The 125838-nt window shown below is 33.6% G+C and overlaps 6 protein-coding genes and 1 long non-coding RNA gene across 12 annotated transcripts; 4 read left to right on the forward strand and 3 right to left on the reverse strand.

The window, feature by feature from the left end:
* Positions 1–19698: 19698 nt before the first annotated feature.
* LOC109794760 (putative zinc finger A20 and AN1 domain-containing stress-associated protein 8) lies at positions 19699–21165 on the reverse strand. Its single transcript, XM_020354199.2, has one exon. It carries the CDS (start codon positions 20863–20865, stop codon positions 20416–20418), a length of 450 nt encoding a protein of 149 aa, XP_020209788.2. The 5' UTR covers positions 20866–21165; the 3' UTR covers positions 19699–20415.
* Positions 21166–21967: 802 nt separating this feature from the next.
* LOC109790690 (kunitz-type serine protease inhibitor DrTI) lies at positions 21968–23381 on the reverse strand (the record flags this gene model as incomplete). Its single annotated transcript, XM_083067655.1, has 1 exon — positions 21968–23381. A coding segment is annotated over one exon (597 nt), but the record flags the coding sequence as incomplete, so codon positions are not given.
* A 12569-nt stretch (positions 23382–35950) lies between these two features.
* On the forward strand, positions 35951–51275 carry LOC145957503 (uncharacterized). Of its 4 annotated transcripts, XM_083073779.1 has the most exons (5): positions 35952–36447; positions 37361–42507; positions 43421–48567; positions 49481–49583; positions 49777–51275. In XM_083073779.1, exon 5 carries the CDS (start codon positions 49784–49786, stop codon positions 50873–50875), a length of 1092 nt encoding a protein of 363 aa, XP_082929905.1. In that variant the 5' UTR covers positions 35952–36447; positions 37361–42507; positions 43421–48567; positions 49481–49583; positions 49777–49783; the 3' UTR covers positions 50876–51275. The 4 variants fall into 4 exon arrangements, with proteins under 4 accessions (XP_082929902.1, XP_082929899.1, XP_082929905.1 ...); XM_083073776.1 differs by having other exon boundaries at positions 35951–36447; positions 43421–49583; XM_083073773.1 differs by having other exon boundaries at positions 35951–36447; positions 49481–51275.
* A 7522-nt stretch (positions 51276–58797) lies between these two features.
* Positions 58798–61302, forward strand: LOC145953867 (putative zinc finger A20 and AN1 domain-containing stress-associated protein 8). The gene has a single exon (XM_083067656.1). It carries the CDS (start codon positions 58953–58955, stop codon positions 59400–59402), a length of 450 nt encoding a protein of 149 aa, XP_082923782.1. The 5' UTR covers positions 58798–58952; the 3' UTR covers positions 59403–61302.
* Positions 61303–64631: 3329 nt separating this feature from the next.
* On the forward strand, positions 64632–67628 carry LOC109790692 (zinc finger A20 and AN1 domain-containing stress-associated protein 5). Its single transcript, XM_020349888.2, has 3 exons — positions 64632–64838; positions 66645–66715; positions 67511–67628. The coding sequence occupies exons 1-3, from the start codon at positions 64632–64634 to the stop codon at positions 67626–67628; spliced, it is 396 nt and encodes a 131-aa protein (XP_020205477.2).
* Positions 67629–81086: 13458 nt separating this feature from the next.
* On the reverse strand, positions 81087–83326 carry LOC109790698 (uncharacterized). The gene is made up of 2 exons (XR_002238956.3): positions 82355–83326; positions 81087–82183 (listed from the first exon to the last, which is right to left on the reverse strand). It is a non-coding gene; the product is annotated as an uncharacterized LOC109790698 (long non-coding RNA).
* Positions 83327–89918: 6592 nt separating this feature from the next.
* On the forward strand, positions 89919–96607 carry LOC109790694 (uncharacterized). 3 transcript variants are annotated; one of them, XM_083073786.1, is made up of 4 exons: positions 89919–92205; positions 92836–93181; positions 93958–94280; positions 96121–96607. In XM_083073786.1, exon 1 carries the CDS (start codon positions 90058–90060, stop codon positions 91795–91797), a length of 1740 nt encoding a protein of 579 aa, XP_082929912.1. In that variant the 5' UTR covers positions 89919–90057; the 3' UTR covers positions 91798–92205; positions 92836–93181; positions 93958–94280; positions 96121–96607. The 3 variants fall into 3 exon arrangements, with proteins under 3 accessions (XP_082929912.1, XP_029125544.2, XP_020205479.2); XM_029269711.2 differs by lacking the exon at positions 93958–94280; XM_020349890.3 differs by lacking the exon at positions 93958–94280 and having other exon boundaries at positions 89919–92169.
* The last annotated feature ends 29231 nt before the right edge of the window (positions 96608–125838 follow it).

Below are 125838 nucleotides of genomic sequence, written 5' to 3' on the forward strand. Positions count from 1 at the left end.
TCATTCATAGGTTCTTGTGTCCCAACTTGCATTGCTTAGTTGGTACCCATGGGAATTTTTGACTCCTTGGGGTGTAGACACAGATGCTCTCTCTCTGAGTTGAGCGATGCCTTATGTTTGGCTGACGTCCTTTTGACGTGAGTGGAGTATCCCGGTTGTCCTTATTCGGGTAACTCTTTTTAACTCTTGGATTTTGTTGCCTCTGTGTAGGCTGTTATCCGCCAGGGGATTTTGTCATTGGTTGTGATTGGCCTCTTCTGTTAGGCAGATCATCTTGATATTCAATGATAGGCTGAGAGCCGGATTCCGCTTGGGGAATGATTATTGATCTTTTTATGATTTTTCCTTTTGAAGGAGTGCCTCTTATATAGGCGACTGAGGAATTGGAGTTCAGTGTTCGGCTGAGTGCCAAATTCCGCTTGGGGAATATTTATTGATGTTTTTGATTTTTTCTCCTTTTGCAGGGATGCCTCTGAGTAGGCGATTGGGGAATGAGGGATCTTATGTATCCCAGAGTATTATTTAGGAAGCCTCTGCAGGCTTAGCCTCACTCAGCGCTTTGAGTCGGAGAGCTATCTTCCACTGAGGAAGTGTTAAGTCCTTTGACTTGTATATACTGTTTGGATGATCGCACTTCCATTGGGGATTGCGTCGGTTTTGCTTTGATAGCTCTTGCTGGGGATTCGTTCCATGAGCTTGAGTTGAGGTTTTCTCTGGGGAGTATTATTTCTGCGAGCCTCTCCAGGCTCATTTATTCTTTGATGTGGAGTATTATTTTGGCGAGCCTCTCCAGGCTCAATTATTCTGAATGAGTATTGTTTCGGCAAGCCTCTCCAGGCTCAGTTATTTCTGAGAGAGTATTATTTCAGTAAGCCTCTCCAGGCTCAGTTATTCTGATGAGAGTATTATTTCAGCAAGCCTCTCCAGGCTCAATTATTCTGTACAGTTGGGGGAGTATTATTTCTGCAAGCCTCTCCAGGCTTTAGTTATTCTGAGGAAGTATTATTTCGGCGAGCCTCTCCAGGCTCAATTATTCTGTATGATTTGTTGGATTTTCTGTATTTTGCCCTTTTTTCGATTTTGGCTTTTTCTGTGTTTTTGCCTTTTTTGTTGATTTTGGCTTTTTCTGTGTTTTTGCCTTTTTTGTTGAGTTCGGCTTTTTCTGTATTTTTGTTGATTTCTGTATTTTTGCCTTTTTTGTTGGTTTTGGCTTTTTCTGTATAGAAATGTCTCAGTTATTCTGAGAGAGTATTATTTCGGCGAGCCTCTCCAGGCTCAGTTATTTTGAGAGAGTATTCTTTCGGCAAGCCTCTCCAGGCTCAGTTATTCTGAGAGTATTCTTTCGGCAAGCCTCTCCAGGCTCAGTTATTTTGAGAGTATTCTTTCGGCAAGCCTCTCCAGGCTCAGTTATTTTGAGAGTATTCTTTCGGCAAGCCTCTCCAGGCTCAGTTATTTTGTATGACGCTGTTGATTTTCTGAATCTTTGCATTTTGTTTGTTGCTGTCATACACAAGCAATTTTTCCTATTTTTTCTAATTTATGTAGTTGCCTCATGACGAGGTCTTTGAAAATTTCTTTATGGCCAATACGGCCGCATCCATTTCAGTATGCCCGTATTGAATTGAAAATTTGCTCATAACCCTAATTTTGGTACGGGCGTACTGAACATGATACGGGCGTATTGTTTTTTCTGAAGTTTATATATTTCTTGTTTTTTCAATAAACAGAGAATAAGTGATCTTCCAGTACACCTATCATCTGTATGCATGTATGCAGTATGATGCACCTAATTCTATTTGATTCTTTTTTTCAAAAGAATTAACCGATGCGTTTTTGTGTTTGGATTTTGCCATTCCTCCAGACGGACTGTGCTCTGCCGATTTCTGTTACCGAGGAATGATGCATATTTGATTTTGGTGTCATCAACCAAATGATTCTTCCCTTTCTTTAGAAGATGTGTCAACCCTCCTATTGACCACTATATCTCCATGTTTCCACAAGATTATTCAAAAATCGTTTGGGACAAGAGAGAAAAGAAGGAAAGGATATATTTTCAAAAGTTTGTGTTTTAGAGGGGATTATTTTATTTTTGAAAAATTGTTTTTGTAAGCATGGATGGCCAAGGTAGGCTTATTGTGTTTAGGTTTGTTTGTTTAAACACTTATGAGGTTAAGCACATCTTTGTTATTAATGATTGTGCTTTGACAACTTGGATAGCTTTTCTTGAGCCCCTTTGTTGAATTCAATTGATGGTACCATCATGGATTTATTCTGTTTTTTCTTTTTTGATGGCTCTTACTTTTGCCTAAAACACCCATTTGTGGTGTCTTAGCGGGCTTTTGTTTTTATTCATTATTTTGTAACCCTAATTTTTGCCTAGGTCACCCTTTTGTGGGATTCCTAGCGGGTCTTTTGGTCTTATTTTGTAACCCTAACTTTTGCCTAGGTCACCCTTTTGTGGGATTCCTAGCGGGTCTTTTGGTCTTATTTTGTAACCCTAACTTTTGCCTAGGTCACCCTTTTGTGGGATTCCTAGCGGGTCTTTTGCTCTTTAGGATTTCTTTATCCATGATGGCACTTATTGAGGCCAAGAAAAGGTGCTCCAAGTTGACACACACACTTCCACATAAAAATGATGTGGGTTTATTATTATTAAGATGATTTTAACCTCATTCATGTTTATTCAAACAGGGTTAAAATAATGTGGTCTAGAATTTTATTGCAAGCGAGAAAAGAAGCAATAAAGAATTAATGAAGAATGATTTTATTATAATCATAATGGAAACATGTGCCCTATCGAGGCTCGGGGGTCGGGCTGTCCCCGAGGAGTGATCTCTAATAGTCACTGAGTCTATACATCCCTATCGGAAGGAGAAGGACACTTGATGACAACAGCTGGCCTTGAGGTTTGTGAACCAGCCTTCCTAAAGATCTGGCTTAAAGAACGTCGAGAAGGATCTTGGTTCCTCTTCGTCCTTTGATCTTTGTTAGGGTTGTATCTTAACCCTTGTTTCCCCGGATTGTCTTTGATAATGGGTAGCTCCGGGATTCCTTGGGAGTCCTTGCCTAATTCTTGTCTTGGCAAGTATCCGTTCTTTGTGAGCGTATGAGCTACCTTCTTCATTTCTCGGGGAAACGTTTCAACATTGGCGATTTCCAATGCTTGGAAGGCGGTTTCTAAAGCTTCCTCTGCTGCATCCACATAAAGTATGTTGGATGGCTTGCTGATGAGTATGTCATCTTTAGCTTGTTCGGTCACCAGTTTGTCACCCACTATGAACTTGACTTTCTGGTGGAGCGTAGAAGGAATAGCTTTCGCATCATGAATCCAAGGTCGGCCGAGGAGACAGCTGTATGCGGGAGTGATATCCATCACTTGAAATTCGACGTTGAAGATAGTGGGTCCAATTTGGATTGGAAGATTGATTTCTCCCACTACTTCTCTTTTAGAACCGTCGAAAGCTCGAACGATCATGTTGCTCGGGCGCGTTTGGACTCCCTTGATTGCCAATTGCTTGAGCGTTCTTTTTGGCATCACTTTCAAGGAAGATCCATTATCTACCAAGACTTTAACGATGTGATACTCCTTGCACTTTATAGAGATGTGCAAGGGCTTGTTGTGGTTTGATCCCTCGGCGGGGATTTCTTCATCGATGAAGGTGAGGTGATCATTAGCCTTGATGTGACTAACAATCCCCTCAAACTTGTCTTGGGAGATAGTGTGCGACACATATGCCTCGTTCAAGACTTTCGACAGAGCTTGCCGATGCGGTTCGGAGCTTAGGATCAACGACAACAGCGTAATCTTTGCTGGCGTCCTATGAAGTTGATCCATGATGGAGTATTCGCTCTGTCGGATAAACTTTAACAGCTCGTCTGTCTCCTCCTCGGATTCTTTTTCCTCGGTTTTATTTTCTTCTTTTTCTTTATTCTTGGGGGCTTTGTTATGAAGATCATCGGGAGTGTAGATCCTGCCACTCCTAGTCATGCCCCCAAGTCCAGCGATATTAGAGATATCGCTGTCGGCAGAAAGGTGGATGTCGTATATCCACGGCACAGCCTTATTTGATTTGTAAGGGAAAGGCCTTGGGACTGTGATCCTTAATGGTGTCGGACCTTCCCCTTTATTCGTCTTGATTACCAACAACGGAGTTGATGTGCGCTCGCTTGGCGCGGTTGTTGGCTTACACTTAATAACAAATGGCGTGCGATCCATCTTGAACATACGCATCGATTATTTCTTTCTTTTTATTAATGTTTATTAATGAATTACTAGGAGAGATGTATGAATGACTCCTAGATCTCTCCATGATCTATATGCATGATATGAGATGATGAAGTTGAATATGCATGCATAGTGTTTATTCAACTAAACATTATCATGTTTTTAGGATGTTCCTAAGATGATGCATGATATTGCTTGGTTTGGATAAATAACCTTTTTTCTTTTTTGGGTATTTTGTATTTTTTGTATTTATTTTTTGGGTGAAAAGGGAAACTACCTATATGAATGTGATGAAGGTAGATGTTAACACCATGTAATGGAAGATTCTTATTCCCATTTGTTCTTATTTAAAAAAAGGGAATGTTGTATGTTTAAATAATGCAATGTATGCTCATACAATGTCACATAATCAATGCACAAACAATTCACTCATCCACGAACAGTCACGAGCGAATCACGAGGTGGGGGTCTCCTGCAGAAAAGTGCATATTCAAGGAGGATCTAACTGTTCTCACTTGGTCAAAGGCCCCCAAGGTGCCCCCATTATAGGGACCCAATTCCTCTTGTCGTAGGTCGATGGAAAGCTCCAACGCACCGTCGGACTCAAGTTCATGGTTATCACCTTGAGTGATGTTTTCCGACAACGGTCTACGGGCACCTATAGACCCATTCGACAACCGGCCGTACTAACATCCACTCCCTATGGTTAATCACTCATGCCCCCGGGTATAGAGGGAACTGTTGTGTGCAAAGGTTTGTGTGCAGTTTTTATTTCAAACAATTGCGGAATTAAACATACAACAGTTATTAAAGCCAAATAGATAAACATGTTATCATACAAGTGAGGGGTAATAAAGTAATTTTAACTATTATTTGTTAAAAATAATCTGTCACTAAATGGGACTGACTCTCGAGGCTTCCCCAGCAGAGTCGCCATCTGTCGCCACCGGCCCGAACGGGCTTTCGGCATTCGCGAAGGATGGTTGGACTCGTTTAATTGTTAAAAAAATATGGATTGCTAGAATGACGTATTCTCAAACTGAGACCTTGTCAAACGAGCAATTTTATTAAATGATTCACCAATCCATATTAATCCCAAGCGGGACCCTCCATGGATTAGTGGTTTTCGCAAAAGGAGGGTTCTTTGGAGTCGCCACCAATGTTTTACTCAAAACATTGGAAAAAAGGATAAGGCAATCGATTCAAAAATCGACTTCGGCCATTACAACCAGAGTCGGGTAAGGGAGTCGGTTACGCGTGGGGAAGGTGTTAGCACCCCACAGCGCCCCTTTCGGGTTCCCTATGACAGATTATTTCTAAAATAACAGCGTAAAATTACTAAATTACCCCTATTTATTATAAGCGATTATAAATTAACTATCTACATGATGACAGTTAAATATACAAACAGAAAGCAGTAAAAGGAAGGATTTTAAGAAGAAAACCTTTGAAGCGTGCTTTTATATATTTCGTAAAACTGGGAAGCTTTTTGGCGTTCCCTCGCTCTACAAGCCCGCTCGCTCCCTCCTATAAAATTTTGACTACGGAAATCCGGAGGATTTCCCTTCGACTAGGTTCGAATCTCCAAGCTAAGTGCTCGGAATTCCAGAACTTCGTCGGATCGACTCCCAGAGAGATTTCTAGGGCAGAACACTGCTCAAAAACCCCAGAATACTCAAGGAGGGAGTCAAAACTGAGTGAAAAAGTGTGGAATGACGTCCAATTGACGTCATATTTATAGGGAATAGGCGCAATACGGCCTACAGGGGCAATACGGCCGTATTGAAATTTTTGAACTTCAATACGGTCGTATTGAAGTTCAATACGGTCGTATTGAAGTTCAGAAATTTCAATACGCCCGTATTGAGTTCGCTGCGGTTGTATTGAAGTGTCAATACGGTCGTACTGACTTCAGTATGGCCGTATTGAAGCTTCAATACGGCCGTATTAAGTTCAGTACGGCCGTATTGGGCTTTTTCCCTCCACTTCTTTATTTTGAGCTATTCTAAGACCTCTAGACCTACAGAGAACCCTCCTAGGGCCTTCGAGGAGTCCTTCTGGCTGATTATCCTTCAGTCTTCGAGAGTCTTCAAGCTTTATTTCCGACCCGGACAATTTTAGGGGTCTACACTAATTCCCATGTAGCACTTTCTTCAATATTTCCTCCCCAAACGACCTTAACCAAAGAGATTTCCTTTCCTCTTAGTTGTTTTACTCTCGTGTCATCAATCCTTAAAGGAACCGTTTCATAAGTAAGATTATCCTTCAACTGAATGTTGTCAGACTCAATGATATGGGAAGGATCATGGACATACTTTCTGAGTTGAGAAACATGAAAGACACTATGGAGATTTGAAAGAGATGGAGGCAAAGCAATTTGATAGGCTACTTCACCGATCCTTTTAAGAATTTGATAAGGACCGATGAAACGTGGAGTAAGCTTACGGGATTTCAGTGCTCTGCCTACTCCTGTCCAAGGAGTGACTTTAAGGAATACATGATCACCTTCTTTAAACTCAAGGTCTTTTCTCCTCTTGTCATTGTAACTCTTTTGCCTACTCTGGGTTGCTTTCATCCTCTCTTGGATCATCTTAACCTGTTCAGTAGTTTGTTGAACTGTCTCAGGTCCTAACATGGCATTCTCTCTAGGTTCTACCCAACATAAAGGTGTTCTACATCTTCTACCATACAGAGCCTCATAGGGTGCCATCCCAATACTAGAATGGTAGCTGTTATTGTAGGTAAACTCTATCAAAGGTAGGAAACTATCCCAACTACCCCCATGTTCCAAGATGCAAGCCCTCAACAAGTCTTCCAAAGATTGTATTGTTCTCTCAGTTTGGCCATCTGTTTGGGGATGGTAGGCTGAACTCAATCTAAGCTTAGTGCCTAAAGCCTTATGCAAACTCTCCCAAAATCTAGAAGTGAACCTAGGATCTCTATCAGACACTATACTAGTAGGAACTCCATGCAATCTCACAATCTCACTGATGTACAACTTGGTTAACCTCTCCAAAGGATACCTAATATTAATGGGAATAAAATGGGCAGACTTAGTCAATCTATCCACAATGACCCATATAGCATCCAAGTTCTTCACAGTCTTAGGTAATCCAACTACAAAATCCATAGAGATGCTATCCCATTTCCACACAGGCACATCTAAAGGTTGCATCAGACCTGAAGGTTTTTGGTGTTCTACCTTAGCTTTCTGACAAACTAGGCAAACATACACAAATTCTTCCACTTCCCTCTTCATCTTAGGCTACCAAAACATCTTCTTAAGGTCTTGGTACATCTTAGTGGCTCCTGGATGGATACTAAGGACACTCTTATGACCTTCTTCTAGGATTGCTCTCTTAAGTTCTGACACATTAGGAATACACAACCTATCCTTAAATCTCAAAACTCCATCCACTCTAATTCTAAACTTACTCTCCACACCTTGACTCAATTTCTCTACCTGACTCAATAAGAAATGATCTACCTTCTGACCTTCTCTAATCTCATCTATCAAACTATTAGTCACTTTCAAAGCTCCCAATTTAATACTCTTAGAAGTCAACTCACACCCTAAGCTCAAATCCCTAAACTCCTCAATCATTTGCAATTCCCTAATCATCAAAGAAGACACTTTCAAAGATTTTCTACTCAAAGCATCAGCTACAACATTAGCCTTGCCAGGGTGATAGTTCAATTGAAAGTCATAATCCTTAAGAAACTCTAACCATCTTCTCTGCCTCATATTCAATTCCTTTTGGTCAAACAAGTACTTAAGGCTTTTATAGTCACTAAAAACCTCAAATCTAGACCCAAACAAGTAATGTCTCCACAACTTAAGCACAAATACTACTGCGGCTAGCTCAAGGTCATGGGTAGGATAGTTTTGCTCATGAATTTTAAGTTGTCTAGAAGCATAGGCTACTACCTTACCCTCTTGCATAAGCACTCCTCCTAAACCCAATTTAGAAGCATCACAAAATACCTCAAAAGTCTTACTAGGATCAGGTAATACTAACACAGGGGCACTAGTTAATCTCCTCTTAAGCTCTTGAAAACTTTCCTCACACTTAGAATCCCACACAAAAGGTTGGTCCTTCTTCGTCAGCTTAGTCAAAGGAAGAGCTAGCCTAGAGAAATTCTCTATGAACCTTCTGTAATAACCGGCTAGTCCTAGGAAACCCCTAATCTCAAATACTGATTTAGGTGTTCTCCACTCTAACACAGCTTCTACCTTAGCAAGATCTACAGCTATCCCACCCTTGGATATCACATGTCCTAGAAAGTTCACACTATCCAACCAAAATTCACATTTTGACAATTTAGCATACAACTGCTTCTCCTTAAGGGTTTGAAGAACGATCCTAAGGTGCTCAACATGCTCCTCCCTAGTCTTGGAATACACTAGGATATCATCTATGAAAACCACTACAAATCTATCCAAGTAAGGATGGAAGATCCTATTCATGTAGTCCATAAAAACACCAGGTGCATTAGTCACACCAAAAGGCATAACTAAATACTCATAGTGCCCATAGCGGGTCCTAAATGCAGTCTTAGGAACATCCTCAGCTCTCACTCTAATCTGATGGTATCCTGACCTTAAATCTATCTTACTAAACACACAAGCTCCAACTAGTTGATCCATAAGGTCATCTATCCTAGGCAAGGGATACTTATTCTTAATGGTCACTTTATTCAGTTGCCTATAATCTACACACAATCTCATGCTCCCATCTTTCTTCTTAACCAACAAAACAGGTGCTCCCCAAGGTGAAACACTAGGCCTAATGAATTGTTTTCCTTGCAATTCCTCTATTTGTTTCTTAAGCTCAACTAACTCTGTTGGGGACATCCTATAGGGTGCTATAGATATAGGTGAGGTACCTGGTACTAAGTCTATTGTTGAGAATTCCGTTGAAACACTTTTGTTAATATTTGTAAATTTGTTTAATTCTATCAACGGTCTCAAACACGGCAAGTATACCGGCCGTTCAAGTAGTAAAAATATCATATCCACAGGGATTAGAAGGTAATATAAGCATTTATTGACTATTCGTGACTAAAGAATAATTCCAATTTCATAGTTTGTGCAGTGAATGCAAAGTTGTGACTATTGGAATGAAAGCTGTAAATAAATATTGTTTTGTGAGTGGAAAAGGTAAGGAATGGTATTGTGGTATTGTGAGGTTGTGGGGGTCATATTTCACCAAACGTAACACTAATGTATCCTTAATCTCTTGTTGAATTTATTGCTTAGTCAACCCATAAGTTTACTCAAACCTAATCCCTTAGAGCAAGAGCCTAGATGTGGATATTGAATATCAATCCCTTGAGTACCCAATATCTACATCCGCATTACGGGCTAGGGTTTAAGACTACTAATGGGCTAAGCTCCATTCCTAGATACATTTCCCACTAGGCATTTGTTTCAGAGCTAGTTTCAAGGGTTATTTTCCAATACCCAATGGAACCTATATCATGCAATGAGATTAAATCCAAAGCAAGCATTAAGAATAGAAACAAACACAACAACGAATAAAACAACATGTATATATATCATTAAAACCGTAAAGATTACAATAGAGTACGTTGGTTACATCTAACCCCACAAAATGGGTGAAACCACTCAACAAAGAGGGCAAATACAAAATAGAGATGGAAGAGGAAGTGAAGAACCGAAGGAAAGATCCGCACACGGACGATCCCAAGCCCTGGGAATCCCTTCCGCAGCTCCTGGAGGCGCCCAATGTGTGAATGGGGAGAAAGATCCCCGAAAATGGCTTCAAATACGAGCCTGGGAGATCAGATTAGGGTTCCGCGCCCGGCGCACAATTCTTCGCGCCCGGCGCAAGTTCTTCCAGAGAAGTCAAGCACTCTCTGTCTCAACACAAGCCCGGCGCAATTCCTTTTGCGCCCGGCTTAATTCTTTTTGCGCCCGGCTTAATTCCTTTTGCGCCCGGCTTAATATAACTGGCAGAGATGAAATACTCTGTTTTTGTCACGCCCAGCGCAGGTTATATTGAGCCCGGCGCAGAACCTCTTCTCTGCTCCTTAGCTTCTTAGGTTTCCAATCCTAAGAGTCTTCAACTTTCCACTCTTCCTCAATACCTGCACAAAAAATGAGGTGGATTAAGGTATTGTTAGATGAATTTGGGTTAGTTATATCTGCACACAAAATGAACCAAAAAGAGAACAATTATATTGCAATGGTTCAAAGGATGAGTGGAATTTGTTCAATAAGCCTCATCCAAAAAGAGGTAAAATTGAGACTTAACATCTATGCTAAACTCAATCTCTCTCTCAGGTGGTAAACTAGACACATCCTTAGGAAATACTTCTGGAAATTCTCTCACTAAGGGAATCTCATCTAGCTTACTATCAGTCTCAAGTGTTAAAGAAGCTAAGATCATGTACACTCTTTCATTTTCTTTTAAACAAGTTTTAATGTCAGCAGCACTAAGAAATTCCGTACTCTTACATTCACCAAAGGAAATAGATTTCTCAAAGCAGTTTAAAAGGACATGGTGAGAAGATAACCAATCCATACCAAGAATTACATCTAATTGACTAAGAGGCAAACAAATTAAGTCAACTAGAAATTGCTTATCAGAAATTGTCAAAGGACATTTCAAACACACTAGGGATGTAGTTATAGGACCATTAGTAGGGGTTTCAACAACTAAATCAAAATCTAACAAAGACACAGGCAAATTCAATTTTTGGACACAAGAGACAGAAATAAAGGAATGGGTTGCACCAGAATCAAATAGTACAACAAAAGGAATCTCAGCTATGAAACAAGTACCTTGTATCAAATTTTCTGACCGAGAAGCTTTAGCACCACTAAAAGCAAATACTCTCCCTACAGTCTTTGGACGCTCAATTTGCGAACCCAATCCAATAACACGTGTTCTACGTGGTTCAGGACATTGGGTGCTGATGTGACCCTTGCCACTGCAATTGAAGCAGGTAATCTCTTTGTCAAGACACTCGACTGATTATGACCAACACGTCCACACTTCCCACATCTTCCTAAAGGAGTGGACACAGACCCTCCAACACTTCCAGTAGTACTAACAGTGAATCCTCTAGTAAGCAACTTGCTTTTATTAGCAGCAGCTTTACTCCCTTGAAATCTATTAGAAGCGGAGTAAGGCTTACTCCTACCCGAAGTACTAGAACTTACAGCACGGATAGGACCTCCAACTCCTTTGTAGAAAGCAGCACGATCACGGTTGTCCCGATCATAAATACTGCACTTATTGACCAGAGTGGGAAAATGATATATCTCCTGATAGTTAATTGCAGTTTTCACTTCAGGACGCAGACCATTTACAAATTTTATGCATTTAGCTCTTTCACCACCCTCACCATGGTAGTGTGTACAATAACGAACCAAAGCGTCAAATTTGGCAACATACTCTGCTACTGTGTTGTTCCCTTAATTCAGCTCAAGGAATTTCATTTCTTTCCGACTTCTCACATCATCCGGGAAATACTTCTCAAGAAAGACCTTCTTGAAGTTGTCCCAATTCAAGTGCACCCCTCCATCAATCATCCTCCGAAGTGCTCCTTCCCACCAAAAGTGAGCATCAGTAGTCAACATGAAGGTGGCCAACTTCACCTTCTGAGTGATAGGACAATCCATGACGTTGAAAATCTTCTCAATCTCTGTTAGCCAATTCATAGCAGCATCTGGGTCATATCCTCCTTTAAAGGTAGGTGGGTGATTTCGTTGAAATTGCTCCAACCAGTTAGGAGCGACCTCAGCCCTATTGTTATTATTCATAGCTTGTGCTAATGCTTGAAGGGCATCAGCAATCGCACGATCATTTCTACCAGCCATAATCTAAGAAAATAATACAATTAATAAACATAATCAATCATCATACTAGCATACCAACAAATTTCACAATCAATTCAATCCATCATTCATCAAACAAATAAGCATAGTAACTCAAAACTCATGGTCGATTGGATCGACCTGCTCTGATACCATTAAATGTGACACCCTCTACCCCAACATTAATACACAATAAATACAAATATATTTTTTTTTTCTTTTTGAGTAAATAAAATCTTTCATATTTTGATAAAATATTTGCTTAAAATATCATAAGGTAGAAGAATCACCTTCATAATTCATAAATCATAACTCCAATGTAAAAATTACAAAATAAAAGAAGTTAATATTTTCAATACAATTTAGTGAAGACAAGAAATCACATATATATATATATATAAATAATAATAAAGGAAATATAAATTAACTCCAGTAAAGGTGGCAGTGCCTCCTGGTTAGGAATTAATTTATATTTTCCAAATCATGTAATAAAAATAATAAAAATATAACAAAGATGTACATTTTGGTTTTTTATCAAGAACGTTCAAATTACAATTCTTAACATACATTTTTCTTGAATTATAAACTTTATCTACGTTATCTCTTCGTTAGAAATAACAAAAGAAGAGAAATTAAAGTTATTAAAACAATAACATATTAAACTAAGCTACTATGCCCCGATGTCACATCCTATCAGAGCATGCCCAACTGAAGCCTTAAGCCTCATCACCAACATCCTCATGATGCAGATCACCTGCAACATAATTTAAACACATACAGAAGCAACAAGGGAGTGAGAAACATCTCACTCAGTTTCAGGTGCAAAAATAAAGGTTAAATAGCCCACACACACACACAACAAATATAAGTCACATGTAAATAACATACATAAATAATAAATATCACATATATATTCATTTATCATGCTATGATGTCATGGACTCGACTCATAAATGTATGCATGTAGCGCCATAAAGAAGTTTCACATATCATCACTGGTGACCCTAAGGTACACCTTATTAGCATGTTACATCGTGGGTGACCCTAAGGTACACCTTGTTAGTCGTGGGTGACCATAAGGTACACCTTATTAGCATGTTACATCGTGGGTGACCATAAAGTACACCTTGTTAGTCGTGGGTATGCGACCTCAGCGGCACACCTGGAGTAATATATGCATATGATGCATGTCATACATTGATAATCTCATTGACTCAACATTAATTTATTACAAAATTTTATTTAGTACATCATGTCCTCATTTGTCATAGTCTCATAATCATATCATGTCATAAATACTCCTCTTAAGGTCCGCATAGGTATTCACAGAGATCCAGAGAGCATTCTTTTTCATATTAAAACCCATTTATTATTAACATTAATTTCATATTCATTTATTACTTTCAACAAAGAACAAGGTAAAATAAATAGAAAATCGGACAGAACTACGGCACCTTCAACAAAGAACAAAGTAGAATAAATAAAAAATCGGACAGAACAACGACACCTTTAACAAATAACAAAGTAGAATAAATAGAAATTCGGACAGAATAACGGCACCTTCAACAAAAACAAAGTAGAGTAAATAGAAAATTAAACAGAACAACGGCAAAGGATTGGGGGCCAATCCGACAAACAACTATCCAACAATTATCCCCACACCCCTGAGCGAGGTTCTCACTCCCCCCTTACCTGGATAAGCGGAGTTGAAACTTGGGCAGGACCTCCTCCTCTGGATTCCCTCTTTTTCTTTCCTTCTCTTTCTTTCTTTCTTTCTCTCTCTCTCTCTCTCTCTCTCTCTCTCTCCTCTTTCTCTCTCTAAAATTTCACTTTCTTACTCTGTATATAAATTTTCACCCCCCCTGCCCCTATTTATAGGCAATCTGACGCACCCGGAACGGCCTGTACTGATTTCGGAACGACCCGTTCCGGATCCTTCAAATCTGGGCAAAATTTGCAACTGGAACGGCCCGTTCCAAAATCGAAACGGCCCGTTCCCAAAAAAAACCAGAACGGCCCGTTCTCAATCTCAGCAGAACGGCCCGTTCTCTTTCCGGAACGGCCCGTTCTCCATACCGGAACGGCCCGTTCCAAGGCCGTTCTGGGACTACAAAAACCTCACATTTTCAACATTTGGAACGGCCCGTTCCACATTTGGAACGGCCCGTTCCAGAACCCAAAATACCCCTATAACTTTACTAAATTACAAAAATGCCATTCAAATAATAATAAAAAAAATTGAGCCTTCTTGAAGTTGTCCCAATTCAAGTGCACCCCCCATCAATAATACTCCGAAGTGCTCCTTTCCACCAAAAATGAGCATTAGCAGTCAACATGAAGGTGGCCAACTTCACCTTCTGAGCGAGGGGACAATCCATAACATTGAAGATCTTCTCAATCTCCGTTAGCCAAATCATAGCAGCATCTGGGTCATATCCTCCTTTAAAGGTAGGTGGGTGATTTCGTTGAAATTGCTCCAAGCAGTTAGGAGTAACTTCAGTCCTAATATTATTATTCATAGCTTGTGTTAATGCTTGAAGAGCATCAGCAATTGCACGATCATTTCTACCAACCATAGTCTAAGAAAATAATACAATTAATAAACATAATCATTCATCACACTAGCATATCACTCAAGTTTCACAATCAATTCAATTCATCATTCATCTACCAAATAAGCTTAGTAAACTCATAACTCATGGTCGATTGGATCGACCTGCTCTGATACCACTAATTGTGACACCCTCTACCCCATCATTAATATACAATAAATGTAAACAATAATTTTTTTTTCTTTTTGAGTAAATAAAGTCTTTCATAGTTGACAATTTCTTTTATGGATAAAATAATTGTCGCAAATATCATAAGGTAGAAGATTCACATTTGTAACTCATAAGTCATGTAAGTATCCAAATTCAAGAAATCATATAAAAGAAAATATAGATTAATTCTAGCAAAGGTGGCAGTGCCGCCTAGTTAGGAATTAATTTATAACTTTCAAAATCATGTAATAAAAATAATATGACAAAGATACATATTTTGGTCTTTTATCAAGAACGTTCAAAATTACAGAATAAAAGAAAACTAAGGCTTTTAAGACAATAATATCCCAAACTAAGCCTAGCTATGCCCGATGTCACATCTTATCAAAGCACGCCCAACTGAAGTCTTATGCCTCATCACCAACATCCTCATGATGATGATCATCTGCAACATAATTTAAAACATATACAAGAATAACAAGGGAGTGAGAAACATCTCACTCAGTTTCAGGTGTAGAAATAAAGGTTAGATAGCACACACACGCACAACAAATATAGGATACATGTAAATAATACACATAAATAATCAATATCACATATATACTCATTTATCATGCTATGATGTCATGGACTCGACTCATAAATGCATGCATGTGGCGCCATAAGAAAGTTTCACAATTGATCACTGGTGACCCTAAGGCACACCTGGTTACATTATTGGTGACCCTAAAGTACACCTTGTTAGCATGTTACTACTGTGGGTGACCTTAAGGTACACCTTATTAGCATATTACAATTGTCGGTGACCCTAAGGTACACCTTATTAGCATGTTACAACTATCGGTGACCCTAAGGTACACCTTGTTAGCATGTTACAACTGTCGATGACTCTAAGGTACACCTTGTTAGCATGTTACAACTGTCGGTGACTCTAAGATACACCTTGTTAGCATGTTACAACTGTCAGTGACTCTAAGGTACACCTTGTTAGCATCACCGGTATGCGGCCTCAGTGGCACACTTGGAGTAATATCATGTCACACATTCATTATTTCATTAACTCAAAATTTGACTTATTACAAAATTTCATTTAGTACATCATGTCATCATTTTTCATAGTCTCATAATCATAGCTTGTCTCAATAGTCCATTCTTATGTCTCATGTCATTTGTGCATATTTCACATGGTCATGTCATAAATACTCCTCATAAGGTCCGCACAGAAATTCACAAAGAACATTCTTATTCATATTAAAACTTATTCATTTTTAACATTAATTTCATATTTATTATTACTTCCAATAAGGAACAAGGTAGAGCAAACAGAAAGTAAAACAGAACAACAGGCAAGGGATTGGGGGCCAATCCGACAATCAAACTATCCAACAATTATTCCCACACCCCCGAGCGAGGTTTCTCACTCCCCCCTTACCTGGATAAGCAGGAGTTGAAACTTGGGCAGGACCTCCTCCTCTGGATTCCCTCTTTCTTTCCTTCTCTTTCTTTCTCTCTTTCTCTCTTTCTCTCTCTAAGATTTTCACTTCTCACTCAGTATATTTTTTTTTCACCCCCCCTTGCCCCTATTTATAGGCCTTCTGACGTACTCGGAACGGCCCATTCCAGAGCCTTCAAATATACGTAAAATTTTTAACTGGAACAGCCCGTTCTAAAATCGGAACGGCCCGTTTACTGGAACGCCCCTTTTCTAACTAACCTTTTTAGGCATTTTTAGTATTCCGGAACGGCCCGTTTCTCTTTGGGAACGGCCCGTTCTGGAGAAATCAAAATGAGTCATTTTACTACATTGGAACGGCTCGTTCCACATTTGGAACGGCCCGTTCTACCACTTCAACATCAGTATATTTTCATTGTTTGGAACGGCCCGTTCCACTTTTGGAACAGCCCGTTCCAACCTAAAGAAACAAAATTTTATAAAAGAATTTCATAAATAATTTAAATTATTGAAACCTTTACAATATTCTATAAAACCTCCTTTAATAAACTAAAATAACTATATAAAAATATTCTTCATAAATATAAAAATAAACAATAACTAATATTATTTTAGTAGAAAATTCGGGGTGTTACATGAAACACTCAAACAAAAAACTTTCACATTTTGCTTGTTCCTAAAAGCATGCATCAGACAAGAGATTAAGGACCAATTCTGCTATCAAATATATCCAATATCAAAATTAAGCACACATTCATACTTAGAATCATACAAGAAATGCAATAGAACAGTCAAAAAATAAAATAGAAAACATTCATAAAGTACCTATTTCCATAGGCATGATTGGGGTTAATATTCCTACTATCAAACATATCCAATTTCAAAATTAAAGACACATTCATGCTCAGCAGTCAACATTCATTAAGGAACACAACAGAAACATCAAACATTCAAACAAAAATTTTTCACAATTTGCATGTTCCTATAGGCATGCATCAAACAAGGGATTAGGGGTCAACCTGACTACCTAACATATATTCTCACACTCCAGGTAAGGTCTCTCACTCCCCCTTACCTTGATGACCAGAAGTCAAAGTACGAAGGAATCTGGTTGTTCCTCTTCTCTAGGTTCTCCTTATTACATAAAAATGACTCAAACTCCTGGTAACTTCCCTTAACCCCTTTTCTCAATTAATAAATTAAATAATAAAATTACAATTTAGCAAATATTGTCCAAAGTGTCATCCCTTCCCTCTCATAAACAATTAAAAATAATCAAATACACTTCCTCCTTTTTAATTAAAAGAACATATATTTAACTTTAATAAAATACATTTCATAAAAATCTGTCTTATATCAAATAATCAAATATTAATTAAAAATCAAGCTTTATATTAAAATAGAACTCACATAAAATAGATAAATAATATAAAATATATTTCTGCCTTTTAGTAAAAATATCATATGTTTTATATAAAAATAAAGCTCATATCAAATAGCTAAATAATATTAAAAATCCTTCTAAAAATATATTAAAATATTAAAATAAATACTAACATATAATAATATAATTTATAAAAATTGGGGTGTTACAAATAACTTTTAAATACTTTCTTTTTTATATATGAATCAAGAAGTTTAGTCAAAGTTACTTTCATGGTCAAAGTTCTTTAATAATATTATTAGTTTAAATTTAGGTCCCAGGTTTGAGTTTTATACTTTTAAAGATAATTAATTCTTAATATTATTTTTTTCATTTACAAATTTAAAGTTAAAATTATTTAAAAAATATGTATACCAAATAATGTTATCACCTTTGTATATGTTACAGATTACATATTTATTTTGTTATGCAAAAAATTTGATATTTATTATGCGGCAAGTCAAATTAAATCGGTTATAATTTGATATTTATTAGTATTTTAGCAAGTACAATGCAGAGATAAAATATTTATTATATATAATTTTAATAAATTATACAAATAAATATTATTTTTTAATATATAAATTATATTTAAAATTTATATACATAAATATTTTTAAACATATATGAATTATATTTTAAATTTATGATAAATAATTTATATTATAGCTCAATATTATTTTTATTTATTGATAATTTATTTTTAAAATATGAAAATTTAATTCATAAATAATTATAATAAATAAAAAATAAATTAGATAAGAAGCTAAAAAGATATCTAAAAACCCTCTAGTTAAAGAAAAATTCCTAAAAATACTCGTGTAAGATAGAGACTTGTGTTTAATTTTTAGGGATTGATTTTATTATTTAGGTACATTGATTTATGAAAGTTATTTTGATATTGAGAAAAAAAATATTAAAATAATAAATCAAAATAAATATGTAAACTTATTTTCTCGCAAACTTACCTATTGGGTTGTGAACTTATCCTTAGGCCAAATAGACTAAGGCGTCCAACCCATTTTACCTGTTGAGTTGACCCAATACAATTTATTTTTTGTGGGTTAACAACCGGTCAAATTTATTCATTTTGTCATCCCTAATTAATGAAATGTGAAAATTAAGTATATAAATATAAATGTACATGGATTCAATTCATATTTATGATTGTTTAATTTATTGAAGGTTTTCTATTATCCAATCAAATATAAGTTTTCTTTTTATACATTGGAGTGTGTGTATTTCACTTTAAATTGAATTAGTAGAAAGAAATTATACTCTATATTATAATTTTTAAGTATTTTAATTATTGTTAAAATAGTTTCAATATAAAATTATATTTTTCATGTTTCTAACTTAACTTATTCATTAATTTCAAAATAGAAGTATTTGTTAATTTTATATTGAAACTATTTTAAACATGTTATGCAAAATTTCAAAGGTTTTAATCAATTAAATGTAAATTATACTTTAAAAAGTCTTATAAAACATTATTTAAAACAATTCATTCAAATATCTATATTTTTTAATACCAAAAAATTTTTTATAAGTAAAAAATAAAACTCTTATTTGAATATCATTAGATTTTAAAATATTCCTAATAAAATCTTGATTATCTTAATTAAATATTACCAAATTTTAACATACTCTTTAAAAAAATCTCATTTATCTTAATTAAGTACCATATAATTTTTTGATATTAAAAAAGTCTTGATTGAGTACTACAAAACTTTTTATAATAAGAACACCTTTTAAAATTTATTGAAATTTTAATCCAACACACCATAAAATTTTAAATAAAAAAAAGTAAGAAATCAACTCATGTATATTAAGACAAACTTTTATCTTGTATGAGAGTTTTTTTAAAGATTTTTTTTCAATGAGAGAATTTTAAGAGAATTTTTTAACTTTTTATCTAATTAAGACTTTATTTATCATGATTATTTATGAATTAAATTTTAATATTTTAAAATAAATTATCAATAAATAAAAATAATATAATGCTATAATATAAACTATTTATCAAAAATTTAAAATATAATTTATACATTTAAAAATATCTATTTATATAAATTTTAATTATGATTTATATATTCAAACATAATATTTATATATATTTTATTATAAATTTTAATTATATATAATAAATATTTAACTTGTATATTATGCAGACTAAAATATTACTAAAATAAAATTAAAAAAAATAAAAATATTTATAAATACATATTTATTTTTAAAATAATTTTATAAATTAAACCAAATTATTTTATATATAATTTAAAATATTTGAAATATTTTTAAAATGCAAATGCTTGTATATACACGACCTTACTATCTTTCTTTTTCTCATTATTAAGAGAGTACTCATTTAATTATCAATTTAAAATTTATAACAAATTTTATCTACGAATATCTGTTACATAATTTTTATCATCCCTATTTATAATACTATAATTATCACTAACTTAAAAGGATTTTTGAATAAAAAAAAAATCACGCAAAATTTTCCACCAAATATAACGAGCTCACAATACGTGAGTGCATGCACGACGATACCTACTGCTTCAATCCATCGAATTATAAGAATATTTTTCTTTAGTTAGAAAGAAAGCAATGTTAATAACACACAATGAGTAAGAAATTCATAATGAATAGCAACATTTACAATTCATGATATGATTGATATATAATTCCTATATATCTACACTAAATTCTATGTTGTAACTTATCACCCTTACACAGTGGATTTTGTTTAATCAAAGCCTGACGAGCAATTTGCTTGAAATCAACTTTGCATGCATGGTGTTCTGGGTATCTATGTCTTCCACAAAACACATCCCCACAACGACACTCGAACCCTATTAGTCCAACCTTTTTGTTGCAGCTCTTGCACCTCTTTTTCTTCTCACTCATGCTTCCATCTTTCGTTAGACAAACATTACCCATACCCTCACTCATAGATTCTTCTGAACAATCACACGGTTTACGACAACTAGATGAATGATCAAGAACAATAACTTTCTCATTCAACTTCTTGTCATCCTTTGATTTGATTAATTTTCCTTTGAGATAATCTCCGTAACACTTTGAACAAAGGTTCTTGTTGGCAGCAGAACCGTAGAAGCCACAGCCATTAGCACAAAGTGGTGGATCCATGTTGTTTGGCTTAAGGAGAAAACGTAGAAATTAAAGATCTCGATGTCACCTTGAAAATTTGGAGCAATTAAACAAGAAGCGTTCCCTTAGCGAAATACTTGAGGATGAAGGATATTTATAACCCAATTAACGATAATAAAATCGTAGATAAATCTTAATAATTAAGAACAGATATGTATTTATATTATATCCTAGACAAATCCTAATTAGCTATAAAATCTTAATCAAGTACTATAACTCTTATTAAACTAGATATCTTGTTGTCAATATGATCGAAATCCTAAATAATACAATTCATACTTTCAAATAACAATTTATTTTCATTAATTTATCATAATCTATTCTGCACTAAAGAAAATCAAGGCCTTGAACTTGTTAGAAAATGAAATCGACAGATCAACTTATCCTAGACAAATCTTAATTAACGATAAACCACCATAATTGATTTTTTGCATTCATTTTTGGCACGATAATTGATTTGCGCCATAATTGATTTAGCTGCTATATTTGTTTCTGATTTATTATTTTTGGCCGTTATTTTTTCCTTTTCAATTCTATTTTTAATAAATAAAAAGTTTAAATTAAAACAACACATCAATTTTTCCTTTTTTAAATTTAAAACTAAGATATATATATATATTTTATTATTATTTTTTTTTTTTACATTGAATATTTTTAACTCCGTCCTATTTCCTTACGACCATATTTTTCTCTGTATTTAGACACCCTCAACATACATATATATCTGATTTTTCTTTCTCTCTCATCTTCTTCTCTTTCTTGAACCCGTTCACCATCGCCGATCTCAATTCTATCAGTTAGAAACGCCGTCAAGATAAATTATAAATAATTAAAAATAATTTGTTAAAATAAAGTTATATATTATAAACATAAAATAAAATATTTATTTATTATAAGTCATAGCTATGTAAAAGATGTTCTGCCAAATCGGCTCAGTTTTTTTTCTTAGGCGTGCTGAGTTAATAAAATACAAATGGACTCTTCCTTGATAATAATGAAAAGTGAAAACAAAATCTTATATTTGAATTGAAAATGAGTAGAATTTTGGTTATGCATGGTTTTGGACAATGAATTATAAATTGTAACAATGGGGGAGGGAGATTTTATTGAATGAATTAAGCAGAAGGCAAAAAGAGAAATTGAAAGGGAGTATCATTGGTTATGACAAGACGATATCTTTGTGAATATTAGAACAAGTGTCAGCATGGGTGGGGCAGAAGAGAAGCTGATATCCAAGTTGATTTTTGTGAATTTTGTAGTTTCCAGTTATGAGGTTCTTCCCTGGTACCAATAGCCATCGATTTGAAGGGGAAATATATATTGATGAAGAAGCAGGACCCAGTTGGAGGATGTAGCACAGTGAGGGATGTCTTGAAGAAAAGTTTTTGGTAAGCTTACTTTAATTAAAAGTAGAGTTGTCAAATGAGTTAGACATGAAAAAATGGAATAATTAACTAGGCCTGGTCCTAGTTTTGTGTAGGTTATATTTTTCTTTTTCTAGATTTATTGGTCTGTTAGCACATCGAAATTATGCCAGATTGAATCAAATTATTTTTATTAATAATTTTATATGTAATTTAAAAAATATATATATATATATAACCATCAGACAAAGTAGTCACAATACCTTTGCCACATAATTTTACTGCTCTAAGCTAACTTGTTTGATTCCTTGAACAAGGTCAAATTGGCCAGATTTTTTTTCTTAAGCGCGCATAGTGAATAAAATACAATTGGAGTCTTCCTAATTAATAATAAAAGAACAATTTTATTTTTGAATTGAAAAATGAGAACAATTTGTAGGCATGCATGGTTTGAAGATTGAAAACTAATATATAAATTGAAACAGTGGGTGGAGGGAGATTTTATTGAGTGGATCTGCATGTGGCATGAATTAATTAAGCAGTGAAAGGCAAAAAGACAACAGGGAAGGGAAAGTCAGTGTTTGTTACGAGACGATATCTATTCTCATCTTTATACTTGCCAATATTAGAACAATTAGCAGAAGCATTAGTGGGACAGAACACAAGCCTATATCCCACATTATATTTGTGAATTTTGAAGGCTCCATTTATGAGTTTCTTCCCTGGATGGTCTCTGGCAGTGCCAATACCGATCCATTTCATGGGGAAATCATCAGCAACCACGACCCAGTTGGAAGATGTAGCACAACCAGGCTTGGCTTGAAATGCAAATTCTAAAGGCGAGTCTGCGGAGATGAAACCATTGTTCTTTCCTAGCATTGTGAACTTTACTGGCTTGCCATGTTCAGCCTCAGAAAAATCTTGTATGATAGTAACTGGGCATTTAGTGTTTTGAGATGTTATATTGGGACTTACTCCACCACCTGTTGGCCCAAAGAGTGCTGGCAAAATGTAGTATGCACGAGAAGCCAAAACTGGCTTTCCAAATCTGTCTAGAACTTGTTCTGAGAATGCTAATGGAATGGCAAAGAGGAGGAATGAGAGGGTCACAAACTGTGATGGCTTCGTGGCTTATGTTTATGTCCTTTCTTTTCCTCACCCAATTAATCTCTTTTATACTGTTTTTCCTTAGGGTTAGTCTTGCCATGTATGAGAAATAATTAATGTTTTGGTCAAAGTCTTCATGCAATTTTAAACATTTTTTTAGATGTTTGAATCAGTGCAGATTGAATTGAAAAGTCAAATATTCAATTAATATAATATTTTATAGTATTATCAAAGTTAATCATATGTAACATTATATAAAGAAAAACTAACCATTGAGGTTTAGCGGTACGGTACAATATGTATAAGGTCCTGAATGATTTAATTCTGTTGAGATTCTATAAATAATAAATAAATAAATATAAAGAAAAAAATTACTTTGTTTTTAACATTATAAATTTAATATTATAATAAATAAATACTACAAGTAATAATATATGAGAAAAATTCTGCTTATATACATATATTTATAAAATATTTTATTAACAACAAACATGTTTTTATTAATTTTAGTGTCTCTGTGCATTTTACTTTAATAATATAATTTGAATGTTAATAGATTGATATGAAAAAATAACACATTTAATAAATATATATTATAATTATTAAATTAAATAAATATAATATTTTATAATGTTTATCAATCTTAATTAAATATAATTTTTACTAAATAAATGATATAATATTATATAACAAATTTACTTTAATTAAAAATGAGACTTAATTATTAGCCTTATGTTTGGTGATATTTGAACTTTGATAAAATGATATCAGAATTTTAGTTAACATTTCATGTTTTGTCAATTTTCATCATGTTTAAGACTTATATTAATGATTTGATTTTTGGCTAAAAAAACTATTTTGGTCCCTTATAATCTTTTTTTTGTTTCAATTTAGTCTCTCATTAATTTTTGGTCTCAATTTGGTCCCAAACTAATTAATTGGTTTCAATTTAGTCCCAAATTAGTTAATTGGTTTCAATGTGAGACTTTCCGTCCAAATTGTTTTAACGGTGTTAACTTTTGACCACGTGGACGCCATGTAGATACATACGTGGCATATACGTGGATGCCACGTGGATGAGAATTTTTTTGAAAACACCTGGACCTAAAACGGCCCGTTCTGAAACCGGAACGGGCCGTTCTGGGTGAACTTTTGGTGTGTTAATCTTGCATCCGGAATGGCCCGTTCCAGGTGCAAAATTAACACACCCAAAATGCAACCAGAACGGCCCGTTCCGGTTTTAGAACGGGCCGTTCCAATTTTATTTTATTTTATTTATATATAAAATATTAATAATTTTATAAAATATATATTATTAATTATATTTTAATTATGTTATTATATCTAATAAAATAAATATATCTATATGTTTTTTATATTTTATTTTATTATGTTTATCTTATTAATTTTTATCATTTTATTCCTTTAATCTTAAATAAGTTGGAAAAAATTATAAAGTGATATTTAAATATTTCTTCAAACAGAAAGAGAAAAAAAAAATTATTACTCTATTTATAAGATAATTATATTTTATAAAAATAATTAATTTTAAAATTTTTACCATAAAAAAATATTTTTCAAAATTATTATATTTTTTAATAAAATTAATCAAGAATATTGGTTTAATTGCATTTTTTATCCCTCAAGTATTACAATTGTGCAGTTTTGTGATCTCCAAGATTTTAATTGCATAATTTTAGTCCTTAAAAGATTGCAATTGCGCGATTTTAGTCCTTCAATTTTTAATTGAACAATTTTAGTCCCTCGAATATCATAATAGTATGATTTTTGTTTCTCCCATTAAAAATTAATAATTTTAATATATATATATATACAATGTTTTAAAATTAAATAATTATTTATCTATTTAAATTAACGTATATTATTATTTTTGATATTATATCAATAATATTATTAATATATTTATAGATAAAATAATAATTTGATAAATATAACTTGTTATATATTAATATACTTTTACAAAAATATAAGTATATTAATTATAAATATATATCTGATCTTATATATTTATATTTTTGTAAAAGTATATTTTTGTAATAAGTAAAGAATATTTTATTCACAGTTTTGGAACGGGTCGTTCTGAATCCAAAACGGGGCGTTCTAAAACCAGAACGGCCCGTTCTGATTTCAGAATGTCACGTTTTGAAAGCAGAACGGGCCGTTCTGGTTTCAGAACGGCCCGTTCTGCTTCGCTGGTGGTGTTTTAATTTTGCAACCAGAACGGCCCGTTTCGGTTTCAGAACGGGACGTTCCGGGTCCAGGTATTTTAAAAAAAATTCTCATCCACGTGGATGCCACGTATGCATCTACGTGGCATCCACGTGGCCAAAAGTTAACTTCGTTTAAATAATTTGGACGGAAGTCCCACATTGAAACTAATTAATTAATTTGGGACTAAATTGAAACCAATTAATTAGTTTGGGATCAAATTGAGACAAAAAATTAATGAGGGACTAAATTAAAACAAAAAAAGATTATAAGGGACCAAAATAGGTTTATCAATCTTAATTAAATATAATTTTTACTAAATAAATGATATAATATTATATAACAAATTTACTTTAATTAAAAATGAGACTTAATTATTAGCCTTATGTTTGGTGATATTTGAACTTTGATAAAATGATATCAGAATTTTAGTTAAGATTTCATGTTTTGTCAATTTTCATCATGTTTAAGACTTATGTTAATGATTTGATTTTTTTAACAATTTTGCAAATGACTTATTTTTTGTATTTCTTAGTTATAGTTTATATTTTACAAATGTAACATTCTCTATTCGAGAGTTTTTATGACAATTTTTCATTTATTAATGTTATTTCAAACTCTTTTATTGTCTCTTTTATGAGTATATAGCATATGGGGTTGAAGGTTATCCGTGATCTTTTGTAAAATGGGGGTAAAATGTATTTTTATTTAAAATTATATTATATATGTATATAAATATTAATTATATTGAATTTAATTAAGTAAAATATAGAGTTTTATAATTTATTATGTAACGGCTCAACAATTACAGGAGTATTGAATTGGTTATTTAGTTCAATAATTCAACAATCGAATGCGTTACAATTTGAAACCAGTTAACTTTATTTTTATGTGCCATTAATATTGGAGAACACTAATTAAATATAATTTAATGTACTTAATTTTTAATAAAAATACAAATATTTGAATAATATATATTACTAAAAAAACATATATTTAAATATATATTTATACATACGTGTAGTGGTCGTCCCTATCGAGTTTCGTTTTTGAGTGCTTGATGGCATTGGTCTCTCTTCTTGTTGCGCCAATTTTCAGTCCATCACTGTAAAAATTATACATTATACTACTACAAGTAATTATAATAATGTTGTTGTTATTATTATTATTTAAATTACGTCTTTATACATACGCAATTTTTTTTTAATCCTTACTAGTATTTTAGAATAAAAAATAATTAAATAAATTATATTTAAAATTAATATACATAAATATTTTTAAACATATAGATTATATTTTAAGTTTATAATAAATAATTTGTATAGTAATAAAGATTTTATTTTTATTTATTGATTATTTATTTAAAATATTAATATTTAATTATAAATAATTATGGTAAATAAAAATTAAATTATATAAGAAGTTAAAAAATTTCTACAAATTCTTTTATTAAAAAAAATTATAGTCAAAATTATAATCCCACAAAATAAAAATTTATGTTTAATATATAGGAATTGATGAATAAAAATAAGTTATTTTAACTGATCCCCACATATTAACAATATTTCTTTTTTCCATTAGGGGTGTTCGGGTGCAATTTTGTAACTTTTAGTCACACTTAACATTCGTTTCCTAAGATTTTTAATAGGAAAACAATCTAAGATTCACAAGATGAGTAGTTACATGCAATCATATATACATATCAATCAATAACAACAATTAAAATATTAGAGAATAACATAAAGCATAGAATCATAAATTATGATTGGAATTCAGGATCACTATACATAAGAGAAAGAGATTGAGGATCAATTTCAATATCCCAACATATATCACATATTTAAAATAAGACTATTCACTTTTCCTTACCTTAATGAACACTTGATATAGAATTATAGAATGTGAATCTTTGAGATGATCTTCAACAGTTTCTAATTCTCTCACTTCTTCATATCACAAAATGTATAGAAATAAAAGTGAAAAACATAAAAACATGATAATTGAAATAATTAATTTCTATAAAACTCTCTAATCCACATTTAAATGTAAAAACATGAAAACTAAAATAATTAATTTCTCATAAAACTCCCTAGTCCACAATTAACTCAACAACTAAATACTTAACGAATGTTATACTTCCATTCCAAAATATCTACGAGAACTTTCCGTAAATTTTTTTGCAAAAAATATTTATAAATATTTTTTACAATTCTTTTTTTATAAAATATTATAATAATTTTTTACAGATTTTACTACGATTATGATAATCGTAGGACTTTTTTTTGTAAAAATTTGTAAAAATCTTGTAAATTTTTTTCTTATAAAAATAAATTCATAAGTAATATTTAATAGTATTATAATTAATGATTTAGAGTGTTAGAATAGTGGATTAAGCCTAACTCAACCCTACAAAACTGGCTTGTAAAGTGAGGGTTGCTTTCCCACTTATATACTATTCAATTGCCTAATCTCTAGCCGATGTGGGACTTGGGTTTTTCCCAATACACCCCCTCACGTCCAGCACTATTGGGCTTGGTACGTGGATAAATGGTAGGTGGCCCTTTTTAATGATCTAGGATAGGCGGGACATGGGTTTTTCCCAAGTCCCACATCGGCTAGAGATTAGGCAATTGAATAGTATATAAGTGGGAAAGCAACCCTCACCTTACAAGCCGGTTTTGTAGGGTTGAGTTAGGCTTAATCCACTATTCTAACATAGTATCAGAGCCATTTAGATCCACTTTAAAAATGGGCCACCCACCATTGATGTATGTCTCATAGGCGTGAGGGGGTGTATTGGGAAAAACCCAAGTCCCGCCAATCCTAGATCATTAAAAAGGGCCACCCACCATTTATCCACGTACCAAGCCCAATAGTGCTGGACGTGAGGGGGTGTATTGGAAAAAATCCAAGTCCCACATCGACTAGAGATTAGGCAATTGAATAGTATATAAGTGGAAAGCAACCCTCACCTTACAAGCCGGTTTTGTAGGGTTAAGTTAGACTTTAATCCACTATTCTAAGATAGAGTTCTTATATCAATGGAAAATATTGATATAAGAAAAAGTTCTTTGTGTATTCTCAGATAAACCATCCTGCAGAAAAAGAAAAAAAAAAAAAAAAAAAGCTAAATATATACGGATAATATAAAAGTTGAAGGTGACACTCATTCTCACTCATTATTTCCTTTTTGCTGGGTATATCTTCAATATTATTTCTTAATTTTTATTTACAAGTATCTTTTTTGGTGATTGGGATTGCAGGTTTGATTTCTCCCTAGTTGTTCGTTTTTTTTCTCTCATTTCTCGCCCTAATTCCGTTCGGTCCTTCTCACACGTTGTTCAATGTTAGGCTTTTGGTGATTGGGAATTGCAGCAGGTTTGGTTTCGGTGCTTATTTGTCATGCTATTGTTCGTCGCTTTTAGGTTCGTTTTTATTCTATATTAATTCCTCACAATACTCAATGAATTTGAGTTTCCACCGTAAGTTTCAACGAAATTGAGTTTCCACCGTAGAGTTCAATGAATGAGTTTTCACTCAATAAAATGGATACAATTTTTACAACATTATTTATTTTCTTTCACACATTTTATTTGAATGATGTATTTAACAATAGAGGAATTGGAGCGGTGAAGCAATAACGAAGAAAACAATAACGGATATTATTGGTTTATTCTTGTTTATATTCTTTGTTTTTGCTTGATTACAATTCTGAATTCACAATGAATAACTAAATGCTTGTGATTAAAACACCTGAAGTAAAATAAAACTAAATATTGAAATCACTGTCACTCAAATGATGTTTGCTAAGGGCCATAATTTGTTTTAGATGATAAATTGATGACTTTTACTTTTTATATTGAAACATTTATTTAATTGTGAAAAATCCTTTGCTTTTTGAAATTAATCCTCCCTGTGCTTAGAGTTACATTGCAAATGATTGTAGAACGGTTGAGGTCAGCAAATTGATGCTTTGTATGACTAGATTGTAATCTGAGTTATAAAAGAATCATATTATGTTTTCAACTATTTTGCGAGCCATGATCTCTTGACTAAAATTCATTAATTGTTCTAATTTCTAAACATTACCATTTATTTACTATTGTATACTTTTTATAATAGTCATGCTCATGTATGTTATCCTTGCTTGATTCAAATCAATTAGTTGAGGCAGTGAATATAAAAAGAGAATATAAATATACAAGTGCTTATATGTACTAGTTAAATCTCTCATATCAACAATTCCATAATTGTCAAGTATTCTTTTGGACCTGTCACTTAATTCTTCCTCACAAGTTACTCTATTTGAAAGTATAAAATAAAGAATATGATTGGAAATAATATAAGAAGAAATAAAATGAAGAGAGTGGTGAATTTTAAATGCTAGTTGGTTTGATTGACAATTAATAAGAAAGTATAAAGAATAATAAGTATTGTCTTTACTCTATTTATTTAGCTAGATGGAAAAGGAAAAAGAAAGAAAACAAACGATAAGCATATCCTCACTTCAATGTTTTATTAGTTATAATTTATGCAGATCAAGTATTATGTGGCAGCAACTTTTAGAGCTCCAACATTGTCTTGAGAAGGGAGCTATGCACGAAGGTATTAGACCTTCCAACTTGTTAGTAGATAAAAAATAAAAAATAAATAAAAAAAAAGTGCTAAAAAATTTTGATTTTGGACTGGATAATATTCTTTTGCTATTAAACCTAAGCCAAAAGGGCTTTCTTTAAAAAAATTACAGGAAATATATCTGCGAATTTTTTAGTGAAGTCAAATTCACAGAAAAGTTAGTTGTTAATTCAAGAATTCGTAGAAAAATTTTATGCAAAATTTCATACAATTTTATAATAGAATAATTTAAAGAATAAAAATTTGTAGAGTGTGTTTGAATGAAAATTTTAAATAAATTAATTAATTTATTTTTAATAATTTTAAATATTTTGAGATAAAATATTTTGTTTAAATAAAAAATTTATAAAGAATTTAAAATTTACAAGACTTTTTTATGTTATAAAGAATTTCAAATATTATGAGTCATTACATTCTTCTATATAGTATTTTAAAATTCACAAGACTTTTTTATGTTAAGATAATATTTTAAAATCTCAATCAAATAAATATCTTATATTATAATTCAATAAATTTTAAAAAAATAGTAGATGAATAATTAATCATCCATAAAATTAAATGGATGAATTGAATCTAATTCATTATTTATTTTTATTATATAATAGGTGGATTGAATAAATTTATTTGTTAATAGAATAAACGAATAATGGATAAATAATCTGTCACGTTAAATCTTGGCGACTAAATGAGGGGAAAAGTAATGAGGTTGGAAGTTGCAATCTTGGAGAGGTTCGTCGCAGTGAAAGGAAGGTTGAGATCGGAGACGGTGAACGAGTTCAAGAAAGAGAAGATAAGAGACAAAGAAAAATCACATATGTATGTTGATCGAGTGTCTAAATATACAGAGAAAAATATGTTCGTAAGGAAATATGACGGAGTTAAAAATATTCAATGTAAATATATATATGAGTTGTAAATTGAAAAAAAAAATGTTTCTAGGCGTTGTCTTCATTTAAACTTTTTATTTATTTGTAATAGAATTGAAAAGAAAAAATAACCGCCAAAATTTTCTCAAATGTAGCGGCTAAATCAGCCAAAAATGAATCGCAAAAAATCAATTATATGGCGGTTTATCGTTAATTAAGATTTGTCTATGATATAATATAAATATATACCTTTCCTTAATGATTATGATTTATGTTATCGTTAATTGGGTTATAAAAACCTTCATCCTTCAAGTATTTCACAAAGGGAACGCTTCTTGTTTAATTGCTCCAAATTTTCAAGGTGACATCGAGATCTTTAATTTCTACGTTTTCTCCTTAAGCCAAACAACATGGTTCCACCACTTTGTGCTAATGGTTGTGGCTTCTACGGTTCTGCTGCCAACAAGAACCTTTGTTCAAAGTGTTACGGAGATTATCTCAAAGGAAAATTGATCAAATCAAAGGATGACATATCAATGTACCTGAATATGTAAATTCAGAGTGGATTAAGGAGTGTTGGGTGGGTAGACTGAAGGATTTAACTTTATTCGACAAAATACAAGAAGCTAGGATCCTTTGTGGAAGAGAACAAGCAAAAGTTCGGTATATGGGAGATGATATGGTCTTAATTTCTGGGGTGAATGAGGAGGTTTTGAACGATCAACTTGACGTCTGGTCTTTCTTTCACTCTATTCAAAAGTGGGAACCAAACTTACTTCCTGGTAATAGGTTGGTATGGGTGAAGTGTAATGGTGTTCCTATTCATTTATGGAGTTATGAGTGCTTCTCAAAAGTCATAGCGACGATGGGCACCTTAGTTGCGATGGATGATCAGATAAACACCTTTTCTAGACTGGATGCTGCAAGGCTGTTAATCAAAACATCCTCCTTCAATTTGGTGGATTCACATTTCTCGGTGAAGATCAATGACATGGTCACTAAGGTTCGTATTCATGAAGAAAATGCAAGTGTAGCTAGTCAATGCAAATGCAGGTTGTGGTGCAATCAAAGCTCACTCATGTCATCGATAGGTAGTGAAAGAGAGGTAAATAAGATATCATCATCAGCAGAATGTTCAGAAGACAGTGTAACTGAGAAGGATGAGTTATCAGAGAATGAGGAAGACAGTGATGAATTTGTGGTGGAAAAAACATATGGGCCTATTGGGGTGTCGAACTTACGTGAAGAAGTGTTCAATGGTGTGTTTCCTCGTGCTCCATCTACATTTGAGCTTGGAGAATCAAGTTTCAGACAAGTCATAGTGAATAATCAGGATATTTGTGAAGGTGAATCTGGAAAGTCTGATAATGATGATAGGATTAGTCAAGCAGAGGAATATGTTACGGAGACTAATAATGTTGACTCCATCAAAATGTTGAATACACAAGCAGAAACATCAATTATAGGGGGTTCAAAATTCAATCCTTCAATATCAAAAAGTGGAATAAATAAATCACAGAAGGAGAGTGGAGAGGGAGGGATCAAGGATGACATTCTACCACAAAATGAAATACGATCCAAGGAACATCATCGCAACCGGAAAGCGGCAAGGAGTAAAGTGAGGAATGCAGTATCATCACTATGTAATTCTATTTCGGATGGGGATATAAATAATTGCAATAGGCTGTTTTGGATGAAGAATGATTTTGCGGAGGCCAAAAGGATTTGGGAAATGGGGAAACAAATTGGTATCACGTTCAATGGGGAAGAAGAACAGATTATCAAAACATTGATGGATTTAGAGGAGAGAGATAAAAAAGAGAGACAAGAACTAATAAATCAAAATAGGAATGGGAATCTTGACGGTGATCCATGAAGCTGATATCTTTTAATGTCAGGGGGATGGGAGGTAAGGTTAAGTGGAGGGTTATCAGGAAGCTGATAGTAGAAGAAGATGCTCAGATAGTGTGTATACAAGAAACAAAAAAAGAAGACATTGATGAAAGATTGTGTAAATTACTATGGGGGGATGGAAATTGCGAATGGAGAGCTGTGCCAGCGATTAATACTGCGGGTGGATTGTTATGTCTATGGAATGGAGACAAATTCCAGGTATCTCAACACTTTGAAGGTGTATCTTATCTTGGATTGGAAGGGGTGTGGAAAGATAATGGGTTAAGGTTGAATATTGTTAATGTTTACGCGCCATGTCAAAGAGTTCCACGTATGGGAGTTTGGGAAGAGATAAAAGATAAAAGAAGACTTAGTTCAGTCAATCTTTGGTGTGTGGTGGGAGATTTCAACAGTATACGCTGCGAAACAGAGAGAGTGAGTATGGGACGAATGAATTGTAGTCAATCTGATATGCGTGCATTTAATGATTTCATTGAGAAGATGGAAGTTGAGGATCTACCGATTGTAGGGAGACGGTTTTCTTGGTACAAGACAAATGGTACAGTAAGGAGCAGGCTAGACAGGATTTTGGTCTCCAGGGAATGGTTCTTAGCATGGCCAGCTAGTATACAAATGATCATGGATAGATGCATTTCAGATCACTGTCCAATTAAACTACAAGTTTCAAATTCAGACTGGGGACCGAAACCTTTTCGCTCGCTCGATCACTGGTTTCAAGACCCTTCTTTCAAAAAATTTGTTGTTGATACATGGAAGGAATTGTGTGTTCATGGATGGGGGGCCTATGTATTGAAAGAGAAACTTAAACTTCTCAAACAAAAGTTAAGAGAATGGAATTCTTGCAAGTTTGAGGATCCAGTGTCGTCACAGAAAAGGATTGTGAATATTCTTAGTAGTCTGGATAAGAAGGAAGAGGAAACAGGATTGAATGAAACTGAACGGTCGGATCGACTAGAACTTCAAAATAAGTTTTGGGAGGTGGCTATTAGAAATGAATCGATTCTAGCTCAAAAATCAAGGGTTTCGTGGCTCAAGGAGGGAGACATGAATACTAAGTTTTTTCACTTAATGATCAACTGGAGAAGGAGAAAGAATGAACTGAAGGGGTTATTTATAAATGGGGTGTGGTCAGATGAAACCATGGTGGTCAAAGACCATGTAAGACAATTTTTCAAACAAAGATTCCAAGAACAGTACCAACATAGACCTGTACTAGATGGTGTCCGTTTCAAGGTCATATCCTCATAACAAAATAACTTGCTTATTGCTCCTTTCACGGAAGTGGAGATTAAGTCAGCAGTATGGGAATGTGGCAGTTCCAAGTGTCCAGGTCCTGATGGTTTTAGTTTTAGATTCATAAAGGAATTCTGGGATACATTGAGTGGGGATATCTGTCGTTTTATCAGAGAATTTCACAATAATGGAAAATTACCCAGGGGATCAAACTCTACATTCATCACTCTAATCCCAAAGAGAAATGATCCTCAATGCCTCAGTCATTATAGGCCTATTTCTCTTGTAGGTTGTATGTACAAGATATTATCAAAGGTCCTTGCAAATAGATTGAAGTGTGTCTTGCCAAGTGTTATTGATGAGAGGCAAAGTGCCTTTATTGGGGGTAGAAATATTCTTCATAGTGCATTGGTTGTAAATGAAGTTGTGGATGAGGCTAAAAGACTTAATAAACCAACTATATTTTTTAAAGTGGATTATGAAAAGGCATATGATTCAGTGTGTTGGACATATCTTCTGTATATGCTAAGACGTCTTGGTTTCAATACCCTTTGGATTAGTTGGATAAGTGAATGTCTCATGTCATCCAGAGTATCTGTACTTGTGAATGGTAGTCCTTCAGAGGAATTCGGTGTCAAAAAGGGGCTTAAACAAGGTGATCCATTGTCTCCATTCCTTTTCACAATTGTAGCTGAAGGATTAACGGGAATGATGAGGGAAGCAGTTAGTCAAAAGAGATTTTGTGATGTGAAAGTTGGATCTCAACAAGTTCCTATCAGTATTATCCAATATGCTGATGATACCATGTTTATTGGTGAGGCTAAATTAGAGAATGTAATGGCAATTAAAAGTATGATGAGATGCTTTGAGATGGTTTCAGGTTTGAAAGTCAACTTTTGTAAGAGCAAGTTTGGAGCTATGGGAATTGATTCTACTATGGAGGAAGGTTTTGCCCAATTATTGAATTGCTCACTTCTATCCTTTCCTTTTACATATCTTGGGATTCCCATTGGTGCCAATCCAAGAAAGTTTGAGACATGGAGACCTATTGTTATCAAAATTCAAAAAAAGTTATCTTCTTGGAAGTGCAAGGTCTTATCAATGGCAGGTAGACTATGCTTAATTAACTCGGTCTTAACTTCCCTACCATTATTATTTCTTTCCTTCTTCAGAATGCCTGTTAAGGTCAGCAAACAAATCGTTCGTCTACAAAGAAACTTTTTATGGGGTTGTAAGGAAGATCAAAGAAAAATCTGCTGGATAAGCTGGGATAGGATCACTTTACCAAAGAAGATGGGGGGATTGGGAGTTAAAAATATTACTGTAACATCTCAGTTTTCAACATGATTATTACTATTATTATTATTATTATGTGGAATTTGGTCATAATTTGGTGGTTATATTTTACTTCAATTATAGATAATTCACACTCCATTTATGCTTAGAAAGATATGTGTTGTTGGATCTAATTAGATAGTTGTGAAATTTTTTAAGAACCATTTCTCGCTGGGCTGACTGACAAGTATCGGTTTTTGGGGTATAACTTGGGCTGTGAGGGTTCAAATAATGCAAACTTGGATTCAATGGAAATATAAGAGAAAAACGCACAACTTTTACTGAAATAGCTATTTTCAAATTCGGTCGTATAGAAGGTCAAAATTGGAATTTTATTGATACAATTGTTTCTCGCTGGACTGATTGGCAAGTCTCGGTTTTTGGGGTATAACTTGGGCTGTGATTGTCCAAATGATGCAAAGTCGGTGGCTATGGAAAGATAAGAGAAAACCCTACAACTTTCATGAAGTAACCATTCACAAATTCGGCCGTCTAGAAAGTCAAATTCGGTGGTCAAAAATCGGTGCGGAAAAGAATATGGCATCCAACTCATCCCACTAACAACACCAACTCATCCCATTTCGTTTTGTCTAAGATTTTTCCATTATTTTCCATTATTTTAATGTGTTATGGAGGCTATAAATAGGCCTTCACTTCTCCATTGCAAACCATCCCAAGAAACACTTCTCATTCTCATCCTCTCTTCTCTCATACTCTCTTCTTTCCCTCTTCTTCTCTTTGAAGACCAAGGGAAATCTAGAGGAGGAGGTTCTGTCCTAGTTTTAGCTCCGGCCCCTATTTTAGACGGAAGGAGCCTTGGGGAGGCAGCTGTGCTATAGTCTCAGTTTCTGCCCGAGTTTCAATTCAGGTTTATCCAAGTAAGGGTGGCATTTATAAAATTAATCTAGTATGGGTAGTACTTATAAGACTTAATCTAGTATACATGAGCATGATAGGAGTAGTATAACTTTTAATATTCTATTTTGTTTGTATGAAGGTTGTTATTTATTTAAATTGATGGTTGTTATTTATTCAAGTTGGTGGTTGTTTTGGATATTTAATTTGGCATGGTTATGATTATGTTTATATATATAATTATGAAGTATGTGTATGTGGTTTGGAAAAGTAAATAGGACTGAGAGGAGTAAGGTTATGGATGGGAGGTCTCTTGGTGAGATCAGGGATATAATCTTTGGAGAAAATATGGTATTTCGGAATCCCATTGTGAGGATTTCCAATTTGGAAATTTTCCAAGGATTATATAGTAAACCGCTTCAGATGTTAGGTGGATTCTGAAGTACTCCTCTAAGTATCTATTTGCTACCGGTATGGGTCTGGGTCGAGTCATACCGATGGATGAGGTGACCCCACCAGGGTTACGTGACGACGTAATCCAACTGTATACTTTCCATGAGAGGTTAGGCGTGACACATGGGTTGCTGACATGTTTCACCGTATCAACACTTGGTTTGGATAGGTGTTGAGGCCAACATTTGGTTTGGATGTGTTGGTTACATCATGGATTATACGGTGGTGTGACTTTGCTTTGGATGTAGATTATGTATACATATGGTATGGATTGTATACTATGGTTATGGATTTCTTTAATTAATATGTATGCATTGGCATGGAGGTGTATACATTATATTGGTTTATATCTATCTTGGAAATACATGTTGGCTTGAATAAATAATTGTTAAATGATATTTATACTATGGTTGGTTTTATACGTGCTAACCCTTATGTTTCCATGTGGTGGAACTGTGATGATCTCACTATGTGGGGGAGCAGATTAGGTGTGAGGCCATGGGATAGCAAGGAGTCTTCTGGGTAGCTGCTTTGAGAAGTGGCTAGGCTTAGAGCTTGACCAGCACCTAGGGTGTTTCTGTTGATGGTTAATGTTAATATATTTTGGATGACTATATAATTTTACTGAGAATGACTAATATATTTATGTTTGCTATTATGAAAACAATTTTTACACTCTAGCGTAGCTGGCTTTTGCTCTAATATTTTCTTTATTATATATTATTTATTATGATTGATGATTTATGTGATGACCTAAGGTGGGTTGTTACTGTTTTGGTATCAGAGCTGGTCAAGTCTCTTTAGGATTTGTGGGGAATGGTCTTGTTATGTTTCCGTTGTATGGAAACGAATTTTGAAAGGAACTTCATGAGTAACTCATGAGTTTCTTAATCTTGATTAGGAATTTCTTATGAGTTTCGTGTAAACTCATAAAGTTCTTTGACCTTTTTAGGATGACTGGTAGGGGAAATCATTCTAATTCTTCTTCAAGCATGGATGGGCGGCAAATTGCTCGAGCTATGGAGCTAATTGCTGCTACTATTGGATAATAGAATACTTTATGGTGAGCTTAGGTACCAATAGTATGAATAAAGCCTTGATAATCAACTAGAAATTATTGACACCTTAGATTTAGGTGAGACATTGATTTGGCAAGAGTTTACAATTAATGGAATTTAGGAATCTATAGTAGTAGTGATTGAATCCAAAGAGGTTGTATCTGAGAATTGAAGTTTTGATGGGAGATTGGAACGTTCCTTGAGTGTTGGTGCTTGCATGATAACTTTTATGGTTGAGGTAGTATGTGAATTTTATTTTGTGAGCTGTTTTGGTTTAGGATTGTAATGAAAAGCTTGAATATGAGTTTAAGGTGGAAAGGAGTGAGTTTGGAATGATTAAGGTATGTTAGTACACTAATGCTGTATGATATGGGGATTATTTTTGTTGAAATTTTGTTGTGCCAGTATGAGTATCATATTGATAGAATCTGATTTTGTGGTCTTTATGAGAATTATGGCTTTAGATACTATCTTTCTAATGGAACTGGAATCAGGTAAAAAGCAGGTCTAGAACTCTAGTTATGACTGCTTTGGTGATCAGAAGTCTAGTTGTTAGAGCTGAATATACTTGAAGTGATTGTTGAAATTTTAGTTAGGAAGGTGATCTTTTTGAAATCTTAAGAGTTGTAGCTTATTCATTTAGCTTTCATTTAAGACAGGTTTGAAATCATTTGGATGAGTATAACTCTATAGATATATACTGTCATGATAGGCATAACAAGGATAAAATAGATTTGGTGATGTTTTGAGGTTTGGTCATTGAAAGGTTGATTAAAATGATATGCTTGGTTCATGGTGATCAATTCATATATGCTTAGGGATAGTATATGTGAAGGAAGTATTCTAATATGAATTGATATGCAAGTATGTGACCTTATGGATCAATTAGTGGATATTTGTGTGTTAATGAAAGGTTTTGATCTTAGGATGTGATACCATCATATTAGAGTTAAGTGTGAAGATATATCCAAGATAAACTTAGGCTAGATTATCTAAGTATGACTCTGATTGTATTAGGTGCGTGTTTTAGGCCATGTAATTTCTTGTGAAGGTTTAACATAGAGCTACCTAAGGTAGAAGTTGTAGTGAGAGATACCTAATTCAATTAGTAAAATTAAGAGTTTTCTTAGGATAATTTATAGGAGATTTATTAAGTAAATTTCTAAGATAGCAGTTCGAGGTTTAGGCTACTCTCATCTCACTCGCCTCTACTACAGGAATCGCTTTGCTTTCTTTTCCTATAGCTACTAAGATAGATTCGGGAAGAGTGTTGATGCATGAAGGAAAGATAGTAGCTTGTGATTCTAGGCAATTGAAAATTCATGAGAGGAATTACCTTACCCATGACCTTGAGTTAACAATTTTAATTAAGATTTGGAGACACTACATATATGATTCTAAGCTAGAGGTTTTTAGCGATCATAAGAATTTTAAATATCTATTGACAAGAAGAGATAATTGGAATTTTTAAGGACTAGGATTTTGATCTTAATTGTCATTTGGGCAAAGCTAGTATGGTGGTTGATACTTTGAGTAGAAGACCTCTAGATATATCTTCCCTTATGGTTAGAGAGATAGATCTTTTGGTTTGGTCTAAAGATTTAAGTTTGGCTTATGAGGTTACCCTTAGTAGTATGAGACTAGGTATGACTAAAGTAACAAGTGAATTATTGAAGGAAATTGGAGAAGCATAATTAGTTGATTCATTTTGAAAACAAGACAAGAGGATATAGGACAAGGTAGTGGATAAGAGCTGCCTTCGGTATAGATGAGGTGGTAAGACTTGGAGATTGATTCTGTGTAAAACTTACGCTTAGGCACATGATTTTTGGAGAGGGTCGTAGAAATGAAAATATTATTCTGGCAGATACCTTGAGTAGGATGATCTTTCGCCTACCACATTTGATGATTTAAGGGTTGGATTTGACTAAAGAACTTAGAGACTTAAGCGTGATGTGTGAGCTCACCCTTAGGAGCATTGAATTTAGTATGTTGAAAGTAACTAATGAATTAATGGACGAGATTAGAGAAGCCTAGGAGTTAAATTCTTTCTTAGTGAACCAAGTGGAGAGGATTAGTAGGGGTGGGTATAAATAGCCCTTTATGAGTGGAAATTGATGATGTTTTGGGGTTCAATAATAGGATCTATGGCCTAGTAATCTTGAATTTAGGAAGATGATCTTAAAGGGAGGACACAAGTGTTCTCTTAGTATCCATTGAGGAGCTACTAAGGTGTATCAAAGTCGTGCAGTGGAAGCATGGTGGCCTTAAGTGTAGAGAGGAATAGAGGATGGTGTGTACTCATATTTAGTATAGTATAAGTCTGAGACAGAACATTAGGTGCCTTTTAGGACTTTTGTAGCCTTTAGATGTTCCTATTTGGAAATGAGATAATGTGTATAAACTTTGTTGTGGGTTTTCCTAGGAGGTTTAGGAAGAATCTTGAACAAGATATGGATGGGGTTTTAAGGTACAAAGGTAGAATTTGTATTCCACAAGATGGAGAGTTGAAGAAGTTGATACTTGAGGGAGGTCATAAAAGCAAGTTGAGTGTACATCCGGGTATGACAAAAATGTATCAAGATTTGAAGAAAATGTTTTGGTGGAATGGAATGAAAAAGGAGATAGCTGAGTATGTTGCATCTTACATTGTGTGTCAGAAAGCTAAAGTGGAACATCAAAAACCAGGAGGTTTGTTACAAATAATGGAGATCCCTGAATGGAAATGGGATAGTATAACCATGGATTTTGTTGTTGGATTACCAAAGTCTGCTAAGAATTGTGATTCTATTTGGGTGATCATGGATAGATTAACTAAGTGTGCTCATTTCCTTCCGGTGAATATAAAGTGGTCCTTAGAAAGGTTAACTCAAGTGTATATTAAGGAGATTGTTAGATTACATGGTGTGCCCTCCAGTATCATCTCTGATAGGGATCCTCGTTTTACATCTTGATTTTGGCAGAGTTTGCATCAGGCGTTAGGGACTAAGTTGAGACTCAGTTCTGCTTATCACCCACAGACTGATGGGCAGTCTGAGAGGACTATCCAATCTTTGGAGGACTTGTTGAGGGCTTGTATTTTGGATCATCTAGGGAGTTGGGAAGAAATGTTGCCTTTGGTCGAGTTCACTTATAAAAACAATTTTCACGCATGTATAGGAATGGCACCATTTGAGACTCTATATGTGAGGAAATGTAGAACACCTTTGTGTTGGTTTAAAGAGGGAGAACATGTATTTTTGAGGGTGACTCCTACCACAGGTGTGGGAAGAGCTATTAAAACTAAGAAGTTGAATCCTAAGTTTATTGGGACCGTATCAAATTCTCAAGAGGATTGGAGCAGTGGCATATCAGATTGCATTACCTCCATTCCTATATAATTTGCATGATGTGTTTCATGTTTCACAACTGAGAAAGTATATTCACGATCCGAGTCATGTCTTGGAATCAGAGGCAGTGCAAGTGAAGGAGAATTTAACTTTTGAGAAACAACCAGTTTCAGTGGCAGACAAGAGAGTTAAGAAGTTGCGAGGTAAATCTATCAATTTGGTGAAGGTTATTTGGGATGCAGACACTAATGAAGCCACTTAGGAGTTGGAAGACAATATGAAGGATCAATACCCATATCTCTTTTGAGTAAGTGAATTTTCGGGGACGAAAATTTTTATTGTTGGGGAGAATTGTAACATCTCAGTTTTCAACATGATTATTACTATTATTATTATTATTATGTGGTATTTGGTCATAATTTGGTGGTTATATTTTACTTCAATTATAGATAATTCACACTCCATTTATGCTTAGAAAGATATGTGTTGTTGGATCTAATTAGATAGTTGTGAAATTTTTTAAGAACCATTTCTCGCTGGGCTGACTGACAAGTATCGGTTTTTGGGGTATAACTTGGGCTGTGAGGGTTCAAATAATGCAAACTTGGATTCAATGGAAATATAAGAGAAAAACGCACAACTTTTACTGAAATAGCTATTTTCAAATTCGGTCGTATAGAAGGTCAAAATTGGAATTTTATTGATACAATTGTTTCTCGCTGGGCTGATTGGCAAGTCTCGGTTTTTGGGGTATAACTTGGGCTGTGATTGTCCAAATGATGCAAAGTCGGTGGCTATGGAAAGCTAAGAGAAAACCCTACAACTTTCATGAAGTAACCATTCACAAATTCGGCCGTCTAGAAAGTCAAATTCGGTGGTCAAAAATCGGTGCGGAAAAGAATATGGCATCCAACTCATCCCACTAACAACACCAACTCATCCCATTTCGTTTTGTCTAAGATTTTTCCATTATTTTCCATTATTTTAATGTGTTATGGAGGCTATAAATAGGCCTTCACTTCTCCATTGCAAACCATCCCAAGAAACACTTCTCATTCTCATCCTCTCTTCTCTCATACTCTCTTCTTTCCCTCTTCTTCTCTTTGAAGACCAAGGGAAATCTAGAGGAGGAGGTTCTGTCCTAGTTTTAGCTCCGGCCCCTATTTTAGACGGAAGGAGCCTTGGGGAGGCAGCTGTGCTATAGTCTCAGTTTCTGCCCGAGTTTCAATTCAGGTTTATCCAAGTAAGGGTGGCATTTATAAAATTAATCTAGTATGGGTAGTACTTATAAGACTTAATCTAGTATACATGAGCATGATAGGAGTAGTATAACTTTTAATATGCTATTTTGTTTGTATGAAGGTTATTATTTATTTAAATTGATGGTTGTTATTTATTCAAGTTGGTGGTTGTTTTGGATATTTAATTTGGCATGGTTATGATTATGTTTATATATATAATTATGAAGTATGTGTATGTGGTTTGGAAAAGTAAATAGGACTGAGAGGAGTAAGGTTATGGATGGGAGGTCTCTTGGTGAGATCAGGGATATAATCTTTGGAGAAAATATGGTATTTCGGAATCCCATTGTGAGGATTTCCAATTTGGAAATTTTCCAAGGATTATATAGTAAACCGCTTCAGATGTTAGGTGGATTCTGAAGTACTCCTCTAAGTATCTATTTGCTACCGGTATGGGTCTGGGTCGAGTCATACCGATGGATGAGGTGACCCCACCAGGGTTACGTGACGACGTAATCCAACTGTATACTTTCCATGAGAGGTTAGGCGTGACACATGGGTTGCTGACATGTTTCACCGTATCAACACTTGGTTTGGATAGGTGTTGAGGCCAACATTTGGTTTGGATGTGTTGGTTACATCATGGATTATACGGTGGTGTGACTTTGCTTTGGATGTAGATTATGTATACATATGGTATGGATTGTATACTATGGTTATGGATTTCTTTAATTAATATGTATGCATTGGCATGGAGGTGTATACATTATATTGGTTTATATCTATCTTGGAAATACATGTTGGCTTGAATAAATAATTTTTAAATGATATTTATACTATGGTTGGTTTTATACGTGCTAACCCTTATGTTTCCATGTGGTGGAACTGTGATGATCTCACTATGTGGGGGAGCAGATTAGGTGTGAGGCCATGGGATAGCAAGGAGTCTTCTGGGTAGCTGCTTTGAGAAGTGGCTAGGCTTAGAGCTTGACCAGCACCTAGGGTGTTTCTGTTGATGGTTAATGTTAATATATTTTGGATGACTATATAATTTTACTGAGAATGACTAATATATTTATGTTTGCTATTATGAAAACAATTTTTACACTCTAGCGTAGCTGGCTTTTGCTCTAATATTTTCTTTATTATATATTATTTATTATGATTGATGATTTATGTGATGACCTAAGGTGGGTTGTTACAGTTTTGGTATCAGAGCTGGTCAAGTCTCTTTAGGATTTGTGGGGAATGGTCTTGTTATGTTTCCGTTGTATGGAAACGAATTTTGAAAGGAACTTCATGAGTAACTCATGAGTTTCTTAATCTTGATTAGGAATTTCTTATGAGTTTCGTGTAAACTCATAAAGTTCTTTGACCTTTTTAGGATGACTGGTAGGGGAAATCATTCTAATTCTTCTTCAAGCATGGATGGGCGGCAAATTGCTCGAGCTATGGAGCTAATTGCTGCTACTATTGGATAATAGAATACTTTATGGTGAGCTTAGGTACCAATAGTATGAATAAAGCCTTGATAATCAACTAGAAATTATTGACACCTTAGATTTAGGTGAGACATTGATTTGGCAAGAGTTTACAATTAATGGAATTTAGGAATCTATAGTAGTAGTGATTGAATCCAAAGAGGTTGTATCTGAGAATTGAAGTTTTGATGGGAGATTGGAACGTTCCTTGAGTGTTGGTGCTTGCATGATAACTTTTATGGTTGAGGTAGTATGTGAATTTTATTTTGTGAGCTGTTTTGGTTTAGGATTGTAATGAAAAGCTTGAATATGAGTTTAAGGTGGAAAGGAGTGAGTTTGGAATGATTAAGGTATGTTAGTACACTAATGCTGTATGATATGGGGATTATTTTTGTTGAAATTTTGTTGTGCCAGTATGAGTATCATATTGATAGAATCTGATTTTGTGGTCTTTATGAGAATTATGGCTTTAGATACTATCTTTCTAATGGAACTGGAATCAGGTAAAAAGCAGGTCTAGAACTCTAGTTATGACTGCTTTGGTGATCAGAAGTCTAGTTGTTAGAGCTGAATATACTTGAAGTGATTGTTGAAATTTTAGTTAGGAAGGTGATCTTTTTGAAATCTTAAGAGTTGTAGCTTATTCATTTAGCTTTCATTTAAGACAGGTTTGAAATCATTTGGATGAGTATAACTCTATAGATATATACTGTCATGATAGGCATAACAAGGATAAAATAGATTTGGTGATGTTTTGAGGTTTGGTCATTGAAAGGTTGATTAAAATGATATGCTTGGTTCATGGTGATCAATTCATATATGCTTAGGGATAGTATATGTGAAGGAAGTATTCTAATATGAATTGATATGCAAGTATGTGACCTTATGGATCAATTAGTGGATATTTGTGTGTTAATGAAAGGTTTTGATCTTAGGATGTGATACCATCATATTAGAGTTAAGTGTGAAGATATATCCAAGATAAACTTAGGCTAGATTATCTAAGTATGACTCTGATTGTATTAGGTGCGTGTTTTAGGCCATGTAATTTCTTGTGAAGGTTTAACATAGAGCTACCTAAGGTAGAAGTTGTAGTGAGAGATACCTAATTCAATTAGTAAAATTAAGAGTTTTCTTAGGATAATTTATAGGAGATTTATTAAGTAAATTTCTAAGATAGCAGTTCGAGGTTTAGGCTACTCTCATCTCACTCGCCTCTACTACAGGAATCGCTTTGCTTTCTTTTCCTATAGCTACTAAGATAGATTCGGGAAGAGTGTTGATGCATGAAGGAAAGATAGTAGCTTGTGATTCTAGGCAATTGAAAATTCATGAGAGGAATTACCTTACCCATGACCTTGAGTTAACAATTTTAATTAAGATTTGGAGACACTACATATATGATTCTAAGCTAGAGGTTTTTAGCGATCATAAGAATTTTAAATATCTATTGACAAGAAGAGATAATTGGAATTTTTAAGGACTAGGATTTTGATCTTAATTGTCATTTGGGCAAAGCTAGTATGGTGGTTGATACTTTGAGTAGAAGACCTCTAGATATATCTTCCCTTATGGTTAGAGAGATAGATCTTTTGGTTTGGTCTAAAGATTTAAGTTTGGCTTATGAGGTTACCCTTAGTAGTATGAGACTAGGTATGACTAAAGTAACAAGTGAATTATTGAAGGAAATTGGAGAAGCATAATTAGTTGATTCATTTTGAAAACAAGACAAGAGGATATAGGACAAGGTAGTGGATAAGAGCTGCCTTCGGTATAGATGAGGTGGTAAGACTTGGAGATTGATTCTGTGTAAAACTTACGCTTAGGCACATGATTTTTGGAGAGGGTCGTAGAAATGAAAATATTATTCTGGCAGATACCTTGAGTAGGATGATCTTTCGCCTACCACATTTGATGATTTAAGGGTTGGATTTGACTAAAGAACTTAGAGACTTAAGCGTGATGTGTGAGCTCACCCTTAGGAGCATTGAATTTAGTATGTTGAAAGTAACTAATGAATTAATGGACGAGATTAGAGAAGCCTAGGAGTTAAATTCTTTCTTAGTGAACCAAGTGGAGAGGATTAGTAGGGGTGGGTATAAATAGCCCTTTATGAGTGGAAATTGATGATGTTTTGGGGTTCAATAATAGGATCTATGGCCTAGTAATCTTGAATTTAGGAAGATGATCTTAAAGGGAGGACACAAGTGTTCTCTTAGTATCCATTGAGGAGCTACTAAGGTGTATCAAAGTCGTGCAGTGGAAGCATGGTGGCCTTAAGTGTAGAGAGGAATAGAGGATGGTGTGTACTCATATTTAGTATAGTATAAGTCTGAGACAGAACATTAGGTGCCTTTTAGGACTTTTGTAGCCTTTAGATGTTCCTATTTGGAAATGAGATAATGTGTATAAACTTTGTTGTGGGTTTTCCTAGGAGGTTTAGGAAGAATCTTGAACAAGATATGGATGGGGTTTTAAGGTACAAAGGCAGAATTTGTATTCCACAAGATGGAGAGTTGAAGAAGTTGATACTTGAGGGAGGTCATAAAAGCAAGTTGAGTGTACATCCGGGTATGACAAAAATGTATCAAGATTTGAAGAAAATGTTTTGGTGGAATGGAATGAAAAAGGAGATAGCTGAGTATGTTGCATCTTACATTGTGTGTCAGAAAGCTAAAGTGGAACATCAAAAACCAGGAGGTTTGTTACAAATAATGGAGATCCCTGAATGGAAATGGGATAGTATAACCATGGATTTTGTTGTTGGATTACCAAAGTCTGCTAAGAATTGTGATTCTATTTGGGTGATCATGGATAGATTAACTAAGTGTGCTCATTTCCTTCCGGTGAATATAAAGTGGTCCTTAGAAAGGTTAACTCAAGTGTATATTAAGGAGATTGTTAGATTACATGGTGTGCCCTCCAGTATCATCTCTGATAGGGATCCTCGTTTTACATCTTGATTTTGGCAGAGTTTGCATCAGGCGTTAGGGACTAAGTTGAGACTCAGTTCTGCTTATCACCCACAGACTGATGGGCAGTCTGAGAGGACTATCCAATCTTTGGAGGACTTGTTGAGGGCTTGTATTTTGGATCATCTAGGGAGTTGGGAAGAAATGTTGCCTTTGGTCGAGTTCACTTATAAAAACAATTTTCACGCATGTATAGGAATGGCACCATTTGAGACTCTATATGTGAGGAAATGTAGAACACCTTTGTGTTGGTTTAAAGAGGGAGAACATGTATTTTTGAGGGTGACTCCTACCACAGGTGTGGGAAGAGCTATTAAAACTAAGAAGTTGAATCCTAAGTTTATTGGGACCGTATCAAATTCTCAAGAGGATTGGAGCAGTGGCATATCAGATTGCATTACCTCCATTCCTATATAATTTGCATGATGTGTTTCATGTTTCACAACTGAGAAAGTATATTCACGATCCGAGTCATGTCTTGGAATCAGAGGCAGTGCAAGTGAAGGAGAATTTAACTTTTGAGAAACAACCAGTTTCAGTGGCAGACAAGAGAGTTAAGAAGTTGCGAGGTAAATCTATCAATTTGGTGAAGGTTATTTGGGATGCAGACACTAATGAAGCCACTTGGGAGTTGGAAGACAATATGAAGGATCAATACCCATATCTCTTTTGAGTAAGTGAATTTTCGGGGACGAAAATTTTTATTGTTGGGGAGAATTGTAACATCTCAGTTTTCAACATGATTATTACTATTATTATTATTATTATGTGGTATTTGGTCATAATTTGGTGGTTATATTTTACTTCAATTATAGATAATTCACACTCCATTTATGCTTAGAAAGATATGTGTTGTTGGATCTAATTAGATAGTTGTGAAATTTTTTAAGAACCATTTCTCGCTGGGCTGACTGACAAGTATCGGTTTTTGGGGTATAACTTGGGCTGTGAGGGTTCAAATAATGCAAACTTGGATTCAATGGAAATATAAGAGAAAAACGCACAACTTTTACTGAAATAGCTATTTTCAAATTCGGTGGTATAGAAGGTCAAAATTGGAATTTTATTGATACAATTGTTTCTCGCTGGGCTGATTGGCAAGTCTCGGTTTTTGGGGTATAACTTGGGCTGTGATTGTCCAAATGATGCAAAGTCGGTGGTTATGGAAAGATAAGAGAAAACCCTACAACTTTCATGAAGTAACCATTCACAAATTCGGCCGTCTAGAAAGTCAAATTCGGTGGTCAAAAATCGGTGCGGAAAAGAATATGGCATCCAACTCATCCCACTAACAACACCAACTCATCCCATTTCGTTTTGTCTAAGATTTTTCCATTATTTTCCATTATTTTAATGTGTTATGGAGGCTATAAATAGGCCTTCACTTCTCCATTGCAAACCATCCCAAGAAACACTTCTCATTCTCATCCTCTCTTCTCTCATACTCTCTTCTTTCCCTCTTCTTCTCTTTGAAGACCAAGGGAAATCTAGAGGAGGAGGTTCTGTCCTAGTTTTAGCTCCGGCCCCTATTTTAGATGGAAGGAGCCTTGGGGAGGCAGCTGTGCTATAGTCTCAGTTTCTGCCCGAGTTTCAATTCAGGTTTATCCAAGTAAGGGTGGCATTTATAAAATTAATCTAGTATGGGTAGTACTTATAAGACTTAATCTAGTATACATGAGCATGATAGGAGTAGTATAACTTTTAATATGCTATTTTGTTTGTATGAAGGTTGTTATTTATTTAAATTGATGGTTGTTATTTATTCAAGTTGGTGGTTGTTTTGGATATTTAATTTGGCATGGTTATGATTATGTTTATATATATAATTATGAAGTATGTGTATGTGGTTTGGAAAAGTAAATAGGACTGAGAGGAGTAAGGTTATGGATGGGAGGTCTCTTGGTGAGATCAGAGATATAATCTTTGGAGAAAATATGGTATTTCGGAATCCCATTGTGAGGATTTCCAATTTGGAAATTTTCCAAGGATTATATAGTAAACCGCTTCAGATGTTAGGTGGATTCTGAAGTACTCCTCTAAGTATCTATTTGCTACCGGTATGGGTCTGGGTCGAGTCATACCGATGGATGAGGTGACCCCACCAGGGTTACATGACGACGTAATCCAACTGTATACTTTCCATGAGAGGTTAGGCGTGACACATGGGTTGCTGACATGTTTCACCGTATCAACACTTGGTTTGGATAGGTGTTGAGGCCAACATTTGGTTTGGATGTGTTGGTTACATCATGGATTATACGGTGGTGTGACTTTGCTTTGGATGTAGATTATGTATACATATGGTATGGATTGTATACTATGGTTATGGATTTCTTTAATTAATATGTATGCATTGGCATGGAGGTGTATACATTATATTGGTTTATATCTATCTTGGAAATACATGTTGGCTTGAATAAATAATTGTTAAATGATATTTATACTATGGTTGGTTTTATACGTGCTAACCCTTATGTTTCCATGTGGTGGAACTGTGATGATCTCACTATGTGGGGGAGCAGATTAGGTGTGAGGCCATGGGATAACAAGGAGTCTTCTGGGTAGCTGCTTTGAGAAGTGGCTAGGCTTAGAGCTTGACCAGCACCTAGGGTGTTTCTGTTGATGGTTAATGTTAATATATTTTGGATGACTGTATAATTTTACTGAGAATGACTAATATATTTATGTTTGCTATTATGAAAACAATTTTTACACTCTAGCGTAGCTGGCTTTTGCTCTAATATTTTCTTTATTATATATTATTTATTATGATTGATGATTTATGTGATGACCTAAGGTGGGTTGTTACAATTACCAGGTTTAATATGGCTTTGCTAGCAAAGTGGAGGTGGTCAATTTTTCATCAAAGACATTCATTATGGGCTAGGGTATTATATTCGAGATATGGAGGTGGCACAAATCTTTGTGCTCAAAGTAGTTCTCGAAGTGATTCCATATGGTGGAGGGATCTTCTTTTGGTATGCGGTGGTATAGAACAAGACAATTGGTTTGAAAGGCAACTTAAGTGGAAAATTGGTTCAGGATCTAGAGTTAGATTTTGGCTAGATAGTTGGATGGGAACAGTCTGCCTAGCAAAGGTTTTTCCGAGGTTATTCAACATTTCTGAGAAGCAAAATAGTCTTGTTCAGGATATGGGTTCTTGGACGAACAACAGTTGGACTTGGAAGCTACATTGGAGACGAGAAAGGTTTGAATGGGAGAAATCATTGGAGCAACAATTATTGCAACAACTTACAGAGTATAGTCTTAGGCCGGAACAGGATGATTCATGGGGGTGGCAGAGTGAACCGTCTGGAAGTTATACAGTAAGGTATGCTTATCATGCTATCACCTCTGAAACTATAGCAGGATCTTATAATGATGTACCTAATTGTATCTGGTCGATCCCAGCACCACCAAAAGCCAAAATTTTTGTGTGGCGAATGATGAGTAGGGGTCTCCCGACGGTGGATAATCTGGCTAGGAGGAGAATTGTCCTCTCACATAGTGATGCATTATGTGTATTTTGTAAGAAGGATATTGAATCTGATTATCATTTGTTCTGTACCTGCCCGGTGGTGGACAAGGTATGGAAAGTTTGTCTCAATTGGATTAGCTGTCCTGCCCCCCTACCTAGCAACATTTTGGATCATTTCAACTTCATTCCTGGACCAATTCAACACTACGAACAGGTTGTATATTGGCGTTCCATATGGTTGGCAACTACTTGGACAGTGTGGAGGACAAGGAATCGTTACAGGTTCAATGATAATAGCTTCTCTTTTGAAAGATTGGTGAACGAGATTCAGGTTTACAGTTGGAGGTGGCTGTCATCATTTACAAAGACATTCCGGTATACTTTTTCACAATGGTGCTATAATCCTGGTTTATGCATGTCTAGGTATACACTAAAATAATCTACATGTTTGGTATGTAGTTTCCTTGACATAATTATTCCTTTCACGAGACTGGTATGTTTGGTTATGTTGTATACTATTTTATTTCTCTTTTGGTACCACTGGTACCTTTTTAATGAAAATTTTCTTAGCCGTTCAAAAAAAAAAAATCAAAGGATGACAAGAACTTGAATGAGCAAGTTATTGTTCTTGATCATTCATCTAGTTGTCGTAAACCGTGTGATTGTTCAGAAGAATCTATGAGTGAGGGTATGGCTAATGTTTGTCTAACGGAAGATGGAAGCATGAGTGAGAAGAAAAAGAGGTGCAAGAGCTGCAACAAAAAGGTTGGACTAATAGGGTTCGAGTGTCGTTGTGGGGATGTGTTTTGTGGAAGACATAGATACCCAGAACACCATGCATGCAAAGTTGATTTCAAGCAAATTGGTCGTCAGGCTTTGATTAAACAAAATCCACTGTGTAATGGCGATAAGTTAGAAGATAGAATTTAGGATAGATATATAGGAATTATATATCAACGTATCATATCATGAATTGTAAATGTTGCTATTCATTATGAATTTCTTACACGTTGTGTGTTTGTTATTAACATTGCTTTCTTTCTAACAAAAGAAAAAAAAATCTTATAATTTGATGGATTGGACCAGTAGGTACAACGTTTTGGGTAATTAGAGGAAGGAAATTATTATTGTCATCTTTTGTGGGTCATATATTTTAGTTTGGTGTTAATTTTTTGTTTTCAAAGCTACAGTTTAATTTTCTCTTGGCAATAGATATATAATTATATTGTATGTGACTATTCTGGTGCAAAGAATAATCATTTTAGTAAAATCTATAATCCTCAAGTATAATAGGCAATGGGTACATATGGTACAAGATTTGGTTTGAGTTTGTGATCTTTAATTCAACATCCTCTACAATTATAAAATCTTATTTTGGTGGACATACCAACTCAATGAAATTCCTTGATGCCAAATTTTTATGAGTTTCTACTATCCTCATTCAACAATTAAAGTTCTGAATCAAATTAAACACGACTAATCACTAAGTGAACAGTGATATTTGTTCAGAGTATCTCTACCATATTATTAACTCTCATTCTAATAGTTATGAAGTGTCATCTTGTATCTATCACTTTTACTTAAAATAATAATAAAAACTATAATCCCCTAATTACAAAAAGTGACCAAAATTATTTTTTTATTATGAAATTTTGAAAAAATCAATCGATGATGAAAACTTTGCTTGAGGAACTTAAATATCACATTCCATAATTAAGGAACTAAGGTTGTATTTGGACAATAAAATTTTGAAAATTTTAAAAATTTGAAATTCATGAAATTTAAATAAAAATACAAATTTCCATCATTCACTGAATGTTTTATTAGACAAATCAATTTAACTATTTTTAATTCTTAACTTTAATAAAATAATTTAATTTTCATCATATGCAAAACTTATACATATTTGGATAGGAGATGGATTCACATAATTAAGAGTAATTATTGGTAGAGTTATACCACTCAATAACTCATAACCCATAATGAATTTTAATGATTCAACTGTTAAATTAAAAAATTTTATTGTATCATTGAAATGTACAAAATTTTGTTAAACTTGAAAATCAATTATACTTCATTACATAAGTTCAAAGTCATGTGACAAAGAATATGGTGACAATAACAATAACAACAGTGGTAACAATGATGATGATGGCTCATTAACTTATATTTTAAATTTTCTTAATTTTTTTTAATTAATAGATCTTTAAAGAAATTTTATAAACTTAGTTTATTAATATGTTTACTCTAAGGGTGTGTTTTTTCGGATCCGGATTCTCTAACTTAATGGCACGAAAGTTATGATAACTTTCAACTATTCTAAGTCTTTAGATTACAAAATTATATAAGATTTTGACACGTATTTAAAAATAATAAATATCTTGCTATAAATAAAATATTTCAACTAATGAATAATGAATGTTTTAACATATATTAAGTTACGTATTCAAAAACTTTTCGGAAACGTAATGAGAAAGCTTCTCCAATACAAAATAGAAGCTTCATCTTCTTCAACCATGGCTTCATCTTCTTCTCCAAAACACCTTCAATAGCTGCTGCAAAACATCCTCTAGGGCTATTGCAAACCACCCTTTGAGACTGTAGCAAAACACCCTCCAGAAGAGCTCATTTCATACGACGCTGCGTAGCATTTCGGTAAGGGTATTTCTTAAAAAATATTTCATGTTCCAAAAGACCTTGCATAGCATCCCGATAACTTATATTTGAAATCCTTAAACTAAATTTTTTTTGTTTACATCTCTTTAGTTTATAGTTATATGATAATGAAATTGAGGTGTTTGAATGTACAAATATAAAATCAAAGTTATCATTTTTTTTACTTCTTATTCTTATTTTTCATTCTTCTGAAAGGAAGTATATTATGGAATCTTTAAATGTTGATTGGAAACCAAAAGTAGATATAGAATTTGATAATTTAGAGGCAGCTTGAAAATTTTGGCTTGCTTATGGTGCACATGTTGGTTTTGGAGTTAGGAGACGATATGTAAATTTTAAAAAAGAATATGGTACTGCTACCTCATGTAGATTTGTTTGTTGTAAGGAAGGACTACAATCAATAGACAAAAGGGATGTTTTGGTTAGAAAGCATAGAACTGAGACTAGAACTGATTGTAAAGCAAGAATTATCACTTGCTTTAATTTTCCATTTTGGTTTTAGGATAAAGAATTGAGAAGTCATCAACCCAACATGGTATCTTGTTCAGCATCATCAACTTTTGAGCTCCCTTACACATTAGAAAATCAATTTAGTTTTACTAAATTTTTTATGGTAATATCATTTGTCTTTATATTTTTTATCTTTCAATTCTTTTGCTTACTTGTAAACATGTTAATTAATTTTTGTTATTGTGCATGCACCTCTTGATGATATAAATAGTCAATCATTACATGACATGTCTCCAATCCTTGATTAAGATTCAATGAAAAGAAGTTAGTTGATAGTAATATTATAATTAGTTGTTACTTTATGTTTGGTGTATTTTGATATCATTGATAAGAGTATTATAATTAATTAGTGTTGTATTTTTCTTTGGTATATTTTGATACCATTGAAGTCAATGTAACCATACAGCTCATTTTTTAAGAACTATTTGAACAATTAACATTGTTGTTGGCCTTATTGTTGTTATAATGTTAGTATCAATGTTTTGACTTAATTCATTTGAAGTTTGATTTTGCAAAATGCTTGCTGCAGAATATATATTAATTAGAAACAATGTTTTCTGCATAATTCATTTGCTCATGAGTCTGCATAAACATTGTTGGATGCTTAATTAATTTTTCTGCATATATAACTGTTTGGAGAAATTAGGAATGACAAGTTTTTTTGTTTAACTAAGTATGTATTTAATCAAATTCCACTATGTAATCCTCTCAATTGGTGTAATTTTAGATTAATAGTTTTTAGTTGAATTAGGAATGCATAATTTATTTTTTCTACCGATATGATTATTTGATTTTTGGTTCTTTATTTTCATTTTTATTTAGATTTTAGATTTTTTATTTTGATGAAAAAAATATTTCATTATAATATATACATACAGTTTTATTTTATTTTTTATTTATATTATATTAAATTTGAGTTAATTTATTAGGCACTATAAAAAAACAAATGACAAATAAAAAATTTTAATGTATAATTTTTTATAATTCATTTTACTGTATAATTTTTAAAAAAGACACTAAAATGTTTAATTTGTTATCGTTTACTTTTCTCATATTTCAAATTTGAAAATTCTCGATTTTGTTTTGCGGCAAAAGTGATAATAAATGTAGTAATTCATGTTATTGAATTTCAAGCCAAAAATCCAAAAAAATCAAGAGACAAAAATAAAATTAAAAAAAAAAGAAAGAAATAAAAAAAGAGGTGAGATCATCTGAATATGTAAAGTTAATATATGTTAAAAATATTTATTATTCATTAATTGAAATATTTTATTTATGATAGGATACTTACTATTTATGAATAAGTGTCAAAATCTTATATAATTTTATAATCTAACAACTTAAAATAGTTGAAAGTTATTATAATTTTTGCACCATTAAGTTAGAGAATCCGGATCCTATTTTCTCATATACAGAAATAATTATTCTTGGAAATTACAAATCTTGATAATCATAATTCTTAGGAATAATTAAAATTTGTTTGATTAATCATAAAGTTTCTAGAAATATTTATATATAAATATTTGGTTACAGTTGTATGTATATAAATATTTTTTACAAAAATACCCTTTATTAAAATACCTTATTAGATATATTTCTTTACTCAAATATTACTACAAATATGACATTAAACTTTTTTTATGATCTAATTACATTTTGAAGATAATAAAAATTATTTACATATATAAACAAATTATATATTATAGTATTTGCATTTGATAAAACTTAAACTATTTTAAAAAGTTTATAATTTGGAGTTAAAATTAGTTAAATAAGTGTTAAGTTAAAAAATGATCTTAGGCTCCTTAGAATTTCAAGTTTTTATGTCAACAAACATAGATGTTTTTCTAGAGAAAAGATTTGCAAATAAAGTACTAAGACGATTAAGTTATCTAGTCAGACAAAATACTTGGTATAAAAGACACATTTTGATTTCGTATCATTTATGATGTCTAATAACTTAATCACTTGTATGTGTATGATTTCTTAACTGATCAAATGGAAAAGCTTCCCCGGTACTCACATTCAACTAAAAGGAAAAAAAGACATGTTTTGTGTCAGAAAAAGATAAACAAATCCCTTAAATCAAAGGAAAACTCCAGATAAAGCTATTCAAATTTTCTTTGACCTATCACAGACATGGTTTCACGCATTTGGTATCAAAATAGTGATAAGTGGCTTCCTTGATCAGATAAGAAGTGACAATTTGGTAAAATGTATTTACTACAAATATTTAATGTACCAACAAACATTTTTCTTCATAAGGAACAAAGATGAAGACAAATGAAGTAAGCCTATGAGAGATGCTCAAGGATTTGCAATGGTCATCTTCATTGAATCATCTATATAAGGAAGCATGATGATTCAAAAAGAAGAGGAACCATTTTTATTGAACATATTCATATTCATTCTTTCTGTAAATCAACTTTATATTATACTAGTTGTATCATGTCTTGAAAACAAGACAAAACAACATTATTATTTTACCCAATTATAATTTAGTGTTATTATTTTTAGTTTGGAAAGACTTGTCTTTAAAAGAACATTTAGCTATTAAAGCTTGGAGAAACTGTGTTGAAATAATACTTGGATAGTTGTTTGAAGAAGTAAGTCAAACAATACTTTATTTGAGCCAAAAGTAGTTTGGAAAAAGAATATTTGTATCTTTGTATAAGATAGTAAAACTTGATCTCATTAGATCAAGAATTGAACGTAATCTCAGTGATTAAGGTGAGCCAATATAAAAATATCTTGTATTTATATTTTTATATCTTCATCTACGGTCCTTGATGTAACAATACTACTTTGTTGTTTCAAAAAATATAAGTTTTTGATTGATCGATATTATTCAATCCCCTCTAGTATTTCTCATTTCTCTACAATAAGAATTCAATAAAAGAAATAAACACAAAAAAATGTTACCTTATAAGTAAGAAGGATAAAATTATATTTTTATTTCATTTTAAAAAATTACAACAAAAATAAAAAAATTATCAAATACCATTAAATTATGGAAACAAAATATATTTTGATAATATTATTAAAATTAATAAGTCAAGAAAAGAATGAGACATAAGAAAGAGAGGTAGAAAATAGAGATACGGGAGGGAGAGAGGGAAAAAGATGGAGACAGAGAGAAAAATAAAGGAGGAGAGAGACATAAAAAGAGAGAGAGAAAGAGAACAAGAGAGATATTGTGAAAGATGCAACTCAATTATGTGACACCCTATAGTCTTCATACACAAATTTAATATTATAAAATATTAATCTAAAAAAAATACTTCATTTAATAATTGATAATTGTGGGTAAAATTAATGTACGACATTCACAACTTCAAATAACAAGACTGAAAGTAAAACATTTACAATAAATAATAACTATTGCGAAAAAAAAAATTCTTAAGAAAATATAACTAAAGTTCTAATGCATAATAAAAGGAAATAGTACTTATATAAAACATCGATATCACATCTTATCAGAGCAATCTCAGCAAAAAGGCTTACTCCTCTCCATTACCATAATCAAATCCACATTCACATACACAACAAAACAAAACACCAAAAAAGAAAATAGATGTGGGAAACATTCCACTTTGGTTATCAACATAGAAAATGGTTCAGTAGCCACGCACATACAATAACATATTATACAGCATATATGTAATTCATCAACAATTATTCTATAAATAACATTTTAGCAATCGAAGCAATAATCATTCAGTCACATTGTATTACATCACATCTCTTCACATATTAAAGTCACAGTTCAAACATAATGGATATGTTATGTTTATGCAAGGATAAGACTCTCATAAATTACATGCATATGGCATCAATAAAACCACTTTATCCTTACTTGAAGGTTGAATAGTATATGAGTACATATTGGGTCAAACCATTACACTAGAAGGATAAACAACTAGGATTTCATTGGTATAGCTAAGTCTTGCAAGATCTGTCTCATGCACATAATGGACGAGATTGGAGCTTCCCAAACCAAACTATCTCCGAAGATTGTATTCCCAAACTTTTACACAAGAGAGCATTTCCTAGCGACGTATTTCATATCATTATATAAAAACATTAACCCTAACCCATGCATTGACAAAAGTCCAATTAAATATTTATCACTATTTTAAAAATAAGTAAATAATAACTATTATTATTTTGAAATATAATATTAGCTCAATAAATTAATTCAAAAGTATATATATATATATATATATAAAAGATAATATCTATTCAAATAATATAATTTTAAAATATTTATTTTTCTTATCTTAAAACATTCTTATCTAATAAACCTCTAAAATAATTAATCAAAGCCATAGTATCTAATCAAAATATGTTAAAAAAAATAAAATATATTTATATCTTTAATAATTAATATATCAAATAATTTCACAAATCTTTCTTTAATTAACAAAAACAATCATAATCATTTAAAAAAAATCTTTAATATAACTATAAAAACTATTTATTTAATTAAAATATCAATAATTTTAGAATATTTACAAATTATATATTTTCTATTTTAAAAATAATATTGTTTTTTATATAATTAAAATTTTACTACTAAATTGGGAAAGTAAGATTCTCATCACCGTCATGAAAATATTTTTTTTTTTTAGAAAAATAGATAAAAATGATTATTAAAAAAACACTTTCTAGAGAAATTTTTTTTATATATAAAATAGATATCAAACATGATAAATCAATATTTCGAATCTAAGATTTCTACAAAACTTAAGACTTCCCCTACCAAAATTCGGAGTTTCTAACTTTGGCCTCCTAATATTTATTAATCCAACAGTACTTAATTCCTTCCGTATAGCAAAATAATGAGCCAAATAACAAGCTAAATAGTTGACTCCATAGGTGCCAACATTTTGGCTATGCAATGTGCCCCTAATGACGTCAATTTTGGCAGTTTATCGTATAAACGTTGGCGGTTTATCTTGAGTGTCAAAAAAGAACCGCCAATTAATTAGGATATTTGTGTTGAGGCAAATAAGTTGAAAGTATGAATTTAATTTTATTAGGATAAGTTGATCTGTCGATTTCATTGTGATTTCATTGTATAACAAGTTCAAGGCCTTGATTTTCTTTAGTGCAGAATAGATTATGATAAATTAATTAAAATAATATAAATACATATCTTTCCTTAAATTATTAAGATTTATCTACGATTTTATTATCGTTAATTGGGTTATAAATATCCTTCATCCTCAAGTATTTCGTTAAGGGAACGCTTCTTGTTTAATTGCTCCAAATTTTCCAGCTGACATCGAGATCATTAATTTCTACGTTTTCTCCTTAAGCCAAACAACATGGATCCACCACTTTGTGCTAATGGCTGTGGCTTCTACTGTTCTGCTGCCAACAAGAACCTTTGTTCAAAGTGTTACGGAGATTATCTCAAAGGAAAATTGATCAAATCAAAGGATGACAAGAAGTTGAATGAGAAAGTTATTGTTCTTGATCATTCATTTAGTTGTCGTAAACCGTGTGATTGTTCTGAAGAATCTATGAGTGAGGGTGTGGCTAATGTTTGTCTAACGGAAGATGGAAGCATGAGTGAGAAGAAAAAGAGGTGCAAGAGCTGCAACAAAAAGGTTGGACTAATAGGGTTCGAGTGTCGTTGTGGGGATGTGTTTTGTGGAAGACATAGATACCCAGAACACCATGCATGCAAAGTTGATTTCAAGCAAATTGCTCGTCAGGCTTTGATTAAACAAAATCCACTGTGCAAGGGTGATAAGTTAGAAGATAGAATTTAGGATTGGTATATAGGAATTATATATCAACGTATCATATCATGAATTGTAAATGTTGCTATTCATTATGAATTTCTTACTCATTGTTTGTTATTAACATTGCTTCCTTTCTAACAAAAGAAAAATATTCTCATAATTTGATGGATTGAAGCAGTGGGTAGCGTCATACATGCACTCACGTATTGTGAGAACATTGTATTTGGTGGAAAATTTTGTGTTCAATTTATTTATTTATTTATTTTTTTAAAATTAACGATAATTAAAGTTTTATAAATTGGGATGATAAAAAAATATGTAGAAGATATTTACAAATAAAATTTATCATAAATTTTAAATGATAAGTAAATGAATACTTGCTCAATAATAAGACAAAGATAAATTAATAAATCTTAATTATATAAATTAATTTTGTTTAATTTATTTGTACATTATATATATGCATCATAATTACTTATTATTAGTATAAATATATGTTATAAAATTATTTATTTTTAATTTTATTTTACTTCATACTTTTTTATTTAAAATTTTATATTTTATAAAAAATTTACAGATACACATAATCCACGAATATATAAAATATCCATGAATATTAATAAATACTAACACTAAACGGGATGGGAGATGGGGATTACTACTTGTCCTACCCTATTATCATTCCTAATTATTAATTATTGATAAAATTAGTCTTTTGCCTCAATAAACTAAAAGTATTTGTAAATATTCTATATATCTTAAAATATAAATATTAATTTTTTTAGGATGGGTACTTCATAAACTTGAAGTATTTATCTTTGCCTCAATAATTTTTTTAATTTATATAAAATTTACATAATTAAATTATAGAATAAATAACAAAGAATAAAGTAGAGAGAGGGACTAATTAGAAGATATCTTATCGAGATTAAGTCAAGTCATACGGATTAAAAGCGACCAAAATTTGATTACGGTATGAAATTGAGGAGTAATGTTGTGGTAGGTACATATCTAAGTTTTTCTATTTTTGACAAAGATATTGGACTTTTCTAGTTTAAATAACAAAATTCGAGAAATTATGTTATATTATAGATTGACATATAAATTTGTCATTGATCTAACAAATAAAAAAGATGATCGTGTCGTTAAGTTAGTTCGATATGATCAAATTATTTAAACTGTTCACATATATTGTAAGAAATTTTTTAGTTGAAATACGTGATGACACATAAGTTGTTATGTTTAACACTTCAGAACCTTAATATTTTATGAATTATTTAATTGTTTATTCTTACTCTTCTCTTGATTTGAATTCTTTACAATTTACATATGTAAAATAATTAATTATCATTTTTTTTTATGATTTCAAATATTTAGAGAGGTATTGAAAAGTTAACCTAATATTGAGAGAGAACAACAAATTCTTTAGATTAATTTACCTTCAAATAGAACGATTAAATATTGGTTAAAACATTTGAATAAATAGGAATTCAATGAACGAATCTTTAATATTGAAAATTTCTTTTATAATAAGCTACCTTAAAAACTCTTTTACTCTTGTTTTTTATTTCTCAATTTTATTTTCAATCAATCTTAAATTGACTCTCAAATTAATCTTTTAAATCTCATTTATTTAATTAAATTAAATTTAATATTAATAATTATAAAGTCAAACACGTATTCAATTGATTGTATAATTTATTACAAGGTTATGTGTGTCTAAAGACTTCTGCATCTCATTTTAGAAAATTTGATTCCCTGCTAATTGTCCCGGACTTGACTGTAGCCTTTTTCCAACATAATATTGAATCCGAAAAATAGCATTGCTAAATAACAAAAGCATTTGGAGAGGAAATGTCTTTCCATTTCTATCTTCCACCATCATAGAGGCAAACTGCAGGCAGTAGAATGGACAACGATATTAGCTAAAATTAATGTTAAAAACACAAAAGCCATTTAGGTAATGCCTCTAGAGAATATTTCAATATCAACACAAGTCATGAGAGAATTATCATTTTGTGGTAGAAATAAGGTTTTGCCCGTAATCGCAACGACTCACAATTTCTGCAATAGAATCGCAATAAATTTGCAATACTATTTTATCCCACTTTTTTTTGTCAAAAAATATACATAAATTTAAGTTTTAATCTTTCAATCTAATAAGTTTGGTTTCATAAGGTGTTAAAAGAGGGGGTCATAGTGTAATTTCAATGTTTAGTGGTGAAAATTATCATATTTTGATTGTTAATATGAAATTTGTTTTAAAATCTCAAGATTTATGGAATGTCGTAATTTCTGAAGCTGATCCACCACAATTGAGAGAAAATCCAACAATTGCACAAATTAAAGTTTATGAGGAGGAGAAGTTGAAGAAAGATAAAGTCGTCACTTGCTTACATGTAGGAATTACAGTATTTTTACTAAAATTATGGACTTGGAAACACGTAAATAAGTGTGGGACAAGATTTAAGATGAATTTAAAGGCAATAGTAAAGTCAAATCTATTAGACTTCTCACATTAAATAAAGAATTTGAATTGATAAAGATGGAAGATAATGAATCTGTCAAAGATTATTCTAACATGTAAATGAATGTTGTGAACTAAATGTGATTTCTTGGTGAAACATCATTTACATATCAAAAGATTTGTTGAAAAAATCATCACTAGTGGAAAAAAGACTTTTAAAATCGGTTCTATAACCGATTTTGAAAGAGCCGATTTTAAAAGTTAGACTTTTAAAATCGGTTAAACAACCGATTTTAAAAGTTAACTTTTAAGATCGGTTGTTTAATAACCGATCTTAAAAGTCCTGCTAGGGAAAAAAATTAAATTGGAACGGGCCGTTTTAAAACTAGAATGGGCCGTTCCAGTCTAATCAAAAGGACTAAAAATTAATTTTCAGTACGGGCCGTTCTCCTTAAAAAACGACTCATTCTCCTTGGAGAACGACCCGTTCTCCTAGTAGAACGGCCCGCACTCAAGGGAGAACGGCCGTTCTCCTCGCAGAACGGCCCGTTCCAGGTTCAAAATTTACCCAAACTGAACCTACAAGGAAAATAGAGACGAGAAAAGCATGAAAAAACGAAAAGAGACACAACAAGAACATGAGAAAACGAAAATGAAAACGAAAACGACAACGAAATTTACCTTATTGGAGACTTTAGAAAATGAGAGCGTCACAGATTAAAAAAAGGAATGGAGGGAAAGATTAAAGAGAATGAGAATGGAGGAGAATATAAAAGATTTCTGACGATACTTTTAAAATCGGTTATTGAAGAACCGATTTTGTATACTACATACAAAATCGGTTCTGAAATAACTGATTTTAAAAGTGGCACTTTTAAAATCGGTTCTTAAATAACTGATTTTAAAAGTAACACTTTTAAAATTGGTCATAGAATAACCGATCTTAAAAGAACTTTTAAGATCGGTTAAAAGTGCAACTTTTAAGATCGGTTATTTTATAACCAATCTTAAAAGTGGCACTTTTAAGATCGGTTATTTTGTAACCGATCTTAAAAGTACTTTTAAGATCGGTTAAATTTTAACCGATATTAAAAGTGTTCATGTTATTTACAAATTTGCCACCGCGTCACTTTTAAGATCGGTTACCTTGTAACCGATCTTAAAAGTCTGATTTTAAATTCAATTTTTGCACTAGTGCATGGTTTCGATACTTGAAAGATTTAAAGCCAAGATTTCTACAATTGAAGAGCCTTATGATTTGAAAAATCTCACAGTTATTGAATTGACCAGCAAGCTTCACGCATAAGAACAAAGAGTCTCCATTAGAAGTAATGAAGTTGTTGAAGGTGCATTTTGAGCAAAGCACAATGAAAGGAATTTTGGAAAGTCATAGAATTTCAATAAGAACAAAGGAAAAGTTGAAGGTTCTTCGAGAAAAGAAGATTTTTGCCTCGTTCTCATTATCAAAGAACCAACTATGCTAAAAAAGATTGTTGGTTTAAAGATAAACATCTTTTTCACTACAATTTTTGCAATAAAAAATTGTCATAGTAAAAAATATTGCAAATTAAAGAATAATTGGTCTTAACAACAACTAGAAAAATAGTCAAATGTGATTGAAGAAAAAAATGATGATGTAGATGAGTATTTATTTATGGCATGTCAAAAATTCAATCCACATGAATTGAATACATGGCTTATTGAAAATGGTTGCACTAGTCACATGATAATTGTCAAAAATGTTATTTATATTCTAGAATTGGATCAAAATCTTCTTAATGTTCTCCAAATGTTAAAGAATGAATATGAAATCTCTTTTAAAGAGAATTATTGTTTTATCATGAATGAACATGATTCAGATATTACAAAGATTGAAATGACCAAAAATAGTTTTTATTTAAAATTTGATTTAGTTGAAGATCACCATGTTATTGTTAAAATTGATGAGAGTAATGTTTAACATGAAAGATTTGGTCACATTTTTATACAAGATGTATTTGATATGACAAATTCCAACAAATGGTATTTAAAGACATGAGGAGTTAAATTTAATGACTATGAAGACAATGATTTAGGTCAAGAATTGATGTGCAGTACAGCTTGATGACCTAGCACTTCATAAATCAAGTTTTGGAGTTCATAATACTAAAGTTTGTAATGTTCATGAAAAATTTCAAGAAAGAGTGTTAGATTTATGAGATTTTATTTTATTTAAATTTTGAATAAATTTTAGATAAGATATTTATTATTATTACAATTTTATTTTCAGTTATTCAATATAATTTTAACAAATAAAATTATATTTAGTTGAGATTTATTAGGAATTTTAAATTGATTGTAAGTTTATACACAAACATCTTCTTTTATAAATTTTTTATGGTAATTTAATTATAATTTTTTATTTTCAATTTATTTGCAAGATCCAATTTTTCTACATTTTTACAAAATATTTCCAACATTAATTTGAACTTATTATTTATTAAAAATAAATAGAAAAGGAAAAAATAACCGCTAAAAATTTCTCACATGTAGCGACTAAATCAATTATGTAACTGCCAAAAATGAATTGTAAAAAATCAATTATTATCGTTAATTAAGATTTCTCTATGATATAATATAAATATATACCTTTCCTTAATGATTTAGATTATGTTATCATTAATTGGATTATAAATACCCTTCATCCTTCAAGTATTTCACAAAGGGAACGCTTCTTGTTTAATTGCTCCAAATTTTCTAGCTGACATCGAGATCTTTAATTTCTACGTTTTCTCCTTAAGCCAAACAATATGGATCCACCACTTTGTGCTAATGGCTGTGGCTTCTATGGTTCTGCTGCCAACAAGAACCTTTGTTCAAAGTGTTACGGAGATTATCTCAAAGGAAAATTGATCAAATCAAAGGATGACAAGAAGTGGAATGAGAAAGTTATTGTTCTTGATCATTCATCTAGTTGTCGTAAACCGTATGATTGCTCTGAAGAATCTATGAGTGAGGTAGTTGTCGCCGTATGATTGCTAATGTTTGTCTAACGGAAGATGGAAGCATGAGTGAGAAGAAAAAGAGGTGCAAGAGCTGCAACAAAAAGGTTGGACTAATAGGGTTCGAGTGTCGTTGTGGGGATGTGTTTTGTGGAAGACATAGATACCCAGAACACCATGCATGCAAAGTTGATTTCAAGCAAATTGGTCGTCAGGCTTTGATTAAACAAAATCCACTGTATAATGGCGATAAGTTAGAAGATAGAATTTAGGATTGGTATATAGGAATTATATATCAACGTATCATATCATGAATTGCAAATGTTGCTATTCATTATGAATTTCTTACTCATTGTGTGTTATTAACATTGCTTCCTTTCAAACTAATAAAGAAAAATATTCTTATAATTTGATGGATTGAAGCAGTGGGTAGCGTCATGCATGCACGCACGTATTGTGAGAACATTGTATTTGGTGGAAAATTTTGTGTTCAATTTATTTATTTATTTTTAAATTAACGATAATTACAGTATTATAAATAGGAATGATAAAAATCATGTAACAAATATCTGCAAATAAAATTTGTTATGAATTTTAATTGATAAGTAAATGGATACTCATTTAATAATAAGACAAAGACAGTGAAGCATTTGTATTTGTTGATACTTGCACTTTAAAAATATTCTTATTTATATATAGAATAATTTGATTTAATTTATTTTTACATTAAATATATACATCGCAATTACTTATTTTTAGTATAAATATATGTTATAAAATTATTTTTAATATAAATATGTATTTATAATTATTTATTTTATAATTGTTATTTTATTTCTTATCTTTTTTATTTAAAATTTTATATTTTATCAAATATTCACATATACATATAATTAAGGATGTATAAAATATCCATGAATATATATCAAATAGATATCAACACTAAACAGAGTGAGTGATGGGACTATTAACTATCTCACGCTATTGTCAAAAAACTCAAACCTCCTTTTGTAGAAGTTTTCTTGTGGATCTAGGGTTGAATATAAAATCATGATTGTTCCTTCAAAAAATTCAAACATCCTTGTATTTATTTATTTATTTATTATGATTTGAACATTAGCGATTAAAAAGGTTATAATCAATACGATTTTTATCTTTTGAGCATTCAAAATAATAATAATATGGAGACGAAGAAGAATAATAATACGTGTTAGTAGAGGGAATTCGAACATATAATATCCCAATTTTTTTAATTTAATTTAGATGCTTTTAAATACTTGAATAGGTGCTTTTAATTAACTCGATAAAAAAGGATGTCAAATTATTTTTTGAGATTGTTATCTCTTCAAGTGGATTATATATCAAATCTTTTATAAGTCCTTAGAAGATACCATATCAAGGTTAGGTCGAGCTATATTGGTTTAGAAGGGCCAAAATTTAAGTAAAATATGAAATTGAGAGATAATGTCGTGATAGGTTTATAGCCAAATTATTATATTCTTGAAAAGATATTGGACTTTTCTAGTTTAAGTGGCAAAATTTGAGAAATTATATTGTATTGTTAATTGGTATCCGAATTTGTTATTGATCCAACAAACAAAAGATCATGTTGTTAAGTTGGTTTAATATGATCAAGTTACTTAGACTACTCACTTGTATTATAAGAAATCTCTTAGTTAAAATACATGACAATGCATAAATTGCTAAGTTGTTAAGATTGTTATGTTGTTTAGATGTTATGTTGTAAGTTGGAAAGTTGTTATGTCTTTAAGTTGTGTATTTGTGTTGATATGTTGATCTATGTTGTTAAGTTGAGTTTAGAGGACTAGAAGGTTGTGGTTCCATGCTAAAGATGGTAGTGTTTTGGTTGGTGTTGTTTTGAGGCAACATTTGTATAATAGTTGCTTGTCTAACAACTTATGATTTTATATTTTACAGTTTGGATAGTTGTTTGTGTATATGTGTGCGTATAAGATTTTTTTATATGATCTCAGTATATATATATATATATATATATATATATATATATATATATATATATATATATATATATATATGAAGGTTTAAACAATACCGGTGTAATTTTTACTAAATATTACATCGCTCAATAACTTTATATTAAATATGAATTTTGTAAATACAATCGCTAGATTGAAATTTATTTACTCTTAGATCATATATATATAATTTTATATTAATCCAAAATAATTTGATATTTCATTCGTATAAAACAAAATTGACGTAACATATACATTTCAAAATATAGTAAAATATGAACACTTATATTATCTTCAAGTTGTTGTTCAATTTTAACAAAATTTGATATAAACATATAAAGTGATATGAAGTTATAATTTAATGATTGAATTTATAAAATTTACATTTAATATAAAGTTATTGAGCGGTGTAATACTTAGTAAAAGTTTACACCGGTGTCGTTTGAACCCTCTTCATATATATATATATATATATATATATATATATATATATATATATATATAATATGATAAGTATCAAATTTGTGTAATTAGTTTAATCAATTTTGACACTTATCTAGTTATTTTAGTATAAAATTTATGAGTAAAATCCTAAGCTTGTAAATAGAATCAAAAGGATATGAAGTAAGACTTTTTGTTGAGAGTTGATGAAAGTTTTTTATTAATTTTTGAGGTGTTTTTGTTTTGCAGGTGTAGAAAAGATGAAGGTTGCAGCTTAGACCTAAACCGCTCAACGGTTGCAAAAAGGTTGAGCAATTTTGAGGCCAAGAAGCATGGAGGAGAAAGCCTTAAACCGCTCAACAATTGAAAAAAGAGTGAGCGGTTTAGGGTCTGAGAGGAAAATTTTTTGGAGCACCCAAGCACTCAGTCATTGGACCAAGGGCTCAACCATTACATGTTATTTCACCCTAAAGAGCTCTTAGGAACTCAGTCATCATTTACCCTCTCTCTCTTTCTTACTCTATTTTATTTTGGCCAACATTTAAAAAGGAAAAGAGGGGGAGAAAAAGAGGGGAGGAAGAAAAACAAGGTATGAGCATAGTAGAGCTTGAAAGAGGACTAGGAACCAACTATTAACAAGGGTTCTTTAGTTTTTCCTTTATTCTTCTTTTCATCTTCCATGTACCTTGAATTGGTTCCCATCATTATAAGGGGTTAATCTTTTCTTTTTGTTGAGATTAAATGTAGCCATCAAACTCTATGTATTCCTTTTTATTTTCATATATATGATGTTCTATCCTTCAATATCAATGAGTTTGATTCTATTCTTAATGTTTGGATGATTTGGTCACTCATCTTTAATATTTAGTTTGGATTTCAGTTGGAAAACATTTTCTGAACTTAGTTCTGAATCAACTCACCTAACAACCTCAGACTAGGAATAGATTTGAAACTATTAGTTGAAAAATTTCTCATATTTAATGCAAGGATTCTAACTTGATAACACGAGGAATCAGTTGTTAAGTTGTAGTCTTTAGAATTTCTAAATCAAGGAATTGGTTGAGTGGATTTAGTGAATTCAAGGGTATTGGGTAATGGAGATTATATATAGATATCATAGGAGTACATGAGAGTGAGATTGGTGTTGTTTAATCTCAACAGCTCTATATTTTGATAAATTTCTATTCTATCCTTACTTTATGTGTTTTCTAGTTACTAAAGATATTATTTCTACTTGTAGCAATATGATATTGTCTTGTATAAATTTATCCTTATCAAGTTTTATTTTTAATTTTTTTTTACTAAAATCTTACAAGTTCTTGATGTTCGACAACCCTCCATTTATTATATTACAAAGATTGGTGTGCTTGTCCTATAAAAATCTTGACAATATATATATTGTCGCATGTATATCTAGGAACTGTTGCATATTAATTTTAAATAATTAGATTTATATTTTTCGCTACTTAATTACTCTGCTGCAAAGTATAGTGAATTATTGGATCATTACAATTACTATGAACATATATGAGTAGTCTCCATTTTTCTTAGATTGGAGCTTAACCCTTGAGAATCTTGAAATTTTATGAATTATTCAGTTGTTTATTCTTGCTCTTCTCTTGATTTGAATTCTTTACAATTTACATATGTGAAACAATTAAATATTACTTTTCATAATTTTAGATATTTAGGGAGGTACTAAGAAATAAACATAAATATTGAAACCTAAAATTAGACTTAAGCTTTAAATCTCAAGAGTAAAATTAATTTTTTGAGACTTAACTAAATTAACATAAATTTTAAAGGGTTTAATTGAACATAACTATTACAAGAGTAAGAGTCAATTCAATTAAATATATCTTGATATCTTGAGAGGGAACAAAAAATATCTTGGATTAATTTACCTTCTAATAAAACGGAAAAATATTGAATAAATCGTTTGAATAAATAAGAATTTATTGAGCAAATCTTTAATATTAGAAATTTCTTTTATAATAAACTACTTTAAAAATCTCTTTTACTCTTATTTTTTATTTCTTAATTTAATTTTTGATTGATCTTAATTTGACTCTCAAATTAATCTTTAAGTACTTTTAAATGTCATTTGTTTAATTTAACTAAATATTAATAGAGTTAATCACTTATACACTGTCAGTGTAAAATTTTTTTATACTGACAACCAATCATACTTTTAATAGTGTCATGTCATTTGCTTATTTAGTCAAATAAAAATAAAATAAAATAAAATAATTTAGAAAATATGATTTGTTGGCAGTGTAAAAAACTTTACACTGACAATTTATGAATAATTAACTCATATTAATAATTATAAAGTCAGACACGTATTCTATTAATAGATAGACCTTTCTTTCTCTTCGTTTCAGGTTGATGGATCTTCTTAATTGAAAGATCCCCTATATCGATAATATTCATTCTAGTTGACCGAGTCTAATTCGAATTGTTTTGTTCCGACAAGAGGCAGTTTGTCCTATTTAGATTTTCACAATCAAGATGTATAGAATTTTCTTTCTTTTCACATAGGTCCTAAAAGGAGAAGGAAGGTAAATATTTTTTAATAATTTAATAAAAAAAATAGAATTAATTAATTCAGAAGTAATTAGCGGGATTCGATAATTTGTTACAGGCTCATGTGTGTCTAAAGTCTTCTGCATCTCATTTTAGAAAATCTGATTCCCTGGTAGTTGTCCCAGACTTGACTATAGCCTTTTTCAGTATAATATTGAATCCCAAAAATACCCTTGCTAAATAAAAAAAGCAATTGGAGAGGAAATTCTTTCCATTTCTATCTTCCACCATCTTAGAAGAGACAAACAGGCAGTAGAAATGGAAAAGGATATTAACTAAAAAAAATTAATGCTAAAAACACAAAAGCCATTTAGGCAATGCCTCTAGAGAATATTTCAATATCAACACAATTTATGAGAGAATTATCATTTTTGTGGTAGAAACAAGGTTCTTTGCTCTATGCAATTGCAATGAGTAACTAGTAATAAATGTGTGTACAAAGAAGATAATTATATCAAGTAATGTTAGAATAGTGGATTAAGCCTAACTCAACCCTACAAAACCGGTTTGTAAGGTGAGAGTTGCTTTCCACTTATATACTATTCAATTGCCTAATCTGTAGTCGATGTGGGACTTGGGTTTTTCCCAATACACCTCCTCACATCCAGCACTATTGGGCTTGATACGTGGATAAATGGTGGGTGACCCTTTTTAATGATCTAGGATTGGCGGGACTTGGGTTTTTTCCAATACACCCCCTCACGCCTATGAGGCATGCATCAATGGTGGGTGACCCATTTTTAAAGTGGATCTAAATGGCTTTTGTAACACCCCAATTTTCAAAAAGGTTATTATTATTATTATTATTATTATTATTAGATGGTATTTGGTCATAATTATTTTAATAATTATAGAGGAATATTATTTTGTACGTTTTAAATAATTATTATTTTGGACAATTATTTTGTACGTATTAAATAAGTATTTTTATTAGCATTTTTAAATAAATATTTATATATGTTTTAAGAGAATGTTGATTTTATATGATATTTTGTTATTGAAATTATATTATTATATTTTGGGTCATAAATATATTATTATTATAGAGGAAAAATATTTTATAATATACATGTATTTATTTTATTTAATTATTTTGAGGAAAATTAGAAGTGGATTAGAAGAGAAGGAAAATGGGTTGGGTTGACCCAGTCCAATGGATTAATTTTAAGAAATGAGTCAAGTGGTGTTAACCCTATCTGCCTCATTTGCGTTCTGAAGGGTTAGGGAAAAAAAGAGGAGAAACAAAGAGCTCTAAGGAAGAGTACTCAGGAACGATCTTAGATCACACCAAGACCATTCATCTTCTGCTCATCCAGGTACGGGGGAGATGGGTTTCTTCATATGTGAATATAGGGGTGTTCGGGTAGTGAGGGCAATCCCTAAGTCCCTCTAGGAACTCTATTTAAAATTCTAAACGATTATCTGTGTAATCGATGTTCTAAATTCTTAATTCATTTGGAAGAACTTATTTCTTGAATTGTCTTTGAATTCCATTGGGGCTTTCTTGTTAATTCTTTATCCTTAAATTTGATGACTTGAATTTTATGTGTTAAGAAGAGTTTAGATTTTTTTTGTAAAACCAATGGAAACCAATTTTTGAGGCTTGAGATGTGTATGGATTGATTTAGAACGTATGAAGAATATAAATGGAATTAAACTGAACCAACGGGGTGTAGAAGTAGTGAAAATTGGTAAAAACCTTGTTGGAACTCGTAAAACGCAGGTTTAATTTCACAGAGGGGAGTCTGGGCAGAGATTTGGGCGTTCAGCGCCAGTTTTGGGCGTCGGGCGTCGGGACCCCGACATACGTTTGTAATTTTGCGATATCTTTCTGTGTAGTTATCCAAATCGAGTGCCGTTTGTTTTGTTAGAAACTAGACATCTGGGGCTACCATTTAGACACAAGAATCGTGTAAAAATATTAATATTGGATCAAGTTATGTGAGTTGAAATTTGAGCCTTCCAATCTGTGTGCGAACCACAATATCAATTTTTGTGAGCCCTGAATGGTAACCTAAACGACTTTATTAGGATTTGTGTTCTTCATGAAAGTTGTAGATATTGATGTTAGGATTCTAATGGAGTTGGGATCACTTAGAAAGGATATGTATATCTCGAGTTATGGTTAAATTATTAACTGAATGTCATAGATATTGTGATGTGTGTGAAGAATTATGTGAAATTTGTGATCTATGATGTTGATAACTTAATGATAGGTACCTAGCATGTGAGGATGATATTGCATGGATTGTTATTGACATGTGATGATGTTATATAATGGAGATGCATTAATTATGAGTTACGTGGGATGCATGAGTTGCATGAGACTTATGAGTTGCATGTGGTGCTTGAGAAGCCAGACGTGACTATATTGCATTGGACCCTGGGCCCAAAGAGGGGTTGAGACAGGGGGGACCATGACGGGAGGCATTCCATGCGTGGGCTGTTGGGTGTTTAACTGCGCAGTTCACTAGCCACAGAGGGTTTAACGGTGGGTGGATTGCCTTTGCACGGGCCGCTGGGTGTTTAACCGTGCAACATACCGGCCCTGGGAGGGTGTGAGAACGGTATGCCCGCATTGGCAACAACTAAGGGAATTGACGAGGTACGTCCATTGTGCGGAGTGCCAAGTTGAGACTCTTAGGAGAGGAGATGTGTATGAGCATATAGTGAGCATGTGTATGAAAGCTTGTATGATTAAAAAAAATGATGTTTGGTAATTATATGAGATGTATTTGTTGTTTATATTTAATGATGATATTTTGGTGCACGGTGTGGGGGGGAATTGGGTAGCTCTATGTTCATATATGATGTTATCTATCTCTCACCGTCCTGTTTTTATGTGGTTTTCTTTTAGGTGAAGATGAAGGCACTCATAGTGTTGAGTTCTAAAGGGAAAGGGTTCTACTCTGATAGGATGTGACATTGGGGCATGAATTTAGGATGCTTTAGTTATGAATTGTTATTTGTCGTTTGAGGAGACTTATTTTTAAGAGTTTTATATTCACCTTATATTTGTAAATTCTGGATTCCTTTCATTTTCTTTAGAGACCTTGATAATTTTCTTTTAAGAGTAAAACTTTATTATTATTATTATTATTATTATTTCTATTTATTTCAAGACTTGTGAACCTATGTGGACCTTTCTTGATGTTATATTTATTGAATTATTCTTATTGTTGTTACTTATTTATTATGGGGTAGAAGGGTGTCACATTTAGTGGTATCAGAGCAAGTCGATCCAATCGGCCGTGAGTTATGAGTCTACTATGCTTTTTTGGTAGATGAATGATGGAATATGTTTTGCTTTATGATGAGGATAATGATGATGATGATGATGTTTCCCTTGTGTTGTTAGTGTTGTGCTTACACTTATATTGTTTTCTCAGAATTTGGCTGAAAGACATGATATAGCTTAGTTGATGCTATTCATGATTGCTTATTTGTTTTGATACTTCTTGCTTACGTAAGAAGTAGTGGTTGAGTGGTATCGCTCGTATTGCGAGCATATGTGCCCGTAGTAGTGGACGAAGTCTTGCTAATCAACTAGAAATTATTGGGACCTTAGATTTGGGTGAGACATTGATTTGTCGAGAGTTTACGGTTAATGGAGTTTCTAGAATCTATAGTTGTAGCGATTGAATCCAAGGAGGTTGTATAAGAGAATTGGAGTTTTGGTATCCTTGATGAGAGATTGAAATGTTGGTAATTCCCTTGAGTGTTGGTGTTGGCATGTTTACCGTTTATGGTTTAGGTAGCATGTGAGTTTTATTTTCTAAGTCTGTTGTACTAAATATGTGAGTTGTTTGGTTTAGGATTGTAGTGGGAAGCTTGAATATGAAGTTGAGGTGTGAGTTTGGAAGGGTTGATGTATTTTTGTGGCCTTAGATATATTGATATACTATTGTTGTTTGGTGTAGAGGATATTTTCGCTGCAGTTTTGTTGTGCCATTATGACTACGATATTGACAGATTTAGATTTTATGATCTTCATAAAAGTTGTAGCCTTGGACGTTATCTTTTCAATGGAATTGGAATCAGGTAAAACGGAGGTCTAGAACTCCAGTTATAGCTACTTTGGTGATCAAAGGTCTAGCTGTAAGCGCCAAATATATCTGCTGCGGTTTTTGAAATTTTTAGCTAAGAAGATGATCTTTTAGAATTTTATGTCTTCATAAGAGTTTTAACTTATTCTCTTAGCTTTCTTTTGAGATAGGTTTGAGATCATTTGGATGAGTATAACTCTCTAGGTATCATTTTCTTTGATCATTGTTGAAGGGATATGTATGGTGTCATGATATTTTTGAATCGTTAGACAATGCAAGGATAAAAATTGATTTTTGTCATGATTCTAAGATGTTAGGTGGATTGAGAGGTTGTTTAAGATTGTATGATGTTATGTGGTAAAGTTGGTTCATGTACATACTATATGGAGTAAATGGTGATTGATTCGTACATGCTTAGGAATGATATATATCGATTGTTTGAAGTAGATATTCTAATATGATTTGATATGCATGTATGTTGATATGAGGATAGATGACCTTATGGATCAATTAGCGGGTGTTTAGTAAGGTTGACCTTAACGTGTGCTATCATCAAATTGGAATTGAGAGTGAGGATTTATCCAAGATAGCTTTAGGCTAAGTTATCTAAGTATGAATTTTGGTTGTATAAGAAGAGTTTTCTAGGTCCTGTAATTTTAGTAGGGGTATAATGTAGATCTATCTAAGGTAGAAGTTGTATTTCAGTGGGTGATACCTAACTCAATAAGTGAGGTTAAGTGTCTTCTTAGATAAGCTTATTATTATAGGAGAGTTATTGAGGAAATTCTTAAAATAACATTACCTTAGACTAGATTGACGAGAAAGAGGAGTTTCCTTTATGTGGGATAGTGAGTGTGAGAGTAGTTTCCAAACTCTTAAGGAAAGATTGACTAGTGTTAATATTACTAGATTTTAGTAAGCCTTTTATGGTATATAGTAGTGCTTCTAAGATAGGTTTGGGCGGAGTGTTGATGCAAGAAGGAACAGTAGTAGCTTATGCTTCTAGGAAATTGAGAAATCATGAGAGGAATTACCTTACCCATGACTTTAAGTTAGCGGTTGTAATATTTATACTAAGATTTGGAGACACTACCTATATGATTCTAAGCTTGAGGTATTTAGTGATCATTAGAGCCTTAAATATCTTTTGACCAAAGGAGATAGTTGGAATTTCTTAAGGACTAGGATTTTAATCTTAGTTGTTATCTAGGTAAAGCCAATGTGGTGATCGATGCTTTGAGTAGGAAACCTTTATATTTGCTTTTCCTTATGATTAGAGAGATGGATCTTTTAGTTCAAATTAGGGATTTAAGCTTGACTTATGAGGTTATCCTTAGTAGTGTGAAACTAGGTATGACTCGAATAACTAGTCGATTGTTAAACGAAAATTGGAGGAACATAATTTGTTGATTCATTTTGGTGATAAGATATGAGGCTATAAGACAAGATAATGGATAAGTGTTTATCTCGGGTATAGATGAAGTGGTAAGACTTTGAGATCTAGTATGTGTACCTAGTGCACTTATGCTTAGGTGGTTGATCTTTAGAGAGGGTCATAGAAGAAAAGCTAATATTATGGCAGATACCTTGAGTAGGATGATCTTTCATCTATCGTCTTTGATGATTTAAGGTTGGATTTGATTGAAGAGTTTACATACTTAAGCTTGATGTGTGAGCTTACCCTTAGAAGCATTGAATTGAGTATGTCGAAAGTGACTAGTGAATTAATGGATGAGATTAGAAAAAGCCCAAGAGTCAGATCCTTTCTTAGTGAACCAAGTGAAGAAGATTGATAGGAGTATAGGTAACCTTTTCTGAGTAGGAATCGATGTTGTTTTGCGGTGCAAGAACAAAATTTGGGTGCCTAGTAATCCCGAATTAAGAGATGATCTTAGAGGAAGGATAAAAGAGTACTTTTAGCATCCATTTAGGAGCTATTAACATGTATCAGAGTGGCGCAGCGGAAGCGTGGTGGCCTAAGGTGAAGAGAGGAGGAGAGGAAGTTTGTGTACTGATGTTTAGTATAATATAAGTCTAAGACAGAACATCAAAAGCCTTTTAGGACTTTTGTAACCTTTAGATGTCCCTGTTTGGAAGTGAGATAATGTGTCTAGACTTTGTTGTGGGTTTGCCTAGGAAGTTTAGGAAGAATCTTGATTTTAATCAAGGAGTCATAGTCGAACCTCTTCATTTCATAAATTCGAGGATGAATTTCTTAAAAGGGGGGAAGTATTGTAACACCCCAATTTTCAAAAAGGTTATTATTATTATTATTATTATTATTATTATTATTATTATTATTATTATTATTAGATGGTATTTGGTCATAATTATTTTAATAATTATAGAGAAATATTATTTTGTACGTTTTAAATAATTATTATTTTGGATAATTATTTTGTACGTATTAAATAAGTATTTTTATTAGCATTTTTAAATAAATATTTATATATGTTTTAAGAGAAGGTTGATTTTATATGATATTTTGTTATTGAAATTATATTATTATATTTTGGGTCATAAATATATTATTATTATAGAGGAAAAATATTTTATAATATACATGTATTTATTTTATTTAATTATTTTGAGGAAAATTAGAAGTGGATTAGAAGAGAAGGAAAATGGGTTGGGTTGACCCAGTCCAATGGATTAATTTTAAGAAAGGAGTCAAGTGGTGTTAACCCTATCTGCCTCATTTGCGTTCTGAAGGGTTAGGGAAAAAAAGAGGAGAAACAAAGAGCTCTAAGGAAGAGTACTCAGGAACGATCTTAGATCACACCAAGACCATTCATCTTCTGCTCATCCAGGTACGGGGGAGATGAGTTTCTTCATATGTGAATATAGGGGTGTTCGGGTAGTGAGGGCAATCCCTAAGTCCCTCTAGGAACTCTATTTAAAATTTTGAACGATTATCTGTGCAATCGATGTTCTAAATTCTTAATTCATTTGGAAGAACTTATTTCTTGAATTGTCTTTGAATTCCATTGGGGCTTTCTTGTTAATTCTTTATCCTTAAATTTGATGACTTGAATTTTATGTGTTAAGAAGAGTTTAGATTTTTTTTGTAAAACCAATGGAAACCAATTTTTGAGGCTTGAGATGTGTATGGATTGATTTGGAACGTATGAAGAATATAAATGGAATTAAACTGAACCAACGGGGTGTAGAAGTAGTGAAAATTGGTAAAAACCTTGTTGGAACTCGTAAAACGCAGGTTTAATTTCACAGAGGGGAGTCTGGGCAGAGATTTGGGCGTTCAGCGCCAGTTTTGGGCGTCGGGCGTCGGGACCCCGACATATGTTTGTAATTTTGCGATATCTTTCTGTGTAGTTATCCAAATCGAGTGCCATTTGTTTTTTTAGAAACTAGACATCTGGCGCTACCATTTAGACACAAGAATCGTGTAAAAATATTAATATTTGATCAAGTTATGTGAGTTGCAATTTGAGCCTTCCAATCTGTGTGCGAACCACAACATCAATTTTTGTGAGCCCTGAATGGTAACCTAAACGACTTTATTAGGATTTGTGTTCTTCATGAAAGTTGTAGATATTGATGTTAGGATTCTAATGGAGTTGGGATCACTTAGAAAGGATATGTATATCTCGAGTTATGGTTAAATTATTAACTGAATGTCATAGATATTGTGATGTGTGTGAAGAATTATGTGAAATTTGTGATCTATGATGTTGATAACTTAATGATAGGTACCTAGCATGTGAGGATGATATTGCATGGATTGTTATTGACATGTGATGATGTTATATAATGGAGATGCATTAATTATGAGTTACGTGGGATGCATGAGTTGCATGAGACTTATGAGTTGCATGTGGTGCTTGAGAAGCCAGACATGACTACATTGCATTGGACCCTGGGCCCAGAGAGGGGTTGAGACAGGGGGACCATGACGGGAGGCATTCCATGCGTGGGCCGTTGGGTGTTTAACTGCGCAGTTCAGTGGCCACAGAGGGTTTAACGGTGGGTGGATTGCCTTTGCACGGGCCGCTGGGTGTTTAACCGTGCAACATACCGGCCCTGGGAGGGTGTGAGAACGGTATGCCCGCATTGACAACAACTAAGGGAATTGACGAGGTACGCCCATTGTGCGGAGTGCCAAGTTGAGACTCTTAGGAGAGGAGATGTGTATGAGCATATAGTGAGCATGTGTATGAAAGCTTGTATGATTAAAAAAAAATGATGTTTGGTAATTATATGAGATGTATTTGTTGTTTATATTTAATGATGATATTTTGGTGCACGGTGTGGGGGGGAATTTGGTAGCTCTATGTTCATATATGATGTTATCTATCTCTCATCGTTCTGTTTTTATGTGGTTTTCTTTTAGGTGAAGATGAAGGCACTCATAGTGTTGAGCTCTAAAGGGAAAGGGTTCTGCTCTGATAGGATGTGACATTGGGGCATGAATTTAGGATGCTTTAGTTATGAATTTTTATTTGTCGTTTGAGGAGACTTATTTTTAAGAGTTTTATATTCACCTTATATTTGTAAATTCTGGATTCCTTTCATTTTCTTTAGAGACCTTGATAATTTTCTTTTAAGAGTAAAACTTTATTATTATTATTATTATTATTTCTATTTATTTCAAGACTTGTGAACCTATGTGGACCCTTCTTAATGTTATATTTATTGAATTATTCTTATTGTTGTTACTTATTTATTATGAGGTAGAAGGGTGTCACAGCTTTGATACCATGTTAGAATAGTCCATCTTAGAATAGTGGATTAAGCTTAACTCAACCCTACAAAACCGGCTTGTAAGGTGAGGGTTGCTTTCCACTTATATACTATTCAATTGCCTAATCTCTAGTCGATGTGGGACTTGGGTTTTTCCCAATACACCCCCTCACGTCCAGCACTATTGGGCTTGGTACGTGGATAAATGGTGGATGACCCTTTTTAATGATCTAGGATTGGCGGGACTTGGGTTTTTCCCAATACACCCCCTCATGCTTATGAAGCATGCATCAATTGTGGGTGACCTATTTTTAAAGTTGATCTAAATGGCTCTGATACCATGTTAGAATAGTGGATTAAGCCTAACTCAACCCTACAAAACTAGCTTGGCATGCATCAATGGTGGGTGACCCATTTTTAAAGTGGATCTAAATGGCTCTGATACCATGTTAGAATAGTGGATTTAAGTCTAACTCAACCCTACAAAACCGGCTTGTAAGGTGAGGGTTGCTTTCCACTTATATATTATTCAATTGCCTAATCTCTAGTCGATGTGGGACTTGGGTTTTTCCCAATACACCCCCTCATGCTTATGAGGCATGCATCAATTGTGGGTGACCTATTTTTAAAGTGGATCTAAATGGCTCTGATACCATGTTAGAATAGTGGATTAAACCTAACTCAACCCTACAAAACTAGCTTGGCATGCATCAATGGTGGGTGACCCATTTTTAAAGTGGATCTAAATGGCTCTGATACCATGTTAGAATAGTGGATTTAAGTCTAACTCAACCCTACAAAACCGGCTCTGATACCATGTTAGAATAGTGGATTTAAGTCTAACTCAACCCTACAAAACCGGCTTGTAAGGTGAGGGTTGCTTTCCACTTATATACTATTCAATTGCCTAATCTCTAGTCGATGTGGGACTTGAGTTTTTCCCAATACACCCCCTCACGTCCAACACTATTGAGCTTGGTACGTGGATAAATGGTGGATGGCCTTTTTTAATGATCTAGGATTGGCGGGACTTGGGTTTTTCCCAATACACCCCCCTCATGCTTATGAGGCATGCATCAATGGTGGGTGACCTATTTTTAAAGTGGATCTAAATGACTCTGATACCATGTTAGAATAGTGGATTAAGCCTAACTCAACCCTACAAAACCGGCTTGTAAGGTGAGGGTTGCTTTCTACTTATATATTATTCAATTGCCTAATCTCTAGTCGATGTGGGACTTGAGTTTTTCCCGATAAGTAATCCTTTACAATGCTTTGTCATGTAACAATGCTTGACATTACTGCTACACAATTAATTGTAAAGACAAAACAATGAAGAACAATTTCAGGTTCATGATCATTGTTGACATGCTGACAAGTATGGAATTGGATCTCATCAGAAAATCGATATGAACCTCACCTTTTACGGACGCATTAAAACCTAAGCATATGTTTACAAAATTTAACTGGTCTAAGTCAATATTCTTCCTGATCAATTATTTATCAGTTATCACAATTCACAACCAGCAGATAAAAGTTCAACATACAGAAGTGAAAAAGTTTGAGTTGAATTTATAATGCATTGTCTGAAATATTTACAACTCATTCACAAAACTAATGGAACTTCAAGGCATATGCCAACTAAAACTATGCTCACACTGCTCCAGGTGCTGCAGTGTCTACGGTGACCTGTTCCTCATTTCATTTGAGCACTCTAGTCCTAGTACTTTTCTTTTGTTCCATTTATACATATCAAACTAATAAGTGCAAATCAAATCAGTTAATGTGATACAGCATGCCAAAAGATAATTCACATTTGACATTAATGGTGCCCCTTATCTGTTTTGACTCCATTGAATTTGAACCCCAAGTAATCATTATCATACATTGACTGCATTGATTAAGTAAGAAGAAATGTAAATGGCTACATGCCCAGTTCAATAGACAACACCATAAAACTATAAATTGTTGCTGTTGCACAAATTGTGTCTATGAAATCTCCTCCATGTCCACAAACACACTATTTAGCCACCCGCGATTTTGTGATTCCTAACTAGTGAGATCATAGTCTAATTTTCTCTTCCAACAAGGTTTAACAAATTGAATATCCTCTGTTACTTTTCTGATTAAATACATGAATTCCAATTGCTTTAGGAACTGTGGTTGGTCTTTGCTTAAGAACACGTAATTGTAACTTTAACATGGTTCCATCATTCATTTTCTAAAGGCACTTCATACAGATTATCTTGAAATTTTACGTTGCAGAGACTATCAGGGGAACATTTACTGCCATTGATGAATACCCTGGGACTAAACCATCGAGAGATGTCGATACATCCAATAACAAGACAAATAATTTTCTATTCCATTCTATTATTTCTTTGGCAAATATGGAAAAATCCAGACATATGATTTCAACTTCACTAGTTCCAGTAAATGCCAAAGACACAAATCAACACAGTACAAGTATATGTCAGACTTTAATACACATGTTTAGAGAAAAAAAGTTTCTTATTATAGAAAATAAAAAATCAAAAAACTATGATGTGAACATATGATAGTCAACAAATATAAATCAAGATAAGTAACCAAACAATTCATGAGTCACTTATCTTCTCAAATTTTAATTATATTTTCTAGTAACCATACTTTACTGTGCTTGTCTGACTCTTGGGGTGATTTCTGCTAGACAAATTCTTTACACATACCCTCAATAAGTCATGCAATGTAAATTTCTCCATAAACACTATAGAAAAAGAAAATAAAAACAACAAATGAAACAAGATTTTTAAAAATTAACTTCTATGAAGGCATATCTTTTATAGCAAGAAGCAATGTCAAGAAACACATTTCTTCTCTTCCTCCGTAACGTCAAAGCTTACTTTAAGAATCTCCAGATTTGACTATTAGGAATTCTATTGTATTGTTTGATAGCAATTCCCATTCTTCATACTTTTTTCAAACAAGTTAGAACCTATTACTTCCAAAGTCAATGGAAGGCGAGAAGCTCAAGTTGTTACACGGTTCAAGACCTATTTTCTTTTTAAAAGCTTTCCATGTCAGCAATTGAAGAACATGGTTCTTATTCAATTTCTTCATCTGACATGTTCTTTTAACCTCATAAGATGCTAGCTAGCAATTGTTTGTCTCGAGTTGTGATGATGACTCTGCTGCCAGGAAACCAATCAACTCATCCAGCAATTGCATGTAATTGTTCATGCACGCCAACATCATCTAGAATCAAGAGAACCTTATTTCTCTTGATCTTATACCGTATTTTTTAAATTCCTTGTTGCTCTCGCTTGCTAACTTAATTTTCTTCTCTCCAAGTATTTTTAAAAGAATGATGCTTTGGAGATGTTGTAACCATGTTTGTTTGATTTTTCTCTAACATTTGAAAGAAAACATGAGCCATGGTTAGCAAGCAAATTGTGAATTGCTAGCAATTGTTGTTTTTCCTATTCCACCTATTTCATAGATCTCTATCGTGTGTACACCATCAACAGAACCAACATCCAAAACCTTCCTTAGATCTTGCACCGGTGACCCCAGTTGAACTGCATCATTAATCTTGTAGTTGGATCCATTTCTGTTTCAAACAAAAGTTTTGATCAAGTCAACTAAAAGCATTGCATGCATCATGTCTTGATACCAATATTGTCAAGTTTAACACGCATTCTTTCTTCTCTAAATCATTAGACAAGTAAAACTTAATCCAATAAAATTATAAAGTAAAAACAAGATTGGTAAGTTGTGGTACCCATGTTTGAGTTGAAAGCCTAACAAGTTAGCTACTTGATGCAGATCCATCTTCCATTTCTCCAATTTTTCCATGTTATGGTTGAATCTCTCCTTCTTAGTTGAGGAGCACATCATAGCTAGATGCATGAGAACATGATTTCATAGCCATAAGATCTAAAGTAGAAAGGTTACTATGATTGTGAATGGAAGAGTGTTGCCTCTCCAAAATCAAACAAGAATGAAACTCTACATTGATGAAGCTTCTTTTGTTTATTTTTTCTGGTTCTGCATAAAATAAAGAACAATGATATTGAAACATCTCAAGACTCTCATCAACCACTGAATTTATAATTTAGGTTGAAATATATTTTTACTCCACGTAATTTTAATCATTTTATCCTTTAATCTTTATAATTTAAAATAATTTTTTAATTTTTATATTTATTTTTTAATTATTTTTAAATTATAATTTAAGACAAAAAATTTTAATCTTTATACTTATAATTTTTAAATTTTTTTATTTTATCGTTAATTACTTATTTTGTAAAAAATTTTGTTTTGTGTTGACATAGTATCAGTATCTTCAATTTTGTAAGATTGAAAATAAAAATGATTGAAAACAATAAGTATAAAATTAGAAAAAAAAAATCTATTTTAAACTTATACCACTTAAAAATAAAGTAAGTAAAATTATAAAATAAAAAATAATTAAAAAAAAGTATTTTAACCCATAGTTTATAATTTTTTTCTCTTTTCTCTCCCACACTAAATAGCGATTAAGTTTGATGATGCAAACCATAACAATAAACTAATGACAGATAAAGATATCGACAATGTTGTATAATAAAAAAAAAAAACAGTGGAAGCATCGTATGCGAATCTCTTAGGTGGAAGCACGTCATTTTTTACTTTTTATAAAGTTTTTTTTATATTGACAGAAACTTTCTATAAAGTTGAGCACGCCATTTTTGACTTTGTGAAAATCAATGAATTTATTAATTTTATTCACTACTTTCCTAATGTATTTTTAAAATATGATTTAAATATATTTTTAATCTATTAATAATAATTTTTTCTTATTTAAATTTAAAATTATTATTTTTAGTTTTTATAATATTAAAAGTTCCTATTTTAATTTCTTAGGTCATCAATAATATTTAAAAGTGACATATTGAGATAATTACACACTATTAACTGAGTTTAATATGATATTTTCATTAACAGATATATTAGTCGGTAGATTTTATGTGACAGATTTTGACAAATATTTTAACAAAATTTGAGTATAAAGACTAAAATAAATTTTTTTAAAATTACATGAATAAAAAGATCATTTTTAAATTTAAAACAAAATAAATTTTATCTTAAATTTGATAAACTAAAAACATATTTAAGTCAAAAATAATTATTGAGTTTGATTTTAATGGAAAAATAATTCAAATTTTTAAATTCAAATATTTAAGATGCTATTTAGATTTTAAAAGATAATGATTCTTTGATAATATTATTTAGAATTAAAATATATTATATTTATTTTAGAGATTTGTTTTCTCTCTTAGAATTAAGATGTTAGGTCAATAAATAGATGGTCTTGAGATGAGAAAAATCACCCAACTTATAGAGGGGTCACCGTCTTAAATGAGAGAAGGGTCACTCATAAAACTTGTAAGGCAAGGGTTTCTAAACTTGTAAGGGAAGGGTTCACAAGTTTCATCCATAAAACTTGTGAAGAAAGACATTTTCAAGTTTCACTTATAAAACTTGTGAGGAGGGGTTTTCATATTTCACCTACAAAACTTGAAGGGAAACTTTTTAAGAACATATATATAATGCATATTGAAATAATGAATATCCTTGTGGGCATAAGCATGAAAATCGAACTATGTTAAATAAATTTTGTGTGATTTTTTTCTATTTCTTTATGACATTGGCCTGTTTGTGTTCTCTTATCCTTATGTGTAAAAGGAGTTTTTTTGTTCCCAACACACTTCTAGATATGCACTTGTGTGAAATATTCATAGGAAGAGCTTTGTCGTCCAATGGTCCTACCTAGCTCAAAAAGGATTCCCTTAGATGGAAGTAGGGGTGTTCACAAGTCGAGTTAGTTCGAGTTTGAGTGAAAATCCTATACAAATTAATTAAATTTAATTGGTTCAAATTTCATAATTTTTGTTGTCTAACCAAACCAAACCAACTTGATGTTGATCAGCTTAATTTAGTTTGGATCATCGGATATCCAAACAAATGATTTTTTCCTTGAAGTAAACAGAATTTCCAACATTAAATAAATTGACAAATTTGCAACATAGTTCCTCTTGATTTTCTTTCTTACTCTAGTCAAGAATTTCAATTGCACTATAATGCGTGAAGATGACACTTAATATATTACAATATAGTTCCTTTGGAAAGGGGTCAAATGATACAAATATAACTTTTACCAATTATTACACTGTTCAATACTTTATATTATAAGTGAAATTTGTCGATCTAATCGTTGAATTATAATTTCATATTACTTTCTATGTTTTATATCAAATCTTTTAAAAATTGAATAACAATTTAAAGACGATCAAATTGTTCATATTTAAATATATTTTGAAATGTATATTCTTATAGAGATAAACTTAGATGATGAGATTATCCCGATTGATCTTCCTTTGTACTTATGAATGGGTGTTGGATTGGATTGACAATCTTCACTCCAAGTAGTGAAGGTACCTGCAAAAATGATTCTGATAATCAAGTTAGTCTCCTAAATATTCTTGTTTGTTATGTTATATATGCTTCTTTGCTTATTAGTTGTACTTGTCCATTTTTATCAGTTTTATAATTGTTATAATTATAAAGAAACTGATCTAAGTTAAATACCAATAAGTATCGAATTTCCATACTGACTTGACTAATATAGATTATACAAGTTAGAGATTGGGACGTCAACTTAGTAATAGAAGTATATATTCGAGGTTACGTCATCGAAAGGTTAGTACATAAGCACCCTAAGCTCCGAGCTCCAAGCTCTAAGCTCTATAAGAGTGAAATTAAGAGGTCTATTTATTAACATGTAATAAGTATTTTTGCCACGTGTACATGTCATATGTAATAAATATTTTTAATAATTATTAATGGTGAAAACATTTCAAATTTCAAGGGATACAATCATTCAAAGGAAATTTTTCATTTTCCCATTTACTCATGACCATAAGATTTCTAAGGTGTGTCTTTTCATCACTAGAACCCTTTGGGATAATAAAGCCCTATAATAATAGATACTTTACTTGGGGATTTCTCACTCTTATAAATATGTGAATATTAACTTTTGTTGTTACACGCTCTACATATGTGTCTTGTACTCATACTCTCTTTCATATTTCATGCCTTCTTGTTTCCTCTTTCCTTCATCATTCCCACTCCTCCTCTTTTGTATCTTCCATTGTTGATACTTGAAGAGTGTTAGTTCATTTCTTCAAGATTTGTCTATAATTCCATGTATAAAATTTTTACTCCTCCTAGTTTATATCTTTTATTCCCATTTTAGGAACATTTAGTATGGGAGGAGAGAAAGAATTTGGTTCTTCCCCTTTTCCCACCCACTCTAACCCCCTTAGGTTATCCGTTCCTAAGAAATTAGATAAGGGTAAGGGTAAAGTTAGAGAAGAGAAAGAAATATTTGAAAGGGTGGTCATATGTGAAAATGAAAGTAAGAAAAGAAAAAGATGAGGGAATAATATAAAATATTCACATCCTCATTTCTGGAAGTGGTGTTGTTGTTAAGTTTAGAAGTAGATGTAGGACTCTGCTTGATATAAGCTTACTCCGAGAAAGAGTGACGATTTGTTCACCTTCTCTTTCTAGACAAATATCCATTAAGCTTGGCCAACCTGAAAAGCGTGTATATTTTGGAAGTTCATCTTCTCCCCCTTATACTTATGTGTACTGATTTTTTTTTTAAAAACCTCAGAGTTTCAACTCCTTTTTCTTCCTTTGAACGTGAATTTCTGAAAAAGGTTAGTGTAGCCCCTAGTCAATTACATCCAAATAATTAGGGTTTTTCGTGTTTTTCAAGTTTTATGTTTAGTCTTAATATCAAATTATCCTTAATCAAGTTTATGCATTTTTATGAACTAAAACTTGGAAAGTCACCACATGGTTGGGTTTCACTAAGTGGTAGCTCTAAAAGAGGATTTTTTCAAACTTTTACCAATCTCATAAAAACTTTAAGGAAAATTTTTTTAGGGTCTGACCTATTTGCAATGACCCTATATCAGATAATATTTTTAATCTAGATGGGGAGCCTATATTTCCTTCCTATTGGCAATCTCAACCTTTAAAATTCACTAGTTCTAAGAGTTTTATTCTGACTTCATCTTAAGAGAAAGATATAGATAAATTGCAACCATTACCTCAGCCTCTAGAAAGTAAACCAGTGTTTTTCCTTTCCAAATCAAAAAATCTACAAAAGGATTTAGAAAGTGATATTTATTAACATGATTCACATTTTAGCCATTGTTGTTTTTCTCAAGATTTGATAGTGTTTTTCCCTATATGTAAAGATCATGGGTCGAAGTAAATGGCGTGAATTGAAAGTCAAGTTCAACACAAAAGATCCAGACATTCTGGATGATCAGGAGGATTAAAGTAATCTTCATCCTTGCCAAAGGAAGAAAAGAACGACTACTAAGATCATGGTAGATGATAGTCATCATATTGAGGTCGAGCATGACATCAATACCTCAAAGATTCCAACAACCAATATTAATCAACAAGAAATGGTAAGAAAATTCAATTTTACCCTCCAAGTTTATGATTTTACTAATTTTACATTTTATTCCTTTAATTAATATATTGATACTTAATACATTTTTATTTTCATGTTTCACCTTTAATTGAGAATATTCAATCACCAAATCTTGAATTTCCACCACTAAATTCTCAAATTAGAGTAGAAGCTTCTTAAGTCAGACTGACAACTCAACCAACTTTTGAGACTTCATGTCCAAATGTTCAAGGCCAACCTATTGTTCCTCAAGTCGAACCTTCAACTAGACCAAGATCAATATATCAAAGATTTGATACAAGTCGTCCTCTAACAAGATTAGATCATGTGAGTATGTCCTCCAATGTGACTTCACTATGGAATGCTAATTTCACTGTAGATATATTTTATAAAGAAGATCATACTTACATTGCTGATAAAGCAATTATAGAGAAAGTTGGTCCAATTCCAAGATTAAATTTTACACAAGTTTTTTTGCAAAGGTTTATAGCAATAATAAATCATTGGAAAAAGAAATGGGAAAAGAATATCATTCAGATGGATAGATTGAAAGTTGAAAATGCTCAACTTAATTTGACAAATTCTAAGTTGAATGATATAAAAAAGAATCCAAAAGAGACTACAAAGACATATCAATTTGTTGTCAAAGCTAACCAATCTTATTCTACTAAGATTGAGGAGTCACTAAATTAGTTGAAGACAATAAAGAATGGGGTATAGCTTAAAGTGAAAGAAGAGGTCAATAAAGAGTTTGAATAAAAAATTAGGAGATATGAAAGCAATATTAAAGCCCTTGAAGATAAGCTTACGACATCAAAAAGAAAAGAATCAAGTTTGTCAAGATGTTATATCTATTAATGTAATAAAAGATTGTTGACCTGAAAAAAGAATCTGAATTGTTGAGTTAGTTAATGAAAACCTAAACAATGAACTCCTTGAAACTCAATGTGAAGTTGTAATTGAACATAATAAAGGTTTTGTCAAGGTTGTTCACCAAGTTAAAATGATTGCTCTAGGGATTGACTTTGGTGAACTTCATGTTGAGAAAAATGTTCAAGATGGAAAATTGATCAACAAGGACGATCTTTTTGTAGATATTAGTGAAGAAGAAAGTGAGGAAGGGGGAGTAAATGATGTTTAAAGGACGGGGGACAAGCTTAGCTATGAGTATCAAATGTCGGATACTTAGATGCAATTTTATACATATATGTTAGAGTTAGGTTTAAATATGTTTTTAATCTCTTAAATTTAGGATAAATTTATTTTTGATTTCTTAAATTTAAAATTGTTATTTTTAGTCTTGTAATTTTCAAAAATGTTGTTTTAGTTCTTCATATCACTAATAACATATCTAAAAGTGATAAATTGAGACATTTATATAGTATCAACTAAGTTTAATATAATGTTTTCATCAATGTTATTAAACTTTGCTCAGACTAACTGGTCTAATCGATCGACCCGAGAATCAACCATTTAACCAATTTGAGTTAGTCAATGGATTGGGGATGCTTTCAACTTAATGTGATCCAATGCAACTCGACGGGTTTGGTTGACCTGATTAGGTCAATGAGTTTTTTTTTTGTTTTTTTTATTTGAGTAATATAACATTTGTGGCTTTCCTCTATTCATCTATCTCCTCCATTTGTTGCTCTCCTTCGTCACACAGTTCCAATCGCACCACGCAACACCTGTTGTCTCTCCTCTCTCGTAGTCGCACACTCCAACAACTATGGTGCAATCTTGCTAGTGTAGTGTGTTCATCATATTCACCCCATACAACGATGTGTTTGAAATCTCTACTCATTGCATGACAATGCAACCTTGCTCTAGTGCACGAATCATTAACTACATTTAATTTTTTTTTATTTTGTTTATTATTTGTTGGTTGGACTAAGTGGAGGTTACTTTGTAGCTACTTGCTTGTGCATGTGTTTTTAATTTTTTTAATTTTTTTTATGATGTTGTTCAATTACTCTGATTCTGGTTTAATGAGTATCTATAATCTTGAAAATTTTAATATCTCTCTTCATGAAAACTTTATAATATATTTTTACTTGTTCTAAAGCATAAATTTTACATGTTATCAATTATTTATAATTTTTTAATATAAACTGAGTCATGCAAGTCAATTGGTAACTTAATGATTTGACCTCTTGACCCACTAATCCAGTACCCTGACCAAGTCACCTACTGGGTCAAATATGATAATATTAATTTTCACTAATAAAGACACTCATAAATAAATTTTATGTGATAAATTTAATATATTCTTTAACAAAATTTGAATATAAGAATTAAAATAATATTTTTTCAAATTACTTAATTAAAAATATCAATTTTAAATTTACGAGATTAAAAATAAACTTATCTTATATTTGATAGACTAACGATATATTTAAACTTATATCTTAAATGTTTTGAGACAAAGGACACATGACAAACTTAGCCTCCATTTGTTTTATGAATCAAATGTGATTTTCACAAAAATATTACAATAAATTATACTAGGTTAAAATACTTTTCTAATATTTTTTTATTTTACCTTTTTATTTTTATAATTTAAAATAAATATTTTTAGTCTATATACTTATATATTTTAATCTTTTTTATTTTCTATAATTTAAAATAAATATTTTAATTTTTATAGTTGAAATTTTTAATCTTTCTAATCCATATGATTAATGTTTTTTTTAACATTGTCTAACAAAGGTAGGAAAGAAATATCAAGTGTATAAAGACATAATTAGAGAAATTACTAAAAGAAAATTAAAAAAAGTAAGTTACCAAACTAACCCTGAGTGTTGAAACCGGCGCTACCAGAGGGCATTGTTCCTTCTCCCACCTTCGTGTTCCTTCGTCTCAAAACATAACCACCATAGAAGTTTGCTACCAAACCACAATGTTCCAAACCCTATCCTTCTTCTCAAACTGTAACCAACCCTAACTCAATGCTCCAAAACATCCAAAGAGCAACCTCGCTCGCATGTTCCCACCTTTCCCGCTCCCACCCCTTCTCCTCCTCTCCACCACCCATCACAACTCGAACCCAACTCCTCACCTCCATCCGCACCCTCCCCTCCGCCGCCGCCGCCGTCGACCTCTTCCACACCATGCTAACCCTAACCCCCTTCCCCCTCGTCCAAGACTTCAACCTCTTGTTCGGCCTCCTCGCCAAATTCCACCGCCACGCCACCGCCATTTCCCTCGTCAAAATCCTCCACTCCCTCCGACCACCCTCCGCCAACGTCTGCACTCTCAACATCGTCATCAACTGCCTCTGCCACCTCCGCCACACACCGCTAGCATTCGCCGTTCTGGGCCTCATGACCAAGACCGCGTTGGAGCCCACCCTCGTAACGCTCAACACCGTCGTCAACGGCCTCTGCATGGAAGGTAACGTGAACCGCGCGCTCAGGTTGGCGGAAAAAATTGAAACTTTAGGGTTTAGGTGTAATGCACGCACTTATGGGGCGTTGGTTAATGGGTTGTGTAAAATCGGGGATGTTTCTGGTGCTTTGGAGTGCTTGAGGAGGATGTTGGAGAGGAATTTGGAGCCTAATGTTGTTGTTTATAATGCCATCTTGGATGGGCTTTGTAAGAGTGGGTTGGTGTGTGAGGCTTTGAGGGTGTTCCGTGAGATGGATGTTGAGGCTAATGTTGTGACTTACAATTGCTTGATTCAGGGCTTGTGTGGCGGGTTTGGTGGGTGGAGGGAGGGTGTGGCTTTGTTCAATGAGATGGTGGTGGAGAAGGGGGTTGCACCGGATGTGCAAACGTTTTCGATTTTGGTGGATGGTTTTTGCAAGGAGGGGTTGGTTTCGCGGGGGGAGAGTGTGGTGGGTTTCATGGTGAGGAATGGGGTGGAGCCGAATGTTGTGACGTATAACTCGTTGATTGGCGGGTATTGTTTGAGGAACCGGATGGAGGAGGCGATGAGGGTGTTTGGTTTGATGGTTCGCGAGGGGTGCTCGGCGAGCAATGTGACATATAATTCATTGATTCATGGGTGGTGTAGGGTTAAGGAGGTGGATAAGGCTATGGGGCTGTTGGGTGAAATGGTTGGTGAAGGGATGGAGCCTGATGTGTTTACTTGGAGCAGTCTTATTGGTGGGTTTTGTGAAGTGAGAAAGCCGCAGGCTGCGAGGGAGTTGTTTTTTACAATGAAAGACTATGGACAGGTTCCCAGTCTTCAGACCTGTGCCATTGTGTTGGATGGGTTGTTTAAATGCTGGCTTGATTCTGAGGCGGTGTTGTTGTTTAGGGCGATGGAGAAGAGTGGTCTAGATCTTGATATTGTGATTTACAATATTGTGCTTGATGGAATGTGCAAAGCTGGTAAACTGAATGATGCATGGAACCTTCTTTCTTCTGTGCTGGACAAAGGGTTGAAAATTGATTCATATACTTATAACATAATGATTAAAGGTCTGTGTAGAGAAGGACTAATGGATGATGCTGAAGAGTTGCTTAGGAAAATGGAAGAGAATGGTTGCCTGCCTAATAAATGCTCTTATAATGTCTTTGTCCAGGGACTGTTGCGAAAATATGATATTTCAAGATGTAGAAAATATCTTCAAATAATGAAAGGCAAAGGGTTTCCAGTAGATGCTACCACAGTTGAGTTGCTTGTACGTTCCTTGTCTGCTAACGAAGGAGATAATGCAGTCCAAGAGTTGCTGCAGAGCTGAAGTTTGGTGAATTTAGTCTATTAATTTTTAATTATTTGATGTGGGTTCATATCAAATTATCAATTTTGAAAGCCTGTCTAATCATGATGTTAGACTGTCAACCAAGCCCCTTATTGATGGGGTTTAGACTATTGTGGCTCAATAGCCCTAAACTGTTTACTACCAGGTGGTAGAAAGTACAGGAAAGAGCACAGAATGATGTGCTTCTATGAAATTCAAACCTAGATTACGATTATGATGGTGTTCTGAATGGTAAATCATCCAAGAGTTCAGAGAAGCCCGCATGTTTTTGCCTAGACATTAACCCAATTCAATGCCAACAACTTGAAGGCCTTGTTTTCAAAGCTTGCTGACTTGCTGTGCATGATTCTGGTAGCTTACAGTTGCAACTCGCAAAACAATAATATGGTTGGTGTCCACACACATGAACCTAGAGTTCTCACATTTTCCAAACAATTGTATTCAAAAGTCTTAGTTTTATTGCTGAACTCCCTAGTCTCCTCTGTATTTCCATAGTTTACACCTGCAACATCACAAAGCTATGTTTAAAATGTTTATCTAGTCTTTAATTGAGAAGAGTAGAAGCTATAAATTTATCTATGCAATTTCTATTTCGTGATTTCTCTCTAATCAGAAAGTTACATAAAAAGGGGTTGACTTCAGGGGCATTTAGCACAAAAATATATGTATGAAGTATATAGGTGTCCTACGCTTCAGCATTTGAATTTTTTTATCTCCTGTTTTTACCCATTAATGCATTCAATTTTCCTCATTAAAGTTTCTGCTCTGCTAGTATCAAATTCTGATAATTTATTTTCACTATTTTCCTTACTCTCAATTGGTAAGCATAATATTCTCTCTTTTTTTTGCGGTGTCTTTCTGGGTATTTTCTGTTTGGCTTGAAAATGTATGAACATGAAGAGTTCCATTTTCCCTGTTTAGCTTCTTATCAATCAACACAAGAAGATACCTTATTTACTTCGAAATTCAAATATTTTGTGTGTTTCCTTGTTGATTTCCTCTTCTATCTGCTTGCAGTTTATATCAACATTTGGAGGTGGGCATTCTGGTTTCTTATGTGAGAACGGGAACAAGTTGGTTAGGAAAAAGGTGGTCAGGAGTTGATGGGATTTGGGAAGAGTGGCAGCCAAATCTATTGTTAAAGCAGTGACTTGTGCTGTTAATGATAGCCCTTTGAAGGTCGACTACCCAAGGGCAAGCAGCCTAGCACACCTGAATTTTGTGTTAATGCCTCTGTTATGCAGATTACAATGCAAATGTAGTGTTCTGGGATGACTTTTAAAATTGAGGATAAGCCTGTTCATACCATTTCCAGGTTGCAGGTCCCATTAGCTAGCCTGATTCTCCAAGGCATCTTCTGCAGGTACACCATACAGATTTTTATATTTGTAGTCCCTAGTATTCAGATCCCATTCCTCAACTCTTTACAGAGTCTATGTTTACTGATTATGTTTAATGGTAAAATTCATGGTAGTAGAATCGGAATCAAATAATGAATTGGAAGGCCCAATTTCTGAATCACAAATTGAATTGTAAGATTCATGATCAATGATTCAATAATAAAACATAGCATATGCGACTAACAAAGACATTAAAATACATATTCATGATCAATAACTATAAAACAACTCTAGGAGCATGGGATGCATGAGTTATGCTAAAACAGAATAATATTAAAATTTATAATAAATATTCTGCTATTAAATTTATTATATATTAATTAAATGTTCATATTTGAAAATCTATAACAAATTCTTTTTTTATCTATAAGAATTGCAATGACAGCAACAAGGTTCGAACGTAAGACCTTGTGCATACTACTTCAATCCTTTCACCACTAGGCTGACCCTAGTGATTCAAACTATAAAAGATTTTACTGTTTTATATTAGACAGGTTTTATGATAAAAAGATATTAAACAGTGACTTAAATATAAATAATTATCACATCAATTAAATAATTTTTATTTGATAGTAGACAAAACTTAAATATCATATAAATAGTTAAAAGTTAAAATTGACATGTGTTACAACTAAAACACAAAAAGTTCCTAAAGTAAAAAAAAAAAAAAAAATTACAATGCACTGCCGTTTAGTGTTAGGGTTGTGAATCCAGTCATTTATGTTCTCTGACCCACTAGATACAAGCGCAGCCATAAGGGGAACAGAATTTAGAATTGCAGTGTGGGTGTGGCGCAATTTGCCCACTCCAGCTGCCATTTTCTGTGATTTTGGCTGTCAGAAGCGCCACTCCGACTGCGAGGGCCTTTGGACGAGTGGAAGGGAGCCGTAACTCCTTCTGAGCCCTTGCAGAATCTACGCAAGAATTGTGTGATTCTTCTCTAGGTGTTGATTCTTGTGATTCAGGTCCAATTCATGTGATTCATGATGCGATCCAAGAACCAAAACGATTCACTCAACGATTCGTATCGGCAGCTCGAATCGTACAATACTTGTAACATTGGTAAAATTGCATTTGTTAATTATAATAAATCTGGATCTGAGTCATGTTTCTTGTATGGTAGACTTTATATTTATATTAATAGCAAATTTTATACTGTTCAATTGTGCAAAAAGATGGAACCAAGTTTAGATTCTGTCTGATTCATAAGAATTTTCTTATTGAAGTCTTTGTTTATCATATTTTAACTGCCATTCCTTCTTTTTTTTTTGAGAGACTGCCATTCCTAATTACTATTAATTCATGATACTAATTTCTTGTGGTGACTGTATCAACTGGTAAGAATCACTTGGATTTGCTATTATAATAAAGCTGGATCTGAGTCATGTTTATTGTATGGTAGACTTTATATTTATATGAATAGCATATTTTATACTGTTCAATTGTGCAAAAAGATGGAACCAAGTTTAGATTCTGTCTGATTCATAAGAATTTTCTTATTGAAGTCTTTGTTTATCTTATTTTAACTGCCATTCCTTTATTATTTTTTTGAGACTGCCATTCCTAATTACTATTAATTCATGATACTAATTTCTTGTGGTGACTGTATCAACTGGTAAGAATCACTTGGATTTGCTATTATAATAAAGCTGGATCTGAGTCATGTTTCTTGTATGGTAGACTTTATATTTATATGAATAGCATATTTTATACTGTTCAATTTTGCAATAAGATGGAACCAAGTTTAGATTCTGTCTGATTCATAAGAATTTTCTTATTGAAGTCTTTGTTTATCTTATTTTAACTGCCATTCCTAATTACTGTTAATTCATGATACTAATTTCTTGTGGTGACTGTATCAACTGGTAAGAATCACTTGGATTTGCTATTATAATAAAGCTGGATCTGAGTCATGTTTCTTGTATGGTAGACTTTATATTTATATGAATAGCATATTTTATACTGTTCAATTGTGCAAAAAGATGGAACCAAGTTTAGATTCTGTCTGATTCATAAGAATTTTCTTATTGAAGTCTTTGTTTATCTTATTTTAACTGCCATTCCTAATTACTATTAATTCATGATACTAATTTCTTGTGGTGACTGTATCAACTGGTAAGAATCACTTGGATTTGCTATTATAATAAAGCTGGATCTGAGTCATGTTTCTTGTATGGTAGACTTTATATTTATATGAATAGCATATTTTATACTGTTCAATTGTGCAAAAAGATGGTACCAAGTTTAGATTCTGTCTGATTCATAAGAATTTTCTTCTTGAAGTCTTTGTTTATCATATTTTAACTGCCATTCCTAATTACTATTAATTCATGATACTAATTTCTTGTGGTGACTGTATCAACTGATAAGAATCGCCTGGATTTGCGTGATATTTGTTACAATAAATAGAATTTTATTTTATTTTAACTGAAAAAACTACTGTAAACTATATTAAGTGTTTTGAGTCTTAGGAATTAGTTGCATTAAAACTCAGTAAGAAAACTAAACCACTTTTAGTGGTCCTGCTTGACTCAAGCCTGAATAGGGTGAGGCAAAACCAAAAAACTACAGCAAAGTACTTTGATTAATAGTATTAGTCAATGATTCGGTGTGCATGACATAATTAGAAAATCACTTCAGTGGAGACAAATCTCCTTTACCAAGCACCAAATTTGCTAGAATGGGTCTACTGATGTGACAAAAAATTGAGTGCCACTCTTGATTGAACTTTACTTATGGAAGATCTGGGGACCTTTTTGCATTACTATAGTAGTATAGTTGCATATTTGAGCCACAGTTCTACTTTTTTCTTCCGAAAAAAAAAAAAGAGCTGTCATTTAGCTTGAAGTTTTCTTAAAAAAATTATCTAGATTGCTCTAAATTTCTTCATTTCATGTTTCAGGTGGTATTAGTGAACCTGATTTGCACCAGAACGTCAAGTGTGTAAACCCCTTGTTGCTTGAACTGGTTTCAATCATGCTCTTCCATCTCCTTCCATTCTCACCCCCAAGAAGCCACGGTTTCTACAGCAGAACCTACATTTCCCCCTCATCAAAACCGGTTTCCATCCATCCTCAGCCATTCTAATCCTCAATGTAACATTGAAGACAATAGGTGTACATTCATAAGGGAGCCAGGCATTCTCAATTTCAACCTTCTCCATCTGTTTTTTCCTTCAATAAGTATCAACCAGACATGCTTCTGGGTGGATTTCCACACCATGAGATTATTCAGCCTTGCTTGTTAGGCTTAGGCCTCATGGTGTGGGACATATTAGAGTAGTGGTAAGGACAATGTTCATATCCTGCTTATTGACTGGGAAATTCTGGTCAGAACTTGTAGGAACTCAATAAAGTGAAATCATCGGACAATTTAGTTTGATGGACAAACTTTTCTTTGGTTAACAAAAATATTTCTCATTTCGTTCACAAAATCATTTTATGTAACAAAATAACTAAGGGAGGTGTATTGGATTAAGATTTTAAAGGATTTTTTTAGTTAAAAAAAATGCTGCAGATTTTAGAAGACTTTGCAGGATTTTCATGATTTTTAAGATTTTGCAGGATTCTACAAGACTTAAAATCAGGATTTTAATAGATTTTGCAAAACTTTTAAATCAGGATTTTAATGGATTATGTGAGATTTTGTAGAATTTTCGTGGATTTTTGACATTTACTAAGATTTCAAAAAAAATTTCATATATTCAAATTTAAAGAGTCAAGGACAAAAATAATAAAAAATAATAATGTCTAGATAAATAATAATAATAATAATAATAATTTTCCATAATATCTTATTTTCTTAAATAGTATTCACCAACATATCCATAGTTATACTAGTCTTTCAAGCATTAGCGTCTTTTTGGTCTTACTCCTGGGTTTGAATAATAGGTTCAAAAGTATGATCTTCATTAACTGATAACGTTGAAGGTTCATCTACCGCTTCATCCACCGTTTCAATTGGAAATTTATCAAAATGTCACTCTTTACGTAGAAAGTTATGTAGTGTTGTACGTACTAACACAAGTTCTACTTTTGTCTTAAATAAAAATGGAGGTGCTGACTTAAAAATTGTGAACTTTGATTTAAAAATATCAAATATTTTCTCGATCACATTCCTTAAAGACGTATGACGAAAATTGAATTCTTTTTCATTTTCAGGGTCATTACCCTGACCTGCAAAATCTTGTAGATGAAATTGGCGTCGATTAGGAAATTCACAACCTACCAAAAACATATTTACCTAATTACATATGCAATATATATAATATTAGTATAATAATAATAATTATAATTATTATTATTATTTAAAGAATAAGCATTTAGATATATAGTATATATATATATTATTTTAATTATATATTATATGATAATTTTTAACGATATTTATAAATATAAATTATTTTAAATAATAATATTTCCTCTTTTAAAAAATAAGCTAATGAAGACATAAATCCTAAACTCTAAAAAATTAGATACTGTAATGTCTTATGTTAATTTTCTTTTTTGAAAATATAAAAAAGTCCTAATTTTACAATATAAAAAAAAAATTCATAGTAAAAAAAATAAAATAATTGTTGAGTCGTAAAAGGATGAGATAAGAGTAACAAACTTAAGGGAAGGAGAGAAATCCCAGTTTTTATGCTGAGAGGGTTCTTCTCCCAACTAAGATCCATTTTCATCTCATTCTACTCACAGAAACCCTAACAAATTCATCTTATATATATATATATATATATTGTAGAGATTATGATATCAATTTCATCTTTCACCTTTTTCTTTTCTTAACGTGTGTTATAAAAAAAATTACCACTTAAAAGTTAAAATTTTAAGCATTTTTTTGTGTTATAGAAAGGAACAAATTCAATTACATAGAATAAAATAAAACAAGTTAATTAAAGAGAACGAACAGAAAAATAGAGAAAATCAATGACATTATCATTTACATATCAGAGTTTCACAAAATAGGGGAATGAGATGAGAACAATACTACAATATTATATATGAGCAATGAACAATAGTGCAGTATTATTTAGCAGAGAAAAAATGGAGAAGACAGGAGCATAGAAAAAAAAAAGATAAAAAACTCACTTGAAAATTCTTGAAAAGTTACTTCCAACAATCCTTCAAAATCCAATGGGTTTGGATGAGATTGTTTTATGAATTTGGTATTTATAGATAACACTAGAAAGTCCTTTAAAATCTCTCTCACACAACAATCATTTAAAATCCTTATATTTTACCAATGGATTGTTTTTAAGTTGTAAAAAATCTCAAATGAATACCAATGGATTTTAATGGACTCTTTAAAAAATCTTGAAAATCCAGATTGAATATCACTAGATTTTTTTTAAGTGACATAAAATCCTTATTGAATACTAATAGATTTTTTTACTCAAAAAAAGTCTTTTAAAATCCTACAAAATCCTAAACCAATACACCCCGTATTCCAGCTGATCTCTTTCTTTGATAACTAAAATGCTCTGTGAAGCAGCTGAGACCCAAAGGTGTTATAAAATACCTCTTCCAAGTTTCAACTATGGGATTATATATATATAATTAATCACCTATACATTGTCGGTGTAAAGTTTTTTTACACTGGCAATCAATTATATCCTTTAATTGTACCATGTCACTGTTAAAAATAAGGGGGATGTATTGGTTTAGGATTTTAAAAGACTTTTTTTGAGTAAAAAAATCTATTGGTATTCAATCAGGATTTTATGTCACTTAAAAATAATCCAGTGATATTCAATCAGGATTTTCAAAAAAATTTTAAAGAGTCCATTAAAATTCATTGGTATTCATTTGAGACTTTTTACAACTTAAAAACAATCCATTGTATTAAAAAATATAGAGATTTTAAAGGATTGTTTTATTAGAGAGATTTTGATGGACTTTTTAGTGGTATCTATAAATACCAAATTCATAAAACAATCCCATCCAAATCCATAAGATTTTGGAGGATTGTTTGAAGTGACTTTTCAAGTGCTTCAAGAATTTCCAAGTGAGTTTTTCATCTCTTTTATTTTTTTTTCTATGCTCATGTCTTTTCCATTTTTTTTCTCTTGTTAATAATATTGCACTACTACTTATATATAATATTGTACTATTGTTCCCATTCCATTCTCCTATTTGGTGAAACTTCTATACGTAAATGATAGTGTTATTAACTTGCTCTATTTTTCTCTCCATTCTCTTTAATTGACTTGCTCTATTTGGTCTATTTAATTGAGATTATTCCTCAGTTATATAACATAGAAAACACTTAAAATTTTAATTTTTTTTATAATACGCGTTAAGAAAAGGGAAAGATTAAAGCTAAAATTTATATATATATATATATATATATGTATGTAAAAGATGAATTTGAGTTAGGATTTTTGTAAGTAGAATGAGATAAGAATGGATCTTAGTTTGGGAAGAACCCTCTCAGCACAAACTGTGATCTCTCTCCCTCTCTTGAATTTATTATTGTTATCCTTCCCCTTTTATAACTCAACATTTTTTATTTTTTTTTACTATGAATTTTATTTTTTTAATTTTTATATTATGAAATTAAGATTTTTATATTTTAAAAAAGAAAATTAACATAAGACACGAGTGAATAATTAAAAAATTATTCTGTACCTGTAAAAAATTTCATAAAAAATTATTTTTTCCCACTATTTTTTTAATCATTTATAAAATTATAAATAAAATATTTTAAATCACAAATTATAAAAAATTTGAAATGTTGTTTAGAATATTTTTTAGCATATCTGGGACTACATAACTTACTTCGTAAAGAATGTCATTATGATGAATTTTCAATTGAAGTGATGGATGAACCTTCATCTTCAACATTACTAGTTAATGAAAATCATAATTTTGAGCCTATTATTAAAATACAGGAACAAGAACAAAAAGATACTAATGTTTGTAAAACTAGTATAGTTATGAATATGTGGGTGAATTCTATTTAGAACGACATGATATACGAAAAAATATTATTTTTATTTATCTAGACATCATTGTTTTTTTTATTATTTTTATATTTGACTCTTTTTCAAATTTAAATGTATGAAGAAAAAAAATCTTGAATTCTTATCCTATTTCAAAAATTTATGAAATTCTACAAAGTCCCGCAGAATCCATTAAAATCATAACTTAAAAGTCTTGCATAATCCATTAAAATCCTGATTGAAAGTCTTGTGGAATCTTACAAAATCTTAAAAGTCATGAAAATCTTGCAAAGTCTTTTAAAATCTACAGGACTTTTTTCAATTAAAAAAATCTTTTAAAATCCTAATCCAATACACCTCCCTAAATTTGTTTATAATGACATGACACAATTAAAGGAAATAATTTGTTGTTAGTGTAAAAAAAACTTTACACGGGCAGTGTATAAGTGATTAACTCATATATATATATATATATAAATATTATATATATATATATATATATATATATATAAATATATTTCTATCATGGAATCTTTTTCCAAAAGATTTCTGTTTGATGATTCCGTGTTTCAGTTTTTTTTTTTTTAATCTTTTAAGTTGAACTTTAGCCGGCAATAAATTTATTCTCCTTTGTTACTGTTTACCTTTGGAGTACTTGAACAAAGTAGGTTTGGTTGCATGACATAAAAGTTGCAAATGTTCGCAATTGCGTCAATGATAGTATTTAAACGTGTTTGGTTTCGCAGTAAAAGCAAAAGAAGCACGTAGGAAACATGAAATGATGAAAGCTATACGGAAGTTTTACTGTGGTTGTTGGTAAAACTATATTATAAAGTAGATATAAAGTCATCAACCAAGTGCAAAATGAATTTAACCTCACTTATGCATTAAGGTTACCCAGCACAATTGATTTTTGATCGAAGCACCCAAAAAAGATTTATCAATTTTTTATCGTAAATTGAAAATTTTGATTACTTATTACACAAGAATTGATTGAGATAGTGGTTAAACAAGTGTTTAGTGGTTGAAACACATGAAATGTGTCTAATATCTGATACACGCGTATGGGAGCATATACACACATATTATCTTGTGGCTAACTTATACACTCATTCTTCAAAGAAAGAAACAATAGTGGTATCATAAGCCGATGCAAAAATAGGCACTAAGTTTGACTAGTGAATTGGTACCCAAATAAAAAAAATTAAAACAGTCATGATTATTTGAAACTTTAAATATCGTGACGCCAAAAATCAAGCAATAACAGTAAATGTCATTTTGTTTACCGTCTCATTTGTGATCCATTTACTTTTATATTACAAGTAAACAATAAGAAGAAACCATTTACAAAATATAGACAAATTGATAAAAAAGGAAGCGACGTCAATAACAAACAATGAATAATAAATTCATAATAATACGTTGATAACACTTATCTATGTATCCTAAATCCTATGTACTAACTTATCACCAACACATTCAGGATTTCTTAAAATATTTATTCATTATAAATTTTAATTATATTATAGTTTTAATATTTAAAATATAAAAGAAGAAGAAGCCAGTAATTCGGCCGAGCCCAATAACAAAGATAGCAGTACCATTCCTCAAACATAAAATTGTTTTACAGGCTGTAAATAATTAGATTATTCCAGAATTCTATGTGATGTACAATTTTAGGAGTATTATTTTTTTTGTGTTTTGTCCTTATCCATACAGCATATGTCCCGTATATAATGTAATGATTGACATGATCAATACACACAGAAATTCATTCATAATATTCCTCTTTTTGTCTGTTATCCTTTTATGGTATCAGAGCTCCTCCCTGGAGCTCTGCTGATACCCTTTCTGCAAAATGGCATCATCATCGCCTTCCAACATCACCACTACCTCTAATCTTGAAACCGTTCCTATTGAGCCAAGTCTGAATCCATCCAGTCCCTTTTTCATTCATCCTAGTGAGAGCCCGTCGTCCGTTGTAGTCTCCCCTGCTCTCATCGGTCCAAATTTCCATTCCTGGTCACGTTCTTTTCGTATGGCTATGATCTCTAAAATCAAGATGACCTTTCTCACCGGCATCGTACCAGTCCCTACCACCACTGATCCTTCCTTCCCTTCTTGGGAATAGGGATGACAAAAATACCCGCACCCGCGGGTATCTGCGGGTAAAACCCGCTACAGATAATAAATGGATAGGCTAATTAGGTACCTGCGAATAATGGGGACGGATAATTTTTTACCCGTTTATAAACGGGGTGAGGGCGGGTATGATGATATCCATACCCGCGGATACCCGTTTAATAATATTTCTTAAATATCCTAATTATCCTTGTACCACATAACCCTAAAACTACACTCTCTCATCTTATTTTCTTACAAAAGTGAGGTTGATGAAGTTACCAACATGTGTTAAGCATGTTATAAATTATGTTGGATGTAATTTGATTAATTTTCTATCTTAGCCAATAAGATTTATGTATTTTTAGTTGTTTACTTTCGTTTGGAATTATGAGATTGAATAATTGTAGCTATGTAACATGAGACTTTCACTTACTTATGAGATTGATGTATTTTAAGTTATTGATTATCTTGCATTTTTATTATTATTTTAACAAAATTAACGTTAAATACAAGTTCAAAATTAACATTGAATTTTTTTTAATATTTCAATGACATTAAATATAAACTTAAAATTATTTGTAATATAATTTTTTTAATTTCTTAAAAAATTTATAAATATCCATGGATATTCGTGGGTATTCAAGAAATTCATGGATACCCGCTTAATGGATACCCGCGCGGATATGGGATGGGTATGGGGCCAATTTTCATCTAGCGGGGCGGGGACGGATTTGCTATTACCCGCCCCCATAATGCCCCATTGCCATCCCTACTTGGGAACGTTACAATACTCTCATCATGTCGTGGTTACTAAACTCGCTTTCTCCTTTCTCAAAAATCTTTACATACTATGTGCCATCCATTTTCTAATGAATGTATATGCTAAACTAAAAGATGCATGACATTTGGTTTCTGCCTAAATTTTATCATTTTTTTTTACTAAAGGGGAATGAAGCTTGATTTTTGCTATATATTTATTTGTTTTTGTTATTATTTTTTTGAAATAAATTATCCTATATGATGCTTTAAGGTTTAGGTATATAGAAGGGAGTTACATTTTTTTATCATATATTTTTTATTAATATCTATTTGTTTGTAATTCTTATCCATTTGAAATAAATAAACACAAACAAATGCAACACACATATGCTCAAACAAATGTACACCCGCGAAAAGTCATGTTTAAATCTTTGGTCTGTGGTCCCTACAAGAAAAGTGCATTGTATAGGACAGTTCTAATCTCACTGGTCTTAAGGCCCCCAAGGTGTTCCCATTATAGGGACCCAGTATCTTTGTCGCTGTCACCTGGTAAACTCTAAGGTCTGTCGCAGTATTTCGGGCTAGAGTAACCAGTTATCACCTTGAGTGTGATTTCCGACAAGGCTCGCAAGCTCTAAGGCCAAACTTGGGTCGATCGTACGTCAACCACTCCCTATGTTTATTACCCTCATGCCCCCGGGTGTAGGGGGAACTGTTGTGTGCAAAGGATTGTGTACAATTTTATTCAAATAGGTGCAGAATTTAAACAAACAAACAAATATTAAAGCCAAACAAATAAAGCAAACAAAGTAAAGGGGAAAAATATTAAAATTATTATTTTTATTTTATTAACTTCATCAATTAAATGGGCTTGACCCTCTTTAAACGTCCCCAGTGGAGTCGCCATCTTTCGCAACCCAAAAATTTTCGATCTTGCGACCTATGGTTTAGACATCCTTTTAAAAGTCTCATTAATTAAGGAATGTCCGGACACCAGACTAATCCTTAATTAATGGTTTTGAAAATAGGTTCATGGAGTCGCCACCAATATTTTACTTAAAACATTGGAAAAAGAAAAGATTTTTAAAAGGTCCAATAATGGCCTTGATAACCAGAATTGGGTTCGGGGGTCGGTTACATGTAGGGAAGGTATTAAGCACCCTTACAGCGCCCTAAATCGGTACCCTATGATGAAGTTAATGTGATAAGAAATAATAAATTAAATATTAGATCCCCTTTTATTAATAACTATTTACATTGTAGAAATTTAAATTATACAATTGACCCTAAAATGTCTACATTATTGCTTTTATTATAAACAATATTTATCAAAGATAAGAAATAAAAGAGAGAGAAGAAGATTGACTGAAATACCTCTTGAACGAGCTCTATTGAATCTTCAAATATGGAGATTTAGGTGCTTTGTGACAACCTTTCACACTACAATAAGTCTCACAAAACTCAAGAAATACAATAAGAGAGAGAGAGAGAGAGAAATTTTGAGCTCTAAGGAGTTTTGGATGAAATTTTGGAGTCTGGAGAACTGTGCCCAAGCTGTCTATTTATAGACTTCAGAAAGTGTTCAGAACGGCCCGTTCCAAAATTGGAACGACCCGCTCTGGATCTGACCGTTTCATGTAAATTTTGTAACTGGAACGGCCTGTTCTGAAATTGAAACGGCCCGTTCTAGAGATAAGATTAACACGTCATTTGGTATACTGGAACGAGCGTTCGAAACAAGGATCTTTAGGCTCTTTTTATAACTTGGAACAACCCGTTCTAGTTTAGGAACGACCCATTCCAGTTAAAGTTTTAGCCCTTTTTTGAGGAGTTTGGAACGACCTGTTCTAATCTTGGAATGGCCCGTTCCAATCTTGGAATGACCCGTTCCAATTTAGGAACAGCCCGTTTCAAATTAGGGTTTTTTAGCCCTTTTAGGAACTTGGAACGGCCCATTCCAAATTGGGAACGGCCCGTTCCAGTTTTGGAACAGCCAGTTCCAGTCTTCTAGAATCAGCTTTTTTGGGCTTTTGGGCCTTCTAAAGTCCTGTCCTGTTGTTGGCATGCTTCGGGAGCTCCTTCCCTTCATAACAGAGGTCCATGTCCTTATTTGTATGCCCCCGGACGAAATTGGGTGTTTACAGGCCCATTCTAAACTATAACTTTAAGCCTTTTTAACAACCTGGAACGGCCTGTTCCAGTTTTGGAATGACCCGTTCCAGTTTAATTTTTTCAAACCCAAGACTTTTAAGATCTATTCTAAAATAATCGATCTTAAAAGTTAACTTTTAAAATCGGTTATTTAACCGATTTTAAAAGTCTAACTTTTAAAATCGGCTTTTTTAAAATCGGTTGCAGAACCGATTTTAAAAGTTAAAAATAATCGATTTTAAAAGCTTTTTTTTCACTAATGTAGAAATAATTATAAAATTATTAAAAATTCTACAGGAACTCTTCTCCACCCATTCCCTCATGTAACTCTACACATAAATCTCCCTTTTTCTCCCGTACCTCGATAAACAGTAGCTGAAACTAAAGCAGGATCTGGTTGGTCTCCTGCTCTGGATTCCCCTCGATCTTCAGAGAATGTAGAAGAAGAAGGGAGTTAGAAGTGAAAAATGTGTTTTTGGGAGTGCTAGAGCGTGCTATTTATAAACATCAAGAGTAGCCGAAACAGTCCATTTTGGATCTGGAACAGCCCGTTTTGGACTCATTCGTCATGTGTAAAATTTACATCCAGAACGACCCGTTCTTAAACTAGAATGGCCCGTTCCTAACTAGGGTTATAGGCCTTTTTAGTAGTTTAGAACGACCCATTCCAGTTTAGGAACAGCCTGTTCTAGGCTACTAAATCACCCTTATTAGACTTTGAACTTTCGTATAATCCGTGAAAATTGAGGTGTTACAAATTATATACATAACAATGATTAAAAATAAAGAATTGTAAATTTTAAAAATTAATTTCATATATTTTATAAAATCATGATTCAAAAATTCATTTTATAACTGTTAACAACAACACTATTCCAAATATACTATTTTAAATTAAGAAAAAAAAGTTATGAGATTTTTTTTTATAATTGGAGAATGTGGATTTTGGGGTGACGAGACATAAAAATATTGGAGGAGAAAAAAAATAAAGAGTAACACAAACTTTTGGAGGGAGAACGAAAATCTTAGAGGAGTAATAAAAAAAATATATAACTAAATTTTAGAAAAAGAATGAAAAAGATAAAAACAAAAACTATTTATGTTAGAGATAGAATTTGAATTGAAATATTTTTCAACAAATTCTCATATTAACTAAGTAATAAGATATACTAAATATTGAAATAAACTCAAAACATTTTATAAGCTACATGTTTTATAAGTTTATCCAAATATTTTTATAAATACTTATAAAATAAAATAAATACAAATAAATTATATATAAATTTTTCTAGAACTTAAATAATAATAGCAAAATATTATTCCACTAACATTTAACTGGAATAATTTTATTTTCACTATAAACTTGAAATAAACATGAATAAAAAATTAAACAATAATTTATATAATATTATTTTTATGTTTATCTATTTTCATCATTAATAATATCTCTTTTTAACAATAAATAAAGTGATAGAAAAAATAAATAAAATCATATAAAAGTAATATTATCAACAATTTTTATTGCAATTAAATAAACCTAGTATAGTTAGTACTTAGTAGTGAACAAAAAGGGGGCACTTATGAGTTATAACTAATTGAACTTCATGGATTGCAATGCCACTTGGCCATAACTGAAAGTACTGTAGGGTAAGTCTTATTATATCCAAAAGCTTCTTAGGTTAGAGAGAAAGAGAAAATGAGAAAGGGGGGAATGTCAATTGATGATCATGGAGAAGGCAAAGAAGAAAATATGGCTGCTTGGCTTGTAGATATTAACACTCTTAAGATCCAACCTTTCAAGCTTCCTAGACTCGGTATTCAGTTTTCATACACTAAGTAGCCGTATTATTTCATTCTCTCTCTTTTTTATTCAACTTCCTATATTGATGATGATTAATTGCATGTACTACCCACTAAGATTATTTTTCATATCATTGGCTTAATTAATTTTGTGTTTTGGAAGGACCCCATGATGTCAGAATCAGAATGAAGGCTGTTGGTATCTGTGGGAGTGATGTTCGCTACCTCAAGGTAAATATTAGCTATAGAATGACTTAAGAGTGTACCGTCTAGGTAAAAACCCGACTAGTGTACCGTTTAGGTAAAAATCCGACTGATCTCTACTCGGTCGATACCCGACTAAGTTACCAGGCCACAAGCCCTCTCGCCTTATCGGCTCAGGGCTGGAAGGCTAGTGTACCGTCTAGGTAAAAATCTGACTTGATCCTCTGTCTGATTGGAAGCCACTCGGCCTACAACCGAGTTGACATCCCTACGCGAGTCGACTCACTCCTAGTTTGACTCCACTCGCCTATAAGGGGGCTGCTCGGCGCTTACCCGATTGGACCCTTGGCACAGGCCTAGTCGGTCAAAATCTGACTTGACTACTGCTCGGCGCTTACCCGATTGGACCCTTGGCACAGGCCTAGTCGATCAAAATCTGACTTGACTAATCCTCACTCATTGCGCGGCCTTGTAGCAAGAACGGTTGAGAAAATCCCTACGTTCTCAGGGCCCATAAGGCCCATGGACGACGAAGAACCTAAAACCCTAAGGCTAAGAAGGCAGATTACCCCTTTGAATGCTCTGGCTTTGAGGCTTGACCTAAGAAAAAACCCTAGTGCACCCTTTGGCCGGAACATTTTGGCGCCCACCGTGGGGCTACGGTGAAACTTTTCCTACGCCCCAAGTAACACAGAAGAATCTGCACTTTACCATGGCAAGAGGCGGCACATCCAACAGCGACTCACAACACCCTACCATGGAGGAGATGATGGCATTGATCAACATTTTGAGGGAGGAGAATGCGCGATCCAGGGAGAGAAATGAGGCTATTCAACAAGAAAACGAGGAGATTATGAGGCGGGAGGACGAGATGCAAGCTATGATAACGGCCAACACCAGGACGGTGGAGGAAGATGTCATGATGGAAGTCCCTAGAGATTTTCGACCTTTTTCGGAGGCCATAGAGGCCAAGATCATCTCGAGGGATCATCGGATTCCTCAAGGCGAACCTTTTGATGGAACTCAGGATCCCAGTCAGCACTTGATGATTTTTCGCGCTCAAATGTTGATTTGTGGAGGAAGTATGGAAGTCCGTTGCAAACTATTCATGGGTACACTCAAAAAAGCAGCACTGGATTGGTTTAGTGGTCTCCCTGACCGATCAATCACTGACTTTGATGTCTTTAGTCGGCTCTTCATGGCACAGTTTGCCACTAACAAGAAGAAACCACCGATCACGTCGGACTTTTTCGACCTCAAACAATAGCGGGAGGAGTTGTTGAAGGACTTTATGCAAAGGTTCAATGAGGTCACCTTGAGGATAGCGTCCTTGAATGAAAGGATGGCAGTCATCGCGTTCCAGAAGGGCTTAAGGTCTGGAGCTTTCGACATCGCGCTGGAGAAAGCGAATTGTCAAACGATGTCGGAGGTGAGAGCTTTCGCCCTGAGTCACATCAAGATGGAGAAGGGGCAAATCAACAAAAGGGTAGCTGAAAGCCGAGAAGCTGGGGTCGTCCCAAGAGATTTTTATTCCATATAAAAATGTGAAAAGTTTTTTTTTTTTCTGAGAAGGTTTTTAATGAGGCACCACTAACCAATAATTCCAATTTTATTAAATACCATCTCTTTTATCTTTCCATGATCGATAGGTGTGTTATTTAAAGGCAGCAAACTCATGATTGTCGATAAAAGTCTGACTGGGCGAGTATAAATAACTCGAAGACAAACTCGTGATTGTCAGCAAAAATCCGACTGGGCGAGTATAAATAACTCGAAGACAAACTCGTGATTGTCGGCAAAAGTCTGACTGGGCGAGTATAAATAACTCGAAGACCAAACTCGTGATTGTCGGTAAAAGTCTGGCTGGGCGAGTATAAATAACTCGAAGACAAACTCGTGATTGTCGGCAAAAGTCCGACTGGGCGAGTATAAATAACTCGAAGACAAACTCGTGATTGTCGGCAAAAGTCTGACTAGGCGAGTATAAATAACTCGAAGACAAACTCATGATTGTCGGCAAAAGTCCGGCTGAGCGAGTATAAATAACTCGAAGACAAACTCGTGATTGTCGACAAAAGTTCGGCTGGACGAGTATAAATAACTCGAAGACAAACTCGTAATTGTCGGCAAAAGTCCGACTGGGCGAGTATAAATAACTCGAAGACCAAACTCGTGATTGTCGGCAAAAGTCTGGCTGGGCGAGTATAAATAACTCGAAAACCAAACTCTTGATTGTCGACAAAAGTCCGGCTGGGCGAGTATAAATAACTCGAAGACAAACTCGTGATTGTCGGTAAAAGTCCGACTGGACGAGTATAAATAACTCGAAGACCAAACTCGTGATTGTCGGTAAAAGTCTGGCTGAGCGAGTATAAATAACTCGAAAACCAAACTCGTGATTGTCGACAAAAGTCCGGCTGGGCGAGTATAAATAACTCGAAGACAAACTCGTGATTGTCGGCAAAAGTCCGGCTGGGTGAGTATAAATAACTCGAAGACAAACTCATGATTGTCGGCAAAAGTCCGGCTGGGCGAGTATAAATAACTCGAAGACAAACTCGTGATTGTCGGCAAAAATCCGAATGGGCGAGTATAAATAACTCGAAGACCAAACTCGTGATTGTCGGTAAAAAACCGACTGGGCAAGTATAAATAACTCGAAGACGAACTCGTGATTGTCGGCAAAAATCCGACTGGGCGAGTATAAATAACTCGAAAACAAAACTCGTGATTGATCGGCAAAAGTCCGTCTGGGCGAGTATAAATAACTCGAAGACAAACTCGCGATTGCGACGACAATATTGCTAAAGCAGGCGAAGTCGGGACTAGAATGATTACTTTTCGAAAAGACCCCAGAACTCGCACAACTCAGCTTTGGACCGGTTGTACTTCATCGAGCAACTCGGCATCTTACGGATCGGAATTTGTTCGACCGACCATATATAATTTCTTACAAAAATTTTCCATTTCTCTTCACGAGTCAGAATTTGACCGAATAGGCTAGAAAAAGGAAACTTTCATTTTAAAGAAATTTTATGATGTTATACAAACTCGGAGCTTGACCAACTTACTTTATAAGAATTTGCAGCTTGGAAATTTTCCACCTCTATATGACTCGGAACCTGGCCGATTAGCTTTGAAAAGATCACTTTTTAAGTTTGAAAGTTTCCACTGTTATGCGAGCCGGGATTTAGCCGAATGGCTACGTAAATTTTACTTTAAAACATTATACAAGCCGGAACCTCACTGTCTGGTTTGGTAAAATTTCTTCTTAAAGTTAGAAAAATTATCCACTCTTTATACGAGTCGGAATTTAGGCGATTGTCCTGTTGAAGCTTAAATATTTGACTTAGAAATCAGTTTACTTATTTTTACAAATCGGAATTTGGGCGATTAATGTAGCCGAGATTCATTTTTTAACAGAAAAATTTTCATTTGAATGCAATCGGAACTTGGACGATGTACTTGGCCAAGTTTATTTTTAATTATATATTCCACTCTATGCGAGTCGGATACCGACCGACTGACTATTTAAAATTTCATTTTAAAATTAGAAAATCTTCTATGCAGGGTACAAGACGACCTAGTTGGAATTTGGTAGATTACTCTACTCTAACTTGGTGAATCTTCTCAAATCTATTAATCGAAATTTTGCCGATGGCCATATTGGCTCGAAAATTGGCCGACTGGATTGGCCAAATTTAATTTCTCATGTCACTCCATTTTGTCCACTTGTTATATTAAGATACGCGTACGACCCATTATCTGGCCAATTCCTTATCATTTGATTCAAACGTGATTTTCAGCTTGGAATTTTGAATTTCCTCCTTCCTACTCGACATCAGGGGGATTATTTTAACATAGAAGACTTTGCATATATTTATTATCTCCCTTACTCGGCATTAAGGCGAGATCCGATTCAAACCTCGTTTTTTAAAATTAGAATAACTATTCTTTCACACTCGGGATTTGGGCGACGTAATTTTAAATCTCATCCCAACTTAGAAAATTTTCCAGTTATTGGAATCGGAATTTGGGCGAGCTACACTTCAAATTTGCCTTTTGTGTCGTCCTGGTCGGGAGATTACCGATCACACCTCGTACCTCGATAAGGCTCGGCCAAAATCCGATCTGGATTCGAGCTTAGGACAATGAAAGCCGTTACGCCTTGCAGGCTTAGGGCTGGAAGGCAAGTGTGCCGTCCCAGTCAGATTCTGACTAGATCCTTCTCCTGGTCGCCAGAGGACTAGAACCCCGGCTGACCCACTATCTCAAAGTCACTCGGTATATAACCGACTAGTGTACCGTCTAGGTAAAAATTCGACTAATCTCTACTCGGTCGATACCTGACTAAGTTACCAGGCCACAAGCCCTCTCGCCTTATCGGCTCAGGGCTGGAAGGCTAGTGTACCGTCTAGGTAAAAATCCGAATGATCTCTACTCGGTTGATACCCGACTAAGTTACCAGGCCACAAGCCCTCTCGCCTTATCGGCTCAGGGCTGGAAGGCTAGTGTACCGTCTAGGTAAAAACCTGACTAGTGTACCGTCTAGGTAAAAATTCGACTGATCTCTACTCGGTCGATACCCAACTAAGTTACCAGGCCACAAGCCCTCTCGCCTTATCGGCTCAAGGCTGGAAGGCTAGTGTACCGTCTAGGTAAAAACGCGACTTGATCCTCTGTCTGATTGGAAGCCACTCGGCCTACAACCGAGTTGACATCCCTACGCGAGCCGACTCACTCCTAGTTCGACTCCACTCGCCTATAAGGGGGCTGCTCGGCGCTTACCCGATTGGACCCTTGGCACAGGCCTAGTCGGTTAAAATACGACTTGATTGCTGCTCGACACTTACCCGATTGGACCCTTGGCACAGGCCTAGTCGGTCAAAATCCGACTTGACTAATCCTCACTCATTGCGCGGCCTCGTAGCAAGAACGGTTGAGGAAATTCCTACGTTCTCGGGGCCCATAAGGCTCATGGACGACGAAGTATAAAACCTAAAACCCTAAGGCTAAGAAAGCAGATTACCCCTTTGAATGCTCTGGCTTTGAGGCTTGATCTAGGAAAAAACCCTAGTGCACCCCTTGGCCGGAACAAAGAGATATTCGATATTTTTTCAGTTATTTGTTATGATGTTTATTATATGTCTTACAATTTATTCAAAGAAAAATAAAAGTAAGAATAAAACCAAAGATTCAATCCAAATCACTTTAGATTGGATGAATTGGATTGGATAAAATTTTTGAAACAAAATAATTAAGTAGATGATGAATTAAGAAAATCAGTGTGCGATTGACTTGGATAATTTTTCTATTCAAAACCGATTTAATCTAATATGCAAACACCCACATCCTGATGCATCTGATTTCAATAGGGTATTTACCGTATCCCGTATCCGATCAAATTATGCCAATTTTTTTTTTTTTGTTGTTGAATTTTGAATGACATATATTGATGATGAGCTTACAAGGAATTAAATTTGCAATAAAATTTTTAGGAACTAGAATTAGACAAATACAAAATTATAAAGAGTAAAAGTGAATTTAAGCAAATAAACAAAAATACTGATAACATAAGTAGTTTGACACTGATGTTTTTTAATTAAATATTAAAATTTAATCTTTATTTTACATATGAAATCACAAATAGAGATACTACTTTATTTTTAAAATGAGTTGATCCCAAGGAAATGAGTTATAACTAAAAAAAAATTTATATGCATGAAATAAAGAAAACACTTGTTGTGTAATTTATTTAATAAAATCATTCATAAAGGTAATTGTTAAGAAGAAAGATATCAAAAACCGTTGATTTTAGTTAAGACATGTTGAGGTGCTTTGAAAAATAAATATATATATATATATATCTCTGTGTGTGTGTGTGTGTGTGTGTGTGTGTGTGTGTGTGTGTGTGTGTGTGTGTGTGTGTGTGTGTGTGTGTGTGTGTGTGTGTGTGTGTGTGTGTGTGTGTGTGTGTGTGTGTGTGTGTGTGTGTGTGTGTGTGTGTGTGTGTGTGTGTGTGTGTGTGTGTGTGTGTGTGTGTGTGTGTGTGTGTGTGTGTGTGTGTGTGTGTGTGTGTGTGTGTGTGTGTGTGTGTGTGTGTGTGTGTGTGTGTGTGTGTGTGTGTGTGTGTGTGTGTGTGTGTGTGTGTGTGTGTGTGTGTGTGTGTGTGTGTGTGTGTGTGTGTGTGTGTGTGTGTGTGTGTGTGTGTGTGTGTGTGTGTGTGTGTGTGTGTGTGTGTGTGTGTGTGTGTGTGTGTGTGTGTGTGTGTGTGTGTGTGTGTGTGTGTGTGTGTGTGTGTGCGTGTGTGTGTGTGCGTGTGTGTGTGTGCGTGTGTGTGTGTGCGTGTGTGTGTGTGCGTGTGTGTGTGTGCGTGTGTGTGTGTGTGTGTGTGTGTGTGTTTACGGTAAAATTTCTTTGTGGACTTTTTATATTCGAACTAGCACCAAAAACGGTTTCAATTTAGGTATTTGATTTAAGGACAGAGAACGTAGGAGGAAAATTTAGTAGTTACTGGTTGCCAGATATTTGTTAATGATTACCAAAAAATAATGTTCATGCACGTAAATGCTTAAATAAATAGAATGAACAATAGATATATTTCTTTTACAGATCATGGTTCATAATGTTCAACCATTATAACATTATCAGAGTTTACGTAATTTAAAATTAAGTGATTACAAGAAGCAAGAAGACTAAGCTAATCCTAATCTATAAAGAAAAAAGAAAAGTGGTCAAGAAGCAACCATACCCAAAAATGATTCTATGCACGAAAGCCATATGCGTAGGCGGAGAGTGCTTGAGAGATCTATTCATGTATGAGTTTTTTCGACCCCCGTAAAGATGCATAACTTTTGAATTTATAGAGCAAATCAAGAATGGTTAATTTCGTGCGTGTAAGCCATTATAGGATAACCGCTCTCCACTATGCTCATTACGTGACTCTAAATTGTAACTTCTCAACCGTTCTCCCACGTGTTCTATTTTTCTCGATCTGGACCTTGATAACTGCCTTAGTGCACCCGCGAGAACTCCAAATAACTTCCCTAATTTTCGAGTATATCATTGTTCAACTCGAAACGATTCTTTTCGATCTCGAACATCTGTCACTAGTAGATGCCAACTTCATAATATTTTTCGAGGAACTCCATGCACTATTTCGAATCGTGCTACTTTCGAGTAGGCCTAACAAATGCCCCCCTAGGAATTCAGTCGTGGTGAGCATGCTTTTACTGCGAGGAGAGACTTGAATACCTATCGAGAATCATTTTTCGATTCTTCATCGAGATGGTTTAAGTACTGCCTTTATATTTCTTCAATGAAAACCTACCCTGACCCCACATTTAATGCAAATGACCGTTTGACAAGACATTGATTGACCTGACGGCGTGTGTTCACTCTGTTCCATAAACTTATCTTTGGGAAACGGTTTTTTGGCGGCTCACAGTAAAAATCACCACAGCACTTCCTTCGTTTGCAAGTTTTCTCTCATCTTCTTCTTGCGCTTTTCTGGTCCTTGGTGCTCGCTGTTCTTGTTCTTCTTCTTGAAGTCACACCATTTTCTCCCTTTAAATATTATCATGGCCTCCTCTGCTGCGTCTACTTCTGCCGCCGTAGCATCTACGGTTTCTCCCACTACTGCTTCTGCATCATCTCCCGTTCTGGCCACTACAACTTCTCCTACCACGGCTGCTGTCACAATAATGGCCACTGCAACTTCCACTCAAGGAGGTCCTTTACTGATGACTAATGCTCCAGTTTGCAAGGTTCCAGACGGGGACGATACCTTCGTCCCTATTCCAGGCATGGAAGAAGCAAGCCTGAAGATCTTTCAATCCCAGGTACTTATTCCTTTCTCTTTAGAGAATGGTTCCATTCATGCTTTCTTAGGTCCTTTTGCTGGTCAAAATAAGAAGAAGTTTGGTAACACCTTGCTACCTGAGGACTCTTCCACCCTACCTTTCATACATTCCACAAACATAGATTTAGCCCTTCTTGGAGACAACTAAAATTTTTAGGGCATTCCCTCCTATTAAAGAAAGACACATGTCTTGGTTGACACGAGTAGAGGCTTCGATGCACTCGAAGTGGATAGAGACTGGTATTTCTGAATTCATTCAACTAGCTAAGTTCGACCTTCATCTTTTCAACCCTCATATGCTTCTTTCGGCTATATTCTTCTGGAACAGAGAAACTCGAGCTTTTGAGTTTCCTTGTGGCTTTGTCTGTCCCACCTTGCTCGATATTGCTGCCATTACAGGTTTAGCACCTATTGGGGATAGGTTCTATCCTGATGCATTTGAAGAGAACATTTTGATCAAGGAAACTTCGATCTCTTGGGATAAAAAGACCTACTTAGCTTTCATTACTGCACACATGGGACAACCTGATACGCCCGTTTCGACCTCAGAACATATTGCTTTCCTAATGTATTGGTTGTCTGCATGTGTTTTCTGCACTCCTTCACTTCACGTTCCGAAGTACTATTATATGCTAGCCCAAGCTCTTCATTCAAAAAGGAAAATTTGTTTAAGCAAACTTTTATTGGCCTCTTTATATACTTGTCTTGATGAAGCTTCAGAGAGCCTTTTTTGTGAATCAGGACCTCAGAATCTCTCCGGGCCATTGTGGTTACTTCAGTTATGGCTCAATGCGATCTTTGAGAAGAAACTTTGTTTATCTTCAACCTTCACTCCGACATGTGAACTTGAGGGAGCTCGTCTGACCACTCTTACTCCTCGGAAACATTCAATACAAAATTTTGCAAAATACATTGACGCTATTCTCAGTTTTACTGAGTTCACTGAAGATTTAGCCCCTTTTATTCGACCAACTTTGATAGGTCCACCTTGGCTTCGACAGAATAACCAGGTTGGAAACATCACCTCAACTTCGGCTGAAATATGGTTTGGGTTCCTATCTTGGGACGTCATTATTTCGGGTATGAGGCAGAAAGATGTTAGGATTTATCCTTACCAACCTCAGCTTTTTTCTAGGCAATTTGGGTTATGTCAGATGAAACCCCTTCCTCTTCGACGTACAGAGAGGATCGATGTTGACATTTGTGTCGAAGAAGGCAATTATCATGAAGTATTGGATTCCATTCTTCGTCCTGACAAAGAACTCAAGCTCACACCATCTAATTTCTCTCCCTCCTTAGTTTCAAAATGTTATCTTCGATGGTGGTGTACATATTATGTTGATAAACTTCTAAGCTTTGATGATTTTATGAAAAAGCTGATCAATTCTCCTCTTTCTTCTTCTCAGGGTCCCAAACAATCAGATACTTTCAAGAACCGAACTATTATTTATCAATTCGAGCAATTTTTTAAAGTCTGTTATCGACCTGACAACATTGGCCGAACCATCTTCGATGCATTTGTCTCTCTGTCAAAAATGGTATAGAGGAACATTCGCTCAGAAAAGGTAATTAATCCTCGAGGAAAAACTAATTTTGAAAATTTTGTCCAAAAAGTATACCCCCTCTTCCAAATGCTCTTTTTGGTTTAGCTAAATATTTGTCTTACTCTTCTTCGGTAAAAACACTCGACCCACTTTACTTCGAGCGTAAAGTAGTCCCTGTAAAGAATCAAGTTACTTACGCGAGATGTTCCCTGTATGATTTTCCTCGAAGAAGATGGTGGCCACTATATTGGGTCGATAACACTAATCTTCCCCCTAGTAAATGACTATGACCAAGAAACTTTCTCGAATTCTTTGTTGTACTTACCTCATCTCCTTTCTATGCTATGTTATACAGCTTCCGTTCCTCAATGTGTTCCCTAACACGTTGAACAAACTCCCGATTGGGAGAGTGATGATGATGATATACCTCTCATGCTTCTCTTTAATCCTCTTTTTTTTTCTTTAGAATCTCGAGGCCTCGAAAAAACAAAAGATGGACTCAACTAGCACCAAGACGGTGAGTAATCTTTTACCTTAACATGTTTTTCTTACTCTATTTCGAGCTTCAATCATCTCGATTTTCTAGTAGGTCTCGACCACAAAGAAGCCTGACAAAGGGAAAGGAAAGCTAGTGGTTCCCCTCTCTAAAAAGGTTCCAAAACCTCCTATTGAGAAACTCCTCAAAGATGCAATGAAATCTGTCCCCAAGGTACTCTCATTTCTGATTCCGACTAACTTTCCTTATTGCTCTCTTCGATTTTTCTAATACCTTTGTTTATCACAGGATGTCGAAGTCATCCAAATTGACTCTTCTCGGGAAATGTCAAGAGACATTGCTCCAATCACTGGGGTATCTTACCAAGTTGGCATTTTCCATTTTCTCTTTTGTGTTCCTTCCTTAGTCCCTTTTCTTAAACTTTATCATTTGTTTGCAGTTGGGTACGCCTCAATTAAATGTTGCTGAGATTGCTTCAGTTGTGGCATCGATAGAGATTCCTCCTCAGGTCGAGGAGGACAAGGTTCTCCAATCTGAACCTTTAGCGAATGTGGAGGCTCTCCAACAATCTGCTCAAGGTGAAGCCTCTTTCGAGCTCCAACCTCCCTTGAGTCCAAACAAGGGTATATTCTGTTTATCTTTCAAACTTTTATTATTTCATGAGTCTTATCGAAAACACCTGTCTTACACCTTGTGTTTGTCTATAATAGGTTCGACTGAATCTCCCAAGCCTTTCACAACCTCTCCTTCAACCCAAGGTGGCATCGAATCCTCTATACAAGGATTTTCCTCGATCCCTTCTACTGACTTGGACTTGATGAGCTTCTTCAACGAAGAAGACGAGGATATCAATAGTATTTTCGACGTTCTTGACAACTGGACGAGTGGTCCATCTGGGTCAGAAAAAGAAAAAGAGAAGATTGAAAAAGTTTCCAAGGCAACCCCAGCTTTCCAACCTGTACTTGAGTCTTTCAGGTTGAAGGCCTATGTAGATAACTTGGATCAAGCCCTCCTCGACCCAGCCTTCAAAATCAAAGATGAACAAATGGTCGAAGATTTGCTTGCCTTCTCTGACCTTCCTCCTGCAATCCATATCGAGCTGCAAGAGTTTACCCAGTCTTTTACTCTTGCCTCAGATCTCCAATCAAAGTGGTCCAACACTTTCCAGGAAGTGGCTCAGATTGAAGTCGAAAGCGAAGGCAACCGTGCTCAGCTCGAAAAACTTCGTGAAGAGCTGATCTCCATTCGCAAAGCTACCGAAGAGATGATCCCAGCTTTGAAAAAATTACAACAGGAGGAGGCGGACTGTACAACTTTGATTGAGGCCTTACAACGTGAGTTGAACGACCTTCGCGCCAAACAAGCTACCCTCAAGACTCAAAGCCAAGAGGTTGTTCAACGTTAAAAGAACTTGAAAGATGAAGGCAAAGTAATTTCTTCGAGACTCACAAAGACATTGGAGCATAAAAAACATTTGGAAAGTCAATGTGCTGCTCAGAGACAAAGCTTGGACGAGGCTTATAATTCTTTCAAGGATTTCAAGTCTAAGTTTTGTAATAATTAAATTTCTGAACATTTAAATTTCTGGATTTGTCTTTGACTTGTTGAACTAAGATTTTAATATTCTGCTCTGTTATGAAAACATTTTAAGTATTTTCCATTTATCACTTTGCTCACATTCGAATCGATTTCTTTAATCACGTATGCATTTTTCGAATATACTTGCTCGATTATAAAGGGTCCTTCCCAATTAGAAGACCATTTTCCTAGACGTCGAGATTTCTAATCCTTGGGAAGGATCACTTTTAACACTAATTCCCCAACTCGAAAACGACGTGCCTTGACTTTCTTATTGTATGTTTTCTCGACTTTCTCCTTTTCTTGAACAAGGTTTTGTAATGCAATCAATCTTTCTTCCTCTAACGAAACCAATTCATAATACATTAAATTCCAATAATCCTCAACAGGTAAGTCATTCTGTTTTTTTATATGAATTGATTGTAAATTAATATCTATAGGAAGAATAGTCTCGTGTCCATACACCAATTTATATGGAGTGTTCTTCGTGGCATCTCTAGGAGAATTTCTATAAGCCCATAGCACTTGAACAAGAGTTTCATGCCAATTTCGAGGCTTGCTCGAGATATGTTTTTTGATTAAACCAATCACTACCTTATTAGCCGCTTCTACTTGACCATTTGCTTGTGCATAATATGGTGTTGAAGTTATTAACTTAATTCCCCGCGATTCAGCATATTGAGCAACTTTTCGACCTGTAAATACCGTGCCTTGATCAGTAGTGATTGTTTGGGGAATCTCAAACCTTGTAATAATATGATCCTCAATAAAATCAATTATGTACTTTTGCTCGACCTCTTTCAAAGGAATAGCTTCAACCCATTTTGTGAAATAACCAATAGCGACCAATATATATTTATGATTTTTCGAGGAGGGTGGATGTATTTGGCCTATAATGTCCATGGCCCAACCTCGAAACGGCCAAGGCTTAATAATCGAATGCAATTCGCTTGCGGGTACCTGTTGTATTGGTCCATGTTTTTGACATTCCTCACAACTCTTTGCAAATGCGATACAATCCTTAATCATCGTTGGCCAATAAAAACCTTTCCTCGACAAAACCCATTTCATCTTTTCACCTGCTTGATGTGCTCCACAGATGCCTTCGTGTATTTCTGCCATAACTATATAACTTTCATGACTCCCAAGACATTTGAACAAAACTCCATCGAAACTTCTTCTGTATAATTCGTTATTTAGCAAGACATAATTGAGGGCTTGGAGTTTAATTTTCCTTTCGACTTTTAGATTGGGATTTTGTAAGTATTCGACCAATTTACTTCTCCAATCTTGTTGACTCGAGGAGCTAACACTTAGAGTCTCTAGCTGGCCTATCAATTCATTTTGTGTATGAATCAAAGATTCGAGACACTCTTTACTGACTTTGTACCCTGACGCTACTTGAGCCAATTCATTTGCAATTGTATTCGAGTATCGAGAAATATGTTGTAACTCCACCTCATGAAATGCATTGTGATGGAAGTACTTGGAGAGGATTGATGTTCATCCAATCTTCCATGCTTAGGACCGAAATGCTCCATGAGGTTGAACTCCTTGAAGGTGGCGGAATCACCTTGGAGGATTCTCCAATGGTGGAGAAGCACCTAAGAGAGGTTCGGTTACCTCTTGAGGAAGTGGAGAAGCTTGAGGAACCAAGCTTCTAGGAGAAGAAACTTTGAGAGAAAACTAGGAACTAGTTTCTCACGAAATTGACTCTTAAAAAAATGAGAGAGAATTATGAATTCTTAGTCTCATAAATGTCCAAAAGTGATTACAAGTGAAGAGAAAACGAAATTATAGGGAGAGGTAGCTTCTAGGAGAAGCTAACCTTAACCATGGTTCACTAGGAACCATGGTAAGGTGTAGCTAACCTTCCATGGTTTATAAAACTTGTAGGAGAAGCTAACCTTGACCATGGTTCACTTAAGAACCATGGTAAGGTCAGCCTAACCTACCAAGGTTTAGAAACTTGGAAGGCAAGCTTCAAAACTTGAAGAAAGAACTAGTCAATTTTGGCCAAGAACTAAGACACAAGCTACGCGGTCAAGGCTCCAAAATGCTCCATGATTTATTTTGAAATTCTTTGATTTGGTTTAGTTAGGTTCATCATATGATGATGAGACCTAGCTAAATCAAATCTATGAAAAATTAGGAGCAAAATGAGTCTAATATGCAAAATTTTGCCTAGGCCCAATTCTGGCCCAATTACTAGTCACACCCTCAAGCATTGCTAAATGCCACCCCTTTTTCCCTACTGAAAAAATATAAAATGAATGTATCAACAAAGGAGGTTAAATGGAGTTAAACTCTCCAAGTAACCCACCTTAAAAACATTATACAATCACTAATAAAAGCCAGTAAAGTGCCTCACAAATACAAAGGCAAAAATAAGCCTATACAAAGAAACTACTATATGTACAAACATATGAAAAAGGTCTTTAAGATCATCCCATTCCTCTTGGTTCTTTTAAGATATCACCTCTTGGATTCCTTGGCCTTGGCCATAGTCTATCACATTGAGTAACAGCACAACTCGAGTTTTAAATTCACTTAATTTTTCATTCAAACACTTATATTCCTGAGTTAGTTGTTTGATAACGAGTTGTGAATCTCCTCGAATTACCACATTCTTAGCGCCTAACTCTTTAAGGATCTCGAGTCTAGTAATGAGTGCCTGATATTCAGTTTCATTATTCGAGTATCCTTTATTTGTTTTAAATGATAACTTAGTAGGAATCCCTTCAGGCGAAATAATTAATAAACCTATCCCAGCGCCTAATTCATATTTCGAGCCATCGAAAAATAATTCCCAAGGCTTAGTGGTTAAGTAATTAACTTCTTCAGTTTCTTTCGAGTGATCCGCAAGAAAATCTGCGATTGCTTGTCCTTTAGTTGCTTTTAACGGCTCGAAAGATAATGAATATTCCGTTAATGCAAGTGCCCATTTGCCAACTCGAGAATGTAAAACAGGTTTACACAACATATACTTAATCACATTACTTCGACAAAATATTACAACATCACAAGGCTTAATATAATATTTCAACTTTCTACAAGCAACATAAAGACTTAAACATAATTTCTCTAGAAGAGTATATCTAGTTTCTGCTCCTACTAACATTCGACTTAAATAATAAATGACTCTTTTGATGTCATTATCATCATCTTGCGCCAGCATGCCCATAATAGTCGAATCGCTAGCTGAGATGTACAACTTCAGTTGCTTCCCTTTAGAGAGTGGTGCAAGCACTGGAGGATGAACCAAATATTCTTTGATTTCCTCGAACGCCTTCTGGTGTTCTTCTTTCCATTGAAACTCTTGCTCCTTTTTCAGACGTAAAAGAGGAGAAAACACTTTAATTTTTCCAGATAAATTCGATATAAATCTTCTCAGAAAATTTACTTTACCTATAAGAGATTGAAGTTCTTTTTTGTTCGATGGAGGTTTAGTCTCCATGATAACTTTGGTCTTGTTTCTATCCACTTCGATCCCTTTCTGGTGTACGAAAAATACAAGGAACTCTCCCGCTGTAACACCAAAAGCACATTTTAGTGGATTCATTTTTAAACCATGTTTTCTCATTCTCTCGAAAGCTAATTTCAAATGGCATAAATGATCCTCCTTTTGTTTCGACCCAACAATTATGTCCTCAATATAAACTTGTACAAGCTTACCAATTAAATCATGGAATATTAAATTCATTGCCCTCTGATAAGTGGCACCTGCGTTCTTTAATCCAAATGGCATCATCACCCATTCATAGACGCCTAAAGCACCTGAACATCGAAAGGCAGTTTTCAACACATCATTAGCTGCAATATAAATTTGGTTATATCCCGAATAACCATCGAGTAAACTCATAATTTCATTACCTGCAGCAGCGTCTATCATAGTTTCAACGATGGGCATAGGATACTCATCTTTGGGTGTTGCTAAGTTGAGATCTCGAAAGTCAATGCATACCCTGAGCTTTCCATTCTTCTTTATAACGGGCACTACATTCGATATCCACTCAGCATATCTCAAAGTTCTAATGAACTTTGCTTTCAGTAATCTCTCGATTTCTTCCTTGATATTTTCGATTACTTCAGGAGCGAACCTTCGAGGGCTTTGCTTGACAGGTTTCTTTCCAGGAATCATGGGTAATCTATGTTCCACCAATTCTCGATCTAATCCCGACATTTCATCATAATCTCATCCAAAGCAATCTTTATAATCATGCAGTACTCGAATTAATTCCTCCTTTAAGTCCCTTTGCAAAAGCTTGCTAATATAAGTTACTTTTCTATTTTCGACAGTTCCCAAGTTAATTTCCTCGAGTGGATCTTGAGATTCTAATTTATGTTCTTCCTTAGTTGTTCTTTCGAATCCCAACAGTGCATTATCGAAAATACAATCTAACTTGAGTTCTGGCTCTTGCTCTTTGCCTTCTCTTAACTTTTTGACCTCTTGGTCCATTTTAATTTATATTTTTTCTTTTTCTTTTTCTTTCGAGACGATCTGGTCCCTTCGGCTTTTCTCTGTTTTTTCTTTTTCTTCACTCTTTTCGACTTCGAAGTCTATATCCCCTTTCCTTCTTTTTTGTTCTTCTTCTTTCTTTTTGACCTCGAAATCTATTCCCTCTTTCTTTATTTTTTGTTTTTCTTCAGCCAAAGTGGCCATGCTATTTTCATCAATCTCAACTTCATTTGTATGTACCTCCCTATCTTGTCTTTTCTCGGCCATGTTGGCTGTTTGATCGGCCATGTAGGCCGATATTTCTCGGCCATGTTGGCCGTTTGATCGGCCATGTAGGCCGATATTCGAGCTAAGAAGCTCGAATAAGGATCTTCATCCTTCATTTTCCAATTGGATTCGAATCTTTTTTGGCTCGAATCACGAAACCTTTCTTTACATCCCAACAAAAAGTCTTTTTAACTCTGTCTTCGACATCCATCACTCCAGCATTGTAGGCATCAAAAGGCTTGGTCTTTGCAAATGCCATTAATTGTTGGTCAGCAAAGTACATACCTACCTCATATGTTTTTTGATCAGCCTCGAGAACTTCCAACCCTTCATCATTGTTCCAAAAGAAAATCTTTTGGTGCACCGTGGAAGGGACAACTCCTACCCCATGGATCCATTCTCGACCTAGCAAGACATTAAAATTTGCCTTGGACGGAGTTACTATAAACATAGTAGTTCGTTTTACGCTCCCAATCTGAACATCAAGCAGAATCATACCCTCAGGATGTGAAGACTTTCCTGCATAGTCCGAGATCAATATATTATGAGGCTTCAAATCAGCCATGGACTTCCCAAACCTCTTGAGCATTGTCCTGGGCAAGATATTCACAGCTGCACCTCCGTCAACCAATACCTTGTTCACCTCATGACCTTCAATCATCAAGGTTAGTAATAAAGGTTTAAGATGACCCTTCATCTCTTCGGTAGGGGAATCGAAGACAGCTGAATTAAATTTGGGGATAACCCTCGAGATCTGATTAACCCACACAATCTTGGACTCATAATTAGGATCATCAAAGAAATCTTATCGATGAATATCCTCTTGTTCATTTACAGATTCCATGGCTCCAGCATACTCGGAAGGCAGAATTGACACTATCCCACAAATGTCTTCCAAGGAATCATCGAAACCACTCTCGAAACAATCAGTTATCAAATCCTCATCATCTTCGATGAAATTTTGAGAGGATTCCCCTTTTTAAGGTACAGGAAACGAAAACTGGTTCCCTCTAAACCCTTCAAATGTAGCCTTTCGCATCTTTTGTTGTCTCCTCCACTGAGTTTTAGTTAAGTTATTGAAAGGCTGTCGAAAACCGTGCCCATAACTTCCAGTCGAGAATCTACCAGGCCCTGCGGATACAGTCGAGAGTTTTTCGGGAATTCCTTGCACCGGATGTCCAACATAGTTCATCACTTGCTTGCCTCGACCCATTCCACCAACCATTGGCCTTGGTGGGGCATTCCATATGCCTACAGGAACATTTGCATTCGGCACAAAGGTATTGCCGAATTTCGATGAATTATACATCTCCATCTTCCCCATAGGAGCATTATACTGAGGCATATGCACCTGCCTCATGGTCAACCCTGCATTCGAGCCAACATTAGGCTTAGGCTTTTCTCGAAGTTTATCAGCTTTGTAGCTCTTCATGATTTCTGACTCCTCAAAAGCCTTTGCAGCAGCTCTATCAAAAATAGCACTACATCGAGGACAGAGCATAACCTCCTTATCAACCACTTTTTTCTTTGACAGGAACTCGACTAGGCTATCTCCCTCTTTTGGATAGATAGGTTCCTCTTCCTTGGCAAATCATCCATTAATTCTTCGAGTTTTTCATCAGAAATGGGCTCAATGTTCTCATCATCCTCTACACTGAACTCGACCATATTGATTCCCATCGAGACTGGTTCCACATATCTTGTGTGAGCAGCAAATGGATCAATGTCAACTTTCATGTCCTTTTCCTCGAAAGCAAGGCGACCATCAATAATCACTTTTTCGATCATATCCCTGAAATGCACACAATTATTAGTCCAATGACCATACATATTATGATATTTACAAAATTTCTTCCCTTTTCTTTGTTCGAATGGCGGAATTTTATGGTTTTCTGGGAGTACAATTTGTTTATCTTTTAACAAGATATCAAATATCTTATCTGCCTTCGTCACATCGAAACTGTATCTCCTAGTCAAGTTCCCTTCTATATTGTCCCCTGGTTTTAACATTTTACATTGATAAGTAGGCCCAGGATGCAACTCTGCTAAGTTAACCTCAAAATCCTCACTCGAAATCTCATAATTTTTATCCTCACTCATCTTGGCATTTTCTAAATAGGCTACTTTCTCTTTCCGAACAAACCTATCAAACTTTCTTAATCTTTCCTTTTCTAGCTTAATTTGTTCGATCCTTCTTACCTTTTCTGCTACCTGGGCCATATCTCTCAACTGTTCATTTACCAATTTTTACGTATCGAGAAATCTAACCCTGTTGTTGCAATCCTAACCAATTCATGTTCAGGTATGTTAGTGTAACATCGAGATTTTAATTGCATGAACCTATTTAAATAGTCATCTAACGTTTCATGGCTTTGTCTCTTAATGTTCATTAGATCAACTATACTAACTTTCGTTTCTTCTCTGAAGAAATGTT

This window comes from Cajanus cajan, chromosome 1 (genome assembly GCF_000230855.2).
Source record: "Cajanus cajan strain Asha chromosome 1, NIPB_CcT2T_4, whole genome shotgun sequence".
Lineage (NCBI taxonomy): Eukaryota > Viridiplantae > Streptophyta > Magnoliopsida > Fabales > Fabaceae > Cajanus > Cajanus cajan.

Excerpts from the sequence above, each read along its gene's own strand:
- LOC145953867 (XM_083067656.1), top strand. The coding sequence starts at position 58,953 with ATGGATCCACCACTTTGTGCTAATGGCTGTGGCTTCTACTGTTCTGCT.
- LOC145957503 (XM_083073770.1), top strand. The coding sequence starts at position 48,494 with ATGGAAGGAGCCTTGGGGAGGCAGCTGTGCTATAGTCTCAGTTTCTGC. Across the intron at positions 48,568-49,776 it reads TTCAATTCAGGTTTATCCAA|GTTTAATATGGCTTTGCTAG; the intron begins GTAAGGGTGGCA and ends TACAATTACCAG.
- LOC109790692 (XM_020349888.2), top strand. The coding sequence starts at position 64,632 with ATGGATCCACCACTTTGTGCTAATGGCTGTGGCTTCTATGGTTCTGCT. Across the intron at positions 64,839-66,644 it reads CTGAAGAATCTATGAGTGAG|AGGACTAGAAGGTTGTGGTT; the intron begins GTAGTTGTCGCC and ends AGTTGAGTTTAG. Across the intron at positions 66,716-67,510 it reads GTTGTTTTGAGGCAACATTT|GTGTAGAAAAGATGAAGGTT; the intron begins GTATAATAGTTG and ends TTTGTTTTGCAG.
- LOC109794760 (XM_020354199.2), bottom strand. The coding sequence starts at position 20,865 with ATGGATCCACCACTTTGTGCTAATGGCTGTGGCTTCTACGGTTCTGCT.
- LOC109790694 (XM_083073786.1), top strand. The coding sequence starts at position 90,058 with ATGCTCCAAAACATCCAAAGAGCAACCTCGCTCGCATGTTCCCACCTT.